The following is a 140,920-nucleotide window of genomic DNA, read 5'->3' on the forward strand; positions in this document are numbered from 1 at the left end:
TGCTTTTTTTTTTCCCCCTAGGTCTGGAAGCCATGGGTGAGTCATGTCCCAGCTTTCCTCAATGAGAGATCTAAAGCAGGTTAAAAAAAAAAAAAAGCCAAGCAAAACACGTCTGTTGTTTTAATCACGGCTTGGTTTCACAAGACAAAGCTGGTCTGGGCTGTGATGCAACTGAGTCTCTTCTTCCAAGTCACACACATGGATTTTTAAGTTTCTTCTGAGATCCTCTACCAGGCTGGCAAAGCTGGTACATGCACCCTCAGATTCCACCAGGGACCTCTGTTGCTGTACATTTGTGAGCTTGTAACATCCCAACATGAAAAGCAGGATTTCTTACCTTAATTTGTTCCTCTCCAGCACTGGTCAAGGCAGTTGCTGTTCTAATTTGGACATGAAGTCACTGCAGTCAGCTGCCACCAAGGCTGCTGTGCATTGGCAGCCAAAGTGCCAAGGGATTTAGGAACCAGAGCCCCGTGGCTGCACATGCTGGTGGTCAAACACAGCTTGCCTCCTTCCTGGCTTAGTCCCTATTGTGTGAAGCATCTGTGTGTGCGTGGGGAGGGTTAAAGAGTGATTTATTTTGCCTGTGGGAAGGTGGAGAGCTGCAGCCATGGGGATTTCTGATATAAAACAGCAATTGATTTTTATCTGGGTGTAAAACCCCGCCAGAAACCAGGGCACGCTGTGGTGTGCAGGCACAGCCAGCATGGTTTGCCTGCTCTGGGAGAGCTTGGGTGAATAATGCACCAGTGAGAGGCTGCAGGGCTGGCTGAGAGCCTGCAAAGGCAGGCAGCCCTGGAAGCCTGGCAGGAGGATGCTGGAGCAAAGGGCAGAGCTGGTTCCTCCTCCAGCAATGAAGCCCAGGCAGCTTCAGATGCAGAGCTGCTGGGTGGGTTTTTCTTCTTTGCATTTAACACAAATAAAGAGCTCACAATCCTGGTTTGCTCCACTTCCCCCCTCCCCTCCAAGAAAAAATCCCCCCCAACTGTGGAGTGAGTGGGAATATTTATGAACTGTGAGAACATCAACCACAATGTTATTTTTAAGTTTGTTTTTGATGAGCAGCTCTGGCTTTTCCACGACATAAATCAGCTGTTGAGTTGTGTTCAGCTGTGAGGTTGCTTTTTTGATCTGAAGGTGATATTTCCAGTGCAGGGAAACACCCTGAGAAGGCTTACATCCTGCGGAATGTCGTGCTGGGCTCTTCCCATCTGTAGTCAGGATCATTTGCCACGTGTTATCATTTAGAAACGAGCTCTTCTCATTTGGCCAGCCAGGAAAAGTGGTTGGAAAACATCACAAACCCACACAGCCTTTTCCTCCCTCCCCTGTACCCCGTATCTCTTGGGGGAAACAGGGCAGCAGACTAACATAAGGTCCTCTGTAACATTTGACAGCCCAGATCCAGCCCACGAGCCACCAGAGAGCTGCTGCTGATTGTCCAAAATGAGTGTGAGCTGCCCAGTTGGCTCCAGTGGGCACCAGCTCTGAACCTCCTGGGAAGTGTGAGGACAACCTTGCTCCCTCTCCCTGTTCAGAGATTCCTGCCTGCACCAGAAAATCATTAAGTTTTCAATGTCTCCAAACATCAGCTCTCAAAATCTGCCTCTCTACAATGCATGAAAAATGTATCCCTGGCCTCACTGTGAAAAAAATGTACAGCATAGAAAATACTAAACCTGGTTCTTGTGTTATAGGTGTTTTCCAGAAAAGGGCTTTCCTTCCAACACGAGGCTAACACTGCTCACATGGGCACCTACTTCCCCTGTACCAAACCCAGAACTTCCCCTGCTCAAAGGGAAAGTGAGCTCTAGAATTGATTCCTGAGGGATGCAGAGCCCCAGGATGCCCCGTGGGGACCCTGCCCTTCCTCCCAGCTGTGCACTGGGCTTGGCCCAGGGTCCCTGGGGGAAGGGGGAGCTGGGGTCTCATCAGCTGCAGGACTCACTTATAGACCTTGGAACAGAGATTGCCTTTATATTCCAGAAGCCTGGAATAAACACAGAGCAGCCTAAGGAGTCTCTGGGGTCTGTGTGTGGAGGCTTCATTAGGAATCAAATGCACCTTTACCCTGTGGAGTTTTGAAAAGTGCTGTTTGATTGCAGGGGTGAGCAGCCTGAAAGCACGAGTGCAAGCACATGTGTTTGTGTGTGTAGGAAGGTTTTTGATGCAGAGGGCAGCTCTTCCCAGACTGGTGTCACCCAGTGCTGAACCACGAGCTTTGAGGCAGCAGCTTTGGTGAAGGGATACAAGAAGCTGCATGAAAGGGATGGTGTCAAACGTTTAGGTCCTGAACCCAACACCAAAGCAAATGCACTGGCAGATTCTCAGCTGAGATTTGTGGGGATTTTGAGAGTCACAAAACCCCAGGGGTTATCAAACACCTCCTCACATTCCCCTCCTGCCGTGGAGGAGGACCAGGCGTGCTGCCTCCTCTTCATGTGGCAAGTGATGTGTTGGCACCGTGCTGCGAGCTCAGCACAGAGAGTGTGGTCGTGCAGGAAGGCTGCATGTTCCACTGTGAGGCAGGAGGGTAAAGAGCACACACCTTGGTGCTCTCCCCTGCCAGACCTCCTGCACCCTGCAGAGGGTGTGCTGCTGCCCACTGCAGCTGATGCTTTGGGATGGGGGTAGTTAGCAGCCACTGCTACAGGAGGGCTTGTTCAGGATGGTTGGGGCAAACAAATGGAATATTTCCTTGCCAGGCTGCTTGAGAGTTAATTCAACTTATTCTTTGCATGCTGGAAAGGGAAAGGCGCCAGCTGCATATGCTGACATCACCCTGGAGGAGGATGCAGCAGTGCAGGGCAGGGTTTTCATACAGACTCAGGCCCATGGGGCATAGGGAGGGATGTGGTCCCTGCTGGATGAAACAGATCTGCTGAAAGGATGGAGGAGGACCAAGAGGTCATTCAAAGAGGGTAAATATGTAGCAGATCTAGAGAGAGCTAGAGAGCAATTATGGGCATCACTTCTCCTGCCTGCTGCCCACCAGAAGCTCAGGTCTCTTCTGCCCAGGCCTTGCAGTCCACTGCACTGCCCAAAAGAATCCCAGTCCCATCCACATGTGGCCACCACAATGAGATCTGCAGGGCTGGTGCTGATGCCCAGATTTGCTGCCCAGTCCTTACCCTGCTGACAGCTGGGCTGGCACCTGCCTAGAAAGCATGAGTTTTTCTAACTTGGAGTACGCTGTTACTGGTGTAAATCCTGCCCAGAGCTGGCACAGGATTAAGCATGCACGGAGGGACCATGGCAGCCCTGATTGCCTGGGGAAAGTGGGCTGTCACTTGGAGTGTGAGGCTGTCCTCCCATTCATCCCCACCATCATCCATGCAGGTGGGGAAGCTTGGGAAGGGCCAGGAGGTATGGCCTCAATGGCCTCAGTGCTTTGTGCTGTGCCCCATCAGGCTGTCCTCCAAACTGAAAACATTCTGTGAATGGCGGGATCTGCCCAGTGCCCTCCAAGAGGGGCAGGAGTGGCTGGGGAGCCGCACTGCACTCGCTGTGGGGGAGGAAGCAATGCAGGACCTGGTACACTGGCTCTGTGCCGCGGGAGGATCATCCCTGGCACCTTTGCCTCACCTGGGGTCAGCCACGAGGAGCTGGGGTGGTCTGGGCACTGGGCACTCAGCACTGGGCACTGGGGAATGGGCATTGAGCACTGAGCATTGAGCACTGGGCACTGAGCACTGGGCAGTGGGCACTGGGCAATGGGCAGTGGGCAATGGGCACTGAGTATTTTGCTCTGGGCAGTGGGCACTGAGCACTGGGCATTGGGCACTGCGCTCTGAGCACTGGGCACTGGGTACTGGGCAGTGGGCACTGGCCTCTGGGCATTAAGCCCTGGGCACTGGGCACTGGGCTCTGGGCTCTGGGCATTGGGCACTGAGCACTGGGCACTGAGCACTGGGCTCTGGGTACTGGGCACTGGGCATTGGGCACTGAGCACTGGGCATTGGGCACTGCGCTCTGAGCACTGGGCACTGGGTACTGGGCAGTGGGCACTGGCCTCTGGGCATTAAGCCCTGGGCACTGGGCACTGGGCTCTGGGCTCTGGGCATTGGGCACTGAGCACTGGGCACTGAGCACTGGGCATTGGGCACTGGGCTCTGGGCTCTGGGCACTGGGCACTGAGCACTGGGCATTGGGCACTGAGCACTGGGCACTGGGCACTGAGCACTGGGCACTGAGCCCTGGCCTCTGGGCACGCCGCTCCCGACAGCCGGGCTCTCCAGCAGCTCTGGCGCCCATTCGAGGCAGAAGAGGAAGCAAAGCGGATTTGCATGCCACGGCTACACCCTGCCTCAACCAAATTACCGGCAGATGAGCCCCGGCGCACCTCCTGCCTGTTCCCTAATTTATGGCAGGAGAAGCAGGGAGGGGAAGGTGAGGGGGAGTAGGGGAGGGAGCAGCAGACATGGCCATTATACATGCAAATACAGCGCTGTGTGCTCCTCCAGTGCTCTCCCTCTGAGAGTTTCTCATCACTGACAAACTGGTCGCTGTCCTTTAAAGGATTTCGGGGGAGAAGGGGGCCGGTGCCGGCTGTCTCGGTGGTGTGCGTGCCCGGGGCTGGCCGGGGCACGGCCGCTGCCCGCACCTGCCCGCACGGCCGGGCGGGAGCCCCGGGGCCCGCCCGAGGCCCCGCGCTCTGTCTGGGACGCAGAACAAAGCCGCTGCTTCACCTCCCCGCCGGCCCGCGCAGACTTCCTCCTCGGAGTATTTACCAGCTTTCCCCGGCAGCTTCCCATGGGGACGAGCCAAACAGAAGCTGCTGTGAGCCGGCCATGCCCGCTGGGTCACACACACCCTCCCCGTGTGCCGGCCCGAGCTGCTGCTCCGAGGGTCCAGCTAGGAACGGGGATGTGCCCACATCCCGGAGCCCTTTCCAGCGGCACCCCTCAGCTTTGGTAGCTCTGGCCTTAGGTCGATGCTGCTGCAGAGGCTGAGGTTTGCCTACCCCTGCAAATCGGGAGCAAACCTGCTGAGCAACTTTGGCATTAAAAAAGCGAGTTCAGGATGCAGCAGCGGGAGAGCAGGATCAGTTCCTTTGCAGCTCCTCCAGCAAGGCTCTGTAATGGAGCAGCCCTTTGTGCATAGCAGGAATGGAAACAACAGCCCTCAAGTCTGACCCCAGACAATTGTTTTCAGTGAAGAGGGCTGGGGAGGCAATTAATAATGTTTAAACAAAAGAAATAAAAAAAGCAATACTGTATCTAGAAATTCTTCTGAGGGCCAGAGCTGTGACAGAAAGATATATGCTTTAGCATTGCTGTCAGAATAAATGACCCTCCTGAGAACAGGAGTTTTCCAGGCTCTTTCTGCCCCACTGGACACAATTTAAGAAATGCACTGCTGCTAAAAATCACTAATTTTAGCCAGAAGATGAATTGCATAGGGTCATGTTTTAACTTGTATGCTGGAAGGACAGGGGATATATTATTAGAGAGCCAGAATGCAAAGGGTAGTTTCTGATTAGAAGAGAACATCGTCAGCATTTCTCCAATTAGGCGTGGGCATCAAGTTCCCCGGCACGCAGAGGGGCTGTGAGCAAACCTTTGGCTCCTCCGCTGGGAGCAGGGGAGCTGGCAGAGCAAACGCAGCCCAGCTCTTCAGAGCTGCCGTGGAGTTCCTCAGAAAGAGCCACCTCCCTCCTCGACTCCAGCTGTCAGCGTGCTGCAGCCCTGGGCCAAGAGACTCCCTCTAAGAACAAGAACAGGGGCTGTTTTCCACATCTCCTTCCAGAGGGGCTCTGCAGCGCCGATCCTCTACGACACGGATGCTCGTCCCCTGAGACGTGAACCCAGATCACCAAATTCATTTTGCAGAGACCACCAAACGGCCATCTGAGATCAATTAGCTTGTCATTACTCATCCCCATCAGGTCTGAACTGCTGACCTACAAGTGAAAGTCCGTGTATTTGTCTCCCAGCACTGTGCAGACTCATCCAGCTATCTAATGAGAAGAGCTTCCTCCGTAAACAAAGCCAAGGAGGTCGTGCTCTGGCCGTCCATCGCCTGCTCCAATTAGCTTGAACCCAAGGGCCAAGTCGAGCTCAGTGTGATGGAGAGGTAGGAGTCTCTGGGGTGTCCAGCTCTGTGACAACAGGCTGCTGACTGGAGCAGAATGGCTCCCATTAGTGACAATTTCAAACAATTTTACCACTCGAAATGCCATTTTAGCTTTGCATTTGAATGGCTGCTTTGTTGTTTTAGGCTGCTATTCATAACTAGTTAGTAGTTGAAAGTATAGCCTTATTTATTGGAGATACTGAATGTGCAATCTGGAGGCAGTATTCATCGGGTCATGTGCTTTGGAAGTTCATTATTTAGATGAGGATATGAAACGTGGAAGGAGATACAGCTCTTTTAATTAAAGGAGCGTGAACTTGACTGAAGCATTTGCTGCCTGCAAAGGCTGTAATTATCACACATGATACAATTCTTCATTTAAATCTAAAAGATCCACAGCCCCTTTCCTCATTTGAATTTATGTGTTCTTGCATTATCTGTTTTCTGATAGTGTATGGGGAGCCCTTTGAAACAGCATTAGTCCTAACTTTGAATTACTTCAGGATGCCTAGGAGGCACCAGTAGGTTTTAGACCATGTGGGAGAGTTGCTCCAAGTTTCCAGATCCTTCTGGCATGTGTGGATGTTGCTGTACAGGTGTGGTGGGTGGTGTTTAGGTGTCTCACTGTATGGGCTTGGGAACCCAGATACAGAGAATCATTTAGGTTGGGAAAGACCTCTAAGACATGAAGTCCAGACTGGAGCATCATCAGAGGGAGCATTTATCTGCCCCCGTGAGGGGTTGCAGCTCCCTCCTGTCTGCTCCCTGCTCTGCAGGAGATGGTCTCCAGCACCAGCCCCTAAGCCAGCTCAGGCTGTAAATCATCCCACCCACACCCTGAACGCGTGGCTGCAGCTGCATCAGCGCCTCTGTGGAGCAAGGCACTGCCAGCAGCACTGGGGCTGTTTGTGCCTTTCTGGTGTTGGAAGTGCAGCTGGGGGCACCAGCCTGCTCAGGGACATCTTCATGACAGCAGCTGCACAGGCAGACCACTGGCGTGACCCTTCCTGTGTGATCGTGTTGCTCTGAGCACAACTGTCAGCCTCGCTTAGAATTCACTGGGTTTATTACTGTTTCATTTTTGACCTAAATATAGACCAATTGTTTTTCCCTTAGAGTGATGGAGAATTTTATTGTGAGCTGCATTTTCCAAAACCTTGTCAAAAGGGTAGGGGCTATCAGGGAAGCAAGTACTGGCTCCAGTGGGTAATTTGGGATTTGTCTTAAGCTTCCCCTCTTTGGTGTGGGTGGGGGTCCATTGTTGGTTCCTTTGTTATTATTTTAATTAGAAATATCCAAAGGCAAATGGCAGCTGGACATGACAGATGAGGCTAGTTTGGTCTTAGTGCTGTATGGCAGAAAACTAAACAGTGCTGGTTTTTTCTTTTGGAAACAATGTGCCTATACCTGAAGTGTTGGTATAAAGAGAAAGCTTTTTGGAAATTGCCACAGCTTGGAAAATAATTAGTTCTTTTTTGAAAAATCCTAGAGTTAATCAAAACCATACTCTTCATGATTAAGGCTCTTTGAATGTTTTCTTTACTGTATCTTTAAATTCCAAATAAATCAATGCCTCTATGGAATTTTCTATTGACACAAATTTGTTCCACCTAAAATGAATAGTAAGTCTGAGAAAGCAATAGGAAATTGTTAATTCATCACTGCCTGCCTTCCCCTGCTATATTTTTCTCCTAATCAAAATGCAACCTGATATTCAATCCAAGGAAAACATTTCAAGGAGTCCATCATATGCCACAAGCTTCCAAATTTTCTAAATCTGATAGCAAGAAAACATCATACATCTTAATCACTAATGCACACTATGAAAAGATAAATGTAATGTTCCGTTTTTACCACGGTTGCAGCAACCTGTAACTGATGGCCTTTCCACAAGATTCATGAGCTGATGGAACAGCAGCAGAGGGACATTTCAATATACTGTGTTACAGTCTTGGGTTTCAATGTTTAAATGAGCAGAAAAAATATCGCGTCTATCAGGCCTTGATTCAGAACAAATCTGAGGCACAAGCCCGAGGCTCATTCAGGTCAATGGCTTTTAGGCATGTGCTGAATGAATGTCTTCCTGAGCTGGGGCTGTACCCATGAGCACGGCGAGAGCACAAGTCATTGGAAACATATTGGCAATGTAAAGAAAGCAGCTGCTCCTGATCTCGTATTTCTGCCTTTACAAGTCAGGATAAAGCTGTGCCTGACAAGCCAACCCCTTGGGGTTAGGACAATACATCTTGCAGAAAAATCCCACAAGAGTAATGAAGCTTTGGAAGGAAGATTAGGCCAAAGCTTGTGTGCCACTGCAATTGAAGCACCTCTGAGCTCTGTGCCAGGTGTGTGTGCCTTGCCTGCACCAGGAATACCAGAAATGGACAAGTGGTCCTTTTCTGGCCTCCCAAGCCATCAGCAGCTGGGGCACCTTCTCTGCCCAGATGACTTTTAATAGCTGCTGCTGGCTTAGTACCCCAAGGAGCTGTAATTGTCTCTTTGAACACGTGCATCTCACAGGTGCTTGGCACTATATTTAAGTTACAGGTTCATCAGCAGAGAAACAGGAGCTTTGCTGGGGAACGCTTGTCATAGCAAAGGCTTCACGTGCTCAAAATAGAAATTAGGAAATCAAAAAAGACAAAGAAACTATTCAAATAGTTTTTGAGCAGATTGATGGAAAATGCAGGAAAGTAAGAGTGTGAAGGTTGCCCCTGCAAGGGTCCAAGACTTTCTGAAACACTTGGGGAGCTAGGGAGAGGATAAAGCAAGGGAGAGTTCAATGCTGGGCAGCTTTCACAAAGCAGTAAGTGAATGGTTGATGAGAATATAACTAGCTGCTACTGCAGATGGGGGCTGTGACTGGAAATTGCAGCTGCTGCTTTGCTCTAGCTCATTTTATGCAGCTGAGTTGGAAAATAAACTACACCTCACTTTTTCTACCTCTGCTCTCAGGATTTGGGGTGCTCATTTAGCTGTCTGTAAAGTATTTTCTGGAGTCTTTGAAGAGAAAGCAGGATGAAAAAAGCAAGTTCTTAGTGCAACAGCTGATAAAGACAAAGTGCTGAATTTTAGGCTCCTTTTAATCTTTCAGCAGTCATGTGCTCCTTGGATACATGTGTTTTCTTAAAGAGCAAAGCATAATCAGCTTTACATCCTGCATTGCCACGAGCACTTCCTCTTCAGTTCAAAGGCAGTGCAGAGGGATCGAGATGGAGGGACCCATCTTCATGTCCATATTCATGCCCACCTCTGCTTTGACTCCATTTCAAACGTAGCATCTTGCACTTAGCAACTCAAGATCCTGTTTTCTCACTTCTGTGTTGTGGCAATGTCGCTTTCCTTGGAGAAAAGTTCTTGTTTGTCATTAAATACCGGTGTTTGAGAAACAAAGCGGAGGAGGATGGTGCTTCCAAACCAAGGGCATCAGCATGTTTTTAACAGCCTGCCTCCCTGCTTGGGACTGCAGCTAGTTACCCGAGGTACTCCCTTTTGCCTACGTAAACAGAAAAAAAAAGGTGGATTACAGGCAGCTCCAGAGGAAAACGTGCAGACCTGACTTTCAAAGCACTTTGCACGCCCTTCACATAAAGCAGAGGGAAAGCTGGTGTGCAGACAGGAGCCGTGGGAGCGAGAAGCTCCCAGGCAGCCAGTTCAATCACTGCATGCTGCTCCTGGGCTTTTGTTAGGTGTTTGCTGACAACCACACTATTCCTAAATGCAGTGTTAGTGATAAATGCTGGGAAACAGACCCACTGAGAGCACAGCTAGGACTCTCTGTACTCCTGTGCCTGGGTGGGGACAGTGGTGTGTGGCTTTGGCGTTGAGCTCTAGTTACCTAAGGACCAGAATGACTCAACCAGCTTCAATTTCAGCATGTGCCAAAGGAATTCAGGGACTGCAACTACTTGAATTCAAAATTACTAGAGTGTATTTTTAGTAGACAGAAAGTGGAGGCTTTTCCCAGCTTTGTGGTTGTCAGGGGGAGTTTGCTTCCTGGGGACACTTTCAGGTGTCTATGGCTTCTTCTGTGGGAGATAAAATTCCAGCCAGGGGAGAAAAAACACTGAAATTCAGCCTTTAGCAACCAAAATGCACAATGTGGTGGGTGACAGATCTTGAAACAGGTACAGCTGGACCTTAGTACTCTGGTCTGAAATGCTTTATTGGTGCTCTTACATGAAAGTTAAGTGTTAGAATCTATATATTCTGCTAAGAACAATTTTCTTGGTCATTGTCTTATCCCCTTTCAGATGAGTGGTGCCCAGAGAGAACAGACCTGCTCTGACAACTCACTGACTGTGACAGAGCTGCAAAGTAACAGTTAGTTGGACTTGGGTTCTCCTTCATAGCAACCTGCAAGCTTTGCCTTGGAGGTGATGAAGAACTGTACTGCCTGCAGGCAGAGCTCTCAGGAAGGTAATCTCTGAGTGCCATTGCAGGTTGTCTCTGGCACACTTTCATCCAGATTGTTGCTGGTGAAGCCTAAGGTGTGAATCCCTTGAAGCTGTACTTGGCATTTCCCAGAGACAGAAGCCTGAGGTGGGTGGCCAAATGTACCCTGTCCTGACCCTAAAACAGTAGCATGAAGAGCACACCAGGTTTTCATCTTTGGGAATGCATGCTTCAGGTTCCTGCCAGATAAGAACATATTAAAGGGCAAAGCTCTGCAATGACAGTAAGGCAGACTCCTTATGAAAGCAGAAAAGAACCATTAAGATGGCATGGTGGAAGATGAGTTTGTTGCCAAACTGGATGAGAGCAGATGTGAGGGGGGCCAGGATCCAACACTGTGAAATCAGTCTGCAGAGTGCAAAACAAAAACCTCTGGATCCCAGAGGATCTGTGACACTCAAAACTGATACTCATAAATTTGTTATTACACAATAACATCAAGGAAGCTGCTGGTAAGAGCAAAAGAGAAGTGGTGATGAAAAAAGCCAAGGTCATGAGCTGCCCACCAGACATCCTCAGCTAGGCAGCAGTGGGATGTTCTGACATCTGTGGAATCTTCTGACAAGCTCAAGTGGCTTCCTTTGATCCCAAAGGATGCCTCTTTGACTTTCTACAACTAAAACAAAGCCTCGAACAAGAAAGAACAGAAACATCAAATAAACAGGATTCCCCATTTTATGAACTACTTAGATATACAGTGAAGACCAGCCAGGTTGGAACTGAAGCAATAGAGTTGAAAAGCAGATGATGAAAATGGGGAGGAAAAGCTCCCATTCAGGATCTTTCCTCAGCAAGATGAAACACAGGAAACTGCTAGATAAAAGGGACATAAGCAACCTTGGATCTGACAGCAGAGTGGAAATCCCCTGGCTGGAGAAGAGAGGATGAGCTCTAAGGAGATCCTAGGGTAATGGGCTCAAAGAAACCCTAGAGCAGAAGAAGAAGCAGTCAAAAAAGGAACTCCATCAATCAGTGGCCATAAAAATGTGCATGTGAACTTCTAAGAAATTCCCAGGGAGAAGAACAATTTGGGTTGAAAAGTGATGAATGCAGAACTCTAAATACTGGTCACTGGCCCTACCCAAACTAGTTTACTATGAGTATGGAGAGGTCACACAGCCTCCATGGGCCTCTGCTTCACCACTCCTTTCAGACTGGGGTAGAGATATTGTCTGTTAAAACATGGATGTAAAAATAGATCACTTCAACATGTATAAAATCATTTCACTAAGGGAAGAGAATTATTGCTGATTATTAGCATATGTAGATGATTGTGTATAGAGTAAATAGAGCCTTGAAGTGTCACCCAGTTTACTTTTTAGCTGCTCTTTGTTATATCAGGGATGATTGCACTCCATCTGCTTCTGACAACCTCCTGTGATGGAAGTTCAGTTCTCCTGGGAATCCTATCCCAGGATTCAAGTTATCTTCACAGTTAAACCTTCTCCTGTTACCTAATCTTGATCTTGCTGCTGTGACTTGAACCCATTCATTACTGCTCACCCTATCTGCTGTGAGCACAGGTTTTTGTAGACATGAGAGGTGTCTGGGTTTCTATGAGTGGGTTTGTACCCATCAAGTGTGTCGTGTGGTTTTCACTCTAAGAAGCAGTCTGACTACTTACAGCTTTGCCAAAGCTCAGCTATTTAGGCTAAAGCCTTTCCATGCCAGGCATTTCCCTCAAGCTCTTTTCCACCCCCTGCTTTTTTTCTTCATCACTGTCTTTTTGTTTTAGAATGCAGCCAAAAATCTCAGCTGTTTCTGAGAACAAGGTTAGGGAATGATACTGCTGCATTATGGCTGAACAGGAGAACTAGAGTGGGGATTATTTTTGGAAACCTTGAGTGCTCTGATCTGAAATCTCAGAGAGGGGCTGTGACTTGAAGATCAACCAGTCAGGTGCTAACCCCCCAAAATGACAGCTCCCCATGGTGGACACAGGTTGGTTGGGCTGGAAATCTCAGTTCATACTGAGATGTTCCTTGTGAGAGGCTCAGGAGTTATTCTTCTTGTCCTGAAAGGACTTTTCTTCCACAGCACAAACTCATTTGGACACAGAACTTGTAGTAAAGCAAGGTGTGGGAGCTCACTACACCTGTGTGCATTTTTCCCCTCTTCTCTGTTCTCTTACACTACAAACTGTGTAGTCTGCAGGTCAAACTCAAGCAAATTTGAGTGTGGGAGGGAAAGCAGACTTCAGAAATTCCTTCAAAACCCTTTAGATTACGTGGTATGAGTGAAAAGGGAGAACAGAGATGCAAATCCTGAGGAAGCCCTTGCTTTACTGCACAGCAGACTGTGTTTGTGGAGAACACTGTCATTTGTTAATGTCCCTGTGACAAGATCCAACTTTGTATTTAATATGTCTTTTTCCTCCTTCAGCTTTCCAGAGTGGTTTTGTTTGGGTTTTTGTTTGGTTTTTGTTTTTCCTTTCCCCAAACAGTTAAGACTGTTTAAAATCCAGGATCTCTGATGAAACCAGATCTGCCTTCGATACACATTAATCATGGCTGGATTATGGGGTTGGAGTAGCCACTGGAATTTCTTTCTGGTGAAACTGGAAGTGACCTTTGTTTCTTCTTGTTCTCTGGGTCAGTCTCAAGCTTAACTGGACATCTACAAAGGCTGCAGCTGCTAACAGAGACCACAAAGGTGACTGAGGGGTGAAGAGCAACGTCCTCCACTCGCGTGCCTTGCTTCTGTTGCTGCTGCTGTAGTGTTGGCTGTGGATGTCTTGGCTGATCTCCTTCCTCTTGGTAAGCATAGGTCTGGGCAGAGTAGGAAAGGCACAAAACTGCAGAAAATTACAATGCTAAGAACTTGAAAAGAGGGAAAATCCACATCTAATAGGAAAATCCTGTGGTAGAGTGTGCTGAGAAATCTGTATTGGGACGTAAAGAAGGCAGAGGAGCTGTTGTAAATAAACCCTTCAACCTGGAACGTGCCAGCAAATCTGCAAGGGGGAATTCTTGTGCCCTTATGAAGTCAAGGCAAAGTCTATGAGGCTTCGTTCTGACCCGGGGCGCGCCCGTTTGCATCAAGGTGGAGGACTGGGGCCATCCTAATTCCTAGTCAGTAAAAACAAATAGCTCTAGCAACAGAGGAGAAACAAAACTTTGAAAACAAAGTTACTATCAACACTCTGCCTTTTTGAAATCCCTTCCAAATTCTCCAAGGATAAGATCAATGCGAACAAAAACAATAACAGCTCTGTGTGGAAAGAAGGTGAAAAGGCAGCTCCCTCAGCAGCACACACCCAAGAAATGGGCTTTGCTTCGCTTTCTTGGAGCTGACAGGAGCCTGGCACAATTCAGTAGCACCCCAGAGCATCAGCCAGGTATTTTTTTTAAACTTTACGGGCTCTGTAATGAAAGCAGCGGTCGGCACCCCCTGTGCCAGAGCACTCCAAACCTGCCCGCGATGGAATGTGCTGATAAAGAGGAATATTTCCTTGTGGACTTTGTTTGAGACATAAATTTAAATATTGCTAATTTCCAGTATCAGCCTCAGCAAGAGATTCAACCCTTGGTGATCCATCTGTAAATGGTGGCAGCTCTTTCTAGCCTTGAATGTTTAATTAGACAACACATTTTGTGACTTTGTCTCCCAGTCTCTCGGTTCTCCTAAGTGGGCCAGTGTTTTCTGTGAAAACACAATAAAACAGCCAACAATCCATTTGTTACAATGAGACGTGGCAGCCTAGGGTGTTAGGTGCATGAAAATGTAAGGTTTTGATGTGATTACTGTGTAACAAACTAGCAGAACTCAGCTCAGTTCTGAAATGTTCACCTTGAGAATGAAATTAATTCTTAAAGTAAGAACAGTATTTTTAGAATAATCTGATGGTTTAAAAGTCAACATTTTGCTGCCTTTTATAAGGCAAATTTAAAGCTGGGCATGTGGATAAATATGAGTGACCAAGATGACTGAATAGCAGGAAACTAACTTACAGTATCTTCCAGAAAACTCCTTAAAAAGAGAAGGTAAAAAAAAAATAATATTCACAAATGCAATTTCTTTCCATCACTGGATCTCTGAGAGGAAATAATTATATCTCAAAGTTTACAAGAATAATCTCTTTCGAATCTGAAAAGTCACTTGGACATTATCTGTACCAAGACTGAATCACCTCTAACTGTTTTACTAAGTATAACCAAAAGTATAACAGACTGTAAGACAGCTTGCTCAGTAATAAACATTCACATGTGAAAGAAGAACAGAGCTTTGAGTCACTGTTTAGCTTTCTTCCCCATGATCTCAAATTAAACCCATGAAGAGCTATCCCTACAAGGGCCTTGCTTCCATGCTTTGAATCCTGACATGCCCTGTGCTGGTCGTGCAGGAGCAGACCTTGGTGCAGGATACAAGCCCCTCTCTCACATCAGCCACCAAGTTAGTTTGTGTCAACCAATGTCTCACAGTGCTGTGTATGCTAACAGGAGAGGGAAAAACCCAAAACAAAACCAAAGCCCAAGACCCCCTAAAGACTGGAAAAAATTAATTAATCCAGAGTGATGATGTTGCATTATCAGATTGATTCAAGTGGTGGAAGCTGCTAGAGCATGTGCATATTTTGACTGCCTTTTATACAGGGTCTCTGCTTGTGACCACTGTCACCCTGATTCTTTCATTTGGAAGGAAACTTCAGATATCCTGGGTGGGCAGGTTCACATCCCCTCTGAGTTGCCTGAATACTACAGCTGGCTTGTGCTAGATCTGAGGAACTGAAACTGTCTGCATTGTCCATTCTCATGTCTGGAAGCCCTTGAGAAATGAAAATCCACAGGCACTTTCAGAACAACTCCAGGATTTCACATCTTGTCTGGCCCTTTTATGTCTGGTTGTGCTTAATGTTTTTAATTTTATAGAAGACTCTCTACCATTGCATGTCACCTCCCAAAATCACACATATGCTTTTGAAGAAGGTCAAGGGAGCCTTTAGTCTGCTTTGCTGAGACCCCGTCTGGAGGATTACCTTCAGCTCAGGGGATCCCAGAAGAGGAAGGACATCAATCTGCTGGGGTTGGCCCAGAGAAGATTGTGAAGATGATCAGAGGCTGCAGCCCCTCCCCTATGAAGACAGGCTGAGAGCTAGGAGTATTCAGCCTGAAGCAGAAAAGGCTCCAGGGAAACCTTATTGCAGTGTTTGGTAATTAAAGGGGACTTTTAGGAAAGGTGGGGACAGATGTTTTAGCAGGGCCTGTTGCAATAGGACAAGAGGTAATGGTTTGAAACAAAGAGACTGTTGATTTAGATTAGATGTAAGGAAGAAATTTTTTTACAGTGAGGTGGTGAGGCACTTGCACAGGTTGCCCAGAGAGGTGGTGGGTGCCTCATTCCCAGGAACATTCAAAATCAGTCATGCTGGGACTCTGAGCAACTTGGTCTAGTTGAAGATGTCCCTGCTTGTTACAGGGAGATTAGACTAGACAGCCTTTAAAGGTTCCTTCCAGCCCAAACTATTCAAGGATTTTAAGTTTTTAATGGATTATCAAATGCAATGTAAGGAGACAGTGTGGCCGATGGCAGCACAGTAGGTAACACAGAAAAAACTATGTCTGAACAACATGCAATCGAGTGCCATTAGCACGGTCTGTGTACTGATAAGAGCATCTCCAGAGCTATTTTCACAAAGGCAGTTCTTAAACACTTCCTTTTATGTATTTAGGCTTGTGTGAGTCACATTTTGTGCTCAGTTAAACTTTCTCCTCATTGCTCAACATCTGGGATAATGACAGTGCCTGGCTCTTTACATAGATATCTCAAGATCTTCATCTGGAGATCTCGAGTCACTTGATAGGTGGGCGAATTAAGGCATTAGAGGTGAAGCCATATGCCCAAAACCATCACTTAGAAGGCCAAAGGCAAAGCTGGAAGAGGCACCCAGTCCTGGCTTCTTCTCGCCAGACAAGGGAGACTCTGAGATAATATTTCTTTTAACAGTTTGTGCTGTGATTGGTAAAATTAGAAAAAGAGGGAGTTTAAAATAAAAACTGCATATTTTCATTGCCAAAACATGCATGGATAGCACAGAATCATAGAAATGTGTAGCTACTGCAATCACGATCACTGTTCCAAATAACCAGTATGAAAATCAAGTAGCCTTCTGGGATAATCTGTTTTAATTCTCTAACAATTGTGTAACTCAGGCTTCATTGCATCATTTGGAGGAATAATTTGTTCTGATGTTCTCAAGTTCCATTTTGTATTGTTTTTACTAGAAAAAAACCAAGCCCAACTGTATTCCCCTGGTTAATGGAAAGTATTTAAACAGATTTTCAATTCATTAGGATGTTGTGTACCAAGGTCATTGGTCAGAGGCAATCTTTGCTACACCAGATTCCTGAACCTGGTATCACACTGCACGTTCATATGTGCACATTGTGACCTTTTTGTGATCAAAAAGTGGCTATCAAGTGTCGGAAGGATGTATTCAGGTGGGTGTCCCAGGCTGTACAGGCCATGCTTTTGGGGAGAAGCTGCACATGTAGGTTATTGAAACCAAGGGTGTTCATATGTGAAGCACTCTGTTGAAGTGCCAGTGTCCAGGCCCACAGCCCAGCATAAAGATCTGTCTTATGGGCCCACAGCCCAGGGTGTCCAAATCACACAGCTGGGAAAGGATGGCTGTGTCTGCTGGTTTTTCATGTAGGCCTGCCCATGAAGACTTAGGTATTTTGTTGCACTGTGGTTGTAACCAGGCTGAAGGAGAGGTGTGGATACAGCTTCTCCAGCATGAGAATAATTGTGACTGGGATGCTCACAGTGGGAACTTCGGCTTCAACAGCCTCAGTGAGGGAAAGGTCCTGGCTCCTGGCTGAGTACTCCACATGCTTAGAGTTATTTTGAGTAGCACCTGTAGGCAACTTCTTTTAGGAAAAAAGGCTCCAGCTTTGGCATCTGGAATGAAGAGATGCATCTGTCTTGTAGCCTGGTTTAGAGAGAAGAGACATGAGGTGCTGTTTCCTCCCTCATACCTGCCATGCTTGGTGTTTTTTAAGTGGTAGGCAACTTCCCACTCATAATGCAAAATTGGATTGTTTTGTTTAACTGTTGTGGTATGGCTCTTATCTCTCTGTGCTAGGTAAGATGTTTAGCTATCAACTTTGGACTTGGCCAAGTCCTAAAAGCTGCACATTGTTGCCTCTAGAGTTCCTACATCCCTCTCTGCATAAAGTGCTTCCACTTTATTTCCACAGACATTAACAAATTCTGATGACTCGTGGTCCTTTTCATTGCCCATATCCTTCACTTGGGTTATTTTGGGAGTCCTCAGATAAGATAGATCTTTATGCTGATGTATGCAGGCTAAACATGAAAGGCTGCTCTGGGGGTGAGCAACAGTATTTCAGGATGATTTCTGCATGTGTCTGTGGGTCCATGAACTGATCAGCAGTACCCCCCCACTGGTGGGGTGACTCCCATGAAGATATTCTGGCTGGGAGCATCACTTATAGTAGCAGGGAAATGAAAATTAGTCTGGGCAAAAGAGCAATTAATTTTCTCAATTCCTCCCCCTTCCCCCTTCTCCCCCCCAGTTTTGTAGTACCCATAAGCACAGACCTTGCATAAGTGGATTGCATTTCACACCTAATGTGCATAATTATATCTTGCAAACAGTTTATTAATGGATCTATAATCACAGAGTAGCTTGTACATACATAATGCTGGTGTTTGATTATACTGCAGCTGCCATAGATCAATGGATACACAGGAGTCTGGATTATTAGTGTCTCACACGTGTGAAGTCTAGAGAACAATATAACACCAGTGCCATGCAGTTGTTCATCAAATGCTGCTACCTAGGGGAAACCAGAGGCTTTAAAGATGTGGTAAAGAAGGGTTATAGAAAGAACAGTACATAACAGGACTTGGAACTTGAAGAAAGCTCTCTTTCTCAAAAACATTCCATCTGTAAATCCTTCAGTGGTGTTCTGTCTCAATTACCAATGCACTGTAAACATGCTAGATCTTATTTTGGAAAGGGATCTGTTCTGAGAATTCACTGGGAAAGCAGCATGCCTACAAGCTTGACCATTTCTGTTTTCTGAAGGTGACTCACCCGGAGACTGATGAACAGCCTGAGTTCTTCTGAATCAACAAACCAGGGATCTGCAGACTGAGCTAAGCCTACTAAATCTGAGCAGCCTGAACCACGGTGAAATGCTTTGTGGAGATATCACCAAGATGCCTTTGGGAAGCAGTTGCATTTGGTTATGCACAAGGAAAAAGGTTCTAGCTTGTTTTGGTGTGTTGTGCTAAAAGCAAAAATAAAAAAGTTTGGTGAGCTGCAGAATTCCCATGAGATTGTATCCCATGTCTCACACGTTAACCTCAGCTTTGCCTCTCATGTCCCCCAGCTACCACCTGCGAAGCTGCCTCTGATCTGTGTTGACTGTCTGGCTGGTGGCCAGTGACTCTGGCCAAACAGGGTAAATAACTGCAAATTATGCCCTAGACTTTCTCGCAGCAAAGACATGTATTAGTTTGTGTGCCTCTCCTCCATCTAGTTAGGAACAAAAAAATAGGAACTTCGCTGTCTTTAAGACCCTAATTGTCTTGTTAAATGTTGGGGGTTGAGAGAGGTAGAGAAAGGAAGAACTGCTGCAATTTTATAGCTTTTTGTGATGACAAAACATGTCTAAAATAATTGTTTTCTTTATATGAATATGAAATAATTGGTTCCCTTTGCTAAGAAGGTATTCATTATTCAGAGCAAAAGCTCTTATCTAGCTTAGTGTAGAGAAACTGGATAAATTCAGAAGAATAATATGATCCTGTGCCACTGTGCTCTATCTCACCCCTTCCTGCTATCCTGTTTCTGCATCAACTAACTGAGGCAACAAGCATGGGCAGTGTCTCATCTCTTACAGACTTTCTGATAATATTGACTCACTTTATTTAAAACAAAAACTTTGGAAAGATGAAAATTGCAGGATGACAAATGTTAAACAAAGAGCTGCATGGGGGAAAGCAGTCAAACTTGATATCGTTTCCAAAGTCTTGAAAAATATATGCCAAGGTCAAAACACAAAACTTGCTAGGTGATTACATCTCCTGTTTCTTATTTTAGGGCTTTACAACCACTCAGCTCGCTTTTGACCTTGGTAATTTTTTTTTTTTTTTTGCAAACTGTTGTTTGGAAAAAGGCACAGTCAGTTTCGGGGCTGAGGATGTAGAACTAGGTAGTGAAAGATTATTGGAGGTCAAGAGAGCAGATTTCTACCTTATGAACTTGGCAGCTCTCCTGCAGGCCTACGCTCCTGGTATTGATCTTGTTGTAAGATGAATAGTGATATGGATTTTTTTTTAAAATGTCTTATTTTGGGACCTTTTAAATGTGGCTGACATTCACGAAAATTTCACTTAAGGGTGGATATTAATCTAAATGATCAAGACAATACACAATATTTTATATTTTCAAGCTCAGTGTATTTTCTTTTGAGATTGAAAAACCCCTTTTAAAACAGTTCTTTTAATGCTTTTAACTTCTGAATTTACTTATATGTCTGCAATACAGTAACATAACAAAAATCAGAACAAACCGTTTAAACAGTTGTCTGCAGTTTTCCTATTGATCAGAAATGTATTAAGTTTCTCATAGCATATTTTCTACATTTAGAAGAAGAGTCTAAAGTTTTTTTCTGTGAAGTCTGAATACAATAAGTTAAGGGTTACAGTTACTTCATTAATTTTTTTTATTATTTTACTCATACTTGATTCAAATTATGTCTTCTGGCTCACCTTAGCATTGCTGGCTTCGATTTGCATGACTGTGTGTAAAGTTAAGATCGTAATACTGAGAGGTTAGAAAACCTCATTTCTTTATCAAAAGATCTAATATGCTCTAATATTTTAATGTTGGCAATAGGTATTGTAATACGCTTTTTTGGCTCATGCTGCCATCCTTATGATGCTCCAGAGCTGCTAAAAACCTGGGGGAGTAGTTGTAGGGAAAAAAATTCCCAGAATATTGAGTTGGAAGGGACCCACAAGGAACATAGAATCCAACTCTTACAACTGCGCAGGACATCCCCAAGAGATACTCTGTGTGCCTGAGAACATTGTCCAAATGCTTCTTGAACTCTGTCAGGTTTGGTGCTGTGATCACTTTCTTGGGAGCCTGTTCCCTTGCCCAACCACCCCGTGGGTGAAGAACCTTTTTCTGACATCCAACCTAAACCTCCCCTGATTTCAGCGCCATTTCTTTGGCTCCTGTCATTAATTGACAGAGACAACACAAAGGTGCCTGCCCCTCACGAGGAAATTGTAGACAGCAATGAAGAATCGAGGTATAAAGTAGGTATGTATGAAAAAACAGATTTAGGGGCAGGTGATGTATGTCCTGCTCTTGGATTGGATTAGCGCCTGTAAAATGCATGCTCATGTAGAATCAAGAATTCAGGCAGCTGTGTTTCTAGCCTGAAAGTGAACTTTTCAACCACTGCTGCAGCGAAGCGCTGGGTTTTGGTTTTGCTCTAGACTGACACGACTTCAAAGACACCGAGCCACATGCTGAGGCGGCGATGGGTGCCCGTGCTCCCTCGGGAACAGGCCCCCGCCTCGGGCAGCGCGGCTGGCGGGCTCAGGGACCGGGCAGCGGGCTGGCTCCTGTCAGCGGCGGGCTCTGCGACCGCCCTTGGGCTCCTCCAGCCTTCACGATGGCTTAGAAGACGGAGCCAGACGCGGAGGTGCGAGGCCAGCGCTGTCCCTTCCGACCTGCCCCATCCTCACGGCCACCCTCGAGCGGGCCGGCGGAGCAGGTGCGGGGGCCCTGCTGTGAGGGGAGCGCTGCCCGTCGCCACCGGGGCGCGGGGGGCGGCCGCTCCCTGCCCGCCGCACTGCTGGGGCTGCTCCCCTCGGAAAGCGCCGAGCCGCGGTGACGGGGGGAGGCTGTGACGGGGACAGCGAGCGGAGCGGCCCCGCTGCGGGCGAGACAGCGCCCGGCCGAGGGACGCGGAGGGGGCTCTGAGTCACCCCTCGCCCGCTTCCCGCCTTGCGGGGCGCATGCGCGGCGGCGGCGGCGGAGTTGTGAATGGCGCGGCTGTTCGGGCCGAGTTTACGAGCCGGGAGGAAGTCGGAGGGGAGGGAGCGGGCTGGGGGCGGGAGCGGGCGGCGGCGGCAGCGGCAGCATCGAGCTCCGGCGGCGGCTGCGGCTGCTCTGCGTGCGCCGCGGGAGGAGGAGGGACGGGAGGAGGGAAGGGGGGGCGCCGCCGGCGGGGGCTAACAAAGGGCGAGGCGAGCGCTGGGGCTGGGACAGCGCGGGGCGGGCGGGAGGGAGGGAGGGAAGGAAGGAGGGCAGCCGGCGGCGGCGGCCCCACCACCATGCCGCGGGTTGTCCCCGACCAGCGGAGCAAGTTCGAGAACGAGGAGTTCTTCAGGAAGCTGAGCCGCGAGTGCGAGGTAAGGCGGCGGTGGCGGCGGGGCTCCCCCTCCCTCCGCCCGCCGTGGGGAAAGTTTCCGCGGGCCGCGGAGGGGCCGGGGCAGCCCCGCAGCTCCCCTCAGCTGCGGCGGGAGCCGAGCCGGCGGCGCGGGGACGCGCAGTCAGTGCACTCCGCTGCCCCCTTATCGCCGGGACTGGCCCCTCCTGATTGCGCGCCCTGTTCCCCGCAGATTAAATACACCGGCTTCAGGGACCGGCCGCACGAGGAGAGGCAGGCCCGCTTCCAGAACGCCTGCCGCGACGGCCGCTCCGAGATCGTAAGTGGCGCCGCGCTCCCCTCGGTGCCCGCCGGGCCGGGCCGGGCTCGGTTCGGGGAATAAAAGTTTGGGGGAAGCCGTCGGGGCAGCGAGCGCTGCGCGGTGCCCCAGCCCCACGGCTCGGGGCCGGGCCGGTGCCTGGGGCCGGTGGGGGCCGCGCCGTGAAGGAGAGTTTCCCTCAAGGAGGGGAGTGACATCGGCTGCCTTTCAAACGCCGAGGGAAAGGAGGCTTAGGTGAACAGGCGGCATTTCTGCCCGCTTTAGGAATAGCCGTGTTCAGCCCGAGGTGTCGGCTGGCTCCCGAGCGGGGGCAGCGGCTGTCCGGAGCGCCGCGGTGACAGGGAGGGAAGGAAGGAAACCCCCGGCAGTGAGGACGGGCTGCGCTCCTTCCCTGGGCACGTGCTACAGCTACGAGCTGCTTATTTCAATATTCAGCTTTTTTTTTTCTTTTCTTCTTTTTTTTTAATTTATTTTTTTTTCTTTCCGGAAACAGTAGTTTTGAGAAATGAGTAACATTGTTCAGAAGGCGCTTGCTTAAAGTCCTGAGTGAGCTGTTTGTTGTATTTCTGAACTAAATCAAACGCTTTTAAAATTAGGCTTTGAAACTTGCAACTTCAGCTCCGTTTTCCTCATTCATTGAGGTTAGTTAGAGACTACTGTCGCCCTGTGAAATAAGAACTGAGGTGTGAAGTATGGCTCAGAGGAATCATGAACTGTCTATTTCCTGGTTTGATTTCTGCTCTAGGTTGCCTCTGTAGAATTAGTATTCTATAGCATTGTCACGTTTGTAACTCTACTATTAAAACACAGAAGTAACCTCTTATTCATTTACAGTATCTAGTGAAAGACAAGGTAAAATAGAAAATAAACCCCCCACTTCCAACAAGTTTGGTTTTATGAGCATTCTTTAATTTCACATGGTGTACATACTGCTAGTCAGTTCACAATGAAGTTATTCTTATGCACAATGCAATTACTCTTATACACATCCAGAAATACTTGGATACCAGTTACTGCAACTGATCTCATTCTTTTGCTTTTGTCAGTAAAAGGATACACACTCAAGAACACAGTTACCTTTAACTGGATAACTTTATTTTAGCTAAATGTTATCCCTGCTTGTTATCTCTTGTTTTAGAACCTGTAATATTATTTTACAAGAGGCCTGCTGTAGACAGGTTCTTAATTTTACTATTTTTTAAAAATTCATTTTCCTTTGTGCATGTTTGCTTCCTTTAAGAAAACACCAGGGAAACAATGGGTAGGTAAGGAAGACATAGTTCACTAGCACTGGAAGTTCCTGTACAGGTGAAAATGCATAATATACCTGAATCTCTGCCTAAGAAAAAAAAAAAAAGCCCATGTAGCTTATAACTAGCTTTCTAATGCAGCCTGTGCAGTTATTTATATAAATGGGAAATTGCTGTAGTTTCACCTTTGTACTCCTGTGCTTGCTGCTGCCTTTTTTTGCCAGAACTTCATCCCTTGGAAGCAAGCAGTGATGCATGTTCTACATATTTTCACTCTACTTAATTATAAAACAGGCTCTATATTTCTTCATCTGAAACATCTGGTTTTGTTTTGTGAACAGGGCATGAGTAGTCAGGTTTATTTAGAAATGTAGTGTATGTAATGACTGATGTTAAAAAGAGCTAGTAATTTTACTTCTTTTTTTTTTTAAGTCTTGAATGTTTTTCCAGACATCAAGGATTTATTCTTTTATCTCCAAAGGGAGCCTTTGCAAATGACCTTACATGTTTTGAAGCAGAAAAAAACCCCAGAGAACAGCTCAGGGATTTAATGTAGAACCGGCTGTAAGTTGCTGGTTACGTGTGTCAAATAGCTCTTGATTGAATAAAGGAAATAATTAGCAATATTAGTGAGAAGTAAATGTGAAGTGTATTAAATAAGATTTCACATTTACTGGCAAAGCTTTGATAACTTAAATAACCTCACGTGTTTGGTTTGCTTTGGAAGGTACTTGTATTTACGTTGTCTGTGTGTGGGTCAGGTCGCCCTTGTACTACCTGATAAGCTTTTCACAAAATTCATGACATAAATGTCTGCTAGCTTTTCAGACTGGGCTTTAAAAGGCTCTACAGACAAAACTAGAGTTTTCTTGCTTTCAAGTTTAAAACCAAACTACTAGTGTGATTTTTTTAAATCATTATTATTTTTTATTTAATTTGTTATTTCATGGAAATTAATGGTTTCCATGTAGTCTTGTGTGGTCATTAGCAGGACCGTTCTCAAGTTTTTCAGTATTGACCTATGGTTTGATTTGAGAAGCAAATGGATGCTTTAACTTTATAATTTGTCCCTTCAAAGGAAGGGAACAGGCTTCAAAAATCCAGAGAACAAATATCTACATCGCTTTTTATGGTTTGAATGGTGCCTGCCTGACTGTATGAGGATGTGGAATTTGCGTACTTTCATCTTCTTCTTTTCTCTGATATTTTCCCCATTTTCATGGCCCTCTAGCACACATTGGGGGTGGAAGCAGGAAGGCATGAGCACTTCACTGTCTTGCTGGCTTTCCCAGAAAGCAAGTACAGTTCTTTTGACCCAGTACCCAGAACTGGACTGACCCATAGGGCTTCACTGGTCAGCTGGCTTACTCTCAAAGATCTCACTGCTTGATATTTTAAAGGCATAAATTAAGGAGTATAAAACACATATGTACTAAAGATGCTCGGAGGTAGGAAAACAGTTATTGAGCAGACTAAGTGGAGAAGACTCAGAGTCACAGATATTTGGAGATAGGTATATTTTGTTGATACTGAATAGCATCCCTTGATAGAGCAAAGGGATAATAGGAGGTAGTGAGCCTGATAGTGATGGTCTGCAGCTCTGACAGGTTTGATGCCTCCTGTTTGTGCAAGTGTATCCTTAATAAAACTTCTGTTACCTGGGTTGAAATGTTTGTCTTTGCAAACAAATATTAATGCACCAATACAGTATTCTTCTGCCATTACTAGGACTGATCTGTTAATTCTGATGACATTGAGAATGTGCTTACAGGAGACAAAACAAGCAAACAAAAACAACAACAACAAAATTTTAAAAATCTGTTTTTAAGATAGCCTGGAACCAAAACTGATTGCAGAGCATTAGTCTCCCTTGGTGGAGGGGGAAGAGCTAAGACAAAGCACTTCTACTTTCAAAATGGAAGGTATTAATCCTGTGGCAGTATTGCAGTCCATAACTGGAACTGTCTTAAATAACGTGTAGCTATAGTGTCTTGGGTAGCAGTACAGTTATGCCATGAAGTGGCTGAATTCTGGGTTGCTTGAAAGAAATCTGCTTGTCAGGAAATTCCAACTGTTAAAGCAGTCATTGTATAGCTTTTAAGAAAAACTGTTCTAGATTAATGACCATTTAAATCTAAGTGATCATGGTAATAAATACTGTAATTTGATTGCTACAAATTATGTTTAACCCTGGGATTTTGGTAGGAGTGGTATGCTGTGAGCCTGTGTGAGTGTTCACATGTTTACAGGAAAACATGCTCACCTGTACCAGAGACGAGTATAAATACTGTGAATCTGACTTCTGTTTGAAAAAATAATTTTTTATTTAATGTCTAAGAATTGCTGTACTTATCATCACTTGGAGTTAAGATATACTAACAAATACAGGGAGTTTATAAAGAAAACTGAATCCCATTTTCATTTGGAATTGTAGGAAACAGTTTGTTTGGAAGCAATGCGTGCTTTTTCTAATGGGTTTAAGCCAGTCCCTTTAATGATTTTACAAAGGACTGCAGCTGAGAGGAATTCCTACAGTTGCCTTTTCTCACTGACACAGCATCTGCTGATCTGGGTATCACTGGTGTCTTAATGTGGCATGAGGACTTTGTCCTGTGCAGCTTGATTGAACTGTGTATTGATGCTGCATGCCAGCAGATGATAAAGTAGGAATATTTATCCCTCAGTTAAGTGTCTATCTAGGTATAATTAGATTGTGAAAGGAAACAAATCCTTTTCTTTCAGAAAAAGTTGTCCTTAGTAATGGGTCTAAGGAGTTAATTTTCCTTCAGCAGTACTTCTTTTAGAGATAGGCAGCCTCTTTGAAAAGCATGGGCAGTTTTTAACATTTCAGGTACTAACTTGGTGCAGGGTATCCAGACAGAACTGAAAGGACAGATTCTAATGTCAGCAAAACTGATTTGAAAGAAGTATTGATTCCATGTTGTATTTTATATCTGAAGCAGCCAATGGCAAATGTTGTCAAAATGGAATCAGATGTTTGTAACTTAATACTTAAGAAAAATGATGAGTGCATGTTTTTGACTTTAAGTATTCTCTATGCTGCCTGGCTTAAGACATAAACTGATGTAAAAATAAATGACTGCCTGCATAATTTATGTAATGTCTTGCTCCCTGATCCTGTTTGTATTGATTTTTCTAAAAGGCTTTTGTGGCCACAGGAACCAATCTGTCTCTCCAGTTTTTTCCGGCCAGCTGGCAGGGGGAGCAGCGACAGACACCGACCCGGGAATATGTTGACTTTGAAAGAGAAGGAGGCAAGGTAAGGAGGAAATTGTTGAAACTGAAAGAAATTTTTTTGTTGTGTTTATGGTCTTACTGGTATGGACTTCACGTGTGATGTGAGATTTCTAATATTCCACACCTCTGTGCAGGTAGGTAGTGATGTGAGTACAAGTGAAAGATGGAAAGAAAATATTGCTTTGTTTTAAAGCATGCTGATGTTTAGGCAAATGGAAGAATTGGGAAATATGGGCAGGACTGGCGGCTTTGCATTATTTTGAAAAAGAGAAATATTTCTACTGTCATGCTATGATAAAATTTTGGGGAACAGTCTAAATTTGGTGTTGTGTAGGTGCTTCTAAAGAAATTAGACTTTGGCCAATGCATTGTGGTAGACTAATGAAAATTTGCACTTTTAGCAGGTTATTTTGTTGTGTCTTTGGCTGCCAGCTGGTACAGCAGGCAGGCAGTGTGCTCTGAGTGGAATGAATCTTTTTCTCAGTTTCACCATCAGCTGCAATACAGAAGCAGCATCACCACTTTCAGAATTGATTTCTGAATCTTTTTTCTGAGGTGGTTGTCCCATAGGCTGATATTGAAAGCTCAAATTCCCTAGTGACAATGATGGTTACTGTGAAGCTGTATTAGATTTAAAGTCAGAAACCTTGCTTAGTCTCATCAGAATAAAGTTACTGAAATCACCTACAGCTGGTTTGGTTTTACAGGAAAAGCATACCTTTGAAATATAGATGTTGTCTCTTATCTGTGCTCATGTGGGTGCTTTGGGACTGATCCAAAGATCACTGAATTCAATAGGAGACTTTCTTCAGAACTTTCTTCAGTGGGTGTATACCAGCACTTAAGCCCTCGTAGTTTCTCTCTTTCAGGCTAATTTTTGTGTATTTTTTTTATTTTAAAAAACTTTTAATGGACTACAAAATCCTTCCTTTTGCCTAAATTTTTTTACCTACCCTTGTAACAAGAAACAGCTAATGCTACCAAACCTACCAGGCTGGAGGAAATACTTGAAGCATATTCAGGTTTAATGGCATATTGGGTCTTTTAAATGCTGCTAGGTGGAAGATAAATATTTCCTATAGTGGGAAAACTTGATTGGAAGAAAAAAAAAATTCCTGAGGGCAGTTATGGTATGTGGAATTCAAGTTAATGAGTTTTTTTGGAAAAAATTGTTTTCCATTTAGTCCTGTGAGGCTTGCAGAAGTTTGACAAATTGGGGGAGAAGTGAAGTTGGCTGTCTGGGTACTGACTGCTTTGCTAAGGAAACTGAATTGAATCTGGCTCTTACTGAAAAATATTGATTCTGGCTCACAATTGAATGAGGAATTTTTCTTGTAATGTGTAAGAAGACTGAAGTCTCTCTTCTTGCCAGTTCAAAACTAATTTTATTTACTCCTATGATTTTTTTTAACTTTGTTTTCTCTGAATGAATTCTTAAAGTACTGAACTACTTCATCCATTTTCTTGTGTTGTCTTAATCATGTAAGAGCATGGTAGGTATGCTGTGTATTAAAATAGAACATGAGCCTCATTAATGAATGCCACTCCTTCTTTTATGTGTGTTTACAGTAAATTCTAGACTGCTTCACTGAAATGTTTAGAAGAATTCCTCTGAATGAGGCTAGAGGTGGACAAACAGATAAATGGGAATAATGTTATGCTCTGGTATGAACAAATCACAAATTCACTGTTGTAATCAGCCCTTGCTTGTGTAAATCACTGTGCTCTGCACAGAATTAAACTTCTCTGAAAGTCAGCCACTCCCATGATTGGAGCAGAGGAATGAGCAGTGGGAGAGTGTTTTATGTTATCAACGGAAACAGTTAAAGCCTTTCATATGAATTGTCTGAGATTGTTCTCTCTGGATTTTTGTCATTTGGCTTAATTAAGAATTTCTTTCACAGGCTTCAGCAGTCTCTTAAAACCATGTGATTTTTGTAGCTCTGTGCAACATTGTTTTATGAGCTTTGATTCTTGAGGCAGTGCATAATGTGTGTTTGTTCATCACTGGATTTATGCCAGTAAGGCATGTTTTTAATTATATGAATAAAAAAAGGCTAAGGGGGAAGCTGTCAGTTAATAATTATCTTAGGCATTAGTTTGAGATCTAGAATGTAGATAAACTTACCAACATTAGAATATTTTTATTCTGGAATTCTGCTTTGGTGTTTGGCTAAACAATGATGGCCCAAAATAGTTTATCCAGATTTGAAGTGTGTCACTATTGTGCTAAAGCATTTTTGTACACAGATTGACAAAGCTACCAATGCAGCATCTGCTGGAATTGCTGCATAAATGATTGAATTTTAGAAAGAGCAACACTCTTGTGAAAGTTGGGATTCTGCAAATACATACTTCATAGGCTTGAGGTTTTTCAATCTGGTATTTCTTAACTGAGGGGATTTTTTTATATGCTTAATTTGCCTTTTAATTTGATGCATCTGATGTTCACAATGGGTGGGTAGGCCTCTGGTGGATACCCTGTCTTCATTAATCCAAAAATTGGATGGCTCACTGTACGTTTAATGTTTCTGCTCATTTTAAACTCAAGTTTAAATTTTTATTTTCTGAGATAGCTTTAACATTCTGTGCTGTCTTTGACCTGCAGCAAATTTAATTGTGTATTTGAGCAATTTTTCAGGTTTGTCATAGAAGAAAAAGCAGCACTAAAAATAGGTCCCCAGATCATAAAAATGATAGAACATTGTATTTCATTGTGATTGTGGGTGTGTGTGGGGTGTGTCAGATGCAGTGTGTGTCCTCTTTCTGGGGAGTTGAACCATACCAAGGCTTTCTGATCCTCTGTGTTGTTAGCTAATGTCCAGGAGTTTTTATTTGTTTTTTGGTAAAGAATAAATGAATAGATATTAAGAAATTGAAAGATAGGCAGTGTAGTAGCCTCATGTATTGCCTGAAATACTGGATAATTAAACCTTGCAATTAAATGGAGAGCATTATTTTCACCTTGGTTTTCTGGTATTATTAATGACTTGCGCTAGTAATGAAGTTCTGTAATTTTTATTTCAGTTTTGTACTGATCACATACGAACTTAAGGCTGAGCTGTGTATGGACTTCAGTGCTTCTTAAAATCTAATCTTTTTCAAAGTCCCTTTGTTGAGAACTGTCTGGTCAACTTTCTTTGCATGATTCATTTTGTGTACTTCTTAGAGTCAGATAATGTCCCCAGTTTTCATTTCTTATTCAAGCTATTCTATAGCTCCACTCTTTCTTACTTGAAAGAACTTTAGTTCTCAGTTATTCTTTTTCACTGTTTAAATACCAGTCACTGATGAAATCTGTGAAGTTGTTTTACTTCCCCTCCCCTTTATAATAAAATTCTCCATCTCATTCTAGTGCAGCTTTACTTCCTGTCTGTTCTTTGGTGGCAGCTGCTCATAAACCAGAGTCTTCCACACGGGTTTACTTTGCTCTAATGTGCCATGAACTCTGCAGCTTTGGAGGAAAGCACATCAGACATGATTTAAATTGATTCAGAGTGCCTGCTGTGCCACATGTGATGTAGCTAGGATTTCTACTCATTAACCATTAACTTTGTTCTAGCCATAACTAAAGATTTTCAGTTTTCTTCCTAAAGATGCTGAGTTTCTACTTGCACAGTTTTTTTGTCAAAACTGGATTTTATTTTGCTCTAAGTTGGTGTTAACTGCTTGGATGAATATGAAAAAAAGAAATCTTTGTTATGCTGCAAATGTTACAGCAGAAACAAAAGTGTAATGAGAAATAGCTTTTAGTAAAATATAACACCTATTCAAATGGCAGCCAATAGAACCGGCTTTCCACTTTTCCTGAGCAGCCTTAAATAATTGTTACCCTCCTACTCATACCTTTTTGGGCGTGTGATGACCCCAAAACCTTGTGGTAGCTGGGAGAGGTTCTTCTGTGAGGAGCAGCAGGTGGTGAGAGAAGGGACATCAGCTGCTGGGCTGTCTGTGTGCTCAGAGCCTTCAGGGTCCTTTGGCCAGCTCCTGCCAAGGGAAGTGGTGTTGTCCTCATGAAACCCACATCACTGTTCTTGCTTTTGATCTTTCTCAGGCTTTGCTGTGAGCTTTAAACAAGGAGGTCAGTGTGTGGTTATTCTCACAGCAGACAAATGGGTTTGGTGGTGTATCCAGTTTGTACCCAGCCTGGCTAAACTGCTTGATTTTTTTAAATTTTTTTTTTTCCTTGGAGTTGCTTGGTGGGAGTCCTGTATAGGCTTGGTGGATGAGAAGAAGCCACTTCTCTTGATGATTCCCTTGATCATTTTTCATCCAGGATCATCTATATGGTTTGAATAAAATATTGGTTTTCTATAGATGCTTGTGTTTCTGGAATTTATTATTGTGTTTGTGCTTAAGAGTCCTTTAGCTGGCAGAGACTTCTCTGTTTCTTTTTCTTTCTAGTATTTTTTTTTCCCAGCAACATCTTTGTTTATGCTCCTAAATCCATTTTTACTTTAGAGGAGGATGAAACTTTTTCTTTTTTTTTTGCCTAGATACTTGAAAATGTTCTTCATTATGCCTGCTGTTGCATAGAGGAGAGCTGTTTAATCCAAATTCCATTTGAAGCCACAATCATAATGTACCTGTGCTTATTCACTCTACCACCCAGTTAGGAGATGCCTCTATGTGCGTACTGTGAACAGTTAGAACTTGGATTTTGGGATACAGTTTATGCACTGTGAACAGTTAGAACTTGGATTTTGGGAAGAGGGATCTTTAGAGGATGTAGACTGGACACGGTGTCCTGGCAGGCAGCCCCTGGCTGGGTTTGGGCAGTTGTTCCTGCAGAGTGATTTATCATCGGTGCCCTCTGCCACTGCAGCGTGAGTCACCCCAGGCACCTCGCATGTGACAAGGACCCACAGCCTTTCCCCTGGAATCCTTTCACCCTGCAATGCTCTGGATCCTTTTGGGACTGCCCACAGCCTCGTCCCTGCTGTTGGGACAGGCAGTGATGATGCCATTTTGGAACAATGCTTGGGAGCAGTGCTTGCAGCCCAGCTGTGGAAGTACTTAAGGGCTGCTGTCAGTAAACCTGCTTCTGCTTAGCCTTTATTGTGTATTCTAAAAGCAGTTACTCAGTCATACTACCTTGAACTCTTTCCAGTGGCTTAAATGCACTCATTTGAGTTGTATAGACAAGATTTCAAATATACACATGTCATCATCCTAAAGTTTCCCAGAAGAGGAACAAAACTGGAGTTAGTGAGCTAAATTTTGCATTTGGGAAGCAGCTATATATAAGGACAGATGAGTGCTGTGTGGATGAAAGCAGTACTTGAGATCTCTGCAGCATAGATGCTGGAAGAAATCCAGACATTTGGATTGTTGAATTCTCTTGTTTGCATATCAGTCTCCACTTACAAAGGAAAGTTGCTAATATTATGCTTCTTTCCTGTTCTTCTAAATGAATGAGAAAAGTAAGAGAGTTATTGTTGAGAATGTCTGCTTCTTTCTGAAAATCACTTAATTCATATTAAAAATAAGAAAAATTCAATAAGATGATGAAACATTTGCTTCAAGAAACTGTCATTTCTGAAAGTTACTGAAATGGTTCTTCAAGCTTTATTGTCCAAAGCACAAGTAACGAAATTAGCTCATTAGCTTGCATAATTACAAGTTTGATGTTACTCTGTTAAAGACAATTTCCAGTCATTGCTAAGGATGTTCTCTGCAGAAGCTGATAGTTTTCTACAGAATAATTGACACTATAAAATTTTATTGAATGATGAAAGCTGAATAGTTGTTATAGTATACAAAACCAAAAAAGTACTAACATTATTTTAAGCCTTGATGCAGCGCTACTTGTTGAGCAAACGTTTGAACAGTTTTTTCCAGACTTTAATCCTGCTTAAGGAGAAGGGTGAGGCTGTTGGAGTGCTCAAGGAGGCCATGGAAGCTAAAGGGTAGAGGAAGCAGCTTTTCTTCCCCTCTCTTGCTTGGGTCAGGGTCAGTTCCTGGATGTTTTTATTACCTGCTTGCCCATATTGTCAAAATCAAGAAGCTTCTTTTTTGTATAGTTGAGTGTATTTGCATTATATATTTTGAGTTTTCAGTCCAAAAGGAGAGGATTAGCAGGCTGTTTATTTGCACCCAGGCAGCATGGTGGGCAGGTGAGGTGTTTTAGATAAACCTCTCTTTCTAATCCTCTGTTGTAGTTGCTAGTTGTAACTACTTTTTGCTATGTGTTTTTCTGAAAGCTTGAGAAGAACAAATTTCACAACCAATTTTGAAATTTGTCTGGAAAATATTCTGTCAACGTGGCAGAAAACTGTGTGTCTGTTAGTTACTGGGTTTGTGAGCAGAAGCATGCATGTGTATTTGGAGCAGCAAAACCAGCAGCGATCTCCTGGCTATATTTTGCTGCAAAAGCATTATTGTTTTTAATTGGTGCAAGAAAAAATGGGTCTTTTTAAACACATGCCCTCTCCATTAAAAGGGAGTATAGGTTTAAAATCCAGCTATCTTTGTCATGCAGAATCTAGTGTAAAGATAGGCTGATAAAAGACCCTGTAAAGTTTCACAGGGGAAAACCCCAGCATGTATTTGCCTTTCAGATTTTTCTTGTTGTGCTCCTTGCATTTTGGTTGATTTTCAGTTCCAGCTCTGTGCTTGGTTTTGTGTTTTGAAGGCAAATGGATAGAGCCTGAGCATGGCATGCATTTCTCTTTGGGAGTCCCTTCTGTAGTGACAATGTGAAAACTAGAAGCTGTCTACTTTTTGCTTTGTATTGGGGCTTTTTTCTGGTGGTTTTGGTCAAGTCTGGTTCATGTTTTCTGCTTAGTCGAGAAATTGCAGTATTTTGGAATGATGAACTGTATCTAGAGACTTGGTTATTAGATGATGAGTATAATTTCTGTGCAGTAGCATTTTAGTTTTTTTTTTATCTGAGCTTCTGAGCATAAGTACTGACCAGTGATTTTAATCCAGGAATAAAATGCTCCACAGATTTTAATCACATTTGTTCTGACATCCTTACTGCTTCATATCTGTTCTTAGTTATAGACTTGGTTTTTAGTTAAGTGAAATAGCAACCTGCTTAATTTAATGAAACATTGATCTGCTTTCGAAAAGGAGTCATGATTACATAGTTGAGCTAACTATGCAGAAAAAAACCTAACAAATGCAACCAACCAAAAAACCATAAAAATACCAGGTTTTCTACAAGGGACTTGTAAATTCTGACTCTCCAGTAAGGTTAGGAAAATTCTTCAGCTATTCATGTTTTTGACGTTTTAGAAACCAAACCCCACCACTGCAGTATTTCAGTAGTGCACAAAGCATGTTGAGAGAAGTTTTGTCACAGTTCTGATATTACTTACAGATATTTTTGAAATGAGTCTGTACATGGGAATTTCTGCTACATAGAATTGTAAAAATGGACTATGTTGCATCTCAGTGTTTACTGATCTTTGTAGTAAAACCTGACGACTTGCATAAGCATATTTGAATATTGAACAAAGTAATATCTGACCATCAGGTTTTGCTGTGAAGTTGGAAATTGTGGTATGTTCTGAGGTGTTTTTCTAGTTGTGAATTGGAGTGCATTCTTTCCTCAGCTGCAAACGAAATGTCTGTGTGTGATCCCAAGGAAGCAGAGCTGGAGGAGCAGTCCCAGGCAGAGAAGGGTGCTGCTGGGCCCAGGGAGGTGTCCCTGGGCAGGGCACTGTCCCAGGAGTCCCACTTGGCAGCTGCTCAGGAAACAAGGGCCTGGTGGTGGTGGTGTGGTACAGCTGTGCCACGGGTGCCACCCTTGAGGAACTTGAAGCTGTGTTCATCTTGAAAGCCACAACTGGGTCACTTATGCACAAGTGTTTAGGAAAGGCTCTTGTTTGGTCAGAAAGTGTCAATTCCCATACATGTTAGCAGAAGAGTGTAAGGTTTGAATCTAAACAAAACCTCATTCTCATATAACGGAAGAAATTCCAAGATGTAGCTTTTAAAATAGAAGACATTTTCTTTGTGTGTCTGAAGAAAGAATATGTTTTAAGGAATGAGACAGAAAGATTGACAGAAATTAAAAGCACTAAGAAGTCTTACTTTACTCATAGTCACTTTCTAAATGGGATTATTTTCAGCTGTTTCTATTTATGTTTCATTCCAGTTTAAATTATGTTACAAGGTTAGGGTATGACAGTCAAATTTAGGAAGTCAGATAAATGCTGTAAACTGTTCATTACTTGGTTGCTTGTCATTAGTTTCTTTTAAACTAATGGTCAATATCTGAAAGAGTAGTGTGAAGCCTTGCATGAAATTATCAGCTTTTGCTGTAACTTCAGTTGGTGTTATACTAATCAAGTTACTGTTCTGTTTTGTTCCCCAAATAGCTGAGGATTTTAGTGTATAAGTTCCGTTGCAAAGTTTTAGAATTTTTTTTTTTTGCATGTCATAGATTGCTTCCTCTCCTACTTTGCCCCCTCTTTGAAACCCTGGCGAGAGACCCTTCTCTGTAATATGAAAGGGAGTTTTTGGGAGGAACACAGGAATGGGACTGATGCAACTTTACCTTTCAGAGCAGTCGTGCCACTTCTCTGTGGCAAGATCACAGCCTTTTAATTATGAAATGTATATATAATCCTATGCTGTTGCTGTTAAAGGAAACAGTGGAATACATAATTTCTCCTGTGAACATTTTGTACAGGTTGTTTCCTTTTACTTGCTAGTGTATACAGATAATGTCAAGAGAAGCTGAAATGATGAGGTTAGCCTTACCCCATTTAACACTTTTCTTTCTTGGAGTTAGTGTTCAAGCTGTTTCTTTCTTAGTGGTCAGTGTTTCACATATGAAATCACCAGAGAGAATGCTGTTGAAGTGTTTAAAATGGGGTATGATTCAGGGGAAGGTGGGATCAGAAGTGGGATGGATGGATGGACGTGGCTCAGCCCGTTATGAATGGGCAGATGTGTGCGTGATGAGGCACAGGGTGAGTCAGAACTGAGCCTCTTCTCAAAGAATGCATTTTGCTCCAGTGTGCTGGGAAAATGAAAACACAAGGGAGGGGACTGCGCCACTTCACTGGGGACTGGTGTTTCCTGGGGGTGAGGTTGATCTCCTCGGTGGCGCTGGCTGTTGAGAGCCTGCTGATTCATTAGCTGGTGGGTGGTGAGAACTGTGTGCAATCGCTGGGGGAGGAAATGGCTGGGCTGCTGTAGGGAGAAGGAGCATTTTCTGTAACTGCAGGATGTGTGGATGCAGCGCACTGATAGCATTCCTCCAGCAGATCAGTTAAGTACCCTGCTGGTGTGAGATAAAGGTTTACTAGATGACTAAAATAGGATGTGAAACCGAGGTTTTTTGTCTTGTGCTAAAATACAGTAGCTTTTTAAAAAGTAATTAGTTTGGATTTTAAAATACGAATGAATGGTGTTACAGGAGCCATGTCCCTGCCTGTTCTTAACAACAGAGATAATTCCCAGTTAATTGGAGTTGGGGGGGAGGGTTGTTCATTTAAATGCAGATGAAAAGAAATAACAGATTAGTTACAAGGATACAAAAGGGAAGGTGAGATACTAAATGTTGAAGGTGTGGCGCGGAGATCTTTGAGAACAAGCCAGCGGGAGGCCGAGGAAGCACAAACACAGCTCAACAACTTGGAGCCCAGCTAAGCCTATTCATGCAGCACCTTCTCAAGTTTGTGTGTGTTTACGGCGCTGTTTGTCCTCTGTGCAGATAATCTGCCCGGAGATAAGAGTGTTTGCTCTTGCTGCTTGTTCAGTCAGCAAGCAGAATATTTGTTCTAATACTAAAAGCCTGTTTCCAATGTAAAAGCAACATGTCTATGTTTCCCATTTAAAAATTCTAATGCTACTTTGATCTGTAGTAGGAGTTTGAAATGGAAGAAAAAGCCTGTTTCCAATGTAAAAGTAACGTCTATGTTTCTCATTTAAAAATTCTAATGCTACTTTGATCTGTAGTAGGAATTTGAAATGGAAGATGTAATTTGAGATGAAATTAGTTCTGTAATAGCCACCTGAACAAAAATTCAGCTGCTATAAACTGGTGAAAATTGCATATTTCAGTATGTGGCAGTTTACTTAGGTCTCCTAGTCTAACAAAGCTTTGGCTGTGCCAGTGTGTTTAAAATGAGGGTGCAGAATGAGAGAGAATTTACTCTCATCCTTGAACATGTGTACAAAGATTCTTAGCTTAGTTGCACAACTGTCCACTGTCAGTGGCAGAAAAAGCATACTTCCTTTGGTTTGTAGGACAGACGGTATTCTGAAGAGGCTGCTGCATAATTTTGCTTTTCCTCTTGTATGTCCCTATAATGCCATTTTTTTACGTAGCGTTAAATTTGTCCACTGAATATGAATTTGGTAATTGCCTGACTTCCAACTTCTCCTCCTCTCTCGTATGTCCCTATTATGCCATTTTTTACGTAGCATTAAATTTGTCCACTGAATATGAATTTGGTAATTGCCTGACTTCCAACTTCTCCTCCTTCCTTCTGTTCTGTAGTGCTTTTCACCTGTCTCTTGAAATTTACAGCACTGACTGCCAGGCGTTATTATTAAAAGTACCCAGAGGTATGTGGAGGATTTATAAAATGTAATAATTTTAAATTAAACAATTTTAAATTTTAAATTAAATGCAGATAATCTGGGGTTAGCAATAAAACTTTGAAAGAGTTCTTCTAAAAAAGACATGGTGTTTATCTACTTCTATAATATTGGGGGGGGGTGTGGAATTTTGGGTCTTTTTAGAAATAAGGCAGCTTTTGCCCTTGGCCTTCTACCATCACTGTCTTGAGACAATTTTCAGAGCAGACAATTCAGAAATTTTTTAGAAGATTACTTTGCTGGATCTTGAGGTGCCATAATAGATAATGTGTTCACAGACAGAGCAGTAATTTATTAATAATTCTGTTAAGTTCAGAAGTTGAAAGGGAACCAACATGACTTTATCTGAAAAGAAGGAAATATGTGGTTAAACGTTTTTGGCTATAATCTTAGGTGGTTTCCATTTTCCTGAAAGAGGAGAGGGGGGAAAAGGAGTTTAAATTCCTTTCTCAAAATAAATTAAAAAGCACCAGTGTGCATTATTGTGTTTTAATGAGAGAAAAGTTCCTGCATAAGCTCGTGGGGTTTCAAGATGAATGATTACTATGTTTGAATGATTGTGTGGTAATTTCAAAACTCAGAATATCTTGAGAACGAATTCATGCTTTCAGTAGTGAAAAATATTTGTTTATCAGAGTTTTGAAGACCTCCTGAATCTGGTGGTGTAAGGCTTCCAGGGCTCAGATTCAGGAGCAAGGGCAGACTCCTTCATCTGGAAAGGTCAGGCTGCGTGCCAGAGGCTCCCAGGCTGCTGTGTCAGCAGCTCGGCTTTGGCCGGCGTGCTCAGGGCAGATTGCAGGCAGCAGGAATCACATCAGCTCTGCCAACTTGTTTCCTCTTTGACTTCTGAAGGCTTTCATAGAATTTGCAGCACTGCTTGGGCTTCCAGGTGATGCATGAGGCGTTTGGGGTTTTGAGCCCTCAGCAGCTGTCTGAGCTACCTGCTGTTGCAGGAAGTTTGTGTGTAAGGCGCTGGCAGCTGCAGTGACCAAGGCAGTTGAACGGCCTCTGGAATGGCTTAGTGGCACCATAATATTCCTTATCAAAGAAACAAACAAAAAGTATTCCTGGACATCTTGGAAAGCTGGGTTTTGACATCTGTGGGAAGGCCTGTGTAACTTTTGATGTCCCAGGTTGCTGTTGTGGGTCAGAAGGATAGGGGAGGTCGAGTGAGAGGTAAACCTTAAGTGAAAGTCGGCAAAGTGCTTATTTGCTCCTGCAAAACATAACCAGCATTAGAGTACAGGCTTTTTTGTCTTTACAGACTCATGGTTAGCTTATATTGCCTTTTTATTTCCTCTCTTGAATTATTCTTCATTTGCCTTAGAAGAGAATGACAGGCTTTTTTAACTGTCTTTCACTTTTCAACTAATTAAATGCATCTATTAAATGGATGCTGCGTCCTTCATTTGTTTCTTGTGAGATGAATGTGTGAAGACTGTGCTGAAGGGCTGCAATGTATTTTGTATGTTTGAAATGTTTAATCTTGAAATGAGGGCTGTGGGAGGTGGTTTCCTGGTAGTCCACATCTTACTCATGGTGGTTCTGACACCTCTGCTCTCAGAGGCTGTTGGCCAGTGGATGTCCCCACGGTGTGCTGTCCCCACAGTGTGCTGTCCCCATGCAAGGCTGGGCTGTAATAACTCTCTCAGATGAGCTGTGAGTGCAGGCAGACACAGAAAACCAGGCTGTGCTCTTCGCAGAGAGCCTGCAGTAGAAGTGCTGGTGGGAAGAAGATATGCTCAAACAAATAACATTTATTGCCTCATTATTGAGATGCTGCATTTTGTACTAATTAAAAGGTCTAAAGCTGTGTTGCTTCATACCAAAGTGTGAGAAGTTGTAAAAATCAGGTTTAGAGATCAAATGTTTGTTTTCTTTGGCAAATGACATTACTCGTTTGTCAGTTCGATTCATGTTATTTGCTCCCTGTTTTCCACTCATGGGTTGCCTTTCATGTTGTTCAGTTCTTAATTCTGCCAGCACAGCCTTTGCATGAGGGGGGCTTCCCTTTCTCTGTGCCTCCTGGAGCCCTTTCTTTTTTTGCTTGAGTGACCTTAGCTGGGAAGTGTGGAACTGAGCAAGTAGGCACAGTGGGGGTGCTTTGAAGTGTGTTATAGTGCTAAACATCAATTATGCTTTGATGAGGATTTGCCAGGGGATTAATTTAGAACTGTTAGAGGAGGCACTGTCTGAAAGTTCCCCTACCTAGCTGAGCCCCAGCTGCTCCTGAAGACTGAAACAAACTCAGATGGATTTGGAATGTCTAAGCAGTCTTGTCAATTACCAAATTCATATTCAGTGGACAAAATCTGAAGTGGGTGTAGGTGTGTGTGCATGTTTGCCTCTTTGGTGATTCAACATGGACAAACTCCTGTCCAGTGAGAGGTTTTGACTTGCCAAGTAGGCTGAAATAGCAATTGAAGGTTTATTTTTCTAATTTTTTCTTTTCTGTACAATTCGGGTAATTTTACTGTGACTCTGTTTTGTTTAAGAGGGATATTATTAAGTATAACATGTCAAGCTCATTTAGTTTGATATCTGCTTCTTTTTAAGTTTCTTTGTGACATCACTTTGTGTACTGTTTTCTGGATGTGGGGCCTTAAGATCATGCATTATTCCATGCTGCAGCACAAGGCACAGTGCATGTTGGTGCTGTACTTGGTGTTGCTTCTTTTGAAAAGCCTGTCACACATGCTAGAATTGACACAGGAAGACTTCCTTATTTTTAGCACGATGTGTGTGTCATGTATTTTACTGAACTTTGAGTAGTTTGCAAATTTGAGGAGGACTGAAACCATTGCTTGGTTTTAGTTGAAATCACTCATTTATTGGGATAAAATACAATGTTTCTTGGGAGTAGGAAGGAGAGTTCTCATTTGACTGTTTAGATGTGCTGTAGGATTCTCCCTGACTGGCAGCATGCCACTTCCTTTGTGACACAAAGGTAAGCTGACAAGAAAAACCCCTAGTTTAACTGCAAGCATAAGAATTCTAACTGAATCCTGGTGCATGCCAGTTTATAAAATGAGAACACAGCTTAAATTTATTCCATCCAGTACAGTAGGCAAAAGTTAAAGCACTCACTTGATTAAAATGAGTTCTTGGAAAGGAAGCAGTAGAAGCTGTTAAATGGAGTCTCGTGTTACCAGCTGGTTTGGATGTTCTTCTAAGAATACATATAGAAGCTTCCTGGATCAGTGTTTTCATTGTGCAGGCACATGTGTAAGAGCTTGCAAATTCATAGCATGTGTTTTGCTTTTATTCCAGGTGTACTTGAAGGCACCTATGATTCTCAATGGTGTCTGTGTAATCTGGAAAGGCTGGATAGATCTCCAGAGACTGGATGGTATGGGCTGCCTGGAATTTGATGAAGAGAGAGCACAGGTAAGACACTCTGCCTTTGGCTACTTACATATTTGTTTGTTCTTCTGGAGAGAAACACGGTCTTTGCCTTCACTCTGAGTACAAACTCCAGAGAAAACTTGCAGTATGGAAGTTCAGAAATGTGGTTGTAGCAAAACACTACTTTAGCTGCATTAGGTCAAAATGTTAGGGGCAGGAATCATTTGTAATTTACAACTTTGAGTGATTTTGTACTGTTACTATGCTACAGAGTAATAAAGTATTTTAAATCTTTGATTCCTCCAAAATACCAAGAACACTCCTCTATTGTGCCTTGCCTCTCCCTAACTTAAGAAACATTTGCACATTAATGAGGTGATGTTTATGTGACTGTGTTTGGGATTGTGTCAAAGTCACAGCCCTGAACACTTTCTCCATGATGCTAGAAAGAGAGAATAGTCCTGCCACCCTTTGAGAATCCATGAGAAAAGCCACAGACCAAAGCTTTTACTCTAAATCCACTCTTGCTGTGCGTTCACCTCTTTCAAAGCTGTGTCAGTGACCTGGGCAAGCTCAGTTCCAGCTGCAGCAGAGTCACTGCTGTGGACTCCATGCATTAGGAGGCCTTCAGGCTGTAGTGCCTTACACAGCCAGTGTATAGCCCTGAGGAATGTAACATAAATCCCAAGGTTCTTGACTAAGTTTGATACATAATGCTAAGTCACAGGACTTCTGAACTGAGAGCAGGCTGATGGGAACGTGCACTCAGGAGGAGACAGTGTCACCCTTTCCAAAACTGGAGAATGCCTGAAGAAGGTGGGCACCCTTCCCAAAAGGAGAGGGGTCAGGTGACCTGTGGGTTTAATTTTTCTCCTCTTAATTTCCCAATAAATATTTTTGTAAGTGCTTGGATTGCTTTAGTTTCCCAATGTGTATATACTGTCTTAACAGCATTTAACAATTCCCTTTTGCTGTCTTCAGAAAGTGTTTGTGCACTGAGGCTGTGATTTACTCTTGTGTGTGTGAGGGGATGTGTGCGTGCTCTCAGGGGTCAGTGCTTTCCTGAGTTGTGAGTACAGGGTGCTGAGCTGGAGGTGTTGCACTGTGTGAATCTACAGAGATGTTTGCACTCAGTTACAGGTGTGTAACTTGTTTTTAGTTTGTGATTCTTGGCAACTACAAGGTTGTCAATGGTCACTCTCTGTGCTACAGTAGGGATGCCCAGTGTCATAAAGAACTGTACAGACACAGGAGTAGCTGCACTCTTATATGTGTTAGTATTGTAAACATCTGGACAATCTCTTACATTCTTCAGTTTCCTTTTTCCTGTATCTGTCACTGCTTCCTTGTTTAAAACTGTTGTAATATTGCAAGTGGCAGTTGACAGAACTGCTGACTTTGATCCCAAAATAACACTGATGTCAGAGGGGGCTTAAGTGCCTCATGTGGTATTGCCTGTGTTCCTACTGTCCTTTGTAAGAGGTCCAGCTGCCCTTCACACCTCCCTCATTTTTTGGAAGCTTGTCTTAAGCAAATGTAGTGCTCTTGCATTTTTCTGTCTCTTACCACCTCATACTAATGCTAGGATCAAATAAAACCTTTCTTTGCTGTCATACTTTGGAAAACATACAGCCCTTCACCAGGTCAACAAATACTGTAGGAAGAGAATTTCAATGTGTTAACATTGAAATATTTTAATTGTACACATTAAGCTACTGTTTTTTCCACTTAATCCACAGCCTATCCATGTCTTGCTACTAAGTGGTCTTACTTTTTGTTACTGAAAGTCTTTTCCTGCTGGGCTGCTGTGAGGACTTGTGTGTAAGTGTGGATGTGTGTCAGCTTATTTTTTTTATATGCTTTAAAATTTCATTTTCTGGACTGGGAGGTTTGGTTTTGTTCTCTTGTCATGTTGATTGCTCATTCCGTTGCTCATATTTTGCTTATTTTTGCTTTTCTTTGTAAATTTATACCAGGAACATTTTTATAGAACAAAACTAAGATGTATAAGTTATTTGGTCTCATACAGCTGAATTTGCTAGGCTATTATTACTAGAATTGAGTGACATTTAAAAAAAAAACTTTTGTTAAATTCCCATTGTATAAAGTTGGATTGTTGGTTGATTTGTTATAATGTATCACCAAGAATAGAGCAGAATTCTGTGTTTTGCTAAAAAAGTTCTGATGCTTTTATCCCTTTCTCAGACGTAAGCAAACCAGTGTTTCAGCTGTCAACACATCTTCATTCTGGATGTCAACATACTGATTTTTTTCCCCATGAATTTCTAATTTAGTTTCTTTTGGTTATGACCATTTATTTAAAATATTCCATCCAAGGCTTTACGTCAGCCTTCTATTTCATAACCACTCTAAATGATGGTAAAATGCAAAAACCTTCAATAAAAAAAGAATCTTCTTCTATTTAAGTCTGATTTAAAATAGAAGGTAATAAAGACATACATCTCTTTTGTAAACTAAAATGAAGGCAGCTTTTCTGGAGTCATCTGGGAGATGAGCTTATCTGTTCTCTCTCTAACCTTCTGCATTATTAAGAACAAACTTGCTTTCCACTCTCTGACCCTGGTTTCTCTGCCTTATATGAGCACTAAAATGGCTGTAAAGGGCAAAATTCTAATCTTAAAAAGATATATGGTGTTAAAGTATTATCTTGTTGGCAGCTTTAAAGAAAAGAAAGCCAGAAAGCGGCGGCGAAAGGCAGAGCTGGGACTGGCAGCTGTTTGTATTTCCCTGCCTTGGGCCACCAGGGAGCCCCTTCACAGCATTGCACAGAGCAGCTCCAGGGCCCACGATGGTGCCCACGGCAAAAAAGGCAATTTAACATCTTCTCAGGCTGGGGATGCTTTATCTTAAATTGAAAAATTTATGCACTTAGTCCCCAGGTAGATTAAAAACTTAGTTTTGCTCTCTGCATGTTTGTGTCCTCTAACAGTCAAGGTCAGCTTTTTTTAAAATTATTAACTTTAAAATAACATTTGCATGTATGTGGGAGTTGTCAGTAGAGTTAGCAGTAATTCCAGTTGAAGAGCTAGAAGGAGGGAGAACCAGTACAGTTTATCCCTTCCTGGTTTGTGGGGCCGCTTCAGATGGGACTCTTCCATTCTGATGGGGAACAGTAAATGTGTTAAGAGGTCTCCTTAAGAAAAATAACTTCAGCACAATTAATAATGGCTCTACATATTATCAACACTTTATTTAAAACATCTTCTAATAGAAAATACAATTTGAAGGAATTTTTTTTGAGTGTTAGTTTATCACATCTGTTCATGTGCATAAGCCATTATTGAAAATAAGCAAAAGAGCTGTTGAAGACCTGCAGATTTCTCCTCCATTGTGTGGAAATGTGTATAAATTGGTGGAGGAATAATTTCTGCTTTGCACTTTCCTATGCATTTAAATTTAAATAATATAAATGTTACACAACTATTAAGAATGTTCATACTGATGCACCTGCAGCAGCTTTTGATAAAATGAAGGATTTATTTGGTTTGTAACTTTGGTAATACTTACTTTTAAATGCAAGAGAATTAAATTACCACTGTTTGTGTAGTGGACTCCTGTCTAGCTATACCTGTGTGTACTGTCTTCAAAATGGCTTTTATAAGGAGAATAAAATGTATTGCCTTTTACACAGAACTTCTGAGAATTCCTAGCCTGGAAAAAAAAACAAGCAGCATTTAAACTGCTTTAGAACAGCAGCTCTCCTTTGAAAATATATTTTAGTAGTAGCTGCATTCCAACTATTTGGTTATCTCTACTGCTGTATTGAAGGTGAGTAATATTTCATCAACCTGTATTGACATTTGCTGGAACCTGCCCGTGTTCTAGCAGGTTCTGCAGGACATACTTGACTTTGCTGCCAAGGGGTGGTTAATATTCAAAAGAAACGTGATTTGGTGGCAATGAGGGTCACCTTTTGTGTCACTCTGTGTCATCTGCTTTGGTAGCAGGAGGATGCATTGGCACAACAAGCCTTTGAAGAGGCTCGCCGAAGAACTCGTGAGTTCGAGGATAGAGACAGGTCTCATCGGGAGGAAATGGAGGTGAGGGTTTCACAGCTGCTGTCAGTAACTGGTTAGTACTTTCCCAAAACTTTAGATTGTTTCCATTTATGTGTCTGTTTGTACAATGTCGTGTATTGTGTTTGTTCAGTGATGTTATATAAAAATTGTAAAATGTGTTGTTTTTTACTCTTGTAAAATGGATTTCAAGTTTTTTAAAGTTTTGATAAGAATTCTCTGATCATGTACTTTTTTTCCTTTCTGTAGATGGTCTTTTCTTAAGTGGGTACTAAAGCTGTAAAGACATTTCTTCAAAGAGTTGCCATTTCTCTCTGAAATGATACTTTAACAGCTGAGAGAGAGATCGTGCATTTCTCACGAACACAGAAAAGGCTTTGGGAGCTGCAGGGGCAGAATTTTGGAGCTTGTTATCCCATGTTTTGGGGAAAATTACTAGCCAATTTAATCAGATGCCACAGTCTGCTTTCTTGCACAGGCTAGTTTTATTGTCTTCTCACCTTTTTCTTACGGGTGGGAATTCTCATTCTTTTTTTTTTCACTGGTTTAGTTTCTCTCTTTTATTCTTTGCTTCTTCAGGGCTGCACAGTCTTGAATCTTGTTCTTTCTTGATGAAAGCAGAAATTACTGGGATTGAGAAAAGAAGAGCCAGGAAAGGGAATGGAAACCAGCTGCTCTGAGATGTCAGAAAGGCGAGAGCTGTAAGAGGACAAGTAATAATACATAAGGGGAGTTGGCAAGTTAAGGCAGGCTGCAGGTCAGGAGAGAATAGGGAGAACACAGAAAGGCTTTGAATTTCTTTCCCTTACTAATGCTGTTTCTTACTTCCTCCTTCATCAGTACAGCCTGACTTAACTGTAATCAAATATGATCAATCTGCTGGCTCTATGGTTTTTAGAAAATTTGATTATTGTTATTGCTAAGCTACTTTTCTTCTGGCATTCTTTCGGATAGTTGGGATGATCAGACAGACTTCCTTTCCTTCCAACTACAACTGGAAGGCACTGAGCATGAGAATGAGAGGGAGCAGATAGGCACAGAGGATAATATCTCTCTCTTTGAAGTGGCTGGAGTGTGTCTCCTTGCAAACACTGCTGCAGCCAGGTCGGATGTCAGCTGTAACAAAGGTAAAATCCTTGCCTTGGAGGCCCTGCTACCACTGGATTCTTGGAGCAGCAGCTGGACTGCCTGAATAATTCTGTCACAGCATAGCTACAACCTGCTTGTAAGTTCACTTCAGAAGGAAGATAGAATTAGCTTTAAGTTGCTCATGAAGACCTGTGCCAGCTTGTGAACAACACAGTGGGAACTTTAGGTCCAATCTTATGTCTTTAAGCTCAATGTACTTAAAACTTTTCTTGATATATTCTCCTTGCACTGTGTCCTTCATCCTCACTCCTCTTACTAAGCCATGTGCATGCTGAAGGTTAAAAAAGAATGAGGCTTCCTGAAATAACTTTTGGAGTTCTAAGACACGTAATTTTCCTCCAAGTGTAGAAGACACTTACTTGGAGCTGGGCTGTGTAAAAACACTATTTCAATTAACAGTGAAATTGAGATAATATTGGGCATCTGGGGCTTCATGGCACACATCAAAACTCATGACACTGAGACACAAAAAGCAACATTCTTGGCTGTCTGCAGGAGCTGGATGCAATAACTTCTGAAAACACTCTTGCTTTTTATAGGGCAGAAGGCAGTTGCTATTAAGTGATGTCCTTATTAGCTGTTGGTACCCATTTTCTCTTGAAACAACAATAGTTGTTGTCCCAGCTCTAAAGCACTGGTATAGATAACCTACAGAAAGGAAGAAAAGAAAAAATTACTGACTTGAAATATGTTTAAGTAGAATGAAAAGTATTATCAAAGGTTGTTTCAAGTTTGTGATGTCAAATACAAATCTTTAATAATTGTAATACATTGTTTTGCATACTTTCCTATTTATTTTACTGTGCCTCTTGGATATGTCTAACCAACAGATTTTTTCCTCCAGTACTCGTAGGTCTGTAATTGGTTTTTACATTTCAGTTTTCATTCCTGTGTTTGGAGTAAGATGTCCTGAACTTATATCTGGAATGTTTACAGACAAGCTTTTTTACTCTCGATCTTAGGACTGCATAAAAATCAGGATCTTTTGAGATGAGATGGGAGAGAGCAGAAATAGACTTGCAAAGCATTCCTCAAGAGGAATCAGATTTCTAAATCATTCATTGTTACCCTTCTTTTCAATCTATTGCAGCATTTGGGCAGAATCAAATGAACTTTAATCAGTAAGCACTTGGTGTTCATGATCCTTGTACAGAATTCTCAATAGAAAGTGATGCATAAAAGTGCATTCCTGTATTTGTTGTATTTGTGGCCTGTATTGAATTTTCCAATGCTGACGTGCTCAGTCAGCTTGGAAATGCAGTTTGTCAGTGGCACCCTTCTGATGATTGCATTGCTGACAGCTGCAGAAACCTTAATCCAGACTGCCTTGTGTTCTGTTTCTGTTCTGTCAGTGGGGCCAGCAGTATCTTTGGTTTCACTACAGCAATGGTACTACAAGGCTTTTATATGGAAAAGGCCAGTTCTAAGTGTGCTGACTGAGTTTTTATGTATGTTATGCTACACACAAATGAAGATACTTTCCTTGTGATCATTTTAATGTGATTTCTATACAGCTTTCATTTCCTTAAGAAAGTTTTAGATTTTTCTTTTCTGCCATGCTTGGCATGGACAGTAAAACTCAGATTTGGCAGATGTGGAACAGGATCTCATCAGTGTTAATGATGGTTTTAAGAATTGCAACACTGTAGAAAATCAGGATATTTCTGACAGTAGAATTACAGTCAAAATGCCTTTAATAGAGACCAGATTCTGCTCCAGTGGGGGAGGGAAGGGGAATCCTGCAATATTCCACCCACTCCTACCCAAAACAGAGGCGCCAGCTCTTTGGAAATAGTTATCCATCCAAAGCCTGGCAGCATATGAAAATGATCAGACTCAATTCTTTATTTATACAGCTTTCTGGGTAAAAAAGATTTCCCTATTCTAAGTCTTTCTGTAGACTTAACATAAAGTCTGTAGACTTAAAACTCCCCACAAAAGAGTGATCAGTGATAACGTATTGAAAACAATGTTAAAGTGTCTTGCATGTGGCAGTTGGATTTTATAATGGTGACACTTTGCAAGGGGAAAAAACTACAAGTGCAGTAGCAATTTAAAAATTACACTTTGCTTATTTTCATTTTTAAGTATCCTAAAAAACTCCCAGCCAATTAAAAAATTCTTCCCCCTGAAAGAAAGGCAAAAAACCCCTTCAGGGTGTTGTGAGGTTTGTTTACTGTCTTTTCATCATATAGAATCCCTTCCATTCCAGTTTAGCACACCAGATCTTTATTTTAATGAACATATTCTTTGTATCTGAGGGCATCTGAGGTGGGCTGTGCTTGAATTTTCAAAGGTGATCATGTTTTTGTGCAATTACAGCACTCTGATGTAAATAGGGTGGGAGTGGATTTAGGAATTTTCATTGAAGTTTTTAAGCACCTCTGAGTTGAACTGCCTTCTGCTACATTTTTAACATAGTTTGTTTTGAATACAAGATGCTTTTGAGTTTTTATATCAACTTATATAGCTCAGTTATATCAGATACTGCAAATCCAGCCCCGCTGTCCAGGATTCTTTTGTTTCAAAGATGCTTTTGAAGTCAGTGAATGTTCTTAGTGCCTTCAGAATTAATATGGTATCCCAATGGCTTTTACTTTTACAAAAATGTTGGAATGCTGAGACAGAGAATGTTTAATAATACACATAAAAAAAGACCTTATCCCCATTTAAAGATTGTTTTTTTAAAATGAGGTGTTTGAACTTGAAGTATTTGTACGCTCTCCTTTGCCAAACTAGAAGAGCAAGCAGACTGAAGGGATGTTGGTGAGGCAGATGTTTAATTTTCACTGTCTTTATCTCCTTGGGTCGTGGTTGAGAGTCAGTCTGAGTGTCTCTGGTGTGGTTTCAGTATGAATGACCAGAGTCAGTGTCAGGACAAGAAGTGTTCTGCAGAAATTACTGTGAGGTTGCTGTCTAGACGTAAATTTCCAGGAAGAGCTTTTGTTTGTTCTTCAGTCTTCTGGCATAGTGGCATGATGCAAAAATGTGTCACACTGTCCAGAAGGGCCTGGGAAGATTTAAACAGCCCCTAGTTGGTGAAATTAGAATTTATTGAAAGTAATGGCCCATGTTCAGTGAGGAAAAGCCACAAGCAGGTGCCTCCTGACAGCTCTTTGCTGGAGCAAATGGCACAAAACGTTGGATTTTCAAGGTAAAGAGAGGAGGCCTTCTGCTGAGTTGCTGTGTGCAGGTGGGGGTATTTTGTGAAGGTTTGTTTTGTACAGACAGGCTGTAATTTCAGACTTGCAGTGATCTGTGTGAGTGCAGTTTGTCCAGCTGTGTTCTCCAGAGCTTGGCTAAGGATGTCCCCATGGCTTTCCTTGGGGATGGGTTGGATCTGTTCTTAGTCTTCCAATGTAATTTCTTCAACCAGTGTTTTTGAAATGTCATATTTTTCTACTTTGTGTTCCTTTCCTATGTTGCTGCCGTGCTCTTTATTTTAGCAACACTGTGAGTAAAGAGACGGAGTGGTTTGCTCTCCCTAAAACAGTCTAGTCTAGCAATCTGTCTGTTTGTGGTCTTGTGCTAAATATAAATTACATTAATGGCTAAGCAGAGCCATTTTGGGAAACTGCATGAAATTCCCATTTTAAAAACCTTCATTTTGCTGAAAAAAACCCCTGCTTTGGAAATTGTTTTTCTTCCAGAAGCAATCCCTCTCAGTACAAAGCACCAAAAACCCCCACCAACCCCACCCTTTAAAAAGTGCTGGAGTAAAAATTTACTTAAATTTTAAATACTGCGTCCTGCCCTAGGTTTTTACATATTATTCTTGTTTGTTGGGAATTACCAGTTGAAATGGGCAAGACACATTTCATGTAATTTTGCTGAAGTTGGGAACTCTTAAAAAAACAAACAGGATTTTGTTACAGAAATGTAAACAGTTTACAGTTGAAAGAAAATAAAGTAGTAGGACTGACTTTCATGTTCTTCCCAAGGTTCTAGACAGTGAAATTATTCTCCTTTTCTTAATTTTTTCTAAGATGAAACTCCTAGTGTAAATAAATGCTCTAACTAATTATATTTTTCTCAAATACAACTGACTTCAGAAGAAAGTATAATATTACAATAAGTATGTGGGGACTTTTTTGTTTTTCATTTTGGCTCAGGGTTTTTTAAAAAAAATTTTCTCATCAGATTTTAAAGGGTTTTTTCCTTATTAATCTGGAATTAATTTAATTAGTGTTTACTGTATGTACTCTCCAAACTGATGATGATAGAAAAATAGAACAACCTTTAACACAGATTTTGGATGAAAGAAACCCAACCCGTAGATTTTTTCATATGCAGTGGGTTGTGTAGACTTGGTATATGCTTGTACACAATCATAAATCTTTGTTTAGATGGAGGATGGAGACATCATAACTTGGAAAGAGGTGTTTGAGTGGGAGTGTGTTGCCTCAAAAGGTTCTGCAGTGCCAGTCCAGTGCAAGTAGCCAGTTAAGTTATGGCTGGCTTGCTTCACAAGAACTTAAATAGCTGGTGCTTGTGCAAAAGTGCTGTAGAATGCATAGATCAGAAAAACAATTTGTGCTGTACAGAATCAATGCTGGCTGTAGGATGGAGGAGATCAATCTTGCAAATCAGGGAATTCTGTAATATAAGCGTCTTCTTTCAGTCAATGAAGGTTAGAAAGGGGCTGAGCAGCAGAGGAATACTGTCTAGAGGCAATCAATATTAATTATAAATTTATAACCTTTAGACCAGCTTTCAAACAGTGCTTTCTAAAAGGGAGCACTTTAAGCTTTTTTCCCTTGGAAAAGAAGTTTCAATATGAAAGTAAAAATTTCAGTCTCTACTCAAAGCTCTTCAGAGCTGCCTATTCCAGCTGTGCTTTTTCCTTCCTTGGCTTGCAGTGACCTTGGTCCAGTTTGGGGCACAGAATCATTACCTTCATAATAGCTTTTAAACAAAGATGCAACCATTGCAAAGATTTCAGGTGAGGGGGTGCACGGGGTCAGGAAGCAGCTGTGCTGCTTGGCTGGTCGTGCTCTGGAGCCCTCTCACAACCTGTGGGGGAGCAGGCTCTGCAGGTAACACAGTTCATGTGTGTTTTCTGTCAGTTTTCAGGAAGTAGATAGTAGTTTGAAATGAAGTCTTGATGGAGGTAAGTGGTAAATAACTCTTATCAATGGCCTTTGTCAGGAAGATTTTTTTTATTTTGACTTTCAGTGAGCTTGAAAAACAATGGGAATGGAAGCAGGAATAAAAAAGAGCATTGGGTATAGAATTCATGGCATTAATAGTTCTACAGTTACTTCAGTCTGACATCCAGATCTCTTGCCAAGTTTGAGAGCCTGTTTTTCATTATTTGCATAATTTAAGTGGTGCTTGACATTATAATTAAGAAAGATCAAGGCTACTTCTTCCCAGGTTCAGTGAAAAGGAGAGCTGATAGCAAAATGAATGTTATGGGCAGCCAACAAAGCAACTGCAGAGACTGGATCCAGGCCATGGAGTCTAATGCTGATAGCTATGCCTGCTAGGAATGTGGTGAAGATCATATCCCCTCTGGCTGCCATGGATCTCATGGATGTGAGCAGTGCTGCTGCTGTGGCTAAAGCTCTGGGAGGTGAAGAGTGAGAGTCTGTGCAAGGCCCCTGGAGACCAGGAAGCACATGGGCTGCTTCATCAAGCTGTGACCAAAGAAGAAGTTCTGTGATATAGAAGTTGACATTCTCCCTATGCTGTAGGGCCCCAGCTTTGCTGACTCCAGTTCTGAAGACTGATTTTCTCCTGCCCTTCTGTTGAGTGAAGGTTACTGGAGGCAGGGCCAGCATTTTGCTCAAATCTCCATGGGAGAGGCTGTTGTTAACCAGCAGCTCAAAGAGTTTCCAGTTCATTGTTGTGAGTCTGCCTCAGATACCAGGACTAATGTGAAGGTGTGCTTGGTTGTAACTGGTCATTTTTCTGAGCATTGTTCTCTTTATTTCAGGGCTGTTTTGTTTTTTTCATTTGGGTGGTTTTTATCCTGTGGTCGTATACTTTTTAGAAAAGTATCTGCAAAGTATTCTCAGGTTTGGTTGGTTGGGTTTTTTTTAATCCCTTTTCAGGAGGTTGGCAGTCCTAAGAGAATCCAAATGTTCGCTGTTTAGTTTTTCATAGCATAGCCTGATTTTTCACTTATTTAGTAAATTATAGATGGCAGATGCCAAGGCACATAATGCATTTGCTCTGTCTGTTTCAGCAGGACAGAGCTGCCAGAATCCAATTAAAGAATTGCAGTGGAGTTGTCCATGGAGAGACTTTCTTTATTTTGGCTATTCTTTTTTGTGACAGCCCTTCCTCAAATTAGCTCCCTCTTCCTCCCCTCCTCTTCACCAGTGTCCCAAGTTGTATGTGCAGTGGGTATGGTTGTATTTGTCATTTCACTGTGTGGCATTCAGAGGTCCCAGTTTTCCCTGCTGCTTTTTGTAAGTGATTCATAGAAAGGGAGGGCCATCTTCATGGCAGTCCTGTCCATCCTTACTAAATTTGCTTCCAACTTTCTCAGTTCTGCTTTCTCAGAGCTATCATGTAACCCACACAGTGGGACTGCATTATCTTTTCCTGATGAGCTCATGTGGTAAGAGGAGTTGGTTTCCTTAGGTATGTTTGAGGCCTCAGAACATGCACAGGAAGGGGCTGGTTAGAGATGCTTTCTTAAAGTCAGTTTAAGGAGTTTTGTTGGCACAGTTGGAAGCACAATAGACTGCAGCGTGGGGCAGGATTGAGTGGGTGGAGGAGGTGGATGTGTTCTGGCTGTCTTGGCTGCTGGAGGAACTGCTTATGTGCCACCTTCTTTATTGCCCATTTGTTTTCCCTTTGTGCCCCAGTAACAGATGCAAAGCCTCCAACGTGGTTCTTGTTCAGAAAAGTAAATGATAAAACTTGGTGATTTAATGACTCCAAGCTATCTAGTTTATTGAGAAGAAAAATAATATGATGCAGATATTACTGCATCTTATTCTTGATAGGGCTTTCAGTCCATTCCCCTTAGCCTATATTTAGGCTTGGGAAAAGCTCAGACATCAGAGGCTAAAGAGAACAGTGTAAGAAGTACTATAGGCACACTTTTTATGTTTGTTTACTCTCAAGTCAAAATGCTTTTGTTAGTAACTCTTCTCTTTTTTGTCAGTCATTACCCCCATGGTGCCAGCAGTATGAGTTCAGCATGAATAAGTCTAGAGTAGCATTTGATAGGAGGCTTTGAAATGGCTTTTTGCCAAATACGTTCCTGCAATTCTTCCAGTTGGTCATCACTCCCTCTCCAGGGTTAGAGGTTTTCAATGGCTTGTGGCCAGTTACAATTCCTTCTGTGCAGCAGCAGATTTGCATGGCTTCATGTTCTGAAAGCTGAGTGCTAAGTATTTTTCAGTGTTGAAACTCCTGATGTGTCCATCAAGTTAACTCTTCTGTTCCTGGACATTTGGAAGAAAGATGGCATTGTTGGTTAAAATACATTCATTTTTAGGATAATTGCAACTCTGGTGGTATTTGTGTACTAATTACAAGTTTCTCACGAGCAAATATTTGTTATCCTTACACTAAATAACAGATGAAGAACATGTGAAGTAGTGCTCCTTCAAACTTAAAATCAGCGTTTGACTGAAAAAATGAAATACACAGAGAAAAGATGAATAACTGCTGTTTTCTCATGGCTCATTAAGCATGACTCATAGCAGTGTATTCCATTTCCCAATGGCAAAGATAAATGCATCTTTCTTAATTGAAGCAAGTCTCCTTAATCCTTGAGAAGCTGAGCCCATTATTCACTGAGAGTAATACTGGTGCTTTTGTGTGGCAGCAAAAGGTATGCATTTCAAAAATTACAGCAAAAACTGCAGTTTAGAGGATTGATGAGCTATGCTGGGGAGTCCAGGACCCCCAGTGGTGAGAAGTCTGGAAATTGCTGGTTTACATCTATAAAAGGGAAGTTTTAGCTTCCTGTAATAGGCTGAGGAGAACCAGCAGATACTACCCTACTGATAGTCACACTCTTCCTGCAAGGGAGTGTTAAGGATCTCGTGGCATTTCTTATGGAAGTTGTATTTTGCCAATTGTCAGTGGACAAAAATAGCACCCAGTGCTTCTTGCTCCACAGTGTGCTTCCTGTCTTTGTACAAAGTGATTTTCCTAGTCTTTACCAAGCATCTTTTATTTTTTTCTATTTTTCTTTCAGCATGAGAAGCCCAGTTGTAGTTGCTGTATACTGAGCACGCTGTGCCCTGGCAGAATGCTGTGGCTGCTAGAACAAGGCTGCTTCACACGTTGTCTTTTTGCACAGTAGTAGCACAAGGAAAGGAGGGAGCCTGAGTCAGAGCTGTCATTCCAACGTGTTGCAGTTGCTTTTGTCAGTCCCCACTTACAGAATTGCAAAATTACACCTTTATCCACATACACTGTTGTAAGATATTGTAATGACTGTTTTTGGTATATTTGAGGGTCATTTGTCATGCCTTTTGCATTTCACTTGAAAGGGCAAATCTGGTAGTTGTTCACTAGTGGCTTCTGCAAACTCTACAAGTAGCAATGAGGTCACGAATCATGCAAATTCTTTCATATGCTTTGAAAGAAAAGGCCACTTTGAGCAAAGCATAAATGCAACCATATGCTCATATCTTGGAGCCTTCGCTGAAATTTGACAATAAAATTGCTGTGCATATGATTTGTTTTCTGAAGAAGAAACACTGTTGTTTTTAGAGCAGTAGTATAGCAGCAATTAACTTGCTGGTCTTTTCTAGTTAAGTGTAAAAATGTTTATTGAATGCCAAATTGGTAGAAGTAAGATTTTGGTAATTGTTAAAGACAGTGCATGTCTTTGTTTCCTTTTAGAGGAAAGAGGCAGCAGTAAAACCAGAAGCGGTCTTGTCACAGTCTGTTCAATAGAAGGGTATGCAAAATAGAACTGTTGCTGTTTTGTTAATCTTGGTACAACTCTTAAATTAGCCTGGGAGTATCTATTCAGGCTTGATGAACAACCATTTCATATGAAGAAAATATTTAGAGCACCGTTCACTTTTCTGTTGAAGGAAAAAGGAAGTGTGGGGCTTCCTTCAGTGATTTTGATAGTCATAGCTGAATGATTTGGCTTTTGGAAATAATGTAAAAAGCTTAATTAAATTCCATCTTGTGTCTCTACAAAGAGGACAGTGTGCAGAAGTTGTTTCAAGGACCTCAAAGAATATGCCCTTAAACACTTGAAATCATCAGTGCTATGTGGTGATTAGAGCAGTTTGCTTTAATGTGATTCCTCAGAAAGATTACTGAGAAGTCTGTGGGTTTGTGCACCAGCAGTGGTGTTGGTTCTCACCTTCAGATTTCTTCTGCAAGCAGGAGAAGCAGATTGTTCCTTCAGAGTACAACTAGTGCAGATAGAACAGAGCAAAAAGATTGGCTCACTCTTAATTATCTAAAGTGCAGCCAACACTGAATACATAAATGTAGTAGGTAGCAATTGTGATATTTAAGTTAGTGGAGGTGTTTCCAAAGCAATGGTGGCAGTGTGACCACTGAGGAGAGTGCAGGAGGGGATTGTCTGCTCTGGAAACATGCTGGTTACTAGAGGGATTTATTGAATTAACTCCATGTGCATCAGAAAGGGACCATTGCACACGAAAGGAGAATGTAACTTTAAATTGGCTTTTAAATAGGAGAAGGAAGCAGCAGTTCTCTGTCTGGGTGCAGCTAACCTAGTGCACTGGGAGCATACAATTAGGCAGACAAGAAGAATGGTAGATAAGGGAGGAAGAAGTGAACAAAGAAAGAATGGTCTGAGTTGGGAAAAGTGTCAGCAGTGCATGCCAGAGGGTCTGGAGTGAGCAGGCTGTGCTTGCTCACCCTTTGGAATGGGAGTGCAGCAGCAGCACCCAGATAAGGAGGAAGAAGTGAACAAAGAAAGAGTGGTCTGAGTTGGGAAAAGTCAGCAGTGCATGCCAGAGGGTCTGGAGTGAGCAGGCTGTGCTTGCTCACCCTTTGGAATGGGAGTGCAGCAGCAGCACCTCGTGAGCTAGGGCAGCTGCTGTGCTGTGGGGAGGCTTCCTCTCTGTCAGTAACTGGGGCTCACAAGAGCCCAGGGAACACCCAAGAGCAGCACTTGTGCCCCTGTTTGTCACAGCTCTGTTGGAGTACTCGTGTTGTTCAGTGTGGTGGTGCCAACACAGTAATTGCTTGAAGGGTATTTCAGTGGCACAATGCCTGTGTTAAGGCTTTCAGGAACATAGGAAAAGTCTTATAGAACAGGGAAGTTGTCACTGGTTTGCATTTTTTAAAGCCCTGAATATGGCAGGTTATTGCAGCTGATGGGGGCACTCAGAATAAAGCTTGTGTAGTGACACCTTCCACCAGCTGAGAATGTGGCCAGAGACTGGGTCATGTGGCAGTGACAGGCCATGGTGCCAGCTATTCACTCTGTAAACCTTAAATAAAAGTGCTGGTACTAAAATGTCTTAAAAAACAGCTAGCATGTGTTAGATGTTCTCAGAGTCGAAGTATGGTTTTAAAATTTTAAGGAAATCAATGTTTTCAAGTATTTACGTGCAACATTTGTGTGTGCTGTACCTGTGTACAGGTAGAGAAAGTAGATAATTGTGTCTTTTACTGTTACTGACCATTCTTAATTACCTCTTTGCAATGTCATTAACTCAAACTGTTTAACAGAATAATTTATTTAAAGGAGAACTTACATTACTTTTGTTTTAATACAGGGGTGTGCAATCCTATGTCAGTTTTCTCAGTTTGTTGACTTTGCAGGTTCACCGAAGAAGGAAGCAGTAAAATCCCAGCTTTTATGAAGTGTTAAAATGTGTGTCCATCTATGGATTAAATTGTGCTCATATGTTACTATAAGTCTCTTGATCCTAGAAGAAGCTAAAGTAAATGTTTTCCTCATAAAATTACCTGTAAATGATGTGATGTACTCTATCTCGTATTGTAGCCTTTCTCCCTAAAACTGACGGAAAAGGTTAACAGAAGGGAATTTTACAGGAAAGAAAATTATTTTTAGAAGAAGAGACACAAAATTGTTACCTAACTATTGTGGGAGTCTCTTGCTGATTGCTGAAGCAATGTTTGAAGCCTGGCAGTGTGAGTGTGCACGTGTGTGAGCACGAGCACACAGTCCCTGCTGGGAGCTCTGGGCCGGGAGGGGAGGCACAGCAGGCTCTGAGCCCCTCGGGGACAGGGGCTGCCAGACCCTCAGCCCTCCTGAGAGCCCACCTGCTCTGGGGGGCAAACTGACCTGGGGGCAAAGCATGATTTTGATGTTAAAAAGTACTGCTCGAATTGTAAAGTTTCTGCCTGGTTATGGTCTGGTTGGTTATGGTCTTAGTTGTGTTAATATACTGAATTAGAGACCTGCTCATTCCTGGCAGCTGATCCTGTGTGTTTGTTACTGCAGGCAAGAAGACAGCAAGACCCTAGTCCTGGCTCCAACCTGGGCAGCGGCGATGATCTCAAACTTCGTTAATGGGCAGCAGGCGTCCCACGGCTCTGCACACGTGCATTGCTTCTACTTGGCAAAGGATTGAATAAAAGACCAGAAACTGTGATAACTGGGTATATTATGGTCTGTTTCCTGACCTGCGGCAGTCAAAGTCACCACGAACTGCCATGGTTTGCACTATGTTTATGTTACCATACCTGCATTTCCCATTTTAAGCATGTAGCCAGTGGCAATTCGAAATTTTGTTTTTCTATGCAAACTTATTTTTGTTGGCACTATTTTAGTGAAATGGAAACTTATGCAGCTATAAAACCATTTTTCTCGACTGTAATAAAAATTGTCACTTAAAAATAGGTCAAGATATTACAGATTTAGAACAACTTCTGTTTTTGTTTTTGGTTGGTTTTTTTTTGTAAACTGCTGGAAGCCAATGCATTCCAAGCTTAATTTTTTAATATGGGCTATTGGAATTTTGATTGTCCTTATTGTGTTCCTGCTTTATTTTAGATAATGCATTCTTATCTTTCTTTCAGTTTTCTTTTTTCTAAATTTGCAAGACCTTATTCAAACTGCTGACATTATTTTGCATTATTTCCAAGCTAAACCCAGTGAATCAGAGCTGTTGGAATCAGTTTTCAAACTTTGTGGGTTTGTAAACGTTACAGTTGCAGTATTCATTTAACTGCTAACAATTCATTGGTTCCACTTTTAAAATTATAAAAAACTTAAAATGTATATTCTCATGCATTAATGCATTCTGCCCCATTATCTGTCTTAGATTTTATTCTGTTCCAAGTGAGTTTGGGTGGCTGTTATACCCTGTATATAGTGCTTTACTGAAACTCAGAGGAAGTCGCAGGCTGGCTTCTGTTTTATTCAGGGATTTTTTTAACTAGTTCTTCAAAGGGATACTGCAACTCCACAATCAGATTCAACAGTGTTTAAACTGGGAACAAAAGTGATCAGCTGCCAAGGTGATATGTATTGAATCATGTTTAAGATAACTGCTTTAAGTATATTTTATATCTTAGGCTTTTTGTAAAGTTGTGCTGAATGGTGAAAAGCTGAGATGAGCTTGTGTGCAGGAGTCTCATACTGCACATAGGCCCCTTCTATTAAATCTTATGCAAATTAAGACTGTTGCAGTATATATTGCATTTTCTAACAGGGTAAGATTTGGGATGAATTAATGTATGAAATAATCTTGTTTTATTTGGGGTGATGGTGAATGGACTTGCTCCAAAGATTTCATTGCATCCAATATTTGAAGAAAATGGATTAGAAATGTGATGTCATTTGGCTTTGTTAAAATGTGGTGCTTCCTGTACAGCCTGATTGATTGAAATGTCACTTAAATACCTTTTTAAAATAAGGGATCTGAATCCAGTATTTTAAGAATTATTTTAAAGGTAGAAACTCTATATGGTTAGAACAGTTAATTCTTAATTAAATTCTATAATTAAGACAATTATACATTCCTCATTAATGGAAAAACAATTAATGCAAAAGAGGTCTTGCAAAAATGTAAGCAGATGTCAATGTGAAGGAGAATCTTTGTATGTTAATAATATGAATATTTAACATTCACTTAAAAATGTCATTAACTGTAAACTGTGAGAATGTCATCAAATAGAAATATTTTGATACTTCAATTTAAATGTGATTCACCTGAAAGATAATCTTTTTCACTCTGTGGCCACATATTCTTCTTGCTCTTCTTCCCCCAAAGAAATAATTTTTCTAAAGTGTTTCTGCAAAGAGTTATTTAAGGGACACACGCATGCATCCGCACGCATCCCTAGCCTTGGATCTTCTCTGCCATCTGTGTATTTTTGATGGAATAGTCTGAAGATTTATTTTAAAAGGTTTTCCTAACGTTTCAGACGGTGGTTTTAAACCATAAGTACACAGGAAATGACGCTATCAGATATTAACGTTGCTATCTCTGTGTAAATACTGAACTTTCCCTATCATCATTTAGCATTCTGCTGCTTTCCATATCTTAATGCTGGCATTAAGATCACAGCCCTTACCCTCTGCTGGTTAGTGCAGACTTTTTAAAGTGCATTTTAAGTTATTGATGCAATTTGATATTTTTCATAATTTCTATTTAAACTGAAGTTGCATCATCTTTCTTGAATTCATCTCCTGTAAGAGTTGCCTTAAGCTACAGGATTGCTTTTGCTACTTTTTGTGTTGTATGTTTAACTTTCATAATAAACTTCTGTGTAGTGAAAACGAGGTGCTGTAAGTTTATTTGACTCCCTGGTAGTCCCTGCTGGCATATTTCGTTTAGGTGCAAGGCTGCCTTGCTGTCCGTGGCTAAAGCAGTGGTGACATCCAGTGGTCACTTCTCTAACTGACCCCTCTCCTCTGCCGTGCTCAGCTGCTGGCTGGGAGCAGCCTTTGATAGAAGGGTCTGCAGTGGGGAAAATGTGGATTTTGCTGCCCTAAAATTCTTGTTTCTTGAAACTGATACTCCCTTCTTACTCTGAAAGCATGGATCTGCTCCAGGGGCCCCAAGCAAGGGGCTGTGTGAGCTTACAGAGTGCTGTTTGTGGGCACATTGTGAGAGCAGCCACCAAACCTTGTTAATTGTGCTGCTTTGCTGCTGTTCAAGGGGGGAACCAGGGGAATTACACGTGTAAGCTCAGGAAATGTGGGAAAGTTCTGTGGGGAAAATATGAATGTTGTATGCTACACCTGAAAACCTTCTGGAGCTGCTAAAATTTTAGGTGGTATAACTTCAGATAGCTGACACTGACTGACTGACAGTGGTTAAGGCCTGAAATCAGGCAGAGGATTGCTTGTTTCCTGACAATGCTGTAGGAATATTTACAGGCAAAAGGATAACAAGTAACCTTATTTTAGAGTTTTACCACCTGGCTGTGAACAGACCAGAGAGCACCAAAGGAAAACAGCACTGCTGTGACCTGTGGCTTTCCTGGAGATGTTCTGCAGTGTCAAAGGGAGGGAGCTTCTGAAAGAGACAAACAACAAGCCATGCTGCTCTGCTTCTCTTGCTGATGGTAAATGGTCTCCAGGCAGTGTTTTAAAGGTATCTGCAAGCAGCTGTTCATAAAGCCATTGGGCAATTTGTCCATTTACCTGCAAGCTCGTGGAAGGGTTCACTTTTCTGCTCAAGGCACATCACATGTGGATGAGTCCAGTACTTGTACAGCCTTTTCTTGGCTGAAGGTGAAGGACAGGGGCACTTTGTCCTCTGGCTCTTCCTAGGTGGAATTTGCCTCTCAAGTGTGTGACTAGCAAAGGGAATCTGAAAATCTCCCTGTGTGAGGCACATACAGCAGAAAAGAATTTCAAGAGCATTACAATCCAGTGCCTTAGGGATGGCTGTCCTTGATGTGGGAGTGAAAGACCACTGGAAATGCTGGAACTCACTGGAATTGAAAAGGATGTCAGGACCTGGAGCCCAACCACTGCAGGTGAGGTGTGGTCACTTCCAGCTGTGTTTTTTAATCCCTTGTTCTTACATGACCTCTTCTGAACCCAAGAGAACAGAGTATTAACTGTTTCTCAGAATTCTGAAATAGTTTGGGTTGAAAGGGAGCTCATCTAGTTCCAACATCCCACTAGACCATGTTGCTCTGAGCCCCATCCAGTTTGGCCTTGAACATTTTCAGGGATGAGGCATCCACCGCTGCTCTGGGCCTCACCACCCTCACAGGGAAGAATTTCTTCCTGATACCAAATTTAAACCTCTCCTCTGTCAGTCTGAAGGCATTTCCCCTTGTCCTGCCAGTCCATACACTTGTCAAAAGTCTCTCTCCAACCTCTTTGCTTACTGGGAGGGCTCTGAAGTCTCCCTGGAGCCTTCTCCAGGCTGAACTATCTACACAGGAGCAATGCTCCAGCCAACAGAGCTTCTTTGTGTCTCCTCTGGGCTTGCTCTAGCAGGTCCATGTCCTTTTGTTAAGGACCCCAGGGCTGGATGCGTGCTCCAGCCCTCAGAGCTTCTTTGTGGTCTCTGGGCTTGCTCCAGCAGGTCCATGTCCTTTTGTTAAGGACCCCAGGGCTGGATGCAGCATTGCAGGTGGGGTTCCCGATGTTTAGTCCCTTTTCTGAAGTCCTCAAGACATGGATAAGCAGGTTTCCTAGTTTCTCTGGAAGGAAACAGCAGCTGTCCCGGGCTCATGCTCCCCTTTCTGAAAGCAGAAAACTGAGAAAATGAACTGTGAGTGAAAACAGCAGCTTTTCTGTTCCTGCAGACCTGTGATGGTTTGTCTAATAACAAGCCTCGTTCAGGTGAGGGCTGGGAAGTTGGATGAAGATGTGGTTTCAGAGAACTCCAGAACTGCATGGCCTGGGATGACCTTGGCAGGACTTGTATGTATTTTTTGTTTGCTGTTAGTTCAGGACTCCGCTCTGTCATAGATGTTTTAAAGAATCCATCCTGTCTGCACAGAACTGGGACCAGTTTCTGTGAAGTTGCATTATTTTGTTACTACATTTCCAATGCAAATAAGAGAATGACAGAAATGGCTTCAAGGATGGGAATTGCAGTGAGAAGTCAGAGCAGAGTGAACATTTGCATGGGCAACATTTCTCATAGCTCATTTGCCTGACATCCTGTCTTCACACTGCCACCAAATGTAAATCCCAGGCCATGCATATTCATCAACTGCTGCAGCTCAGAGCTGCTCAGGGTTTAAGTAACTATTAAATAGGTTTCTCAATTACAGGTTGAGATAAGTGAATTTTCAGAATTGCCTTAGGCTCATTTCTTAAAGCTCAGGAGTGAGTGGTGGGGGGGAATAGCACAGAAGAGCTGAGTGCTGCCTCTCTGGTGCTGTCACCTGGCACAGTGGATGGCTGGGGAAGGGAGTGGGAAACCAGAACACTTCTTGCTCAGTTTTGTGCCTCTTTCTGGGCTGGTCCAGAGTTCACCACAGCTGGTGAGAATTCTGCCAAGTCTTTGTTGCTTCCCACAACTCTTCTGATATGTAACTCTTTTCTGTCCTTGATGATGGGGTCTTGGAGGACCCCAGAATGGGTTTTCCTGGGGCTTCACTTTCTCTTGTTCTACAGGCCCTGATTCTCTGCTTTTCATGGGAGCTGGTGGCTTTGCCACCTTTCCCCCTTTGCAATCTTCTTCCCTGGAGCAGGTCATGGGTTTAACTTGAAAAGAGAAAGACCTTCTAGAGATGGGGCAAAATTTACACCTGAAAGCTCCTGGCTTTTCCAGCTGTTACCCACTGGCTTGCTGGGAGAGTCTGTCCCTCTGAGCCTTTCCCACCTGCATGTCCAACCCTTTCAGCTTTTGTTATTCATACCTTACAAAAACCCAGCAAAGTCTAGGCATGGAGAAACAAGCTGTGTGAGGGAACCAACTTTGCCAGTGGGATGCACTTGTACCTGATCACTTCCCATGTGACTGTCACTGAAGCAGATGACTGGGGTGGTTCTGCTGCCACCATTGCAGGATTTTGGAAGCATTTCAGGGCTTTAGCCCCTCACAGCAGTGGTGTACAGGAGGAGTGACATCCTAATGAAAACCCAGGAGCTCTTAGCTTGGAGGAGAGCAGAGAGGTTGGTGGGGGGAATGTGGGTTTGCTGCTGGATTGCAAAAAAAGCTGTGTAGGGGGACAACTTACCAGAAGACAATTCTTAATAAAGAGGCAGCTCTACCAAGAAACACCAGACTTGCCATGACCTCAGGGCCAGAAGGCTGCTGAGTATCTCACTTCCCAGAATTGTGCCACCTGCCCAGAGGAAGCACCAGGTTCCCTCCCACCCCACCAAGAACAGCCTGTCCTTCACTCCAGCCCTGCTCCCCGATGGCCCCTGCACAGGGCAGCACTGCAGTGACACCTGCTCTGGAGATGAGATACTGCAACCCCCTTCCAGCTCCATCCAGATCCTCACTGGCCTCCTCCAGTTGTCCCAGCCAGCCAGAGGGTTGCCACCAGCCTGCAGACAGCTGGGTAGCCTGTCCATGGAGCCAGGAGCCTGTGCCCACAGCTGCTGTGGCCCAGGAGGATGGGGATAGCTGGGGATGCTCAGACCTGCATGTGATCCAGCTCCAGGTCACAGAATCATACAGTGCTCAGGGCTGCAAGAAATCTTAGAGAGCATTTATTCCACCCCCTGTGATGGACAGAGGAGATTCCAGGTCCTTTGCTCTGGCTGTGTTTGAGGTCTGGGGGCCAGGGAAGGGAGGGATGGGCAGAGCTGCATGCACAGCCTGTCCCTGAGCTGCCCGTGACTGCCTTCTGCTCAGGTCAGAGCTGCTGCTGAGGAACCCCAACACTTCCTTGGCAGCGACAGCCCCGGCCCAGGGCGCTCGGCGGATCTCCCACACAGAGGAGAGGACAGATCCTCTTTTTGGTTCTGCTTTCAGTTCTGCTCTGCAGAGCACATCTGCTGTGTGACTGCCGGGACCTGGTGCTGGTGGTCCCGTCGGCTGCGTGACTTTCTGAAACCACCATCCCGGCAAGGTGCCTCATCACCAGCTCCTTCAAACCCCTCCACGTCCAGGTCTCTGCTCAGGGAGGGGTGTGCCAGCAGGACCTTGGGGCACTGCACTGGGAGGAGGCTCAGAGAGTATCTCTGCTGTTGGTTCTGTCCACCACAGCCCATGAGTAAGATCTGAGTCACACCCTCGCTGCTCGTTCACCAGAAGTTGGTGACAAAATGGGCAGAGATCTCCAGGGGCTCTGGGAGGGCTCCTGCAGCTCTGACTCACCTTCCTTCTAATGATGAAACCCCAAACACCAGGGCTGGAGCAGGCTGGTGTAGGGGCTGACCCTCTTCCCTGCTTCTCATACCATGCTCCATGGCCCTTCCTCATCATCAGCTGTGACAATCAAACATCCCTTTTGGAAATGTGTCTGGAGGGGAAACTGAGCCCAGGTGAAAGCCCTGCAACACGTGCAGCACTCCTGGATCCATAAACCCTTGCAATAAGGGGTTTGGGGATTCTGTAGAATCCCCAAATCCATCTTTTACCTTTTTTTTTCTTTCCCCATAAAACCTGCTTGGATCTTTTTTTTTTTTTTTTTTTTTTTTTTTTTTCAGAATCCCTGTGTTTTTCCCTAGGGTAAATTTTCCCCACCAGTTTCCAATGCGTGATTAAAACCCCAGTGCCTGGCTGGGCAGCAGCTGAAGGCAGGATGCAGCAGCCACAGAGGCTCCTGGAAGGGCTGGTGGTCTCTCACAGCAGCTGCTGAGACCACTGGCTCCGTGCTGAGTGACCCGGGAAGGAGCCGGTGCCCATCACCGGTGCTCATTCCCGGTACCCATCCCTTGTGCCCGTCCCCGGTGCCCGTTCCCTGTACCCATCCCTGGTGCCCATCCCCTGTGCCCATCCCCGGTGCCCCGTCCCCGGTGCCCCGTCCCCGGTGCCCATTCCCGGTGCCTGTCCCCTGTGCCCATCCCCGGTGCCCGGTCCTGCCGCAGCCCGGGCTGCGCTCCCTGCCCGCGCCGGGCAGAACGAGACACCAGCGCATCTGTTTCTCATGAAGCCGGAGCCGGTTTAGGTCTGGCCCTGCACGAATCAGAGCTTTTGAAATACATCTGGAGTTGTGTGAAGGAATTGTGCCGGGCGGGGGGCGCTGCCCGGGGCGCTGCAGGGAGCTGCTGCCCTGTGCTGAGCAGCCCCCCGAGGCCGGCCTGAACTGCTGCTCCTTTCCTTCTCGGGAATGCTCCATCCCTCCTCCTCAGCCCCTCGCTGCCGGGGTGACTGAAACCCACCGGGCACGGCACGGCACGGCACGGCACGGCACGGCAGGGCTGGCTCAGCCCAGGCGAGGAGCGGAAAAGCGGAGCCCGGGGAAGGTTCGGGTTGGTGCTGCCAGCAGCCCCAGCCCGCAGGGAGCCCCAGCCTGGCACTGCCCAGCTCGGTGGGACCCGAAACCCTCGGCTGTGGGATAAATCCCCATGAGGAGCTGGGATAATCCCCCCTCGGAGAGCGCAAGGCTGGAGCTGCCAGCCCTGCTTGGATCCATTCCTGTTGCCAGCCCAGCGCCTCGCAGCTGGAAACGCACCTCCAAAAAGCCAGAGCAGCTTCAGAGCTCTGTAGCAAATACCTTTCCTGCAGCGGGATCAGCGCTGCACGGCTGCTGGCAGCCGGTTTTCGGGAGCAGCCCGGGCAGGTGTGCCCGCACCCGGCCGCGTGTGCGGCTCCCGGGCCCGTCGGGAGAGGGCAGCTCGGCCCCGCTCTGCCCCCCCGGCTGCCGCTTTCTGCCTGCTTCGAACCGGCTGGGCTGAAAAGACCGGCTCTCCTCAGCCGACACTTCTCCGTAGAATTTAGAAAAATAACTCAAGTTAAAAAAAATTCTGAAAGAATTTAGAAAAAAATCGGTAAAAATCCACGAGTCCCCTATAGCTGCTGATCTCACCCCAAAATGTGATGGCATCACAAGGCTTTGGTGGAAGCATCTCCGATGGATGCACACACTGCCATTCACTCAGTCAGAAACACTAACAACAGAGCCGGGCTTTAAAAATTGATTATGATTTTCAGGAAGCTGTGCATTGGCTCCTGAGCCCTGGGGCTGAATTTTCCAAGAAGAGCTCCATAGTCTGGAGAGTAAGAAAGGTAATTTTATCCTTTTAAAATTTAGGTTTTGCCTGTCACAAGCATTGCCAAAATGATGGTGCTTTGCCCAATCTGCCTCAGAAGTGCCAGAGCTGGCAGTGCCCAGCCCTTCTCCACTTAGCCTGGGGCTTGGGTTGGTGTATGAAAACAGGAGAGGCACACTCAGAAAGAATTTCCTTTTTTCTGCCATTGTATTTGGCCTTTATTCTCTTTGGTGAATTGGTCTTGCACTTGTGATACTCTCCTACAAAGGATGCTGAATCTTTTTGAATTAAAGCCCAGACTGTTGCAGCTCCCAGATTGCAGCACTGGGCATCCAAAGGGCATCACCAAACACAGGAATGAGGTGGGGAAGGGTTTCTGCAAAGCCCACCTGATCTGCAGCCACCTGTTCTCCACCAGCACCTCAACCTGAGGGCTACACTTGCCGTGGACCTGCTTAAAAGTATTTTAAAAACTGTGCTTTGTATTCTATTAAATGAATGAGGCATGCTAAGTTTCTAGCTACACTTGGTGAATTTGGCTTGTACTCGTGATACTCTCCTACAAAGGAGGCTGAATCTTTTTGAATGAGGCATGCTAAGTTTCTAGCTACATATTTATTCTCTCAAGGACACCCTTTATGGGTGTCACAATATGAACTTACATATAAAAATACACAAATACTGTAAATATACAAATTGATATGTATTCCATACATCTACATGAGCTGGAGAGAGGCAAGTGGCTCACAAGGATTAGCTCTGCTCCCAGGAGAGGAAAGGCTAATTCCTGGTTTTGAGCCAATAAAGATGTGTCAGAGGGCTGGAGTGAAGGGGAAGCATTGGCAGCACCTCTGTGCTTTTCAGCATATTAAGATGTCACCATGCTTGGATTAAAAAAAAAAAAAAAAAGCAAGCAAGGCATGAATAATAAATAGAGCAACATGCAGCTGACTTCAAGGGAAAACTAATTTCCCTGGGGCTTGCTCCACTCCATATACATTAAAATCTCACCTGCTTTGACAGCTCTGTGACCTGAAGAGAGATGCTGAGAAATGTGGTGTTCAGAGCAGAGGCTGGCCAAGGTCCTGCTCCCAAACAAGACTGGGATTTCTTTCCAATGCTTTGATCCCCCCTGCCTGTGGGAAGGAGCCACAGTACAAGCCTAGATGAAATTATGTCTGACTATTTAAAAAAAAATATGCAGCCCTCAAATTTCTGTGTTGGGCTGCCTGAAATTTCTGTGTGTGCTTTCCTGGTGTTTTCTGTCCTGCTGTGGGACAGTCCATGATGGGGCTGCCCTGCTGCAGACCTTGCTGGGACATGGTGGGCACAGGGATGGGGTGTGGGGTCAGGCTGGGATTTGAGGGTCTGGCTTCCACCCTCAAATAAATGTGGAAAAAATGCATTTCTCCCACTCTCTGCTCCCTCCTGGAGCCTCAGAAGGAGTTACAGCTGCTTCCACACCCTCCTGAGTTTCCATCACTCGTGCTGCCCTGCTCCAGAAGAGAGTCACTTTGTGTGAGCATGGCATGGGTCCATATCCTTGGTTTTTCTTTTAGTTTATGCTTATTTGGGCAATGCTTGACCTGGTGCCTTTTATCTTGGATCAAGTTTCCACCATAAAAACGAGGTGCTCTGTCCCAGGTGGTGGCACATCCCGGCAGGCTGGGACAGTTCGGTTTCCTCCTCCTTCCGTGGATGTTCCTGGCACCTGGGGGCTTTGGGCGTAACCAGAGCAGGGTCCTGCCAGCTGAGCCCCATCCCAAGGGAAACCTGGGCTTTCCTGGGCCAGCACTCTCGGCTGGCACTGCGCCTGTTTGCTCAGACAGCGCTGCACGCCGCTGACCTCGTTACTCCCTCACCCCGGCTGAGTCACCCCGAGCGCAGCCCGGTGACTTCGCTCGTGCCTCTGACTAATGCCTCCCGAACTCTTCTTTCCTCCGCTCTGCCCTTGCAGCTGGGAGGCCGGGATGGCCCTGGGTACTGGTCTGGGCTGGTTTTTCTGTTATTCTGTTTCGGATCCCGAGGTTATCCTGCAGCCGGGGCTGCTGCAGCTCCGAGCCGCGCCTGCCGACAGGGCCGGCCGGGACTCGAACCCGGGTCTCCCGCTCTCCGAGCCGACGCCCTCCCCCCTCGCCCACGAACGAAAGGCGGGGCTCACCCCCAGCCCCGCCCTCTGCCCGCCCCGCGCGGGCGCGCCTGACGACGGCTGCAAAGCACTTTTTCAGCAGCCGCAAGTGAGGTGAGTGGCGGCCCCGCGGCGCGGGGGGGGTCGGAGCCCCCCCGGCCCCTCAGGCCGGGCCGGGACCGGGAACGGGAACGGGAACGGGGCTCGGGCTGCCCCGCGCTTCCCTCCGCGTCCCTCCGCAGGGTCCGGCGCAGCCTCCCGGTGAGCCGCCGAGCCAGCCCGGCCGCGCTACCTGAGCCAATGCTAGATCTGGAGGTGGTGCCCGAGCGCTCTCTGGGGAACGAGCAATGGGAGTTCACCTTAGGTAAGTGTAAGTGTGCGCTGCCCCGGGCCCCGCGGTGCCGCAGGGGCTCGCCCGGGGAGCTGCAGGGGGAAAGGCGAGCTTTGGCTCTCGCCCCCTTCCGCTGTCGCTAAAAATACTAAAGTACGAGCTTTAAGGCTTTCCTTGTTCATAGTTTCACCTTTGGCTTTTGCGTGCCAGCTTGTGCTTTGTTTATCTGATTGCGTGCTTTCATATGCTCGTTTGCTTTCTTTTGTCTTGCCGTGTGGGACTGGTCATTCTTTTAAATAACTCGGGAAAGAGGAAGCGTGAATGTGCCGATTGTCACCTGAATGTGTGTCAGGTGGTACTGGCAGCTTGGGCTGTGCGCTGATACTGTGGCTGCTGCTTTTCGCTACAAACCCTTCATAAACACCAGCCGAGTTTCACAATTTCTTTGTGTCGCTGTTGGGTTGCGAAATAGTGGAGAAAGTAAACTTTGGTGATATTTTCTCAGGGTTGGATGACAAGTGTTTTCCCCCCAATAATTTGTATTTTTTTATCTTGTTGAGTAGCCCTTCCCTAGCAGTTACTGCTCTGGTTACTGTGATGAGAAAGAACTTTTCCCCGGCTGATGCAGATTTGGCTGGTGCTCAGGCAGGGCACTTAAATGAGCAGCTGAAACGCGATAATGTGGATTCTCTGTGTGTGTTTCCAGGCAGATATTGGCAGTCCTTAAAACTCTCAGAAGGTACTGTAGGTGTCACCTTTGCTGCTGGTGATGTGACATGTCGGTGCTGGCCTCTTTCATTTCCGTTTTCCTCTGTGTGGAGTTAGTGGGGGTGTGGGTTTGGTAGGTGTGAATGAGGCTCTGTGTCACCCTCTGGGTCTGCCTGAACCTGGGCTCCACTGGGCTGCTGCCCTTGTCACCTGTGAGCCAGGGCACAGGCTGTTCCTGGGGACACTGTTACAGCTGCCCTGAGCTGGGCTGGGCTCGGGAGTGGTGCTGTGCCTTGGGGTTGTTTATGTGACACCCATCGAACACAAAGGGCTGTTTGTGCTGCTGTCACTTCAGTCAAGTACAGCTTGATGGTTATGGACAGGGCTCGAGGCTTTGGAGGCTAATTATAGCACCAGGTCCCACCCTTGGAAATCTGGGTGAACTCCTTGTACCCTGGGTATTCTGTGCTCTCAGCTGGTGTGACCTGCCAGCCTTTAGTGCCTGTGTTACCTGGGGAAGAGAACCTCCAGCTGCATACCCTGACTGTGCATCAATACAGAGTACCAGCTCCCCTCCTTTCTCCTTATCAGAACAAGAAAAGAGAACGTGTTTTTCCTTTTCCCAAGCAAAGCCTGTCAGTGCAGCCTCGTGGTTAAAATTCCCCGGTGTCTCTGTGTATGTGCAGCACACACACATGCAGAGCTGTGAGAGGGAGGAAGCTCAGCTGTATTTCTTGGAGTAAACATAGCCACCACGTGATGTGTCTCATATATAATTAGCACGACCTGCTGGTGCAGAGCAGGAGGCTGGCTAGGTATGAGGGTGCTTGGCTCTGTCCTGCACCAGCAGTGGGGTGTGAAGATTGTCCCTGCTGACAAAGCTGCTTCAGCTCTGCTGGTGTAAATGGGACTCTCTCACTGCCAGCACTGTTCCACTCATTCTTTGTGTAGCTCTGCTCTTAGCAGGACTAATGGCAGTATTCCTGAACTGCTGCTGACTCTGGCTTCCAGTGCTGTGCCCACGATGGAGATGACTGAGGGGAAATGCCAGGAAAATTTTGTACATGACTTTTTGGATTCTGTTTCTGGCTCCAGTGTTGACTCACTGTGTGACTAGAGCATAAAAAATTTAACCAAGACTGAGTTTAGATACCTGTGCCACTGCACCTCTTGGGCTGCATTCCTGCTGTTTTAAAGGAGAACAATTAAATACTTACTCTGTAGTGCCTATAGCTATATTATTAGTGTTTGAGATGTATAATTTCTAAGGTCTACTTGCATTTCTCTTGGGCTTTATACTTTCTTTTCCTACTGAGTTTCATGTATATTTATTTAATGTACTCTGATTCATCTTAGGTTTTTCTTGTATTTTTCTTCTAATTTTTATTCACATCTCTATCCCCATCCCTTCAAGCCAGACAGTCTTGGCATAGGCTGGTGCTTCAAGCCATGATGCTCCTGACCAGTGTGAGGGAACTGTCTTGTGCTGCTTGTATCACTCAGCATGCAGAAGAGGAAAGGTGTGACACAGGAGCCCTAGCACTGGTCTTTGTGGGCAATACTGCCATGGCTCAGTTTGGTTGACTGTCTGGAAAACCATGTTTGCTTCCCCATTCCCCCTGACTGATGAGCAAGGGAAAAAGAATTCTTTGTTTTCCTCTTTGACTGCAAAGGCTGACGAATGTTGAGGAAAAAGGGGGTGTTGTGTGTGAGAAGACTGGAGAAAAAGAGCTCATTTTTTTATTCTTCCTTTGACTTTCTAGAAGCAAATGGAAGCAGAGGGAGGACACTGGCTGTTCAACACATTCTGGGTCCTGTAAACTGTTCCTGGAGAATTTGGGTTGCTCACTGTAGCTCTGCTAAGCAGCTGCATGGCCAAATCTGTTTGGTTCTCAGTGACTGAAAACTGAACCAAGGCAGTCCATGTCCATTTGCTTGCAGCCTGAGAAAGCTGTGAGTAAGAGAGTCACATGAGCCCTCTGTTTGCACACTTGGCAGCCCAGGATTGCATCAGTTTACGTGGAACTCGGTGTTTCTGCACTTCTTGAGCTTTTTGAGTGAATCCCCACGGCTGCTGCGCCAGTGGCCTCTGGGCCCTGTCAGCTGTGCTGCCTGGGCTTCAGCCTGTGCCACTGGGTTATTTTTTAACTGAGCCCATGGTCTTTTACATCTTCTATGAATACTGACTTAGAACGTGAGATTTGTACTCTTCAGCCAACCTTACTTTTTTTCTGCTTTAACTGAGCCCATGGTCTTAGCTCTGCAAGTCTTCTGTGAATACTGACTTAGAACGTGAGATTTGTACTCTTCAGCCAACCTTACTTTTTTTCTGGATTCATACTTTTTGCTAGGTTGAGAAATGTGGAACTTCTACAGCAGCATCTTTGATCTGAGCTTCTTGCTGCTATTCATGTTTCTGTTCCATTTTGAAAATATTATCTAATACATAATAACTGTCCTCTTCCAACTCTGCTGCCTAGACTACAAGGCAACTGCTATTTCCTAGGTAATAGGAAACAGTGCTGCTTTATTGTGTGGCTCTGCATTTTAATTTCATTACCGTTATTAAAATAATAACTCTTTTTTTACTTAATATCATCTACTGATGTATAATTTTTAGCTGCAAACCAAATTGTCCCCAAGATTATGGGCTAAGGTGAAAACCAGTTTTGCAGACAGGTTTGTATATGGTATTTGCAAATTGAATCACTGTAGTTCTAATCTGTACATCTGTTTTACCAAAACTTGATTTCATCATTTCAGCAAAGCTGCAATATATGGGCACGACAATGAAAATTATATTTTTGGGGTTTTTTCAGTGTTACTGAAAAAACCCCATTATTACTTTAAAGTTACCATTATTACTTTAAAGCAGTACCTATGGTGAGCTAGGTGTGTATGTTATAAATAGATATATATGGAAAGAGAGAGAGAGTTTTCTCAGTTTAATGCTGTAGATAATGTCTAAAAGGACATGACATTTTTTCTGAGTTTTGTTGGTGTAGCAAGTAACTAAAAGTTATGAATGTAGTAAATGTAGGTTCTGAGGTAAATTATGCCTAATTAGGCAAACTTTCTTAACATTTAGAAATTAGAAATAGTGAAGGACAGGGCAAGGAATGGAAATAAAATGTCTGATAACTAACCAAAATTGACTTGCAGCAGTTAGTAGGAAAATAAAACTTCACAATTATGAGCTCATAACCTCACTTTATAAATGCCTGCTTTGAATCCAGGAATGTGATCACATTTCATTTGGAAGGGCAACAGAGGTTTTTGGTGTGATAAATGATGAGATGGTGTGGTGCTGTTTTGTCTGCAGAATCAGCTGTTCCATTCTGCTTTCAAAAATATATAATTGTAAAGATAAAATATACACTAAGGAAAGAAAAAAAAGCCCTTGAAATTGTATGAGAGGCTGAGTGACTCTAAGTGTATTGCCTCAATTGGACCAAATTTTGGGTATGTATATCCTGTCTGTAAACTGAGAAGATAAAGTTTCTTCCTTGACACAAGCAGAGCCATATCAGCAGCTAATGTGGCCTCTTGGTTTGAGGAGAGTCATTGCTCTGTGCTAGTATTTGTGTGTGTCTGGTGTGAATACCCAGTACTCCATCAAGGTTAACAAAGTGTGTAATAAAAGGTGTTTCAGGAGCCCACTGAATGTTTATAAGAGTGCTCTAGCCAGCTCTAGTGGAGTTTGAGATGGGCAATTTTATCAGTTATTGGACTGATGACGCCAAAAAGCAGAAAATTTTGTGCACAGGCTGTGGCAAGTGCTTTGCTTTTTCTGCTTGAACTTTGCTGTTTAGTTTTGTGTCCAGAGAGACTTTTTTTCACATATGCCTAGCAACTGGTGGATAAACAATGACTTTTCTGTTTCCAAACACCAGGTCTGTGCTGATACCATGAGTCAAGTCAGCCTGTTTGTTGACCACATACCTTTCTGTTGTAACTCAGTGTTTGCTGATGGTGGTTTGGTTACCTCATGTGTAACCTTGCTGTTAAAAACCTTTGTGAACTGGTTTGTGCACTGAAGAAAACCTGTTTTTATTTGCAGGAATGCCGTTGGCTCAGGCTGTAGCCATCCTTCAGAAGCACTGTCGCATTATCAAAAACGTCCAGGTTCTCTACAGCGAGCAGGTGAGCAGGGCTGGCCAGAAAGGCACCTCATGGTGAATGGAGACATGCTTTGTGCTCATGTGCATCTTGTGAGACTTGTGGGGCTGCTTGAAATTGAGCCACACCAAATTATTGCCACCCCGTGAGAGATGCAGCTTTTAGAAGTTTCTTGTCAGATGTAATAATCCTCAGCCAGCAGCACAGTGATTTAACAACTGTCAGTTTTGTATTTGCAATGGAGGAGTGGCATTGTTTTTCCTTTAAGTAGTGAAATGTTATGTAATTAGCTGGACAATTTAATTCTAGTCTATTTATCATTGTTAAGTGGTGCTGCAATTTAAAGAACTGAATCACTCATTACTTCTGCTTTTGAATTTGGTCCAGTAGTGATGAGCCCCATGAAAAACCTTCTGCACCTTTTCTCTGCATCTGCAAATTTGTCTGCAGAAAGTGGGTGCAGTGATTTAAGCCAGCTATAATTGTCTTAATCATTCCTCATAACTCAGCAGTAAGTTCCTGATATATTTGACTTCCATCAAAAAGGGGACTAGAAGTAAAACCCTTCTGCTAGATCAAGTAAAATGTGTTATTCTGATGGAAGTGTAAGGGGAGAGAAGACAAAGGAATCTCAGATGTCTCAAAGAACTCTCCAGATGTTTTATGTGCAATGCACGTTCATAAGAAGATGATATTCACATGTTGCAAATTACAGCTCTTTGCATCAGGAAAAAGGCAGAGTCTGTGCTATGTTAGTTTGTATCAAAATGAGGATTCAGGCCTTGTGCATTTGCAGTGAGTACTGAATGGCAAAGAGCAGCCTTGACTCTGGTGTTCAGTGCTGGACACATTTCATGTTACTAAATGAATTATCTTTTTTTTTTTTTCACTGTGTGTGGATTTATGGGTTTTCTGATGACTGAATTGCAAATCTGGCTCCTTGTGATCAATGCATGGAAGCATCTGTCTGGCAGTGAGCACGTTCCTTGTTTTTTGTATTCTTGGAGGGTTTTAGTTTTTCATACCACAGTGCATTTGAATTATTTCTAGACTTGTTTAGATAAATGGTGGGATTCCTGTTCCACTCAGATTGTAGAATCACAGAAGGATTAGTGGTTCAGTGCTAGTAAGCAGAGGTGTACTACTCTTTGGTTTTTTACACCTCTTGGAAAGTTACATTGTTCCTGACTGTGTACACTAAACTTCTATTCTAAACCTGCCCTCTGCTTCCAGTGGTTTGGGGTTTTTTCTCCAAAATGTAATAAGTGTAAAGATGTTTTAGCATCTGCATCATCTAACAAAATATTTCTTTCCATCTTTCTGGAATAGCTCTGATGATTATTTTTTTTCCTGTATATTATTGCAATTCAGTGCCTGCAATTTTTTTTCGCACACCACTCTGGGTCTGCATTTGATTGTCTGGCTCTGTCCTCACCCTTGTGCAGAGTGTCATGCATTTCATTAGCAGCTGAGCACAAAGAGCTCAGTTCTTAAAAGATTCAAAGCCTTAAATTAACTTTACCATGCACAACTTCTATGTTGAAAAAACTGTACCTGAACAGCCTTCGTGTTTTTCCTCTTTGCCTTGTAAAAGAATGCCTTTGAGCACTGTAATCAAATGTTATTTAAAGCTGATGCATCTCTAAATTTGAATTTCTGATCCTGGAACTCCAGCAGTGAGTATTTCCTTTCAAAAATTTATATGGCAATTAAATGCAATTAGATCTGCCTGTGGTGCTCTCTTTAACTTGACATAAATGGGATGCCCAAACTCTGCCAAAAAAGCTTGATGAATCCTTTTCCGCGAATAAAAGAATTTTAACTCATTTTTGGTCAGTTTAAGTGGGGTTGCCTAATTGCCCAAACTAATTGCATTTGTTTTCCTGAGCTTCTTCCTCTGGATGGTGGCTGATGGCATTGTTCAGTGATAACAGTTTTTCTTGCATCTTTGTGTAGATTAGCAGTATAACTGCAGATCTGTGCTGCTTCCTTCAGGAAGATCTCTCCTGTTGCTTCTTGGCATCATCTTTCATACTTGAGGTTCTGTTTTGTGTATTGAAAGTCACATGAACTAAATTTGTGCCCTTGAATCTTTCCATGTATTAGAAAATATGCCAGCATAGAACAGAAGCTATTTGCTGTACTAATTACCAAGCTTTTTCTTAGATGTTTGGTTTTGGTTTTTTTTTCCATCCACTCAAAAGTACTTGTAATGCTCTCATTAATTTTAGAGTAACCTTATGAAAACTATTTAGAAACCAATGAAATATAGAGCATATCCCATAGCAGAACAGCTCAGCTGGTGTATTTGAATGCCAGATTACAAGGCTTTTTGCTCTATTTGTAGCTTTTCTAAATTAGATTTATAAGGGATTAGAAAATGACTGTCATGATCAATATTAGGTCTTTTTATCTCAAGCTTGTAGTTCTGTTGCAATGCTGCTTCAATTCTACACAGAGCCATAAAAGTTTGTCAGCAAGAGTGAGGTGCCATCCGTTGGTGGCATTGTGTGACATGTGAAAGTCTCATTTAGGACAGAGTTGGCACAGCAGATCACTGGTGTTCAGGAAAGATGGGCTCAAACTGGACCAGGTTCAGGGAAAGCTACTGCAGTGATCCAGAGGAGCAGGAAATCTGCATCACAGGGGATGGAAGGCCCCATGGCTTGTTCTAACTCAGTGATGTGAGGTCTGGGACCTGATTACTTGGCTGTGTGGTTTGGGAAGGGGTGGGACATGCACATGAAAATGCTCAGAAAGTATCAAGGCTAGAAGACAGGGCTGATGTGAGAAAATTAAGGATGAGAATTGGACTTTTGACAGTCAAACCCCAGAGCTCCTCTCAGTAGAGCAAAGTAAGATGGCTTATGCTTAATTCATGAAAGGGCTGTGTGGTGTGGCTGTCCACTTTAGAAGCCTTTATTTGCCCCAGTTGCCCATCCCCATTCTGTCTTTATCTAGGAAACTGCCTGGTGCAGTTCTAGGCCATGAATCTTGCTGCCTGCCTGCCATTCAACCTTTTTTCTCCTGACGAGACAGCTGTGGGGGATAGAGCATTTTGAAGCAAATGTGCTTTAGATGGTGCATGATCAAAAAGCTGAACTGGGGCCAAGTGGCTGTGTCTGTGTGGCTTGCTCTGGTGGAGCAGAGAGCAGCTTCCCCAGCAGACTGAGAGGGTGTAGAGCCTATACAGACACCAGCAAAGCCAGTGGAATGTCTCCTATTGACTCCAGCAGACTGCAAATTAAGCCTTTAGTTGTTATGATTCACAGTAACTAAGGAAACCTAAATTCACAACATGAGAGTCTGAAGCCTTCCTTTTGAGGCCTAAAACAGACTGTGACAGTTTGATTTTTGAAGTGGAAAGCCATCCCTTTGTCAAGCACATGCCTGGTTCTCATGTGAGCCTTGGTATTTTTGTGCACCAAGAATGCAACAGAGGCTGTCCCTGGAGGATGTCTCTGATGCTGACTGGGAATGTTAATTTTCAAGGTGGGGTTTTGTTTTTTTTTCTTTTTTTAATGGGGTTGGGGGTTATATTGTTTTGAGTTTTGTTTTTTTTTTTGTTTTTTCCTGCACTTACAGTAATGGACAAAGTTTTTGCAGGGCACAGATATTATACAGGCACTTCTGTTTCTTTTCATGAGGAAACTGAAGGGTTTGTTTTTTCCTCCGCTTACAGTAATGGACAAAGTGCTCTAAAGTTTTTGCAGGGCACAGATATTATACAGGCACTTCTGTTTCTTTTCATGAGGAAACTGAAGGGTTTGAGAGGTTTGGCCAAATGTATTTTAGTTATGCTTATTCATTGAACAAGTGATTGTTTTCTGAGATAGTTTTGTTTTTCTGAAGTGTCCAGTTTTTACTTTTAGAGTGATGTATGTCTTAACAAAGAAATCTTGAAATTAAAAGCCTAACAGCCTTTTTCTTTGTTTTCCAGTCACCTCTTAGCCATGACCTCATCCTTAACCTGACTCAGGATGGAATCAAACTGCTGTTTGATGCTTTCAATCAGAGACTTAAGGTAATAAAACACCCCTCCTGCAAACAGACAATGCACAGCAAAACCCTGGGGTGCATTGACACTTAACAGAGCATAAGTGGCTCCTGTAGACATTTAATTTGTCTTACAGAGTGTGCTCTCCTGTGATTAAGAACTGCATTTCTTCAGTTTGGGGTTTAAAGCTTTGTTTCTGGAAGTGAGACACCTTGCCTGTGCTCTGGGGGTGTAGCAGTGCCACAGAAGTGTGATGGTGCAGTGTGGCCTCACCCATCTTGTCTTGAGTGGCACAAAAAGTTTAGTAAAGGCCTTGTGCACTAAGCCTTGGGTTTGAAATCAGATCATCATTAATGCAAACCAGACAGTGTTGTTTTCTGCCCAGGTCGTTCCTTTATCTAGGCTGCCATTTTATTTATGAAGTTCAACTTCCTGCTATTCATAGTTTTCATTTTAGCTACCTTTGCAGAGTTCTTGTGTGGTTGTGAGTGTGATTTCCCCCAGAAAGCCACATCCAGGCCTCTGGTGAGCAGCTGGCTCCTGCACTGACTTCAGTTTGTTCTGGATGGGTCTTGATTCTTGCAATTGATGTCTTCAGTTCTGCTTTTGTGCTTTTAGGTGACCAAGAGTTGATCTGCATCTCTCAAGGATGCTTAGTGTAGTTAAGATGCAAAATAAAAGGCAGGCTAGTCACTGCCTCCTCATGGCATTTATCCTTGCAGAGTATCTGTAATGGAAGTGGTGTTTTTTTATCCATACAAAGTGGGCAACTGTGGGCCTGTAGAGGTATGACTACATGGGTAGAAAATTTTGAAAACCTCTTAACTGAAACCTTTGAAATATCTGTGTAACTCCTTAGTTATTCAGAGTGGTCCTTTCAGCCAGACCAGCTGTGCTGAATAATTCACTGATTCTCACCTGGTGGGTGTAAATGTCTCTGTGACAGAAGTGTTTAGGTGTTGATTGGGCTAATTGGGTGAGAGTGAGCTGCTCTAACTGCTGTGCTGCTTGACATGTGAAAGCAGAACTGTGGAGTTAAATGTGATACTAAAAAATTGAATGCTTGCAGTTTGGGTAAGTCTGGAATATGGTGCTCACATGCATACTTGCAGGGTTTGGAACAGTGGTAGGTGGAGCTCTCTGCCCTTTACTCACATCTAAAATAAAACCAGCAGAAAAATACCACTCTCCAAAGTTCAGCCATTGCTTTATCCCAAAAATTACTGTAGGAGAGAAGCATGTGCTATCAGCTGAAACCTAAGCTCTTGGTATATATATGAAATTGTTGAATAGCAACCCAGATTAGATGTTGAAAGTACTTGAAAGTACTTATTTCTCTAAGAGTAGGCTGTAACACCATGGTATACTTGTATTTTTTCTAAAAATTTTTGTATTATAAAAATATACATTTTGAAGAAAATTTTCAGTTTAAATTGAGCTCAGCTTTCTCCCCCAGATTTCTGTTTGTAATTGCCTTGTGGTAGTTTCTATTCATGAAGTCATTCTATAATAATGGTATTCTTGTGTTTACCAAATTTTTGAATTTACTTATTCAGACTATGTATCTGGAGTCACTGTTTTTAAGATAATATCTTGAAAATTCTTTGTCAGCTGTATGAAATCTAAGTGGATGTTATTCTGCAGGAGACTGAATTGAAAGCTGGCATAATCATTTCAAGTACATGGCTTGCTGACTGGCTTTTTTGGGGAATGTTGCAATCCTGTAGTGTTTTTGAGGTGCTGTAAGTAAAGCATACCATGTATCTTCATCTCCGGTTTCTGAGGGTCTGATTTTGTCACACCCAGTGGGCTAAGAACCAAGCAAGAGCTTTTCTTGCCTTTTTTTTTCTTGCTTTTCTGTATTTAAAAAACTAGTTTTAAAGAAAAAAATAGAAACCCCAGACTCTTCTGGCATGTGTTTCTAGGTTTGTTTCAAAAATAATACAGGAAAAACAGTCTCTTCTGTTTTTTTGTGGTTCAGTGGTCTAATGATGCTTCTGTTTGTTTGAACTATGAATAGTCAAGCTGTGTAAATGCATACAGTGCTATGAAAACTTATACTTGTAAAAGTGTTCAGAAAGATTTCTGTAAGAAATCCAATAGGATCAGTTCAGAAGTGAGCAACAGCACTTGTTAAAAGATACAGTAGGTGTAAAGTAAGTAATGCCTGTTTTTAAGATGGTGTGACTGTGTTTTCAGTGTTGCTCAGCAGCAACAAAACTGGAGAAAATCAGGTGGCCTTTATTCTTTGTGTGTGTTTTTTTTAAATGAACACTTGCTAATAAATTTGACTGTGAAAGATCTTGAAATACAGGCTACCAAGATGGAATATCTTGGCAATTCCAAGGAAGCTGGTGGAGGAATAAAGTCAAGCAATATTTCTAAGACATTTCCTCCCTTTTTTCAGGGAGGACTTGCCTTCAGTAGCCAGAGCATTGCAGGAGATGTTGCTGATGTGAATTGGTAGATCCAGGACCAGGTTCTGAAGGCAATTTTAGCATTAAGATCTCTCATGTGTCCTCCCTCTGAGGTGGAGGAAGAGTTGGCTTTCATAGCATTGGTCTGTTATTGCTGGGAACAGACATCTGAACATTTTTGTAAGTCTTTGTAGTAATTAGCAAAACAGTGAGAGTGAGGAGACATCAGCTTTGACTCGTTTACAGCAACTATCTTCTGACTGTGTAGTAAACCCATCATGAACAGTCCTTGCTCTTCCCAGTTTATGTTCTCTGCACATAGAATCACACTGATCCTTTTCTCAGTGTAGCTGCTGTAATTTAGAGAAGAATTTCTTGTCAAGTGCTCTGGCCTGTTCTTCATTATGACTTTCATGACTTTGAGATCCTTTGACTGTCATTAATTTTGGTCTAAGTATTACCCCTTTATTCCTCTGCTGCTGGAAATGTTGATTTGAGTTGATCTTTCTGAGCCTTGGGAAGAGGACTCTTGGCAAACTGGTGCCTGTTGGCTGCCCTCAGGGTGTTTCTCCTGGGGGGAACCACATTTGTGCCACTGCAGTTTGTGCACTGCTCCTGGTGTTCAGCTTATCCTTTTGTTTTGCACTTCCAGTTTTGGTGGAACTTCAGGAGGGTGCCCAGTGCACACAGCAGTGGCTGCAAAACAAGATCTGGGGTGGGGCTGGCTCTCTATTTTCAGAAAAAATTTTGTGGAGGGAAAAGATGTGCAAGAGCACTAAAAAAAAAGTAAAATCAATCCTAGCCTTTCATAAAAGTAGCCTTTGTTTTTTAATAGGCTTTAACAGTAAAGGAAATCTGGACATGTCAACTGCACTTGCATTAAAATACTAGATAACTAGGTTTTTCCAAGAAGCATAATTCCAAGTGTATTTTATTAAGAAGAAGAATGTTTGTTGTCTTGTTGGTTCTGCCAAAATGTTAATTTGTTACTTGCTTTGTGCTCTACTTGTTGCTTATGTTTTGAAATGCCATTAAATGTTGATTTATTTTTTTTTCTAAATATATATAGAGGTAGTGGTTTAAACATGGCAAGTTGTTTTATTTAGGGCTATTTGCTGGGCATCTCCCAAAACCAAGACTTCCTTCTCAGCTGGTGATATTTTTAGGTTTTAAAGCCACACTTGGTAGCAAGCTCCCTGGGAAATTCTGCTTTATTCTCTTGCTGAAGAGTGCATCCTGCCAGAATCTGCCAGTGATTTGTTGGAGGATTATACAAAACAAAAAACGTGTTTTACCTTTGCTTTACAGTGGTTATGAGCTGTATGTGTTTTCTTTTCCTGCTGACACAGGAACATGTATGTAAGGTGGAAGAAGCTTGTGTTTTTCCATGGCTACTTGCCAAAAATCATCTGCTTAAAGCCCACTATAGCCTCAAAATCCAGTGGCAGTAAAAATCATATGACATCAGTCTCAGATGCATGTTTGCAGTAATGTATTCAGAACAAGGGATCCATATCTAATATTTTCTGCAGAGAGGAAATCTCCTTGGAGTATTCAGTAAGGTTTAAAGCATTTTCTGAATATCAGAAATGGATGTTACTGCTTCCCTGATTCCTCATGGGCTGTGCTTCTGATTGTCTTCTGTACTGCTTGGTGAGGTTGCAAGATATTCAAGTATAATTGAAATGGGATATTACTGCTAAGCCTTGCTGTGTTCATCTTTTACTTCAGAAGAGCTGGAAAGTTACAGCACTGCAGTCAGTGTAAGGCCTCTGTGCCCTGCACAGGCATTCTTCAGGGTAAAATAGGAGCAGCCCAGGGAATGGCCCATTGACATTCATCAGAGGATTCCCTAATCAGCTAATTCTTGCTGTTGCTTTGAATTTGTTTGAGTAAACTTGGTAGAAATCAAGATCCTGATGTGTGAGAGACAGGATTTCTTCCTGCAGGCAGCACTGATACACATGGGATATGGGGGTTCTCTCCTGAACCCAGAGCTGTTCAGTCCTTATTGCAGATGTGCAGTTGTTGAGTCAGTTTTTGAAGTTTGACACTGTGGTTTATCTTGGTAGAGTTCTGTAAGAAGGGGAGCAAACAGCACTAGCTAGTCTTGCCTTCTGACAAGGAGTTACCTCTAATGATTTGCGAGTGTCTGAACTATGGCAATGTTTCTGTTTCCTGTGTTTCAGGTGATTGAAGTTTATGACTTGACTAAGGTGAAGTTAAAATATTGGTAAGTGGTTTAAGATCTCCCGTTATTTCCTCTTGGTTGGGTGACTGGTTTTACTAATTTTTTTAAAATCCTGAATTAATTTTTTCAATTATTCATTTTAAAAATCAAAAATAGCTGTCACAAAAGAGTATGCATAATCATCCTTTCTTGAGCATGGCACTCAGTTAAATTACTGGTTTACTCTTCAGTCTTGGAGACTTCTTACAATTTAGATGTGGTATTGCCATTAGTAAATGTTTGTAGCATCTGTTTGGTTTCCTTCAGGCAGATTAATTTTGGTTTCTTTTTCAGTGGTGTCCATTTTAACTCTCAGGCAATTGCTCCAACCATAGAACAAATTGATCAGTCATTTGGAGCAACACATCCAGGAGGTAAGCCAAAAACTTTCTGAGAAGCACACCTAGCCTGACAGACTTCTTTCTAGGAAACCTTTCCAGTATGTCTGCCTAGAGCAATGTGTAGGCAGCTCTGTTGTCATATGATCTGGAGCTGTGTTCCAGAATGGTCATATTCTTACAGCTGGGAAATCATGTAAAATGTATTGTCAGTTCACTTGTGGCTCCTTTTCAAAAGGGGAATGGTGAGGCAGAGAGTCACTGGCACACAGTGGTGTGTTCAGATGTCATTAATGATCTGTTTTGAGCTGCCAGTACCAGCAAAGTGTGATGTTGGTTGTTGATGCTGTTGCTGTTACACGTCCTTGTGCATGGTCAGCTCTCCAGCATCCTTAGGGATTGTGCAGTCCATGAGCACAGACATCTGAGCTGCTGGCTGTGCAGAGTCAGCCAGGGCTGTGTGCTCAGTCTCCATGCTCTGTGGATGTGGTTATACCCCTGCTAGGCAGGAGCAGCTCTGAGCTGTGTGTAACTGGCTTCCACCTCTCTGAGCCCCTCCTCTACTGGGGGCACTGGGGAGGTGTGCACTCAGTCTGTGCAGCATGAGCAGAACCAGAAGAAGCTTGTTTCAGCTGGCTGAACCCACTCTGACTCTTGCTCAGCCCCTTGGCTGTTCACCATCTCTGCAGCAGGAAGAAGACTGTCTTTAAGCTCCTTGTTTATGCATGAAAATGAGGGGGTTTCAGGGGGTTCTTAGGCCACGAAAATAAGTCAGTGGAGAAACTTTTGAACTTTATAATTAAACTGCCCGGGAACTTTCAAGAAATGGAGCCACAAACTGGCACAACAAGGAAGAACTTTACCTCCATATAGCCAAGATACCATTTTCAGAGCCTCATTTTCTATTTTTAGCTTCAGTCTGTCCATTTGCAGTAGTCAGGCTGATCCCAAACAGGCGAGTGTTCTTTGTGATGGATGGTGATTGCATATCCAGCCTTTGTCTCTGCTCTCTGCAGACAATCTCTTGCACATTACAGAATAGGATTTATTAACTGGGGAGGGTCATGTGGGTAGAGCAGTATTATTGCATAAAAGCCTGCAGTAGTAGATGAATATCAGATTGAGATAAATGAAGCTTGGAACATTTCTAGCTGTAATACTCCAAGGACCAGAATTAAGCTTTCTAAACTTTGGTCCTGACATTAACAGTTCCTCTTAGACAGAAGCTCTGAAATCTATGGTTAGATCTATTATGGAAATGATACATACAAGAAACTGTAGAAATAAAGAAGGGTACAAGTGGTTCCATGTCCTGGGTGGGTTATAATTTTTTTTTTGTTCTGTGATGGTTTATTTGTAAATATGTAGAAGTGGAGCACTTCCAAAATTATGATATTATGAACTGTAAAAATACATATCTAAACATAAGCATTGCCTGTGGTAGTGATAGCATATTTTATTACTGCATAAAATTGTATGCAAGCACTTAAAAACATAGTTTGGCACCACGTGTCCTTGTGCTGAATTTGCAGATCTTGTGCATCTGTCATATTCAATTAAGAAAACTTGCATGCTTGCTTCATCTGGTGATAGTTTTTCATAACATCTTTTCATCTAGTGACATGTAGATAAGAAAATGTATTTATTAAAATGCTGGCCTCTATTACTATTTCACTAGTTCATTTGCTTATTCAAGTTTCCTCATTGAAAAATACTTCTTCCATTAACAGCCTACTTAGCAGAAGTAAATGCTCTGCATAAGCTGCCTATCACAAACAGTTTGAACTGTATTATGCAACACAAATTTTTGATAACTCCTTTTTTCCTTTGTGTTTTCTGAAATAGAAAAGTTGAAGAAGCAGAAGGGGTTTCAGCATGGGGGTGGGATGGTGATGGTGTTTTCATGTCCCACAAAAGTTGGAGCTGGAGTGGGAGGAGAAACCTTCCTCTTAATGTGACCAAAGCACCAAATACTAGGTTTAATGAATTAAAGGAATATAACCATCCCTTTACTTCTCTGTGCTGATACTCCTCCAAACCCCCAATGCAAGCACTTCAAACGTATTTTACTTTTTGTCTCTGTTAACTAACCTCCACTAGTATTTCACTCATAATGTTGTCTTTCACTTAAAACCAAGGTGGTTGCAGCAGAACTTTCCTGCAACAGGATACAGTGTTAGTTTCAAAATAAATTTCAAAAGGTTAGCAACAGTTTTGTGTCGAAACTGACCTTCAGTGAGCATTTTTGGTTTTGCCAGATCAGTGGTTTTAAAAAAGAAGAGTCATCAGAAAAATCAATCAGCTTCATTACTTTTTGGCTAATGTTAGTTTGAAACATTGCAGTACCTTTGTCATGGGGCTTATTGAAATACAACCACTTTGGAGGTCAACAGCTTCGTCAAAGCCAAGATTTTTATCCCACATTTCCATGATTCTGTGACCTGACCTCCTGCTGGGAAGGGCTTGCTTTTGCCAGTGGCTCTATTGAAACCACATCCTGTCCTGAGTCCTCATGGATGTGGCTTTGTGCCCAAGTGCCATTCAGCAAGGACCAGGGCTGTGGGGTTGAACTCAAGTCATAAGGTGGAAGGAAAAGTCCTCCCTCCCACCTACCCCAGTGGCCTTGCAAGGATGAAGGGGTTGGCTGTCTTCTGGCTCTCTAACTCTTGGACTTCACCTTCCCCTAAGGTGCCAAAAAAGTCTTGTGCTTGATACCAGTAAGAATTGACTTTTGGATCTGCCTCTTGTTTTAGTGAAGCTGTGTCCACTTTGCAGCCGTGTTGGTGGTGTTGTCCTGTCAGCTCTACAGAAATATTTCCCAGCTGGTCACGCTCTGCTGCCTTCCTATCCCCCACCTAGAGTGCAGTAGCAAAGAAAGAGTCTTTTTGCTTCTATCAGCAATTTTGAATGGAATTTACAGGGTACCTGTGTGATAAAAAATTAAAGTAATAATACAAAAAATCCTTACCTTGTTCAATCATGTGGTTGTGATCTGTGGTTTTGAAGGGGACATGAGAGAACTTCCCAAGAATAAAAAAATTCCTTGCCCTTTAAACCTAAGCATCAACAAACATTGCAGGGGATGGGAACTGATGCAATTTGTATAATCAGATATCACACTTGGCATGACTAGGGGAAAAATAGTTCTCCAGCTGGCTGTGGGCTTTGGAAAAGATGTATCATAATTTATCACATGAGAGAGATTTGTATAATTTTCCTGCCGATCAAAACATTTCCCTTTCTCCACACGTTTTCCTCTCAGTGACAAGCGTGGAAAAGACTCTTAGCCAGCACATTCTGTAGAAAAGGCAAATTAATAACTTTTGAAAGTTTAATGCTTATTGCTCAACTGTTATTTTTCTATCCTGGGTGGCCTGGCATTGTCCAGATACCCTGTGATATGTCTTTCAAGTTGAACATTTGAAAGATGCTGTGGGAGTGAGGGTATAAAATATTTCTTTATATGCATTTTCTCTCTATGCGATGTCATTTTAAATATAACATCATAAGAAAAAAGGAATATTGAGCCTTTGGTATTCCTTTGGTAAAGTAGAAGAAAGTAGTTTCTCTTTTACAGGGTTTCTTTATTGTTTTAAGCCTCTGGTGTTTTCAAGCTGTCAGATCCTCTGTGTTACTAGAACACTCTGTTCCCCCAGTGGCTACTGGGCACAGGTTGGAGTTTGTAAAATCAATCCTAAAACAGTTCCCAAGCCCTCAGTCTTCTGGGATTGTTTTTTAATCTTTCCACAGTCTCAGAAAACAGCATGTCTTGTTAGAGTAAGTACTGGGACGACATTTATTGTTTTTGTAGTTGATGTTGTGCAATTGATTGCAATGAATCAGGACATCTCGTGATGTGGTGACAGCTGGAAGTCTGTGTGTGCTCTAATTTATTGGTGCTCTTTGTGGGAGCTGACTGGTTGGCTGCTGTTTCTGGTGATGCTATTTTTAATTATCATTGTAAGTGGCCTAGGACCTGTGTGTCTGAAGCATTTCCTCCTTGGGCCGTGTTAGTGTTAGCCGGGAGTGCACGGAGCCGACTGGGGCATGGGAGCTCCTCTGGGAGGAGAGGTGGAACTCAGCTCACAGGGTGAGCTCTCCTTTGAACTCCCCGTGTGTGAAAGAGCAAATGATCCGTGTTCTCTGCACATCTCTCTCAAAGACTTTCTGGTTAACACTGTGCAATGCTTTACATAACAATGAACAGAATTGTTTTGTACCAATAGTGGCTATTTAAACTACTTTAGAAATATTAAGGTATAATTTATTGTGTCATGTTGTATAATATGTATTGCATATTAGTGCCTGCAGGCTTGCAGAGGCAACTGTAATGAATCTATGGTTTCTCTTATTGCTGTATTTTTACTGTATGAAATTAAAAGCAAAGCTGTTATGGACCAGTGTAATTGTGTTCCTCCTGCATTCTGAGATGTAACTAATTCATTGAGATGATGAAGGTGCTGTTAGATATGAACTGGAGAATTCTTAGATTATTTTGGTAACACTGTTTTTACTTTCTTTTCCCTTCTAGTGTATAACTCAGCTGAGCAACTCTTTCACCTCAATTTCAGAGGACTGTCATTTTCTTTTCAGTTGGACTCCTGGACTGAAACCCCGAAGTACGAGGTCAGCAATCGTTCTTAGTTAATGGATGCTCTTTTTGCCTCTGTGGTACTCGCAAAGTATCACCTACATTGTGTCTTGCTGTCTTTTGCAAACAAAAGAAACCAGTAATTTGGAAGGAATTAAACTCCTCTGTTGTGTTCTTATTAATGCTATGTAACCATCTCAAAGTTAAAAATTTACTTCCTGTTGACAAAAGGCGTGTGATTAGGGGTTTTGCTTGCATCATGAACTGGGACTAGCAATTCTGTTGGTGAAAGGAGTCTTCTAAAAATATGAGTGCTGTCTATGCAAATACATAAATATTAAGCAATCTACTGGGAGGCTGTTCTTTTATCAGATATTTTTGAATTTTATTGAAGTGATTATGCAACTAAAGTAGCATAGACTTCATAAAATACATTTTCATCTTCAGTGTCCTTCAGTATGAGTGCTTCTAGCAAGCCAAATGAATGAATTTTGTTTGTAATGCCTGCTTGCATATTCACCAAATGTTTGGATGAGTTACTGAATAATTAAATGCATTATTGCATTCTCTGAAATCTTTGGAAATTCCCATCTAAAGTGGAAACAAGATCAGGTCCTCTGTGGTTCCCTTCTGTACTGATGAAAATGTATGTGTAACTTGTTTTGTGTGAAGATGGAAATGCTCTCAGTTGTGTGATCTGCCCTGACCAGTTAAAAAGCATTAAAATAAAGGAGCATACAAAGAGCCAAAACAAAGAAGAAATCAACCAACATGATGACACATGTTCTTTGTCACAGCTTAGTCCTTTAGTGGTTGTGGTTGACATGTCACAGGGGGTAACCAGGGGAAGTTATTGTTCAGCAGTAGTGAAGGTCAGTTAGGTTTCATATTGGAAGGTGAATAGAAACCTAATAAGGCAAACAAAAAGAATGCCCCAACAAAGAGTAGTTTCTTTTCATGCAAGAGTTCCCAGGGCATTGATGAATGAAATAGCCAAACTACTGAGGAAGTAAATTGTTTCACCAAAGATTTGAAAAGATCATAAAATATCTCAAGTTGGAAGGAACCTGTGAGACCAACTCCCTGCTTCTTGCAGAACTACCTAAAATATGTTAAAATCAAACTGTTAGAACAGTGAAGAAAGTAATTTTGCATTCTCTAAGTGTCTCATTCAGTTGTTCTTGTGAGGTTAGTAAAATGTTCTTTGTGCAGAGTGTAATGCCAAAGTCTCCCCAGGAACAGGTTAGAAGTAGGATTGTTTTGAAAACAGAGTACTATGAAGCAGTCCACAGGGAAGACAAGTCTTTCTGGAAATTTTTAGAGAGGAGCATTAGAAAAGATTGCAGAGTGAAGTCAAATTTGAATCTGTCAAAATCTGTCAAGTTCAGGGAAGATTGTATAGGAATGCTAAGCTACTTAACAAAGCAGTGTTATCTTCTGCTTATGGAAATGGGGAAACTATGAAGGGAACTTAGGAGTTTACTGTATAGCTGGAAACAAGCTGCAGGTGAGGAGAACATGAAAACCTTTGCTCACTTCAGTAATCTGAAGTTTGACTACTTTAAAAAGCAAAAAGTATTAATGTTCTAGGCAAATTCAGGATGAGAATTGAAATTGGGACATCTCTAGATTTGCTAAGTAGTGGAGGTTCCCTTCTTAATATCTACAGCAGCGAAAGTTATTGTTCTAGGTTAATTCTTTTCCTAAGAATTTTGTGCCTTAGATGATGCCCTGCTAAAGCAGACCAGGTAATAGTTTGCATATTGTGCATCTTGTTTTTGTTGACTGCTTGTGACAAAGATAGGGTTTTTTCTGTCTGGTGACAGCAAAGTATGTTATTGGTCTTGAATGCCCTGTCACATTCAGAATGGAAAGAAATTCCTTCTTCTAGTGCAGTAAGAGTCCATCTGACTTCCTAAGCCTGCTTGCTATTTGATGAGAGCACTCAAATCTCTGTCAAAACAGTATGTGTAAGAATATTTAATGAACAAGTCTCTGTTCATCAGATAAGGCATCTTGGAAACCAGCAAAAATGTTAGAAGGCAGAAATTAATGCAGTGGGAGACAAAAAAGGGAAGTTTTCCTTTAAGACAGATGATTTCTTAGACCTTAAACACAGTGTATCAGTACAAGTACTTGGAAATTGCTACCTACCCATGATCAAACCAAGGAAAAACTTGAATTCTCAGTTCACATGGTGGCTAATTGTCAGACTAGTGTTTCACCCCAGCTCAGGAATCCAGGAGTGGTGGAACAGAAACACCACCTAGAGGTTGGGTTTTCTGTTATTTTACCCCCTTGTCTTGTGATGGAGACTTGCTTGAATTGGTAAGCATATACAGCATCTCTAAAGCAATTTCTGACCTTAAGCTGAAGTGCCTGCTGTGTTGTGTAACAGGAGTGATTTTGTGTTTCCCCAGCCTAACTTTGCCCACGGTCTGGCCTCTCTGCAAATTCCGCATGGCGCGACTGTGAAGCGCATGTACATCTACAACGGAAACAGTCTGCAGGATACCAAGTATGTGCAGCTGCTCGTGCTCTTGCCATCATTTCTTTAGTACTTTGCCATTGCTAAATAGATTAGTATATTTTTTTAGTTCACTTTGGGTCTTCTATTAATTTGATAATGTGCAGAATGCCTTTAGATACCAGCCTCAGCCAGGTTTCTGTAGGTGTTGTCCTCGGACCTTATAATCAAATGTTGGTTTATGTTACTGTAAAATGAGCTTGGTTCAGCTGAAGTAGGCAAGTTCAATTGACCTGAAAATGAATTAAACCTGGGAACATTGTGAATTTAGTAACACATTTTTAGGCTATTCTTCTAGATTTTGTTTGTGCTGATGACATCTTTCTAAGCAAATCAAACTTGGTGTAGGCAGTCTGTAAGCTTGTAGGATATTGATAATATTTATGTCATGGCAGGGCCCTATCGAGGGTCTTAAACTCTCTTACTAAACAAAACTAATGAAATATGCCATATGCATAATCTGCCATATGTTCACTGTATTTGCAGATACCGGACTGAGCTTATTATCTTAAAGGCCAGGCTGGATGGGGCTTTGAGCAACCTGGCCCAGTGGAAGGAGTCTCTGCCCATGGCAGAGGGGCTGGAATTAGGTGTTCTTTAAGGTCCCTTCCAACCCAAATCATTCTAGGATTCTGAGATACCTAATCTTAGAAATACCCAAACTAATAAGATGGTATTTTTGCAGAGACAGTTGAGTTTTAAGGCCAGGAGATAAACACATCCTTGGATTACTGCTCAGAAGGGAGGGAGCTTAGTTTATACAGACATTGTCTCCTAATTAGAAATAAGTGCACTTGAGAAAAGTGCTGTTGTCTGTGCCCATCTGTGACATGGTGAGCTTTAGTGAAAGCACTGATTGTTGCATGGGGCTCTGTTTTGTGTTTGAGAAGGAGCTCAAAGCCCAACTTTTAGCTTGTCATTCACCCAAAGAAGGAACGTAAGAACAGGGAATTTTAGGGACCATATACAGGCTGAAAATTAAAAGGCCTTTCCATTAAAAATATCTCACTTGGGATTGTGATTATTTTCTAAAGTAATATTGGTGTTGAATTAAATTGAGAACTTCCCCAGTAAAGCAGCATAGTTTTCTTTGGTGTACCTGCACAAACTGATTTCATGTTCTGGGCTATGCAGTAGCTTCCCAAGAGCAGTGAGAGCATCACAGAGAAAGGTCTTCTGCTGCATTTGAGTGATATGCCTAGTTCAAGGATTTAGTTAGCTCTAAAATCTCCTCAACTTCACTTTCCCTAAGAGAAATCTGAGCTGACACCTCATAGGTGATATCCAAATGCTGGTACAGTTTCTGTAGTTCCTTGATTCCTGGAATCTTTGAAACTTGCTGGTTTTTTCATTAACAGTAAAGATCTTGCATTTGAGTGCTTTCTTGTTCCTCTTCCTTTTCCCCCACACTTTCTCCTCCTTCTGTTTAATTCAACTTTTAATCTTCAGTCTCAGTTATGTGCAGCTTTGTCAAAATTAATGTGCTCTGTTCCAGTGAACTGGTACCAGCTCGTTACAGGAAAATTTGAAGGTGAGGCAAATCCCGTGCACGTTTTGTTTGCTTGGTTTCAGGGCTCCCTTGATGCCTCTCAGCTGTTTCCTTGGGAATGTGTATGCTGAGAACGTCGATGTTCTGCGAGATGGAACTGGACCCTCAGGTTTACGGCTTCGCCTGCTCACTGCAGGTATTGGAGACACTCAGAGCACTGCACTGCTTGTTCCCCTCAGGGAAAGAAGGGTAAACCTGTCTAAATTAGGCACAGGTTATTTGTGATGATTTAGTAAGTGATTGCAAAGTGTTCTATCTACCTTATTTTGAATTATTGGAAACAAAACCCAGTTAAATCCTTTTGAAGGTGAATCTCCCTGATGCTGCATTTTCCTAACCCTGGAGAAATTACTGGGAACTGGAGCCCTCACATGTTCCAAGTCCTTAGAATATGTTTGCAGAAATGGAATTTGTCTCCAGATGTATGTAAAAGAAAACAGATCACTGTTCTCAGTACATCACTAAGAAAACCCATGACAAACCAAGAAACCTTGCATGTGTGTGCATTTTCTGGCATTCCAGGGAGCTGTATGGTATTGATACTTTTGTGATTAAATCTGGAAGGCTTTAAAAATGCTAGCAAGTGGCTACGTTAGTGCTGCAGCACTAAACTGCACTTCTCATTCTGTTCTACTTTCATTTACTGTAGGAGACAGTGGTGAAAGTGAAAAGAGGCTCATGAGTCTGTATTTTTTATGTGCTCTCAGGGATGGGAGGGTGCTTAGAAATTAGGGCAAGATGTAACAGCTGCAAAGGAGTCTTGTTCAGTTACCATAACTTGAGACTTGACAATGTTAAGAAAAACAATTTTTAACAATTTTCATTAGGAGGCTCAGCTTTTCACCTGTCCTGATTGCTAGCTCTATGTATATTGAGGAATATATGCAAAAGTTGAAAAAAGAAAATTATAGATGAAGAATAAAAAATTATTAATGAAAATGGAGCAGATATTTTCAAACCTACTTTGCTTCTCTTATTAGACAGGAAGAGAAGGTAGAACTGTCTAGTGCAGAGTACCTCTAGCCTCATGTACTGGGGAGGGAGTTAGCTATAGCATCATAATTATGTAAATGATTTTGAGAAATTGGACACTTAGTGTCAAGTTTTGTTAAAAATGTGTATGCATGCCATTTAAACGAAACATCAATGAGTAAAATAATTATTAAAATATCATTGATGTTCAGACAAACTTGCAGAGAGGCAATCTGGACATGTGCCATTCTTATCTTGCAAAGTTTGTAGAAATTCTTGTAAAACATATTACACACCTTTTCTAGCTCAAGTTTTCCTGCCTATGTATTAATTTGAAGTTACTGTGGCTTAAGAAATCAAGGTTGACTGAATTGGATTTTTCTGATTTATTTTAGCAGGTAACTAGCTACATAAATAATGCATAGGGAGGAAAGCTAAGTGTGTATTTAGAGCACATCCTGTTTTGCAGTAACTGCTGCATATGTGTACTGGCATTCTTGTAAATGTCAGATGCTGCATTCCTGAAAGCAAGTGGGCTCACAAACTGCAACATCTTTCCATTTCCTAACATCTGGTAACGTTTGTCAGCAATTCATCTGTGTCATGGCTATTCAATAAGATCTGCTTTAATGTTGTTTGCACAGGGATGTACTTGCTATTGATTTAGTAAGTTATGGGAATCTTGAGTAAAGAATGTGTGTTTTGTGATACAGTTAATGTGGATGAGGGATTTCACTTCAGGCGCTCGATGTTTTTAGCTGGAGATAAATCTCTAGCTGCTAAAGTAGAATATTCTAGGGATAGAAATAATTCCTGGCATTTACTGCTAATAGCCAGCTGATAAATTGAGATGGGCTGGGAAACCAAGTCATGTCCATGTGAATGGCAAGGAAGTGAAGGTATATGGCTGAAGTTGGAGGTGGAAATGGGGAACCATGCAACAACCAGCACATGCACTGCTCTGATAAGCAATGTTTACACTGTTGCAAAGTAAATGGTTAAATTTAGTTTGGCACTGTTGTCTGAGGAGTGCAGCTGTTTGGTTTGTGATAAATGGAGGAATGCTAACCTCTTGGTGTTGATTCACTGCTGTGTTCTGTGGTCAGGAAGGATGCATGTAGAGTTGTTTTCCATTCCTCAGGCTGTGGCCCGGGTGTTCTGGCCGATGCCAAGATGCGGGTATTTGAGCGCTGCGTGTACTTCGGTGACTCCTGCCAGGATGTGCTCAGCACCTTGGGCTCGCCACACAAAGTCTTCTACAAGTCTGAAGACAAGGTGAGGGAATTCATTCAGGCACAGACTTTGTTCATTGGTGTCTCAGTCTCATCCTAGTGCTTGTGTTTGGCAAGGTCAGTGAAGTTGAACTGCCATGTAGCACAAACTACAAGTGCTCAGCATATTACTTGACAATAGACCAGGCTGAACCATTATGTAATAGGTTTTAAGAAGCTTTTTCAAAATCTAAATTGATGCAAATCTATTTAAATTTATTTAAAAAATCAAATTATGTAATGTTAACTGGTTTAAGAATTGTTACAAATGGGAGTGCTTTTGTATCCCAAATGTGCCTTAGCAAGTGTGTGCTGCCAAATTTTTTTTCACTTGTAGTGTATGTAAAATAACCTCAGCATATACTTTGATCTTTTCCTAATGTTTTTACACAACATAATGTAAGTAAACATTTTAATATAGCACAAATTACAAGTGCTCAGCATATTACTTGACATAATAGACCAGGCTGAACCATTATGTAATAGGTTTTAAGAAGCTTTTTCAAAATCTAAATTGATGCAAATCTATTTAAATCTATTTAAAAAATCAAATTATGTAATGTTAACTGGTTTAAGAATTGTTACAAATGGGAGTGCTTTTGTATCCCAAATGTCCCTTAGCAAGTGTGTGCTGCCAAATTTTTTTTCACTTGTAGTGTATGTAAAATAACCTCAGCATATACTTTGATCTTTTCCTAATGTTTTTACACAACATAATGTAAGTAAACATTTTAATTATGATAACTAAAAAAGCTGATGTGTCACTGTGCTGCTGCAAGATAATCCTGTCATGAAGCACAGTATCTTCCTTAGTTGAACAAAGGCTTCAAATGAGATTACAGCAATTTGTTTGAATGTAGAGTTGTTATTAAAGGCATTCATCTTTAAGCATTATTGAATGCATCTGAAACATGTATTTCTTGCAGATGAAAATCCATTCGCCCTCGCCCCATAAGCAGGTTCCATCAAAGTGCAATGACTACTTCTTCAATTATTTCACACTTGGAGTGGTGAGTGGAAAGCTTCCCTGAACAATAATTCACATAAAATTATGATTTAGTTACACAGCAATTCTTTCAGGAGGCTAAAGGCTGTGAGAAATGAGAGGCTGCAAAACTCTTGACTGCTGCCTTAGGAATCTCTGGATATGAAAAGTAACACTTGCAAATTTAATCAACAGCATTGTATCTCCACATGGAGGGCTCTCTGCACTTTGGTAGCCTCTTAGGTTTTCTCCTTTTTCTGTAGTACCTGATGCATAGGTAACTAGTTCTTGTTCCTGAGATCCATGCCCTGTCCCACAGGGCTGAGGCAAGTGTGCCATAGCATCAGCTGTGAAAGCTTGCTGAGCTGTGGGGTGTAGTTAAATCTTCATGTTCCTCCTTGCAGCTGTTTTGCTTTAGTTTACATTACTATAAATAATATGCAGAAAAACAGGACCTCCTTAGAAAACTTTCCAATATTAGCAAATGAAGCTGCAGTTGTGATTGAGTGCTGGAGGAAATGTGTTATTTGAATTTACAAATAGTCTTATTTTCAAATACTACTTTTCATAATTTGATTCATTTTCAGTGAGATAAGTGTATGTCACTCTATACAGGGGCTATTTTAAGTAATTGCAGGTTAGTTTAGGGAACATCACCTTCCCACCCAAATTGCTTCATCTTGTTTTGTGTCTTCAACAGGATATTCTCTTTGATGCAAACACTCACAAAGTGAAGAAATTTGTCCTGCATACAAATTATCCTGGTCATTACAACTTTAACATGTGAGTGTACAGAATTCATCTATTAAAGAGTGCATTAAAACAACTGAAAAGGAAATCTTATGTTCTCTTTATAGAATTACAATATTTTTTCCTAAGTCTCTTTGGTTTATCTAGTAACCTGAGGAGGTTGCAGATGTCATTAGTAACATCTTCTTACTTTTAAATGCATTTATATATACTGGCAAGTATGTCTTAAATGTCTTACCATTTTCTGGGAGCTACATTGCTGTTTTCTTCCTAATGTGATTTCAATTAGTGATTAAAAATCTCACGCTTCTGAACATGTTTTCAATACTTTCTAAATGTAAACTCTTTAGAGGAGGAGTATGAGTTAGTGATTGGATGTCTGATTAAAGCAGTTAGTGACAGAAAAATCTAAGTGCTGTTTCATAGCTAAATATTTCTCCATCCACTCTGTGTAACAGTAGAGTAATTGATGCTGAAGGACTTTTGTCCTCTAGAGAATTGTATTAGGACATTCCCAGGCTGCTGCCTTTTTTGATGTAGAAAATCTAACTGAGAACTTAATCTGCTATCATAGATCCTCACTTTCATTTTATTATTGATATGGCTTTTCATGAAAGGGATTATTAAGAGCTGTAAGTGTGTGGCTGTGCAGTTTATCTTGGCTTCTCTGTTCTCTAATAGCTTTACAATTTGCACTTTCTAGTTACCATCGCTGTGAGTTCAAGATTCCACTCGTCATTAAGAGAGGTGAGCATTTCCCTGCTGTCCTCCTGCAGGGGCACAGAATGCTCCAAGGGGAGCTGGGATCAGTTCTTGGCTCTGTGCTTCATTATCAGAGGATGCTAACAGTGACAGTCATTGAGACAGAAGAAGCTTTGGGATTAGTTTCTGTTTAAGTGGAAAAGACACTTCAGGGCAAGGTAGCAGTTCTCTGATTTTACTTACACTACCTCTTCACTTATTTGGATCATGCAAATATTTAGCTGCAACATCACAATACCTGTAATGCTGCTGCTCTGCTAAAATAAATTACCTTGTACCTGGAGGCTCAAAATCTGTAAGGCAATGTTAGTCTGAGCTCATCTGTCCAGTCCACTGGTATTTAATATAATCTGGTTTATCTGAGAATGAATATAAGCATCCAGATTGGCTCTGTGTGCTACAAAGTATGTCTGTTTGTGTTCACCTGAAAATTGCTATTTGAAAAAAGAAATCTGTAATCAGTAGTGCTGGTTTGGCAAGGTACTCAGATATTCCCAGCTCTGTGCAGTAACTAATCTCAGCAAAGTAGGGGAACACTGTCTGAAGATCAGTGATGGAGTAGCCTTCTTCAACATCAGAAAAAATGTGTACTGGGAAGGTATTTGGATTATCCAGGGAATGCCAGATGCTGCCTAGGTTTTGGCCAGAGATGTTTTCCCCATTCTGATTGGTATTTACTGCAAGCACTTTGCTTGCTGTGTAAAGTGCAGTCCTCCTGTGGCTGTCACAGCAGTTTGAGCATATGGAGGATTAAAAGCCTGGAAAAACAATGTTTATGTGTACAGGCTTACATGAAAGTTGATTTGTACTTCAGCCAAGAGAATGAGCATGAAGACTCTCATTTCTAAAATTATTTTCCCTTAGGTTATTGTACATCAAAGCATTAATTTGTGATTAATTTTATTCAAGTAGCATTATGAATTAATTCTTAATGTCTGGTTCTTTGTTTATTTGGCATTTCTAACCAGCTTTTCTGGCCTCTAGCTTATATCCAGGACACGCAACAAGTTGTGAACAGATGTTGTAACAGTTTTGAAGAGCCCATCTTCTTCCCTCTGGTGGCAGGGCCTGATGCAGTTTTATTAGTTCCCTTTTGTACTTCAAGTTCAGATGATAACTTAAGAGCCAGAGTTCAAGTTGCACAGACACTGAACTCCCAGCACAAAGAGCATGTTTACAGAGGAGCAAATGGTCTTTAACTTCACTGAAAGCTCTGTCTGACATGTTTAGTGTCTAGGTCCATCCCCACTGCTTTGGGAACATCCTTTCAGTATTTAGGAGTACCCAAATATATGTATGTAAGATATGTATGAAAGTACTTGAAACCACCAGCAAACAGTTCCTGTTTAAAGGCTGTAATTGTAAATGCAATGCTGACCTTTTATTTTTAATAGGTAGGCTGTGATTCCCAAGCTCTCTGCCATCTTTATTTTGGAAGAGTGATGTTTTAACTGATTTCAGGCCTGCCAGCTCCTGAGTCCCCAGATGTCACTTTTAGCCAGTTTTCTTTCCAAGTGAAGTGGAGTGTTTTGGAATTAATGAGTGGCACATCATGTTACCTCCTGGGGTGGCTGTGCTGGGCCTGTTAGCTTAGTGCAGAGAGATGGAGTTTCTTCTACAGTGGTGTTCTTCCATCTAAGATTAAGATCAGGCTTTTATAGTCTTAAAGTTGGGACATGCTCTAAATAGGGAGGTTTGCTTTATCACCTTAACTGGCATTTAGTCAGTGTTACTGACAATTCTGATTGCTAGTGAATGCTGGTAGGTTTGTATATGACCTGATCTAATGCTCCTGTGTCTCCTGCTATCTGAATTAACATGCCAAAACAAAGGATTTTGTAGGGGACTGTTCAAGCTTAAGCTATAAAAGCTTTTCTGTTTGTTTCATAGATAGTGCTGATTCACAGACAGAAACATGTACAACATACAGCAAGGTAAGCCTGTGCAGAACTGAGTGGTTTCCTAATTTTCTTAAACCATCTGATGATTTCATGCCAACTTTACAACACACTTCAAAGAAATTACAGCAGTGGTATCAAGCTGTTTTAAAGTGGAATAGTAGAAGGCCAAAAGTTAGTGTGTATCTTGTGTTTTAAATATTTTGGTGTGTTAAAAGATTTAATTAATTTGTAATGGCATTCCTCAAGTAAACTAAATTACTACATTATGGCATAGCTTGCATTTTAACACAGCTGCAGGTAGAAATAATGAAATAAGTGATAGGGGAAAACAACAGCAGTGGTGGCTGAATGTTAGCTGGAGCCATGTTCCTAAAGAAAATTCTCACAGAGCTCTTGAATACATGGGCTATTGAGCAGGAGAGTCCAGTGCCCTTCCACTTTCTCCTGAAGGGCACCAGTAATGGGATGTTTCTTTGGTAGCAGCCTTTCAAAAATGTCACTGCCAGTGTGACATCTCCTGATGACAGCAGACTCCTTGAAGGCTCCACAGCCTTACCACCTAAATGAACTTCCCAGCTGGGCAGCTGCTGCTGCATGTTTGACAGCTGCATAGAGTTGAAAAACTTCTCAAAAACTGTTCATCAGTGTCTCTGCAGTCAGCATTCAGCCACGGTCGCTGCTGCTCTCTGGGTTCCTGGGGTGCCAAATGAAGGCTTTCCTTGGTGAATTTTGGGTCCCATACTGGGAAGAAAAATTGGAGTCAGCAGTCTGGAAGATGCCATTCTATGCTTTTTGATTTGAATTAACTTACTCCCTTCAGTGCTTTGACTTATTTCAGTCTTGTGTGTGAAACTGCAGCTTCTTGGAGTCTGGTTCAAGGGAGGAAAACTGCTGGACACTTCCCAATCATTAAATAGTGCAGCTTTCCTCTTCTCCAATACTGTTGCTTAAATCAAGGAAAGACTTATGGGAGAGGTAGCAGTGGGGCTATTTTTCCTCTCTGCAAAGGTATGTAAGAGGATATTATGTTGAAGTTTCCTACAGCTGCTGTGCTCTCTGAGGTACCCCTAAAATGCCACAAGACTTTCCAGCAACATCTTATCCATAAGACCAATAGAAATATTTATATTAATTCTAATTCCAAACTATTCTTAGACAAAAATGAGAGTATACCTTTAGAGAATTTACTAGCCCTAGCAATGGATAGTTCCATTATTGAGTATGGCTCCAGTCACAAAATACTTCTGTAAATACAACCACAGGTTTATTCAACAAATAGGTTTGTCACAAACAAATGTGCATGGCACTCTTCCTAGATAAGAAGAAGAGTTTTCTTGTGCCTCAGTTTAACACAAATTCATTGATGTATTTACAGTGGGACAGTATTCAGGATCTACTGGGGCACCCTGTAGAGAAGCCAGTGGTACTTCACAGGTAAAAATCTCTTTATTTTGCTTGGCAAGGACTGGGTTGACAACAGAGGATGAGGAAGAGTGTTTATGGCACTGGTTACTTTTGTACTGCTTTGCTGGTTAAAGTTTCAGGGGTTTTTTGGCCACTAACAAGATGAGATAGCTGCTCTCAGAGGAAATAAGCAGACATGCTAAGTGAAAGCATTTCCAAAATTCCTTGAAATGCAAAATCCAGAGAAGATCTCAGAGTGAACAATGCATTAACAAGTCTTTTTCTTTACAGAAAGTATAAAAACTATTTATTACTCATAAAGTATTTCAATAACATGACGTTATATAGCACAGTATATATGCATATGATAACATATACAACAGCAGTCTGTCTGAAGAAGCTTTTTTTTTTATGAACATATGTGGTTCTACAGTTCCTCTAGGCTGACTGAAGAGAGAATAGCCCTTAAATTTCCTGTGTTTCTGCAGGCATTGAGGTGGCTACTGGGTTAAATGGGCATTATCTGTTTGCAGAGTTATCATTTTATGATGTGAAACAATGATTTTTATCTCAGTGCAAGTGTAAGTGATGGGTACTGTGCAAATACCACAGCAATTTCAGATAAATTAATGTACTTTTATCAGACTTTCACATGATTTTGACTTTGATTTTTTCTTTTTTCCCCCCACCCTTAATCATTGTGCCCTTTGTTCCCCTTTACTCCTGTGTTATGCCAGTGAGATGATTAGAGCAGAAGCCATGTGAATGAAGTAAAGCTGAGGTGAAATAGTGATGACATAGAGCCCTTCTATTTTTTCCATCTGTGTTGTAGAGAGTAGTTCAACCAGAGAGCGCTTTACTGAGCACATCTCAAATGGCTCAGACATGCAATTTGAAAAACTGACCAGTTTACAAGAAAGGACAAAAGGTAAATATTCATTAGGGTTTTTTTTTGGCTGTAATCTCAAATTCATTGCAGTCAACAGAAATTGTCAATGTAGAATCCAGAAATACCTGGAAGAAAGGGGGACATAGATCTTAGTAAAAAATACTGTTTAATAAAACTTGGATTATTCTATTTCAGCATCATATAGGTTAGTCTTAACATGCTAAATCCAGTTGATTAATAGACAGTGTATAGTAAATATAAATAATAGACTACATATAGTAAATACATATGGTAGAGGTTGAGACACAAAGGAAAGGATCTTGCACAAAAATAATGTTTAGTAACATAGTGCTTCTCTCTTCCTGTGTATCTGGGGGTTTTTTAGGGTTCTTTCTGTTCAAGTTAAGTGCAGGAGAGTTTTCCTGTAGAGGTCACTAGTGGCTTTTTTTTTTTTTTCCCATTTTATCCCCAAGTGTTATTAATAGCTCTGTAGCATCAAACAGAGTTTCCTTTGGCTCACTTGGAGTCTAGCAATGGTGTTGCATAATGTAGAGCTGCTTTCTTTGGATGAAAGCCATGATAAAGATGCTGTAATTCACCTTATGTTGCTGAGTAGTTATTCCTCCTTAAGATGTTCCTGATCCTCACATACCCATTTTAAATTTTTTTCCCCTCTTTTCTGTTCAGGTCATCATCTCCAAACAACACTAACCCATTTGGGTCAACCTTTTGCTTTGGACTGCAACGAATGATCTTTGAGGTTAGGAAAAAACCTTTTATTTTTGTCTGAGCATGGGAAGATGAGTTTGCTATTGCTATGAGTGGCTTCTTACTTCCTATTGCAATAAAAGCCAGTGCATGGGAGTGGTATAATTTTTAGGGCCTGTTGGCAGAAAGAGGGATCTTTGCAACCTCTTCTCTGAGGTTATACATTGGCATGTTAAAGCTGAAACTTCAAGTTTGTCACCTGGAACTTGTGCTAGCAGGAGACACATTCACATGGCTGGTTGGAGCAGATGGTGTTGTTGTGGAAATCTAAGAGACTGTTTTTAGGAACTAGCCAAGAGCCTGTTGCTGTCATTTGCTGTTGGGATTTCTTTCTTCAGGCAGATCCCTTCTGTATTCACCATTCTAATACTTCTGATTTTCTGTTTATTGTAGCACTTGGTTTACTTTCCCTTTTCCCTGCTGTGCTTTTGCAGGTGATGCAGAATAATCACATAGCTTCTGTTACTCTGTATGGCCCCACACGGCCCAGCAGCCAGTTGAGAACGTCGGACCTTCCCCAGTGAGCATCCCCTGCAAAGTCAGCTAATCTCAATGCTACAGAATTAGTACAGCGTGCCTTGATTTGCTGCCACTTATAATATGGAAAGCACGTTATGATTTTATTTTTTTTTCAAATAAGCCTTTCCACCCTGGAGCGGTGTGGAGAGGAAATTCTCTCAACCCTTCATCATGGGGCATGGAACTGTTGATGGAGGAAAGCAGCTTAGGTGCCTGTGCCGTCATTTATTCCTCTCCGTTGCCCTCATCCTATGCAGCACAGACCTGAAGAGACTGTCCCTCCTTCTCAGCTGGCAGAAGGGGGAAATGGAAGAGGGGCACGTAATGACTGCAAGAATTAGAAGCACAAACTTTCTGAGCCTTGGAGCATCTGGAAGCAGGTATTGATTTTAGTCTGTTTGTGTTACTGTATTGATGTGGTGGTCACATTTTAAGAAAACGTGTGTGTATATATATATAGATCTAAACACCTCGGTATTTCTGTGGCTTAGGACATTGTACCAAGTGTGACAAGGATGTATATATGTCCATGATTTCAGGCACCACATCTTTGTGTAACTTTAAACCAAGCAAGTAGCATGTGCATAATACTTGGTTGTAACATTTGCACTACATACACTTTAATTACTTGATAAACGTTTATCTTCACTGAGGAGCATCTGTGTACTGGGTGTGAGTGGGGTGTGGTGGTTATTTAATGTACACTGCGCATAAAGCTTATTTATACAGTGGATCAAATTTATCCACCTTCCTGCACTAATATGTACTTGATATGCTGATACAATTTTTTTCTGTCATGGCTGGTTTACTAATTTTTTTCATATGCAATTTCAAAAGAAAAAAAAATCTGGAAGGGGTTATTTCTATGATTGAATTATGTTTTAATGAAAAGATTTGATACAATTTTTCATACTAGTGAAAAATGTAACGAAGAAATAATGTTGCCTCATTTGCCTCTGTTCCAAAATCCTTTATTCCTACTCTATTTCCTCAGAGAAAGAAAAGCTGTATATAATGGTATCTCAGAAAGAAATTCTGGAATTCCGCCATCACCAAGATAACCTTTTCTGTAACTTTTGATGTATGATTTTAATTTATGCCAAAGGTTTAGCCAAAGACATGCTGGTTGTAGTTTCACCATTTCTGTACATACATGCTAACTGCACACCCCACCCCAGCAGACAGGATAGAGGCTTCTTTCTAGTTGGGAGATGCTGCTCGCGACATTTTATCCCAGGAGGATACTTTAGGTTTCTAGTTCTCTTACCAGTCTTATTTGGGAGAAATAGGTGGTCTGTCTTTGAAATAATGAACCCTTTTTAAAAATGGACAAGAGAAATGTATAATTTTATCCCATTTTTAATATTTTGGTGTTGCAACTTGTGATACATAGATGACAATTTTGTGAGTTTTACTATGTGTGTACAGATTTTTGTAAATATGACATTTTTGTAATTTTAACTCCATGTACAGTGTAATCCTGTATAGTTTATCAATGAATGAGAGATAGGAAATCGAATGTTAACTGAAGTTTGGGATCCTGGACCAGTAGCAGGGATAAATGTGTGTGTGTGTGTGAGATGTTCTTTGCCATTTAGTCTTCCTGTATACTGTGATACTCTAAACTGTTTTGCTAAAACAAACAAAAAAGCCCCATGGAGAATCTAATGGATAAGGAAAAAGTTACTGTTTACCTTTATCCCTAGGTGTCACTCCTGTTGAATCCCTGTTCAATCTGTGCTGTCTCCTGTGATCGTTGCTTGCTAAGAAAATTCTATGCCTCAATCTTCCTTTTTGTTTCCTCTCTAATTTTAATTTCATTTTACATAGCCCTTCTGTAAATTAAATGGAATAATAATGAGCATGTACACTGAAAGAAAAATAAAAAGAGACTCTCAGTTACTGTTTTTGTGTTAAATACAGTTGCTGGGTGTTTTTGTAATAAAATCATGGATGTTCTTGCTTTTTGTTTTCTTATCCATTTTTTTTTACTGGTTTTCAGCCGTTGTATTACAAGTACCTGACTAGTGTATAGTGACTTTTTAGCCAGTTCAGTAAGTTCTCCAAAGAAACAGTAACAAACCTAACTTGAAAGATACATTGAAGCATTTTGTAAGGTTTTGCCCTGAAGTGGAGAAGTCTTTAACTGTGGTCGATAGCACCGTGGGCTCTGCATTGTGTTCAGAAATGAGATTGTTATACTCCTGTGGGCCCTTGGGGATCATGGAAATCAATTGAGCTTCAAAGAGGGGGAATATTGCACAGCAGAAGGGAGGAAATGCCTGCAGTGAAAGCTGCAAATGTGAATTCTCTGCTGTGTTCTTGTGCCCCAAGGGACTTGACAGAAGAGCTTTGGGAGTCTCCCTGGCCTGAAGCAGCTCCAAGGTTGATGCAGGGCACCAGGGAGGGGACTCCTGCACTGGCAGTGTGGGCAGGCAGAGCCCTCAGCCTCCTGCAGCCTCCTCAGTGCTGCAGGGCACGCTGACCCTGCCTGCTGCTGGGCTCAGTGCTCACAGTCCTGTGGTCTGATTCTTGTTACTAAAATGTGGCAGCAATCCTGATGCTAACTTCAACTAATTTTAATCCATCCTCTTCTAATAAAGGCTCCAGATAAGCTGCAAGAGGAGATAAGTCCTTGATGGGATGATTTGAGTAATGGCTATGCAGATGCCACCACTATCCTGCTCTCAAGCATGTTGAGTTGAAGTTCTTCAGAAGAGTGAGGTCAGGCCTGCTGCTGTAGCATGAACCCTGACAGAGCAGGAGCAGCAGCTAACCTATGGTGTTTAATAACTACAGTGGCTTCCAGCTTCACTTGTAATGCTCTGGTGAGACCTAGTGACTGAAATAGCATTGGTAATTAACAGTTCTCTCTTAACAACCCATATGCTTCTCTAGGTCAGCCTCTTGATACTGAAGAATTCTCTGCACAGATAAAAAATCAAAGGTGATTTTGCATCTTGGCTGTTGCTGCTGGGCTGAGCTCAAAGCATTTGACTTTTGGGAGAGGCAGATCTGAAGAAGCACCAGGAGAGAGAATGTGGAGCTGCTTTTATGGATTTCCTCACCCACCCTTTGTGAATGCAGCTGTTCACAACTCTCTTGTTTGACTGAGATGTTTTGATTTGTTTGTTTTTGGACTAAGCCAAGCTGTTCCTGAGCTGATGCATTAGAGAAGCATTGTGGAGCATTTAAGGACTTGGCTGGCATGAGAAGTTGAGGAATGGGTAGAGAGGAATGATGGTTTGAATCAGAAAGAGGAGTGGAGGAGCTCTGGGGGACAAGGCAAGGATGGCAGTGTGGCAGGAAGGGAGGATGGATGAGGCAGCTGATCTGAACCAAGAGCTCTTCTGGGCAAAGGCTGCTCAAGGGGGGAGCAAGAGGCCAGCTCTGCCTCCCCCTCCCAAAGGAACTGAGATCTGGGCTGCTTCAGATCCCACTTTGCCAGCTGGCCTTGCTCCTTGTGATAATCCTGTGTGGTTTGATACAGATCCTGCATGTTGGCAACATGTGCACTGGTCCACCATTTTGGATTCATGTGATAAAACTGTTTGATATGAAGTTAAGTACAATTGCATTTTTAATAAAACATGTAGTGCATATGATCCCCTTCTGATGTGTGCTGTTTTCCTTTGTAAAGAGGTGAGGAGTTTGTTGTGTGTGTCTGCTTAACTTGAATACTGCAGTACTGTCCACAGTATTTTGTTTATACTCAATAAAACTGATTGTTGTGCCCTTCTTTAAGGAGGTGAAGCTGACATTTCTTCACCCATTCTTCAGGCCTTCCAGCAGTCCCTGGGCTCCTGTGATGGCTCCAGGCAGTGCTGTATGGATAAGTGCTGCTGTGTAATACTAGAACCCTCTGTTCCCCAAAATGCAGTTCTGACAAGAAAAAGTAATCTTCTGTTGCCAGGAACTGCCACATTTTTAATTCTAAACAGATTTTTTTTTTCTGAAAGACTAATCATATGGTGTGTGAGAACTGATTCATGTGATCATGATCGTTCACATTCCAGAGCTCCCATCCAACCTGTTTAAAACAAAATCTCTCAGCACTACAAGAAGATGGTGATTCATCATTGCTTTGGGGCTGGCTGGAGGTTAGGGGCCTGCTGCTGTTTTCCAGAAGGAAATCAAGGGTGTTGCTGCTCCCTGCACGCTGACTCTACCTGGTGTTAGAACCTGTTATTCACTTAACTTCTCTAAGTCAGAACTTCTGTTAGGTTTTTGTGTTTGGTGGCTCAAAATGTACACTGAAAGTAAATCTGCATGTGTGAGTCAGTGTGGCTCTTACTTTGAAGAAATGTTATGTCTAAGCCCTCTGCTTGCTTTCTCCAGAGTATTTGGGCAAAGACCAAGTTGTCTGATTTGGCACAGTTTCACTTGGGCTGGTTGTGTTCAGAATAATTTTTGGTGTTACAATTCAAGAAACATTATTCCATGCTAGTTACAATTGTTCTGTGTCATCTTTTGCCTGACAAACACCTTTTTTTTCAAACCTTGATTACAGCAGTGCAAAGCCCCCTCCTCTCTGTCAGCCACAATCTGACACAGCACCTGTGGCCAAATAAATACCTCACTGTGTGTCTGTGGAGTTAAAATACTGCTTAGTTCTGGTGGTTCTTTGCATGGAAATGTGAACCAGGTTGTTTCAGAGAAAAGGTAAGGCTGAAGTAAATAAAATAAAGGGGAAATTAAAGTAAAACAAGGGGAAAATGAAAGTTGGATCTTACTGAAGATGTAACTAGCATTAAAAATAGGCTCAGTGAAGCAGAGCCCATGAAGGATTTTTTGGGGGGAGTGTATGTGTTACTTGGAGGGCTCTGGTGCAACTTAAATACCACATTCTTTGCCTACGTGAATTTTTGCTGTAAATAAAGTCCCTGTTAAAATGTTTATCTGTCAAAATTTACATCCCAAGCTCTTGTGGTGTTTGTGGGCATGTCTGTTTTTCCAGCAGGTGAAATAATTTCTCCTTATGATCTGGAAAAAACAAGTGCTTGAAGCAGCAGGAAAGGTGAGCTGGAGTTTGCAGAGTTGGGCACTCACTGTGGTGTAAGACACCATTGTTACAGTAACTTGTTCTGGACTGGCTGTGATGCTTTAATGTAACCTTTTTCATACATTAATGAATTCCCCTTTAAATTTTACTCCTTTAGTTATTTTAAAGTACTGCATATTGCAATTCTGGAAGCTGGTTTTAAGTGCCTTAATGCTTTCCACCTACACTATATATATATAATTCCACTGAGTGCATTAGTTTCATTCTTTTATTATCTTTCAGAGAGACATTTAGTTTAAATACCAATCACAAAAAACCCCTGCATGATTATGCAATGTGCAGTCTAATCAACTAAATAATCAAACCAGCCTGATTTGCTGTATTCCCTTTTCCCCTCTGCTCATCTCAGAAAAACTGCAGCCCTGAAATCCTGAATTTACCCCTTTTCCTGGCTGGGTAAGCTCTGCTGCATCCACAATAGGGAGGTTACAGATTTTGTTCCACCCTTTTCTGCTTCTCTGGCTGTAGTCACCATTTGTCTGATTGTCACACCTCGATTCCACCCAGCTCAGGCACCCTCTGGGACAAGGCTGTCACTGCAAACCTGTGTTAGGTTTTTCCCAAGGTTTTAGCCCATGGATTGCCAACAGATGGGCTGGGAAAGGGATGGGGAGAGAATATCCATGAGCTGAGTCTGAATGGTTTGGAGAGAGCACTGGGCTGGCCAGGAATGGTGGGGGAGCCGTTTGCCACTCCTGGAGGGACTCAGTTGTGCTCCTCCTTTGGGTTTATTTTCTCTTTGCTTTCCCCCCTCATTTCTCAGTATGGTTTTCTTACTGATCATAGGCCTAGAAAGTAATGAAAAATTGTATTTAAAAGTGTTACTGGTTTTTAAAACTGTCACTGCAGTTAGTAGCATCATTAGGGAAATGGGGTGGGCTGATTTTTTGGGCTGCCGAGACTTACAAGTCCAGCTGCAAGAGGTACAACCCAGGAGATCAGCAGATTTTCATGCTGGCCTTTGGGATAGGCTTCTTTTTCTCTCTGATCTGATGGTCTTTCAGCACTCCCCAGGGAATGTTCTCAGTGCTGATGTGTAGTGAAGGTTCTCTGAGCCGTTTGATTATTTTGTACTGTTGGAGTGTGCAGCTGAGGTTTGCTTCTGAGAACCTGCTGTAGAAAGATGAATAATTCAGCTGCAGACAGGAAGCAGAAGATTTTGATACTGAATTGCTTCAGAGTCCTCTTTGGCTTCCTTTTTTGTGATGTCTGTCTGCAGTGGCCTGACTGAATGACGGATCTTGGCATTCCCACCAGTTTGTGTGTCCAGAGATGCACTTGGAGGTGCTGAATGTGAGGCTCAAGCCAGCTCTGCTCATTATAGTGACCAAAACTTGACTCTGTGTGGATCCTTGGGGCTCCATAAAACTTACTGTACTGTATTAGTTTCAGAAGTTTATACTGAGAAAGTCTGCTTGCCTTGTTTGCTACTGGTAGCACCCACTTAGGATGTTTTCATGTTTTCTTGTTCTGGGTTAGTCATGAAAAAAATTGTCAAGCAAAGATTTATAGCAAGTATGACTGGTGCACTCAATTGGCCAGTTAATAAAACCTACTCAGAATATTATTCTGAAAAGGAGGGGTTTGGGTTTCTGTGAGGCATCAGAAAGGTTGGTAGAGGGTCCTTCCTGCCAGTTGTCATAAACACCTGGGGCTTTAGGGTTTTCTGAAAAGACCCTCATCCTTAAGGAAACAATCTTGGGTGAAGTCAAAGCCTCTGCCTACTATAGCAGCAAGCAGAACTCAATAAACTGCAGGGGTTGCAGCACAGCCCTCAGCATTTCCCCAGAGCATTGTGCTCACACGTGGCATCTGTGAAATTCCAGCTCAGCTGCAGAGGCAAATGGAAACTTAAAGCCAGGTCAAACAGGCCGTGCAGCAGAGGCTGGAGAACAAAACCAGATGGATCTTTCATCAAGAGAGACTCTGGTATTCACTGGATAAGAGCAATGAGCTATCCTATAGACTAAGATAATGGAGTGAACAGTTTACTCCAGTTCTGTTTCTGCCATCAGGGTGTGTGCTGGCACAGACTGTGTCAACACAGATGTTGAACAACTTTGATCTGGGACAAAATGCACTCATAAATGCTGTGTTGTGGATAGATTGCAGATCTCAAGACATTATAGAGGGAGGACCCAATCTCAGCATCTTCAAGTGTAAAAGGAAAACCTTAATAAGGACTGCTGAACCTGACTAGCTGCCTCATAGGAAATTGCAAGGTAAACTCTGTTTATTTTTCTGTCATTGCCATTAAAATAAGTCCAGCATAAGGAAATACTTACCAAGTTATCCAAAATAATGAATAATGTATTTTTCATGTTACTGTCTTAATGAAAAATGCCTGTGGTTTTAGTCTTACAACATGTGTGCAGGTGTACTTGACAAACTCACTCTGACAACTAGAGGCACATCTGCATGCTGTCTTTTAATGATGGTATAAATAACTTCCCAAACTGTAAACTACTCCCAGGTAATACATTTTGTACAATCTCATAAATACACAAGTATCACACATGATAGCAGACAGGGGCAGGGGTGATTTTGTCCTACCAGTGAGGCTTTGGCTTAGTTCCACACCCTGCAAAGCTCCTTGTGAAGCTCATGTGAACATTTTCTATTTCAGGATTGCATCCTGAAAATATCTCAAATGTAGAAATCTTTCCATTTCCATAAAGCTGATTTCTTGGAAACCCATTGTTGTAAGGCTTGAACTCACGATGAAGATTAGCAATGTGTAAAGCTGTTGTCCACTGGCTCTTTCCCAGCCTGCTGCTCTCTCTGTGCATTGTCAGTGCCAGCACTGAGCCCAAACTGTGCAGGGAGGGAGGCAGGGAGGGAGCTTACACACGGATATGAAAGGCAGCTGTGCTGCAGGCTCTGTGCAAGGAAAAGGAACTTGGGGCTTTTATGACTGATTGTAGTTCCCTTTGAAGCTGTGTGGATGTGCCATCCTCAGGGGTTCTCTGATGGACAGGAGTTTTGTTGAGGGGGTAAAAACTTGTAAAAGAATTAACAAACACAGTATCAGAGGTGAATTCAGGCTCTTTGTCTCATGAATTTCACAGCTTTGTAACCCTGATTTAGAGGAATTCACTTCTGCTTTGATGTCTGATAAAAGTATATTCTTCTAAGGTAGTCTGCTGTTGGGAAAAACAAAATGCATCAAAGTCTGGACTGTACTTTGAAAAACTGAGCAATTCAGTGTTCTTGTCTGATGCTTAAAATACTCAAAAAGTTCCTGACTGAACCTTGGAAAGCCCAACAGAAAGATTGCTGTGTGGTTTTGATTTCTTGCAATAAATTTAGATGGACTTTTATTCTGAAGTCCTTTTGTCTGGAAACTTTCTGCCTTCACAAGACACCCGCAGCAGTATGAAAGTCCTGGCTGCCCTCTGCAGCTGGCTGTGCTGAGCAAGAGACCAAGGTCTGTAGGAACCAGCCCAGTCCACTCTGGTTTGAAGCAGCTCCCAAATGTGATGCAAGCAGCAGCTCTGTGTGGGGTTATGCTTATAAGCAAAGGCCAAAGGATCTCTCCAGATGCAAATCTTCTGAAAATCTGGGTCAGATCATGAGAGCAATCAGATCCTGCTGATGACTTCTGAATTTTCCCTGAACGTCAGCCAGTGCAGTGCAGAGAGCCTGAGCTCAGGGAAGTGCCAAAACCTGCTCCACTGGTCCCCTGAATCTTGAGCATGTCAATAGAGCAGGTATTTGAACTGAGAAGAATGATGGAAAATCAAGACTCAAAGTGATCAACTCGAAGTTCTTGTCCATTCTCTAAAGACCCTTTGTAAGTCTGCTCCTTTCTAGTTATCTGCTTACCTGTCCTTTGCTCCACCAGCCACACCAGCCTCAGCACCCAGTTTGATTTCCTGTAATCCACCTGAACTGCAGCTGTAGGACCCCATTTCAAGAGCTGTTATTGTTCTCTTCTTACCAGGCCTGTGGAAAACCACCCAGGCAGCAGTGATGTGATGTGAGCAGACACTAAAGGGACTCAATTTCCTGTACCCTAGTTCCTGTTTGGTCATTTTTCAATGAGTCCAAGTCAAGTAGCAAGTTGACAAGGATCCCTCTGCTCCCTGGTGTCTGTTCTTAGCCTGTGTCTTCTTTCATTTCTCACGCTTCTAACCATGCTGAAAAATGTCCAAGGACTGCATTTTTCAATGTGCTTTTACACATTGTCCCACTAAGCACTACTATAATCCTAATAAATAATAATAAATTATATATATATATGTTATGATTATTTGGACTCACTAGTACAGAGGGACCCACTTGATATGCATGTGCAAATGTGGAATTTGGGCAAATTCCTGCAATTGTTTGTTGTCTTTTCTTAGTGTTGTAAATAAGATGTGCTAAAATACTCAGGAGGTTGGTTTGCTGGGCAGTGTCAGTTCCAGGCTCCCTTTCTTGGCTGGTTTGCTGTGTGTGCTGCCCTCTGCCTGCATTATCTGGGGGGTGATGCTGGTGTTGTTATCTGAGCTTTCCTCTTCCACTGGAAAGGCTTCTTCACCTGCTTCTTCTGAGTGCAGGAAAGCCGTGGGCTGTGGAGCAGGTTCCACATCAGCCAGATCTCAGCAACTTTCAGGCTATGAACCACCATGAGGTCTTTGTAAAAACAGGGATCAAATGTCTCCAGGTGTGGGGCAGCAGAAGGCTTAACAATGCCAAAGGTCTTGAACCCTTCGTGTAAAATGGGCTTGAGGTTGATTCTCTGTAAGCACATGCCCAAAAAGACATCATCAATGGGGAAGAGCTCCACTTCCCTGCAAGCCCTGGAGAGCTTCCTCATGGTGCAGCTGGACAGCAGGAACCCTCCTCCCCCGGCGTAGGCGGGGTAGATGCTCAGCCCATACATGGTCTCTGGGATGAAGTATTTGCTCTTGCGGGCGCGGATGGGACGGGCGTTGTAGATGATGTCCCCAACAAAGAGGTCTTCAGTGGGATCGTGCCTCTTGAGGAAATCAACAATGTTCTCGACGTTGACGAAGACGTCGGCGTCGCCTTTGAAAATAAATTTCACGTTGTGGCAGAATTCAGCAGCCCAGCTCAGGAAGTGGATCTCCTTCAGGGTCAGGTTGAAGAAAGTGTCCATGAAGTCCCAGAGCAAAATGTCCCGGTATGTCTGACTCTCCTGGTGCATCAGGGTCTCCCACGTTGCCAGCACTGTCCTATTCCTTGGTGTTCCCAGGAGGAACACTCGCTGGATCTGCTCCCCATTCACCAAACCCTCCCTGCCCCAAGTTTTCCGGACAATCTCACGCCTGTCAAAGTCTTCAACGAGTGATTTGATAGCAATGAGCAGAAAGGGACCGCCCGGTGTCTTTCGGCATTTCCTGGGCTGGTTAATGAGGAGGTTGAAGTTCCTGTTATCCTTGTTTAGGAGATAGAGCTTGAAGTTGAAGGCAGAATCAGTGAGTGGGGGTGGAGTTGTGGTTTGGACCCTGGTTTTGGCCACTTCTCTTTGTCTCATGACAGGGGTAACTTGAGGTCGGGGTGCAGTTGCCTCTGCTGGCATCAGCCTCCGAGGTGCTCTGGGATCAGAGAATGTTTTTGGTGCCACTCGAGGCTTGCTCTGTGCTGGCTCCTTCTTTCCTGCCGGGACTAAATGCTCCAGCTGGGAGTAGAGCAAAGAACAAAGCGCCACCAGCAGGAAGAGGGTGCAGATCACATCCCCTTTGAGGCGAACTCTCATTGTCTCTCCGGTGTTCCTGGGACTGCTAAAAGCTGTGTTTGAGCTGCCTGGCTCCACTGTCCATCTGTAAATAAACAGAGTGTTTCAGCAGTGAAGATTTGGCAGGTCTGAAGCAGGCAGGCAAGACTAAACGTCATTTAAAAACCCAGCAGCAGAGCACATTTTACTCACACAAGCACAGAGACATTGAGGAACCTGTCAAAGGGCACACAGGGTTGCAAACTTACTGCTGATGCCAGTGCCAGCCAGCTCTGTGACTTGGTTAAGCAGTCATCCATCATCCTGAAAACCACCCTCTAAGCACAGCCCAAAATCCTGCATCCCTTACTCCTGAACGTGTTTTGTCATTTCAGAGATTTCATTGGGAAAAGCAAAGTGGAAAATGATGAATGATGCCATTCTCCCATAAATAACTACCTTTTTTTTTTCTAGCTTGGCAACCATTACTTGCTGCTTTTATCCTTTTTGACTCAAACCAGGGAGGCCCAGAGCTGACTGCTGAAGGGCAAACTCTCCATGGCAGTGTTGCTGGTGTTTCCCTGCACATGAAGCCAACTTTTGTTAAACTGTGATTTGTACTCAAAATTAATACATTGGGTACAATCTGGAATTCACACAGCACCTTTCTCCTGCCAGTATTCTTTATAAAATATTAAACCATTGTAAATAACTTCCATTAAAAAGGTTAGAAGGAGCCATGGGTGTTTTTCCTCTGCCAAATCACCCTAACCCCTAAGTGAGAGGTGGGGAAATAAATCCCAATATGCAGAAGCAAGGCAGAGCATGGTGTTAGGAGAATTTTGTTCATGTATAATAGATGAAGCTGCCTTTTGAAATACAGGATTTTTCCTCACTTACACTTTTCCTGGAGATCTGTCTTACTTGATTAGTTCTTCAACTGCAAACAAAATGAGAATGAAAGAAGTAAGAAGGCAGCAAGCAGCAGGTCCTCTCATCACCCTGGGCTGCAGCAGCAATGGCAGAGCTGGACAGAGGGACCCCACAGCTGCTCCAGGAGGAGGTGAGTGACCATCACCATTCCCATCCCCATCACCATTCCTCCTGTCCTCAGCAAGAGGGAAGTTGAGCCCCACCCAAAAAATCCCCCACAAGTGCACATAAGTATTTTATACCTCCACTAATAATGTATCATGTTCGTGAGTGACTTGTGGCTCTCTCTTGCCTGTGCTGTACTAAGAGAAGCTACCTGTGAAGGTTTTACAGTTCTCTGTCCTGAATTAGCTGAGATCATATCCAAAGATGAATTCTGAGATAAAAAAGCTGGAGAGGCACATTTGACAAGGGCATACAGTGACAGGACAAGGTGCAAATGCTTGGTAAGAATTTGGTGGTATCTGTTTTCAGCAAATCTCCTTTTACTGTCCTGGACTGGATCACTTAATGAACTAATTGTTGATGATCACTCAATGAAGTAATTGTTCATTAACCATCAATTTTGTATCAGCCATAATGTTAAGTTTTCAAACTTAAAATTAGATTGATGAGTCTGTAATTATGAAGTAATAAAACAGTGGCACCTGTGGTGTCTAAGCAATATTTCAAGGCTTAAGAGGAAGAAAATTATTCATCATTTATCACCAGTTGATTTCTTGGCCAGACCCTTTAAAATTCTTAGATGCACATTATTTGGACATCATTATTTAATACTGTGCTCTTTCCTTACTGGTTAACTTCACCTCCAAGATACTGTTGAAATAGAGAGTATTTCATCATCATCTGCTATTGCATATATTTTTCCCAAGTACAGCTCCAAAATGTTTACTGACCTCAGTCACTTTGTCTCCGTTATTTATGAAATTGTTCTTTTGGAAAACACCATATCCATGCCTTGGTGTAAGGCTCTTTGTATTCCTGGTGGATTTAAATCACATTGACCTTGTCCTAATGACCATGGGTTTTTTACTTAGGCCTTGTTTCTTGCCTTTTTCTGCCCTCTGATAGAGGCTTTTCTTCATTTGCTAACTTTTTTTGTTTACCTTTCACTCCTCTGCTAGGCAGATGTTTTCACTGGCATAACTTTGTTACTAATAGCAGGATTGAACAATTTTCTCAGATCTCTTGTAAATTGTTGTTCAAATGTTTAGAATATTCAGGATCTGTTTTCTGTTTCTGTTCTTTCTGCCACGTGGCTTGGCTCATAACCATGTTCAGCCTCATGGAACACTCCCTCCTGACAGGTATAGGATGTTGGTTTGCATTTTACGTCTGAAGTCCCATCTCTTTCTTCACAGTAACAGCAAATTTCTTCTTCTATGCAAAAGTTTGATCTTATTTCAGCTGCCAGGCTTCAGATGGTAATTAAGGAGCTGGATGAAAGTCCTGGATTTTTCCTGTGTTTAATGTTATCGACAAGGGTTTGGAATAAAATGTGTGTGTCATGAAACTCGTAATTTCCATGGCTTGCAGCTTTTTATTGCCAGCATCTCAGAATCTGGCAATAAGTGCCCTTGGAAAAGCCAAGAAAAACCCTGAATTGTTACAAGCCTGGGCAGATAGCCCAGATTTTCCTCTGTGTTTTCTTTTATTGAAAGTAAGGGATCCGAAAGAGTGATTTCCACGCTGAAATAAAACAGTTCAGTGCTGAATACAGACCTCTCATTTTCAAATGAAATTGCCAGCCCTTGAAGTCATTCCTTGATCTAATTATATGGATTTTCCAGTCTTTGTTAGGTATTTCCTTCTTTGGAAGGAAAATACCCTTGATTATTACAGTGGTGTAAGCTCCATCCATGGATGTCAGTGTGGGAAAAGCTGTTCTGCTCTCGAACACAGAGGGACTGATGATTCTGGCAGATGCTCTGCTATGCTCTAAAGCCAAAAGGATTATTCATCCACCTTGACACCAGGGGAAAAGAATTACGGGCTATCAAAGTGAGCAGGAAATATTTGATGCCAAAGGAGAGATGAGAGCACAGCAGTGTTTCTCAGCAGAGCACACCCCTGAGTGTCTGAGGCAGAGGCACCTCTGCTTCCTCTGCTGCTGTGGGGAACCTCCATCCAACCTGAAATGGAGCTGGGTCACAAACTGCTGCATCACTCAGGGCCTTGAGGAATGGCCTGGCTGCCAGCACTGCCTCTTGAGTCCTCCAAGCTTGGACAAACAGGCAGCTGTCCCTCTTTGTGTTGGCTGTCTGGGGATGGATACAGAGGGGGGTTGAGTCTGGCTTGATGGGCTCTGAATGGGACAATGGGGCTGCTCTCCCCAGGACAGGGCTCCTGGGAAGGCTGGGGATGTTCCATCCTGGGCTGAGCACCAGCAATGCTGGAGGGCTGAGCTGGGCAGGAGGAAGAGGCTGACAGAACCAAGGAGGCACAGCCTGCAGAGCACAAGAGACAATAAAAGGCTGGAAAGCTGGAAGTGGCCAGAGCTGGCCATGGCACCTGAAGAGCATCCAGGCAGGGAGTCTGACCTGTGCTGCTGCACGCCCGGGCAGAGGGCCCAGTCCTCTGCCTGGTTTTCATTTATTCAGAGGAGGATTCTGAAATATGGCCAAGAACAGCTGCAAGAAAAGCAGTCAAGTTATGATAAAAAAAATTGCTGGTCCTTCATTCCCAATTGAATGATATGAAACTTTGAGCCCATCCTGGCAATTTTTTTTCCTACAGTCATCACATCTCCACCACTTGGCACTTCTGCTCAGGGCCAAGGTGGGAAAAAGTCCTCTGGTCCTGCCCCCAGATTCAGTCAAGAAGCCTTGGTGATTCTGGCACACTGCTTTGTGCCTTGAGGAGTGATTATTCAATCCAGCCAGCCCTGGGAAAAGCAGCTGAGATAATCAAGCTGAGAACATGATGCACTGAGCAGGGGGGCACACAATCAGCAACGAGCTCTGCTGCCCACTCCTCCCAGCCTGGCTCTCAGAACATCCATCAGCCGTGGGCTGTCCTCGGAGCAGCCTCTCCCTGCTGCAAGGGAAGTGCTTCCAGCTCCCTCCTGACTTCTCTCCTCACTCCTGGTACTGGAGCTGCCTCTGGTAGGTCTGGGTTGGGCAGCAGAGGGACAATGTGTGGCTGTGAAACGTGTGGGGTGTGGCTGCTGATGGAGGTGTCCATCTGTCTGTCCATAAAATGAACTAAAGAAAGTGTGGGGGATACAGCACTGATGGGTTTGATGAGGGTTTTTTGCAATCATCAGAGAAGATTGTATAATTCTGGGTGGTGGGGATACTTTTGTTTGGGATATTTGTTTTCATTTCATGTTTGCTGAATGCATTCCACAAGAACAAAATCATCTTGTAGCAGCCAGTGCTGGATACTGAGACCTGGCCTGGCCTGCAGGGGGAAAAGTCTGTGCATGTGTCCCTCTCCTGCCTGGTTTACAGGAATTTTTCCATCCAGATTCCCTCAGCAGGAGCAAAGCAAACTCCCAGGATCCTCCTGACCTGGTTCCTCTGCCTCGGGAAGAGTCCTGACACTGTTCAAGGAGCAGTAATGACATCCCTGTGCCCATGCTGCAGCTGGGGCTGGGTGGAACAGGCGTGTGCAGCTGAGCTTTCTCCCACCAGAGCAGGATGCTGACACCACGAAGGCTGCACTGCCTGAAGCCCTGGAGGCTGCATCTTCCACTGACACCCTTGGTCCCATCCCCTGAGGGCTGGGAGAGTGTTTGACTCCACTTTAATTTAAATGTCTTGCTGAGCACACCAACATGGGAAGTGCTGTTTTGGGTGAGGAATCACATTTTGCTCTCTTCTAGCTGCACTGGGCTCCATCCTTCTCCCACCCTTCTACAGGAACCTGAAGTGAAGTGCAAAGGCCAAGACTTCAAATTCTCAGTCCTGTGCTGGCAAAAAACACCTCTGGGCTCATTGGGGCACCCACAGGGAACTGTGCCAGCTGACACATGTGGGGTCATGTCAATGGGGTCTGTTCTGCCCCACATACAAAAACAACTTGAGTTTAATAATTTAAGCTGGGTTTGAAGTGTTTAAGGGGGAAAAGTATCTCTGTGTGTTGGAGCAGGGGAAGAAGCCATGTTCCACTTCTGTGTTTGGGTGTCATGTAATGGCTTTTATTCCCCATAGGTCTGAGGTTTGTTTCTTTCTTTGTTTTTCTACCACCCCACTTGAGGAAAAGTCAATAACCTCATTGAAGTTATTGCTTTAAGTGGCCCTGGTGTTGAACAACTCCTCTCTGCATTTCAGGGTGGTTGTGAAGAGGTCTCATTTGGAGTTACAGGATCATAAAGTGATGCTGAATTATTTGATCTTCTTGATTAGAAGACAGAAGTGGTGGCTGAAATACAAAAACCCCTTTTGGCATGTTGGTAAGTGCAAAGACCAAGAAAAATGAAGTGAGCAAAACACTTGCTGTACTGCCTTACCAGATAAAAGCTCATCCTATTCAGCTGCTTACAAGTTCTGAAGTCTATAAACAAACTGAGAGCAGGATGTAGAATTTAATTATCTGAGTGTCTTGAGAGCTGTCCCAGGAATTGGGTTCCTGAACCAGAACCAAGGGAGCACAGGGAGAGGAGCAGGGGCTCAGCTGCCCACAATGGCACAGCTCAGACACTGCTGGCCAGTGCCACAGCACTGCAGCATCACTGCTGCTGTTATTTGCTGTAGCACCTGGAGGCAAAAGCTCTGTTGAGTCAAATACTGAGGAAGCAGGTAACAAAAATGCAGGCCCTGTTCCAAAGACAATTTCCAACTTTCCTGTCAGAGCTGCCTTTCAGGGCATTTTTAAATTTTTTTCCAGGCCAGAGCAAACGAATGGATGAGATCCATGCTGTTACAGCCTTATTTACCTGCCTGCCTCAGTCCTCAAATATGTAGTTTGATCAGCTTCCCAGCTGGCTGGTCCCATTTTATTGCAATTTTTCCTGTTGGCACTGCCAGCCTTCCCTTTGCAATGCCAGTCACGTTGGATGACTGCTTGCAAATGGCTGCTGCAGTCACCTCCTTTCACCTTCCAGCCCAGTCAGAAACTTGTATGAAGTGCAGAAACTCACACACAGGGGAACTGCAGACTGCTGTGTGAGGGCTGCTGAGGTGTCTGTCTCCAGGTGCAGGGTCCCAGAGAGGAACTGAGCCCTCCTTGCTGGGGACTGGGGTGCCAGGGGAGCCCTGCTGACCCTGGGCAGGAGCAGGACTGAGCTCCAGGGAAGGTGAATGCCAGCACCCTGCTGCCCTGGCCCTGTAAGTGACTCAGGGGCCAGCACCCTGCTGCCCTGGCCCTGTAAGTGACTCAGGGGTCAGCACCCTGCTGCCCTGGCCCAGGTGAGCACTCAGGGGCCAGCACCCTGCTGCCCTGGCCCAGGTGAGCACTCAGGCACACGTGGCACACTTTGGAGGCTGCAGCTCATTTAGGCAGAGCGTGCTGCTCTCAGTCCCTCCCCGGGCAGGGGACAGTGCCCCTGCAGCACTGAGCTGTGCCAGGCACCCAGGCTGAGCCCCAGGAACCTGGGAAACTCCAGCCCCACAGCTCTAAGGAGGGCTCAGCTGCCTGCAAGGTAGGAGAAGGTAAAGCCCAACAATCTTCTGCAGGCTCAGCAGCCTCCAGAGGTACTGTCCCACCTTCAGGTGCAGCCTTGCTTTGGTAGTCTGATTTTCAGGATGGCAGAGGGCTCAGCAGCCCAACTCACACCCTGAGTGCTTTGGGGAGACAGGTCTGTCCCAGGCAGCCAAGGCGAGGAGCTTGCTGTCTCTCTTCCAAACATTAATTTTTCTGGGCCCAGCAGGGGAATAAAGCCTTGCAGGTTTGTGAAGGGGTAAGAAACTGAAACAAACACCTTCGTTTCACAGCCCCCCCAGGCTGCAGTGCTCACCACCTCTTCAGCTCCCAGACCCTCTTCTGATAAATCATTTGCCCAATGCACCCCAAGCCCAAGAAACTGCTGTGCAGCAGCGTGGATGTATTGTTACATCCATGGGAGATGGGGTGGCAAGTACATGCTGATGTGCTCCACGAATTTCAATATTATACCCAACACAAGTTTCTCAGAAACTGCCAAAAAGCTATTAAAAAATAATCAGTAACTGCCTGTTTCACAGGGGCTAAATTATTTTCTATCTTTGTGACACTAGAGCTTGAAAACTCCTGTGTTTTGCTCAAAGCATACCACAGTGTAACAAGGGGGAGATTCATGTCCTTGTACTGATGAGGAATGGCTCGTAAATGATAAATGTGACGTGCCACCACTGGAACATGTTTGTGGCTGGGAGGAAACCCTGTCCCAGAGCACTGCAGGCATTGTCTAAAGAAGGCCTGCAATTCTGTAAAAACAACCTACACATTCTAAGAAAGTTCTTTGGAAAGCACAGTGTACAGCAGATGTCTCAGGGCTGGAGCCTGCAGCCGGCCCTGCTGCGTGCAAACCACCGCGTCCAGGCTGCCCATGGAGCAACATTCGAGAGCGGCAAAAAGAAAAGCAGTCAGGACAGGCTCCAGTGCGCCCTGCCCGCTGCACAACCCTCCCCATCCCACCGAGATCAAGCACACGAACAGATACTCACAGCCCCTGCGACAGCGCCGATCCCGCGTCCGCTCGGTGCCGGCAGTGCAGCCGCTGCCAGCAGGCACAGCTGGAGGCGGCGAGCGAGAGGAGGCATTGCTCAGCCTGCCGGCCAAGCACAGCACAGCCCAGCACAGCCCAGCACAGCCCAGCACAGCCCAGCACAGCCCAGCACAGCCCGGGGGCGCCGAGCAGCGCGGCGGAGCGGGGCCGCTCCGCTCCGGCAGCGAGCGGAGCGGGCCGGGATGGGGCCGGGAGCGGGGCTGGGATGGGGCTGGGATTGGAGATGGGAGCGGGGCTCCCGGATAAGGACTCGGATCGGGGCTGGGATGGGGCCGGGATCGGGGCTGTGGGGCTGGGATGGGGCCGGGAGCGGAGCTGCAGGGTTGGGATCGGGGCTGGGATCGGGGCTGTGGGGCCGGGATCGGGACTCGGATCGGGGCCGGGATGGGGCGGCCCCAGCAGAGCCCAGCTCCGCGGAGGGGAGCCCGGCGGGCCGGGAAGAGCCGCGTCCCGGCCGGCCCCGGCACGTGATGGGGCCGGGAGCGCCGATGGCTCCGGCGGGACGGGCGGAGGTGCCGAGAGAGCGCTCGGCCAGCTTGGGGACTTGCACCAATTCTGCAAAAAGCCTGGATTTTTCTTTGCCGCCCGCCCCCCGGTAACTTTTTTTCCAAATGAAATATACTAATTTTTCTGAGTATCTTTTTCTTTTCCTTCTATACTTTGGCTTTTTTTCGTTTAATTCCCTCGTGAGTGTTTACAAAGAGTCTAATTGAAAAATAGAGGCTGGGTTCAGCTCAGAAGTTAAATCCAGTTGGGGGTTGTTTCTCTCTTTCCTAACAGGGAAATGTTGGGAGGACGTGTGAGCTGAGCAGTACAGAGGCTGAAGACAGATTCAAGGGTCCCTTTGAAAACCTGGAACAAAAATACCCCCAAACCTAGGTTTTTTTTTTTTTTTTTTTTTTTTGGGGGGGGGGGGGTTTTTCCTTTTTTTTTCCCCCCTTTTTTTTTCTCCCCCCCTCTCTTTTTTTTTTTTTTTAATTTGAAATACTTCAAAGCAGTTTTTATTTGGAGCCAAATCTAATCTGTGTGCCACCACCACTGATCTGCCAGGTGAGCGCAGCCATAGCACTTCCCTCCCCTGTGGCTGATTCTTTGTCTCTGCTTTGTCTCTCCCTTATTCCTCCAACAGAGGTCAAGTGTCTGGAGAGTGCCCAGACCACTGTCACTTTAGAAAGGAAAGTTTTCATTTACTTGTCATAAAAGCGGGTTTTGATCTACTCTGCTGTTTTCACAAATACCTGTTTTTAAAACATAATATAAAAACCCCTCTTGGTAAGCATCTGTGCTTTATTTGATGCATTTTTTATTTCAGCTCAAATGTTGTGCCTTACTGAACACACTGTCTCATGCAGAGTGGGTTCTCGATGGCCACCCTCAGACCCTGCACTCAGGTGCTGCAGGCTGGGAAGGTCCTTTCCTCGTGGCTGGCAGCTGCCTGAGCCACAGTGGGTGCTGCTGACCAGCCCAGCTGATCAGAAATCACAGCCAAAAACATCACTCAGCTCCAGCTCTCCCTGTTGTGCCTTGGGGAGTCACACAGGGAGCCTGGAGGTGGAGGAGTTTCTCCATGGGTGCTTCTCCTTGGTGTCTGTCTCACGTGGAGCTTGTTCCCTGGGCACTGATCCGTGGCTGGTTTATTCTTCTCACTGCCAGCAAAGGTGCCCTTGGTCCATCCTGTGCTTGTCACTGTCGTAGAGGACTGGGGCAGTGATCTCACTGAGCCTCCTCAGCAGGGCAGCCCTGGTGACCCCAGGGTGGTGTGTCCTGCCAGCTGCTGCAGGGCAGGGCTGCTCCCCTCACTGTGCTCCTGCAGGCATCATGCCATGCAGTTGGGAATTCAGCTTTGTGGTAGATAAAGAAGGGCTGATCTTGTGATTGTCAAACAGTGTTTGAGACTTAAGAGACTCAGGGTAAAACACATCTCTGCTCCAGTTCATGGCAAAAGGAGTTTCCCTGGATTCAGCTGTCAGGTCAGGCAGTGGCTTCCTGTGCTAAGCTGCTGGAGATTTTATATCCCAGCTCCTTGGCTCCCCACCTGTGGGGCAGCCTTGTGAGAGAGCTCCCTGGCAGTGAGGCACTTGAGATTAGAGAGGAGTCCCAGATATCCAACAGCACTGAAAGAAACACAGTGAGCTCCTCCAGGTGCCAGGGCTGGGACAAACCTCCCCTTCTGGCCATGCTGGCTGAAAAAGGCTCGTCAGAGCAGTGACTGGAAAGTGAACAAACACAGAGGCTTGGCTTGGTTTTGTAATCAGAGCTGTTCCCACAGGTGGGACACCAGCCTTGGTACGTCAGGAGAAATGTGTGACTGGGCAGAGCCCTGCTGGGCATCCACCCTCAGGCTGGATGCTCCTCTGGAGCTGGTGACCACCAAATGTGGGCAGAACTTCAGTGACCCCTGCTCTTACTACTGCAGTTAAGTGTTCAGTGAAAGTCTCTGAGGCAGTTTTCATCAAAAGTATATCTTTATTTATAAAAAAGAATGGGGAAAAAATATATACCAAAGAGCTTTTTCTGTAAAATACAATTCCTTGGGGGCTGAATGTCCTAGACCCAAGTATGTCTGGCATTGCAGTCCATAGCTGTAGGTGGCTGGTCCAGATCTGATACTGAATATCATGGGAATTTGGAATCAGATGGTCAGCAAGGGATTTTTCCACTGAAAACTAAGAGACATTAACCAAACATCTCAACCAGGATTCTATTAGAGATGTACAGCCAGCTCCCTTCAGGGGGTTTAAAATACAAGCCAGAGAAGAAAAAAAATACATATTTTTTGACTCTAGGCCTTAAATTGCTTCATTGTTTGAGTTCATCTCCATACAAAGCCACATGGCCAGACCCCTGTCCAGTGTAAAGCACCAGTGTCATGCACACAGGCTCACAAACCCTCTGATCCCTCTTCTTGTGCCTCCTTGGTTTAAGGATATCAGATACAGTACCAGAGGTTCACCAGAATTTTCAGTTTATCAGCAACTTAAGTGAATTTGAGGCTCCTCATTCTGCCCATGCTCTCTCCTGGTTTCAGAGTCTGGGCAGCTGCCAGGGTGTGGTTCCTTGGGAACAGCAGAGAGACAGTGACCCAGACAGCAGGACAGATCCTCAGTGCTGCACCTGCCTTTGAATGGAAGGCAAAATAAACAGATTTTTTCCTTTCAGACAATCTTGTATCAGGGTATCCTGTCAGGTTTGCTTCTGTCAGATGGCTCATGTCAAAGTATGTCTGGTGAGCATTTTAACCTCACTCTCCTCTTTGTTATCATCTGTTTGAACACTGTAGGTCAGCTATGCCAAAACAAATAATTCAAATTCTCCTTTGGATGGATCTTTTATCCCTTCTGGCAGACTGAATGGAGACTCCTTCAAATCTGAAACATGGTTAAAACTACAAAAACAATCAGTACCAGAAAAAAAAGCCCTCTTGGATCTCTTCCTGTAAGCACATTTTGGCCTGATTCCTGCTGCTTGTTCTATGGGGGTTTTTTTTCTGTTTTAGATTTTATATGCAACTGATTAGCACCTTCATTTGCTTTTAGTATTGTGTTTGATTCTGGAACACTAGCATCACCCCTGAATTTTTCTTTTTCACAGATATATCTCAGTATATGGAGAAGAGCAGTCACTGGGATAAGGCAAATTTCTCCAGCAGCAGCACTGTCCATGGCTTATCTCCCACCATGATGATGATTGCTCCTGGAAAAGGAGGTAAGAAACAGCCACTGCTATGTCCCAAACCATGCCATGCACTTGAGACAATTTCACCATGGAATATTACTGAAAAACCTTTTTCCTTCAAGTCTTTGCAATGAAGGCACCTGTGAATGTTGCTGGAGATTAAGACATTCCAGAAAGGTTGCCAGGGGCTCCAGCACTTAATGGCACTTCTGACAGGGAATTCTAACTGGGAATATGTGAGTAAGAGGAAATACACATGCCAGTTACTGGCAGAAAGAAAACATTTACATTCAGAAGAAAGCATTCATGGTTAGTCCTCTGTAAAACAGTAACAGCAGTAAAAAAGTTTTCTGGACTTGAAGTAGATGCTGAATAATAAGACTTTGTCATTTGAGCATTAACAGATGCTACAAAAACTAGTAATTCTCATACTCAGTGGCTGCCTTATGACTATATGTGCAAGTTGTGCACATAGAGCTAGTCTGAGAGCTTAGAAAAATTAATTGCAAATGAGACAGCAGGCTATGCATATGACCTTCTTTTCTTAAAAAAGTAATTTCTGCAAAATCAAGAGCAAACTCTCTTGCTCTTAAAGTAACTTTCAAGTTTCTGATTTTTAAATTTTTTTAAAATATGATTTGTCAGGTGGGTTTCTGCCAAACAGAGTTCCCCAGGTGGGATTTGGCAGGAAAGCTAAATACTTTGAGGTATGGATCCACAGCAGCCTAAATTAGCTAAGATCAGCACCACTGTGTCAGTCCCAAAAGCAAAACTGTCAGAGAGGTAATTGCTTCATTTTGGGAAGAGCACTGGTACTACTGGAAGGGAGAGGGTAGGATGTGTGAGCAGGAATGGAGGGGATTAAACTGATATAAAATGGCTTAATAAAAGGTGATGGAGCCACAGTCTGCAGAGATGAAATCCTGCTTCCTTGGAAGGTAGGGGCAAGATGGAAGCAGATTCATTCACATCCTGAAAACCTTCTCCTCATATGTAACCCCCTTCCTTTCCTGGTTCTGTATGCAACCTTGGGGGTTCAAAATCTGCAGCAAACAAGTCATGTTTCCCTGGCTTACACTAAGGATGTGAACTCAGCCCATCTGAGGCATGTGGACCCCAGCTGGCTCAAAGCAGCCCATCTAAGTCCTGCCCATCCAGGTCTCCAGTGACTGAAGCTCAGTTGTTGCAGGAGAAGGTACAGGAACATCTCCAGCTCCAGAAGCTTGGATCTGAGCCCACATAATCTGAGGTTATGTTCCTCCTTAGTAATTTACAGCTTTGACTCCAGGGAAGGAGTAAGATGTGAGCTGTGGTTTAAAAGGCCTCAAAGTTGTTCCTACCATGACTTCTAGCAGCCCAATATTGTCATGTGCACACAGACATTGTGTGTGTGGCCAGAGTCCTCCTCTGCACCTGAAAACATTCCCATGGCCCACTGGCCATTCCCACAGATGGGAAGGGGAAAAAAGGATAGAATTAATGGAAAAGTATTAGTAAAAACCTATCAGGAAAGCACTGGGAATACGTCAAAGGTAACTGAGCTGCTGTTGTGCTTCACAGGACCTGTGTCATGCCAGACACTCATTGGTCTGTGCTTTGTCACAGCAGAAGTGCAGCTGCTGTGTTGCAGGCTGCCTCAGCCATACCAGGAGACACTCAGCTTCTCCCACAGGAACTGAAAGTAGGAGTCAGCCCTGGGGTTTGGGAGATTTGTCTCTTAAACCATTTTTACCCTGAAAATCAGTGCAGGTAAATCCAGGCACGGTGGCAGGTGATGTTTGATTGTCACACAGTGACAGCAGTACCAGAGAAAGGCTCTCTGTGGGTCCTGACACCTGTGGGACACAGCAGGGTCAGCTGTCCCCTCCAGGGGCCCAGCAGGCTGAAACATGAGGGAGGGCAGGAGCAGCCAGCTGGGTGTGGTGATTGCTCAGCTCTGTGGGCTGAGGATGGCTTTTGATGCTGCAATGCCCTGAGAGCAGCAGTTCCAAACCAGGCTCCACAGGTAACTTGCTGATGAGGAGACTCTTTTCCTTCCAGCACTGTGTTTTGCCTTCCACAGCTACAGGCTCCCTCAGGCTGGCAGGCAAGAGCCAATCAACACATCACTGTCTGCCACAGATGAGAAAATGTTGACAATCATTGTCTGAATTTGAGTTTGTCCATACTGTTTGTTCAGTGTCTGCCATTTGTTGTACAGCAGCGATCTTCTGTCCTGTGGAAGACTACGGCTGTCCCAAGTAGAAGAAAAGCCTTCAGGTGGTGAGAGGTGGGAAGGAGCTACAACAGAGCAGGGCAGAACAGATACTCTTGCCATGATGTTTTTCAAACAAAGAAGGAAAATAACGTAAAATTGACACTTCCTTACTTTCTCCTTTTTCTTTACTTGATGTCATGGCTGAGGGCAAAAATGTTTTCAATGTAAAAATATATTGCAGCTCGCCAGGTGATGGCCCTGGAGACAGCCTGAGAAGCAGTGGCATTCTCTGCTTCCCAGAGAAATCCTATGAGAAGACTTGCTTGCTTTTCTCCTCTCCCTCATTCTCCCCTTGGGCTCTCTGTCTGGCTGCTCCCCTGCCACAGCCCTGAAGGAAGTCAGGGTGAAAGCCTCTCACCAGCTCACGGGAAGGTAGTGCTGTATTTCTGGAAACACAGTGAAATAAGGCAAGTCAGAGGTCCATGCAAACACAGAACCTCTCCCCTGAGCATTTCCACCTCGACGGAAACCTCTGGGTGATATTCAGGACATTACATTCCCAGACACTGGCAGCAGTTTCATACAGTAGCTAAAGCAGGAAAGCCCTTAGCAATGGCACTGTCCCCTGGGCTCTAGGAGCAGTCCTCACTGGAGTGGAGGCCCAGGAGCTCCTCAGCCAAGCTGACGAGCCCGTTTTCCTCCAGGGCTGCAATCAGCCGTGCTATGGTGGCCTTCTTGCCCTCAGACTGGATGAACCTGAGCAGCATCTGGTAGGCCTGTTCATAGAGTCCCTCGCGGTCGTACTCCAGCGCCAGGTTGTCGATGACAGGGTCACGCAGGGCCCGGCAGGACTTCTGCAGGGAGCGACCCACTTGCTTCCACTTCTTGGACACGGACTTGGCAAACTTCTGGTGGTCGTCTGGTGTGATTGTTCTGTTGTCTGAAAGGGGCAGAGGCCACGTAAGGCACAGAAGTTTCATGGCTGATGTGATGCAGCTTGGGCAGTTCAAGGTTTGGTCAGTATTCTGTGGAGCAGAGTCTGAGCTCCCTCCCAGCTGTTCCCTTACAGAAATCCTCCCACAACAACAAAGCATCTGGGCTTGTCCCTACCCTGCAAGCTTGGCAAGGCCTATTTTCTTTTTTTCTCCCTCAGAACTGTCCTGTGATTTGCCAGAGCTCTTTTGGGGGTTTTTTCGTTTTTGTTTTTTTGGTGTGGTTTTTTTTTTGTTTGGTTTTTTTTTTTTTTTTTTTGGGGGGGTTTTTTTTTTTTTTTGTTTTTTTTTTTGGTTTTGTTGGTTTTTTTTGCTTTTTTTTGACATCCTCTTAACTTGTTTTAGCCTTTCAAAGGCAACTTGGTAAGGTCTTTTTGACAAAGTCCCCTGTTCCCTACCTAAACATCCTCAAAACACTGAAATGCTGACAGGAGCTCTCTCCTCAGCTGTTTAGCACTGGAGACTATACACAGCTTAAGCAAGCTCAGAAATTATCTAGCTTATCTCAAGCTGATACTGCTACTGAGACTCTCTGAAAGCTCTCTGTAGGGACAGGCAGACCCCAAAGCTGGTGAACTGAGGCAGCCTGGACAAATCAGTCCAGTCTGAAAGCAGGGCTGAGGGTTTCCACAGTACCTTCCCCAGTCTGATCTAATCTACACTATTCACTCACCTCAACCAAGTGATATGGAAGAAGATAAAAATACTCTCTATTCTTCCTTTCACTATTAATTTTAAAATGTGAGGAACCTGGAAGAGACACAGACTCTGAAACATCTGGTTCTGTGCCACCCTGGAAAAGAAAACAGGTTGATGCCTGATCTGAAGCATCACAACAATATCTCAGGACTATTGTAATTCCTTTCTTATGGGATGCTGGGAAATCTTTGGTTTATCTGAGGCAGACCCCCATATGTAGTCATAACTCTCCCTCCTGGGCTGTGAGGCAGACCAAGGGCTCTGCTGGTCAGCTCTAGCTACTCACCAAACTGCTGTCCCTGAAAGATGAAGGTGAACTGCGTGGGAAGGGAGCTGCCTTGAGGAGGACAAGGCTGAGATGGGGACTTCAGAGATGAGCAGTCTTTTCCAGCCACATTGTTGTTAGTGCTCTGGTGCAGCATCAGGCTCTTGAGGCATTCCTCCAGCTCCGTGATCTCCTCATCCGGCAGGCGGTCAGGCTGTAACACAAACAGCAGCAGTGACTGCCAGGGCCACCAGCCTGCAAAGCTGTGGTTGCTGATGTCAAGAGAGAAGCAATGAGATATAGCATGAGCTGTCAGCCAGCCAAATGAGGTGGTCTAGTGGGGTTCTGGCTGTAATAGGATGGCTGTAAGTGGATTTGAATCTGTAATGTGATATGAAATAGTCAATCTCTCCCCTCTGGGTTTTTTACCTGCACCAGAGAGTGCTTACAAGTTGCACAAAACTGTTACTAGCACGTGTTCATTTCCAGCAGCCCTCTGAAAGAATTAGAGTGCTCTGCAGGCAGCAAAGCTTCTCCCAACTCCCTATGAGGGTGAGACCCACAGAACAGGGTGATCTGGTCCAACAGCTCATGGCCACCCAAGCAGGCAGCTCCTTTACCCACTTTCTCTTCTCTGCCCCCGCTGCTCCCTGAGGTTTGCTGTTCCTGAGTCCTCACCAAGCCAGTTTTTTTCACCAGCCAAGAGAAAATTAGTCTGACCTCCAAAAAATAAGGTACTGAGAAAAGGAATAAAGAAGGCAAAGCACATGGGAAGAATCAAACCTGGCAGTGCTGTGCCTCAATCAGAGGTAAACACTGTTTAGCTCACTTAGCAGGTACCCAGCCCTGCTCTCAGCTATTGAAGGCTGTGCCCCAGTGCCATCTTTCTGCCTGCTGCAGAAAGGGTCAGACTGAGTCACTTTTGGGGAACTGAGAATAAGCCCATTCCTTTTGTCCAATCAGCTGGTTCAGCACAGGGAGGGAGCAGCAAGCCACAGTTCAGAGGGTATGGGATATCACATGTTGTTTGGTTTGGAGATGAAAGGTTTGAGTTTATTCTCTGTGCTTACAGAAAAGCAACCTGGAAAAACATGCTCCTGTGCACATTGATAAGTGAGTGCCTGTTTCTCAGAACCATTTAGAGGAACCAGAGCTAAAGTTCCAGATGGAAAAAAAAGAGAGGAGGGGAACAAGTCAGTGAGTTTAATCATGTCAAGTGCCTTGTAGATCTCACTGTTCTTGCAAGCAGGATTAGAGTGCCAGTGCCAAAGTATGCAATGAGCCAGATGTCAGATGAGAGAGACTTTGCCTTCAGAAGGGCAGCCTACTCCTGCTGGCAGTAGATGCTGTGTGTGCCCACTCTGACACAAGTTTTTGGTGTGATGTGCAGTGTTTGCACTCACTTCCACTGCTCATTTCCAGGTGCAGAGCAGTGATGGCTCCAGCTAGGGCTGCTCCTCTCTGCCTGCCTCACAGCTGTACCGAGGCACACTTGTGTGTGAGCTGCACTGTTTAGAACTCCTAGTGGGGTTAACAGCCACACTAGCTGTTATATACAGGAGGCAGAGAGAGTTAGCAGGATCTTTGCAGGCTGCTTTAGGTAACTCTATTGCCCTTCCAGAAACGTGCACAGCTCTTTCCTGAGGAAGGGCAGAGCTATTTCTCCACATTAGAGTTAAGAGCTGAAGGACTGAGAAGTTTGTTAACCTGACATGCTGCATCAGAACAAGATCTGCACCCACCCCTGCAAGCCCAGTGCCACCCTCCTCACTGCTGTCCAGCCCCCTCCCTCTCCCGCTCACCTTTTCTCTGTAGATGCACTCCAAGCAACGATCCTCATCCTTCAGCATCTTGTCAAGGTGCTCACTGCCAGCCTTCAGCTCCACTTCCAGAGGCACCGTGGTTGTGGCCAGGGAGAGCTGGAGGTGACTCTGGAGGGACTTCTGGAGCGCTCCTTCGCGGTAGCTGCGCAGGAAGCGGCGGCAGTTCTCCCGCCTGCAGAACCTCAGCTGCACTATCAGGTGGGGGTGGCTGCAGTGCACCTTGAGCATGTCCACACCATTCACGCTGCCAGTGGAGTCTGGCAAGGACAAGGGAGCACAGTCACAGTCCAGGCATGAGCCAGCCCACCCAGACCACACCCATCCACAACAAGCCTGCAATGGAGGAGCTTTTGAATTCTCTTTGTGTAAAGTCCTCTGGGATAGAGAAGTGTGCTAAACCAAGAGGGAAGGATTAAGTTCATGCTGCCCTGCCACCACTGATCCCCATGAAGTATGGTGTCCAACTGAAGATGTATGGAACTACATCCCAGGTAATTATATCAACACTGTTTATTAGGGCAAGTTTAAATTTGAGGTTCCATTTCCAGGGCAGAGAGGGTTATGATAAACTGGTAGCACAGCAAAGTTTTATAGATGAAAGCTCAGTTCACCTCAGTGCCAGTCGGCCTTCAGTCCTTGTGGCTGGAGTTTTATGCAGTGATGGAGGTCCTGGAAAGAAACCCAGTGTTTCCTCTCCACCTGTGCCTAGAGGTAACTTTTGTCTCTCTGAGCCTTTAACACATCTCACAAACAGCAAATGACAGATCCAGCCACAGGGATTAACTGCTTGAGATTGGGCCTTGACTTGTTATTTTTCACAGAGAATTAATTCATGGTAAAATCTAAACAAGGAGAAGCCAGGGATGAACCCTCTGACATTAATGCAGAAGGAGCATGAGCGATGTGGAAACAGAAAATGCCAGGACTTCATTCTTCCTTCTCCCAGCAGAATTTAATTTTTATTAGCTGTGCTCATTATCCTTATCTTCACAGGGTTTTATATGCTGCTGATGAGTTCTAAGTATGTGTTTTTCTCTTTTTTTGCAGCAGAGGCCTATGTGAAGCTGCTGTACTGCTTCCAGACCTGGCTGAACCTTGTGGGCTGTCACTGAGGGCTGTGTGGAGGCAGCAGCTCACACTGGCACTACAGCAGGTATTCCTAAACCACATGTCATGGCATGGAGCACAATCTTACAGCAAGGCAGACTTGTGTGCTCCACCTTAACCAGGGCAAGTGACCTTGCATTTAAAATTTAGTATCCAACAGTGGCTTTACATTTTTACTAAGTCCTGTTTGCATCTGGTCTAGTTTGGACCACATGTGTAACTGACACATGGGTTTAGGCACCTAGAAAAGACATTTTAATTCACTGTGGATGATTTTTTTATCACTTCCTTCATGCTTTGCTTTTTATGAGTGCTTACTAAACAAAATTTCCATAATAGAGCAGGAGGGCTGTGGAGGGAAAGCTGCACAGACATGGAAACCTTTATGAAGAGCTGTAAAGCTGCCTCAAAAGATGGGACTGCGCACCTTTTCATGTCTGAATAAGCATGGTAGGATTTCAGTTTTGTGAGCTGTCCTTTAAATGTGTGAGTAGATTCACATTCCAGTGGCACAAAGCAGCCATAAATCAAGCCTAACTGGACAACTGTGTTAGGCTGCCTGCTTCCTGTTTCCTGTATTTGAATGAGCTGCAAAATGAGCAGGCCTGTATTGGATAAACTGACTTGGCATCATGTCCAGAAGAAACTGCAGAAGAGTTAGACAAGCCCAATTAAACAACAGAGTCTCAGCTGTGTGACAGGTAAAGAACACATGAGAGTCTTTCTAGGTAAGTTTGTTAAACTGTTCAAATTATTATAGTTCACACCCTGCAGTGTGCTTGGTGCAAGGGTGGAGAGAGAACTATAGTTTCATAGCTATTTGCATCTCAAGTAATTTTTTGATGTAAATAGTGTTACATACACCTCAAGCTAATGTGTGTCTGTTTATATCAGAATTTGAATTTGAATTATATCAGAATTTGAATAGAAATTAATTTATACTGGCTATCACTTGACTTAAAAACCAGCTTCTCAAAGCAGGAATCATGTTTCTGTGGTGGTATAAAGACAGCAATTAAATCTTCTTTCACAGCAATTACAATCTTTTCCCCTCTTACATAAATGGGTTTAAATAAATATTCATAATGTTGGATAATTCATAGGATGGTTCAAGTTGGAAGGAAGCCCAGGCAGTGTCTAGCCCAACGTCCTATGCAAAGCAGGGTCAGCTCTGAAGTCAGAACCAGTTGCTCAGGGCTTTATCCAGTCCCATTTGAAAGCCCTTGAGGATGGAGAGTACAGAGTCAGTCACTCTGGGCAACTGCCTGTCTTAATGGGGAAAATAAATGTCTTTTTATCTGGTGTCTACCTCTCATTTCAGTTTGTGCCTCTTGCCTCTCATTCCCCATGCAGCACTATAACCAGTGTGGCTCCATCTCTCCCTCCCACAGCTCTCAGCAGGCTGTTGGTAGGTCCCCTGAAACCTTCTCTTCCCCAGGCTCAACAGGTCCAGCTCCCTCAGCCTCTCCTCACACGAAAAGTACTCCAGCCCCATCCATCTTGGTGAACCTCTGCTGAGCTTGCTCTACTTTGCTGCCTTTCCTAAACAGAGTGAGCATGAGCTCTCCTTGCCCATGAAGGTGAGATTAAAGAAAGGCATGGCACTGCACACCAAGATTCCAGGGGATGGGTACCTGCTAATGCCAGCTTCAGGGCCTTGAACACACAAGGCTTCTTCTGGGAGCTCTCGTAGAGGGATGGCAGAGCGATGGTCTTGCAGGTCGACTGAAGGAAGAGGTAAGCACTGCCAGTCCAAGGAGAGGAGCTGCCTGCCATCTTCAGCACCCTACAGAATCACACAGGCAAGCTCAGAGACCATAAGGGAAGTGGCCTGATGCCAGGGGAGTGCTACAGCACAAGCACAACAGACTTATGGGGATTTACTCTTCACTTCTTAGAGCAGTGCTGATGTTGCTAAAGCAAGCGTAACCTTTGAGGGGTTTACTGTTACTCTGGAAAGCAACCACAGTGGGACACCATATCCCAAAGACAGAAGCTCACAAAGCTTTGCTTTCATTTTCCACTGGAGTTCATTCATTTTATAGTCCAAAGGCACTCTGAAGCAGAGTTTCAGTCCCTGTGCCTCTGACTAGCCCAGCTGGCACAATGTGAAATGACTGAAGCCTGATGACAGCAGTCCTGGCTCTGGCATGCTCCCATGGACTGAAGCCCTATGCAACCAGAGATGTTCTCCTTAAGGTCCTGGTCCCCTGGTTCTTCTCAGAGCTCTTGTAACAGGACACTCTACACAGGCAGGACAAGGGTAATCGTTTTAAACTAAAAGAGGGTAGATTTAGATTAGAGATCAGGAAGAAATGTTTTACAGTGAAGGTGGAGAGGCACTGGCACAGAGAGGTGGTGGATGCCCCATCTCTGAAAATATTCAAGGCCAGGTTGGCCTGGGCTGAGAGACCTGACCTAGTTCACGATGTCCCCGGTCACCAGAGGAGCTGAACTAGATAGCCTTGGAAGGGTCCCTTCCAACCCAAACCATTCGGTGGTTCTGCGACCCAGGGGTGCCCCTCTGCTTTGTTTGTGCCCTTTGTTGTTGTGCCCCCGCAGCGTTAACCCAGCGGGCGAACCCTCCGGTGCATGAGCGCTGCCCCATGCCAGCGCCCGCTGTGGGCTGCTGCCAACACCCAGCCCCGCGCCGTAAGCCGCGCTTGCGATCGCAGCTATTGCCTTCTGCAGGCGTCAGGCCGCTGCCGCTCAACTCCCGTCACAGCCTCGCTGGCAGGGGGCTGTCCCTAAGGGAAAAGCGCTGGAGCAGCCGCCGGCCCCGTCCCGCCTCGCCGTGCCGCCCTCGGGGCCGGCGGCTGCCTAGTGCCAATCCTTCTGGAAACAAAGCATTTACTTGCTAACAGTTTAAGCAAGTGAGTTCATACATTTAAGATCTGTCTGATGGGGCTAAATGAACCTGGACATGCCAACATTTCACTACAAAAGCCAAACCTGAAGCAGTGCTGGCTCCCAGAACCAGGTGGGAACTACAGCATGAATGCTGTGGGGAGCATCACCCACCCATGTCCTGGAAATGTTTTGTCCATGAAGCCAGTCCACCTGCTGTGTATTGTGGGGGTAAAAACAGAATGGCTAGCTGAGCCCCAAGTTTCTCCTCTGCTGACGCTTGCTGAGTTTGTGCCTTCTGGGAGCATCCCATGGGATGAAATCAAAGTGCTTGATGAGCACTTGGAGTTTCATCTTGTTGTTTCCCACTTGGGAAGTAAAGAAGGCAGTGAGGGGAGCGGCTGTGGCTCAGTGGGACTCAGCTGGCACAGAATTGGGGTGTCAGGGTTCAGTGGCAGGTGTCTGGGCTGGAACTCCTGGGTGCTCTGGTTCACAGGGTCAAACCTAGTGGGGCAGGCAATGCCCACAGCCCCCTTCAGGGTCAGCAGGTCTGATAGTGCCAATCCTTCTGGAAACAAAGCATTTACTTGGTAACAGTTTAAGCAAGTGAGTTCATACATTTAAGATCTGTCTGATGGGGCTAAATGAACCTGGACATGCCAACATTTCACTACAAAAGCCAAACCTGAAGCAGTGCTGGCTCCCAGAACCAGGTGGGAACTACAGCATGAATGCTGTGGGGAGCATCACCCACCCATGTCCTGGAAATGTTTTGTCCATGAAGCCAGTCCACCTGCTGTGTATTGTGGGGGTAAAAAAAGAATGGCTAGCTGAGCCCCAAGTTTCTCCTCTGCTGACCCTTGCTGAGTTTGTGCCTTCTGGGAGCATCCCATGGGATGAAATCAAAGTGCTTGATGAGCACTTGGAGTTTCATCTTCTTGTTTCCCACTTGGGAAGTAAAGAAGGCAGTGAGGGGAGCGGCTGTGGCTCAGTGGGACTCAGCTGGCACAGAACTGGGGTGTCAGGGTTCAGTGGCAGGTCTGCCTGGGGGCTGGGGCTGGGGTAGGACAGGCTGCGCTGAGCTGGCAGCAGTCAGAAGGCTGAAAGCATGCTCTTACTGCCAGTGAGATTCACAGCCCTTCTTAATGGCTCCAAAGGCTCTAAGGAAATCATAAAACAAAAGGAGCTGAACACATGAGATCTCATTTTGCCTTAACTCTTTGGCAGATGCGTTAGAGACAGCATTAAAAGCAGAAAATCAATGTCCAAGCTGTCAGGGTGATTGTCAGCAAAAGATGCTGGGTTCCCAGGAAGGAAGCAGGACGGTGTCACTTGGCTGCTGTAGCCGGGCTGGGTGGGAAGGGGGTGTCACTGATATGATGGCAGATAAGATAGCTGAGCTGCTGTGCTGCTGCCACCTCACTCCCCAAGTAAGGAGTCACGTTTCAAAGCAGCACATTCTAGAAAAACATGCAGTCGTGCTCCCCTCTGCGTTAAGCTTTTTGTGTTGCTGCTCCCTTCTTGCTTCGTGGGTTTCACCTCCAGCCCTTCTTTGAGGCTCTCTTGGTGCACAGGTTTTCATTTAAATGAAACCTGTGCTGCTCAGGGAGTGCTGTGGCTCTGGGACCTGGGGCTTCCACAGCCCCAGAGAGGGCATGCCATGAAATGCAGAGTGAGACTGTGAGACTTGGCCCACACTGCAGTGCTGGGAAGGGGAATGTTTGCTTTTAAAAATCTCTTGCTTGGTTATGAGAGGGCTGAAAAAAACATGTCATGGTGGTAGTTTAGTTTGTGCAGAAATCTAGAAGAGAGGTGCAACAATTTTGGAAGAAGGCAAAAGGAAAAGTTAGGTAATGATCTGATGCTCTGAACCTTCTTCCCAGACACTCTTCTGCATTATAACTCACAGGAAAGGTTGATTGAAATACACTTTTCCCTTATTGTGTCAGACATTGTAAGTGTGATTTCTGCAAACTGGAGTCAAAGTCAAAAAAGGTTTTTTTTCCAAACTGCAACATCTTATCCCAGGCAAGGCACTGTCATTAAGCTGCTGGTTTCTACTCTAGGCCTTCTGTTGCACTATCAGTAAAAAAATGGATATGTGAGGCTGTTTTCCCTGCAGAGCTTCTGCTTGCAAAGAGGTTTTTCCCCCACAGTTTGAGAAATCTGTCTCAGCTTTTTGAATACCAGTGCAGCAGTACCAGAAAATTCCCTTGCATTTTTATTACTCAGAGTAGCAAAACCTCACTGTAGGAAAAAGACCATTTTTTCCCAAAAAAGCTTTGATATGACATTTTTAACTTTTGAAAAGTATCACTCAGCTTCTGAGGATTGATTGAAAAAAACTATGAAACAACTGATCAAGAGATTTTCATAATTTTTAAAGTTCAAATTCAAAATATGGTGAAATGTCAAGTTTGATATTTTAAAACCTCCTCCATAGTCCAGTTTGATTTGTTAGTTAAATCCTCATGTGTATCTCTGACCCTTTTTTGATGCTCTTGTTTTATTTTTCTCAACAGGGACTCGAGAATTAATTGCAGTTTTGGAAGTTTTCCCATGTTTAAACCTGACTGAATTGGCAAAATGTCTGCTCCAGTGCCAGAACCGTGGCATTACATCCCAGAAGAAATCCTTGTTTGAATAGTGTGTTATCTTCGAGATGGACACAGAGTCTTCCAGGCATGCAGACAAGGGGCTTCAGCTGTTCTTCCAGCTCTGTGTGGCACTTCTCAGGGGTCAGGTGAGAGGAGTGGGGTCCTCTGTCCAAGCAGGAATAACCTGATCCTTGTTTCCAGTGAGTGTCAAACATCTGCTCCACTCTGCTGTGGCACTGCTGACCTTGTGCCTTCTATGTGTGATGATGTTACCTGGCATGACTAGCACCTGCTTATATAAATTTTGTGTTGCTTGCTGGGTTTTGTCAGTCCCTAATGGTGATTTGGGTTTTAGGGGAAATACCACATTCTTAGTACACTGTTCTAAGTTGTCCTTTGAAAATGGCAAGAAAAATTAATGCATTGTTATCCTTATCATGACACTTACTTATCTTGTCTCTTCTCACGTCCTCACTCTTTCAGTGTTTGGCCTTAAAGGACTCTGTAGGCATTAGGTGAGAACTCTGTTCCATTTTTTAGCAGGAATGTTGAGTTTTGCAAGTTTTTGCTAAGGACCTCAGGAAAATTTAATGTTGATTTTATATTTTATTTTGTTATTTAAAGAGCAGTTTCTGAGTTGAAACTACCCTGGCATTAAGGCACACATGTATTTAGAGCTATTTAAAGCTTTTATATTAATGATAATACCATCTTGTCTAATAGATTCTCTATGTAGTTGCTTTTAGCATCCTCTTTTCTCATGCAAGAGTTAAATAATTTCTGTTGACAAATAAGACAGCAGCTAAACCTGCTTACAATTTTGACTTTTCAAAGTCTTGCTGAAGATATACAGCCCTGAGTCTGCCCAGCTCTCGTTCGTCTATGCCAGCCAAAGTTTAGCACAAGAAAATTCCAATCTAACAACTCAGGTGCCTTCAGAAACCTGTGATTTCTGTGCCTGGGTGTCCCCCAGCCTCTGGGCAGGTGGGTTTGCTCTGGTGCCTTGCCCACCTCCCAGCATAAGGTGGGCAGCACGTGTTCCCTTTGCATGACGCTGCGTATTTATTCACAGCTCTGCGGGATCGGCTGCAGTGCATTTTCATTCTGTGTATTGTTCTCTGGGGCTGGTGATGCCATCCCATTGTGCTGAGTTTTTAAGAGTGTGAGCAGCACTGCTGATGTGACTCCCTGGCTGCCTACTTTCCACTGGCCTGGGATAAAATTGGGTGGCTCATTCTGTGTGGGACGCAGGCGCGTGCAGGGGAGCAGGCGCGCCCAGGGCAATGGGGTCAGTTTAGCTGGGACACTGCAAAGCTATGCAGGATTCACCCAGCTCTCTGGTGATGGATGGATACTCCAGCAATGTCCCAGCCTTCCTGACAAAACTCTGGACGCTGGTGGAAGACCCTGAAACCAACCATCTCATCTGCTGGAGTTCTGTAAGTGCAACAGGTGTTGGGTGTCACCAATGCCTGCAACAACAGGGAGAGCCAGGTGTGAGCCCCAGAGCTGCAGGGCACAGGAGCTGCCCTCTGCTTGGCAGGTGCTGCCCAGTTACTGGCAGGGCGCAAAAAACAGGATTCAAGTACAGACACTTTTGGATAGACTTGGTATTATTTATCTGAAATAGTGTGGCTTTTCTGTTTCAGAGGAGCAACTGTTTTGGGGGTGTTTAAATTATAATATTTACACGTTTCACTTTGAAACATCCTAAAAAATGTCTAAGGTTCTAATTCTAAGAATTCCGCATGCTTTGAGAGAAATATTTTTCACCTTGCTTGAGTCTGCAGCTCCCTGACATTTTCTAGGAAATGTGCAAAGCCCTTAAAAAGTTTCACTGCTGTTTGGTATTATCTCACGTGTGTTTCTTAGCAGCCTCTCACAAATCTCTAGGTGGAAGGCAGCAGATAAACAGCACTCAGACTCAAACCTATAATTTAAACAGATCTCAGACTGGCACCCTAAATCATTTTGGAAGAGCTTTACTTGATTTTTCAATGAGTCTGTGTGATGATCATGGTGATGTGGGTATATATTGTCTGTACAGATTCATAGGGATAGATTGCTTTTATTTGGTTTCTTATTTGTCACAGAGGCATTAATATACTAAGTGCAATCAAAGAAATAAAATTGTTTTTCCCCTTTATAAAACACTTTGATACCACATTGTGCTTTTGACCTATGACTTCTGCAAATAATGTGATTTGTTTTCAGCAGGGAGTTACTAGATAAGCTGTGTGAATAAAATTGTTCTCCAAAATCAAGAATTTATAATACAAGCAAATTTAAAGGGTGGTGGAAAAAAGTCTAAAGCAGCCTTTCTTATATATACTTTGTGTCCAGTAGAGTTTTCATTTAAAACCTGAGACAAGATTGGAGCTGCATTGATATCTGTGACCATGGTTGTTTGATGCTGGTATTACATGGCCATACCTCTGAGAACCACCAAGTTTTAAATAAAGATTTTAAAGCTAGAAATTATTTTCTAACCTGTGTAAATAGTCCCCTCTCTGTTACACTTAGAACACTGTTATTTTTGACTGACCACCACTGTGCTTTGCTTTCCTGCAAACTCTCATTGGCTGCAACAGCATCCTTGGAGGTTTTGGTAAGGCTTTTAGGTGTCTCATTTTCCTATTGTTGCAGGCATCCATGTTTTACATATTCTTCAGCTTCTATACGTTGGTGGTGTGGGAGCTGAGAGATTGTGTGCATACCTAAGATTTCTGGGTTTAAACAGTACTTCTAGAAAACAAGATCTATAAGGAGCTGTGAACTGTTTCTTAGCATGAAGAAGAGGTGGAGGGGAAATGCAGTAATGGTTTATATATACACCAAAGACTGCTGTAAAGTGGAAAGGAAAAGTCTCCTCTCTGTAGCAGAGTCTGTGGTAGATTGGGCAAGAGGTAATTAAATTAATTTTTAAAATGGAAGTGCAGTAAGGGAGAACTGGCAAATTCCTGGACTAGCACTTGTCTTGTCAGAGCACAACATGTCTGTCCTGGTAGTTCTGTCAAAAGCAGTAAAGATAAGCATCTGCCACGATTGTTGTGCTGCAGAGTCAGTTTTGCTTTGGGCAGAGAAGACTTCCAGAGTTTCTCTGAGTTTGTGCTCCCATGGTGTAAAACAGCCGAGGCACAGCTGCAGTGTGGGAACAAACTGACACGGGGAGCACACAGTAACCCCAAAGTTTCTTGTGTTTGTAGGAGCCTTTCTGAGTGTGCCAGCTTTTGTGAGCATTGTGGCCCTGAATTCAAAGGAATGGTCTCTCATGAGAGGCCATAAGGACTTATTGAGGTATACAAAACTCATGCTTCTCATTTTCCATCAGTGGGTCCAGCCTGGGACACACAGCTGTATGCCAGAGTAAGGGGGCTGAAGCACAAGGGAAGCAGAATGAACCAGCTGGGTCCCAGGGCAGTGTCTGCAGCGTTGGGAAAGCCTGATCCCTGCTGTCCTGTCTGCAAACTCTCAAAGACAGGATAATTCCACCATGCAGGTTGTCAGTGAATCTCTTAAATGCTTGATCAGCCTTTGCTTCTGCTGCATAGGGTAAGGAACAATAGGGAAGTCCCAAAAAATGGTTCAAGAGCACTGTTGAGGCACAGTCACGTTCAGTGTTTGCAGTAGTAAGCAAGGAGCAAGAAGTGCAGCTGACCCAAGGTCCCGTGTTAGTGGGTGTTAATTGTTAGAGCTGGCAAATGAGCCTGAGCTCAGAGACAGCTGGCACCATGTGGTGATGGAAATGCAGTGTAGGGCAGCAGGGTTTGCCAGCTGGCTGCAGGCACACACCAGCCCCTCTTTAGTCACTGAGCTATCTCACGGCCCTGATTCACTCCCTGTTTCAGAGATTTCCAGACTTCCCTGAGAGCACCATGGCAGCTGCAGACCCCCTGATGGTGTGAGGTGGGACTCACACCACTGGTACCCTCCTCCTGCACACAGAGCCTGAGGGCTCTTACAAAGCACTGTCCTGTGTCACAAACCAGCCCCTGTGGAGTGCCCACCCAGGCTGACACCTCTGTCTGCTGGTAGTAGCACTGAACACAGCAGGATGACTGTGCTGTGCTGCTCTCAGACCCCTCCCTGCCAACGTGGTGCAGGCTTTGGTGACTTTAGCTCTTGCTTCAAACTCACCTACAGCTGAGGCAAGTCCCTGGTATCTGCTGATGTCATTGCACTGATGTAGCTGTCAGCAGGTAGAAGGCCAGGCAGGGAAAGCACATGGCCTGCAGTGCACTTCTCTGCCAGCAATCCCAGGCAGTTTGCCTTGTTTGGCAAGTCATGGATCTTTGCAATGCAACCCAGAAATGGAAGATTTATCTGATTTACACGTGTGTTGCTAGCTTGGGCTGCAGAGCGTGACTGTCAACATTTTGTGGGTTGCCCTTGTGGCTGTTTACTATTAAAAATAATCAATAAAATGTGCATAGAGCTTCTGGGCAAGTGTCGTGTCTACAGAGATGATTTGCTTCTGGCCTTGCTGTGTTTCTTGTGCCATCTCTCCTGCAGGCAGTGCTCCCTCCAGGACTGCTGTGCTCTGTAGCAGATGGACTGGAGTTAGATCTGAACAAGTAGGTTACTATGGCAGGGGTTATAATGGCAATTCCCACTTTCAGGGCCTTCTTCAGACTCGAGTCTTTCTGTGAAGTCCATGCAAGAGGGCATGATCACAGACTATCTACCAGCTGTTTGGGCACAAAAGTCGGTGGTTTCTTTCTCACATTTCTCACAACTAAGCAGTGACAAAAGGCAGAAAAGGATCAAACCTGCAGCCACAGAGGCCTGACTGTAGCAGAACTGAAGACTTGAGTCTTTCTGTGAAGTCCATGCAAGAGGGGATGATCACAGACTGTCTACCAGCTGTTTGGGCACAAAAGCCAGTGATTTCTTTCTCACATCCAAGACTCTCAACTGAGCAGTGACAAAAAGCAGAAAAGGATCAAACCTGCAGCCACAGAGGCCTGACTGTACCAGAACTGTGAAAGGAACACATCTGTCATTGAAGGCTGTTGTCACTCTTGGCTTCAAGGCGGCAATTCAGAGAACCAGACTTCCCCTGCTGTAGGACTCCTCCTGGACCTCTCGTGGTCAGGGATGCTCCCCTGACTTTGTCCTTCTCTCCTTTGCAGAATGGCACCAGCTTCCATGTGTTCGACCAAGGCCGCTTTGCCAAAGAGGTGCTGCCCAAGTATTTCAAGCACAACAACATGGCCAGCTTTGTCCGGCAGCTGAACATGTGTGAGTGCAGCTCACAGGCATGTGGGCCCCACTGATATGGGAGCCATGGGAGAGAATTGTGCAGAGGAAAGTTTGGGGTCTCATGTATGTGCCACTTGTTGTGGCATTATTGCTTTTGTCAAAGAGGTTCTGCTTCTCAGATCCCAGAGTAGTGATCTCCTTGTGTTTACCTTAAATTCCAGCATGGAATTCTGTTAGATTACGTTTCAGGATG

The 140,920-nt window shown here is 43.7% G+C and overlaps 5 protein-coding genes and 1 long non-coding RNA gene across 10 annotated transcripts in view; 4 read left to right on the plus strand and 2 right to left on the minus strand.

Annotated features, from left to right (window-relative positions):
- The first annotated feature begins 5,586 nt into the window (after positions 1-5,586).
- On the plus strand, positions 5,587-18,731 carry LOC120508125. Its single transcript, XR_005628933.1, has 3 exons — positions 5,587-6,075; positions 13,127-13,286; positions 18,584-18,731. It is a non-coding gene; the product is annotated as an uncharacterized LOC120508125 (long non-coding RNA).
- Positions 18,732-21,778: 3,047 nt separating this feature from the next.
- On the plus strand, positions 21,779-59,495 carry CBFB (core-binding factor subunit beta). 2 transcript variants are annotated; one of them, XM_039721210.1, is made up of 6 exons: positions 21,779-21,933; positions 22,144-22,230; positions 26,644-26,760; positions 40,572-40,688; positions 44,612-44,738; positions 57,213-59,495. In XM_039721210.1, exons 1-6 carry the CDS (start codon positions 21,856-21,858, stop codon positions 57,233-57,235), a joined length of 549 nt encoding a protein of 182 aa, XP_039577144.1. In that variant the 5' UTR covers positions 21,779-21,855; the 3' UTR covers positions 57,236-59,495. The 2 variants fall into 2 exon arrangements, with proteins under 2 accessions (XP_039577144.1, XP_039577143.1); XM_039721209.1 differs by having other exon boundaries at positions 44,612-44,707.
- Positions 59,496-67,974: 8,479 nt separating this feature from the next.
- On the plus strand, positions 67,975-102,920 carry PHAF1 (phagosome assembly factor 1). Of its 3 annotated transcripts, none has more exons than XR_005628884.1 (18): positions 67,975-68,043; positions 68,172-68,293; positions 73,029-73,111; positions 77,028-77,111; positions 81,691-81,734; positions 82,026-82,105; positions 86,601-86,695; positions 89,081-89,178; positions 90,760-90,872; positions 92,850-92,983; positions 93,906-93,989; positions 94,665-94,747; positions 95,418-95,461; positions 97,367-97,410; positions 98,753-98,811; positions 99,614-99,709; positions 100,358-100,430; positions 100,873-100,941. XR_005628884.1 is itself a non-coding variant. In XM_039721174.1 (17 exons), exons 2-17 carry the CDS (start codon positions 68,230-68,232, stop codon positions 100,960-100,962), a joined length of 1,272 nt encoding a protein of 423 aa, XP_039577108.1. In that variant the 5' UTR covers positions 67,977-68,043; positions 68,172-68,229; the 3' UTR covers positions 100,963-102,920. The 3 variants fall into 3 exon arrangements, 1 of the variants encoding a protein (XP_039577108.1); XR_005628883.1 differs by lacking the exon at positions 99,614-99,709 and adding an exon at positions 102,664-102,920 and having other exon boundaries at positions 67,977-68,043; positions 100,873-101,337; XM_039721174.1 differs by lacking the exon at positions 99,614-99,709 and having other exon boundaries at positions 67,977-68,043; positions 100,873-102,920.
- A 5,508-nt stretch (positions 102,921-108,428) lies between these two features.
- B3GNT9 (UDP-GlcNAc:betaGal beta-1,3-N-acetylglucosaminyltransferase 9) lies at positions 108,429-119,364 on the minus strand. Of its 2 annotated transcripts, XM_039721287.1 has the most exons (3): positions 119,202-119,364; positions 112,582-112,621; positions 108,429-111,787 (listed from the first exon to the last, which is right to left on the minus strand). In XM_039721287.1, exon 3 carries the CDS (start codon positions 111,721-111,723, stop codon positions 110,476-110,478), a length of 1,248 nt encoding a protein of 415 aa, XP_039577221.1. In that variant the 5' UTR covers positions 111,724-111,787; positions 112,582-112,621; positions 119,202-119,364; the 3' UTR covers positions 108,429-110,475. The 2 variants fall into 2 exon arrangements, with proteins under 2 accessions (XP_039577221.1, XP_039577223.1); XM_039721289.1 differs by lacking the exon at positions 112,582-112,621.
- A 3,485-nt stretch (positions 119,365-122,849) lies between these two features.
- The window catches only part of HSF4 (heat shock transcription factor 4), a 37,468-nt gene continuing 19,397 nt past the window's right edge, over positions 122,850-140,920 (plus strand). Inside the window, exons 1-4 of the mRNA XM_039721286.1 lie at positions 122,850-122,968; positions 129,962-130,067; positions 135,391-136,904; positions 140,598-140,706. Of these exons, the coding sequence (XP_039577220.1) occupies positions 136,782-136,904; positions 140,598-140,706 (232 nt within the window). The 5' untranslated portion in view covers positions 122,850-122,968; positions 129,962-130,067; positions 135,391-136,781. The remainder of the gene's footprint in view (positions 122,969-129,961; positions 130,068-135,390; positions 136,905-140,597; positions 140,707-140,920) is intronic.
- TRADD (TNFRSF1A associated via death domain) lies at positions 122,963-132,792 on the minus strand. Its single transcript, XM_039721290.1, has 4 exons — positions 131,656-132,792; positions 128,894-129,171; positions 127,113-127,305; positions 122,963-126,075 (listed from the first exon to the last, which is right to left on the minus strand). Exons 1-4 carry the CDS (start codon positions 131,795-131,797, stop codon positions 125,768-125,770), a joined length of 921 nt encoding a protein of 306 aa, XP_039577224.1. The 5' UTR covers positions 131,798-132,792; the 3' UTR covers positions 122,963-125,767.

The sequence above is a fragment of the Passer montanus genome, unplaced genomic scaffold, assembly GCF_014805655.1.
Source record: "Passer montanus isolate IOZ18808 unplaced genomic scaffold, ASM1480565v1 scaffold45, whole genome shotgun sequence".
Lineage (NCBI taxonomy): Eukaryota > Metazoa > Chordata > Aves > Passeriformes > Passeridae > Passer > Passer montanus.

Bases quoted from the DNA above. Each gene is read 5' to 3' on its own strand.
- CBFB (XM_039721209.1), top strand. From the start codon at position 21,856: ATGCCGCGGGTTGTCCCCGACCAGCGGAGCAAGTTCGAGAACGAGGAG. The intron at 22,231-26,643 runs GTAAGTGGCGCC...TTTTTCTAAAAG, and splicing joins GCGACGGCCGCTCCGAGATC to GCTTTTGTGGCCACAGGAAC. The intron at 44,708-57,212 runs GTGAGGGTTTCA...TTGTTACTGCAG, and splicing joins CTCATCGGGAGGAAATGGAG to GCAAGAAGACAGCAAGACCC.
- PHAF1 (XM_039721174.1), top strand. From the start codon at position 68,230: ATGCTAGATCTGGAGGTGGTGCCCGAGCGCTCTCTGGGGAACGAGCAA. The intron at 68,294-73,028 runs GTAAGTGTAAGT...TTTTATTTGCAG, and splicing joins GCAATGGGAGTTCACCTTAG to GAATGCCGTTGGCTCAGGCT. The intron at 82,106-86,600 runs GTAAGCCAAAAA...TTTCCCTTCTAG, and splicing joins TGGAGCAACACATCCAGGAG to TGTATAACTCAGCTGAGCAA.
- B3GNT9 (XM_039721289.1), bottom strand. From the start codon at position 111,723: ATGAGAGTTCGCCTCAAAGGGGATGTGATCTGCACCCTCTTCCTGCTG.
- TRADD (XM_039721290.1), bottom strand. From the start codon at position 131,797: ATGGCAGGCAGCTCCTCTCCTTGGACTGGCAGTGCTTACCTCTTCCTT. The intron at 129,172-131,655 runs GTACCCATCCCC...TGTCCTTGCCAG, and splicing joins CCTGAAGCTGGCATTAGCAG to ACTCCACTGGCAGCGTGAAT. The intron at 127,306-128,893 runs GTGAGCGGGAGA...TTTGTGTTACAG, and splicing joins AGTGCATCTACAGAGAAAAG to CCTGACCGCCTGCCGGATGA.